Source organism: Blennius ocellaris (genome assembly GCF_963422515.1).
Source record: "Blennius ocellaris genome assembly, chromosome: 1".
In the NCBI taxonomy this organism is placed as follows: domain Eukaryota; kingdom Metazoa; phylum Chordata; class Actinopteri; order Blenniiformes; family Blenniidae; genus Blennius; species Blennius ocellaris.
Genome location: NC_137650.1, coordinates 29,857,184 through 30,001,362, shown reverse-complemented (window position 1 = coordinate 30,001,362; position 144,179 = coordinate 29,857,184). Strand labels below are relative to the sequence as shown.

At 40.8% G+C, this 144,179-nt stretch overlaps 8 protein-coding genes across 9 annotated transcripts; 5 read left to right on the top strand and 3 right to left on the bottom strand.

Moving 5' to 3' along the window:
• The first annotated feature begins 5,101 nt into the window (after positions 1-5,101).
• On the top strand, positions 5,102-9,673 carry LOC308133242 (transmembrane 6 superfamily member 1-like). The gene is made up of 10 exons (XM_080500543.1): positions 5,102-5,212; positions 5,364-5,467; positions 5,598-5,699; positions 5,772-5,871; positions 5,964-6,046; positions 6,279-6,397; positions 6,803-6,907; positions 7,012-7,104; positions 7,191-7,310; positions 9,142-9,673. The coding sequence occupies exons 1-10, from the start codon at positions 5,121-5,123 to the stop codon at positions 9,331-9,333; spliced, it is 1,110 nt and encodes a 369-aa protein (XP_080356669.1). The 5' UTR covers positions 5,102-5,120; the 3' UTR covers positions 9,334-9,673.
• A 603-nt stretch (positions 9,674-10,276) lies between these two features.
• zrsr2 (zinc finger (CCCH type), RNA-binding motif and serine/arginine rich 2) lies at positions 10,277-15,261 on the top strand. The gene is made up of 11 exons (XM_080494516.1): positions 10,277-10,464; positions 11,098-11,177; positions 11,267-11,348; positions 11,428-11,536; positions 12,210-12,296; positions 12,773-12,811; positions 13,007-13,137; positions 13,225-13,438; positions 13,691-13,746; positions 14,078-14,187; positions 14,278-15,261. Exons 1-11 carry the CDS (start codon positions 10,418-10,420, stop codon positions 15,144-15,146), a joined length of 1,824 nt encoding a protein of 607 aa, XP_080350642.1. The 5' UTR covers positions 10,277-10,417; the 3' UTR covers positions 15,147-15,261.
• Positions 15,262-15,441: 180 nt separating this feature from the next.
• On the bottom strand, positions 15,442-20,804 carry LOC308128846 (AP-1 complex subunit sigma-2). The gene is made up of 5 exons (XM_080494527.1): positions 20,663-20,804; positions 20,014-20,192; positions 18,719-18,827; positions 18,476-18,613; positions 15,442-17,006 (listed from the first exon to the last, which is right to left on the bottom strand). The coding sequence occupies exons 2-5, from the start codon at positions 20,190-20,192 to the stop codon at positions 16,959-16,961; spliced, it is 474 nt and encodes a 157-aa protein (XP_080350653.1). The 5' UTR covers positions 20,663-20,804; the 3' UTR covers positions 15,442-16,958.
• A 1,397-nt stretch (positions 20,805-22,201) lies between these two features.
• On the top strand, positions 22,202-38,137 carry LOC308129722 (phosphorylase b kinase regulatory subunit alpha, liver isoform). Of its 2 annotated transcripts, XM_080495754.1 has the most exons (32): positions 22,202-22,590; positions 24,112-24,270; positions 24,495-24,542; positions 25,598-25,766; positions 26,446-26,528; positions 26,751-26,831; positions 26,926-27,024; positions 27,249-27,395; positions 27,493-27,546; positions 27,974-28,096; positions 28,200-28,295; positions 28,634-28,741; positions 28,925-29,003; positions 29,456-29,590; positions 29,700-29,809; positions 29,958-30,102; positions 30,404-30,482; positions 30,582-30,739; positions 30,819-30,989; positions 31,411-31,553; positions 31,657-31,793; positions 31,887-32,049; positions 32,882-32,961; positions 33,094-33,172; positions 33,252-33,381; positions 33,474-33,575; positions 34,100-34,218; positions 34,301-34,324; positions 34,843-34,896; positions 35,756-35,989; positions 36,169-36,369; positions 36,762-38,137. In XM_080495754.1, the coding sequence occupies exons 1-32, from the start codon at positions 22,513-22,515 to the stop codon at positions 36,933-36,935; spliced, it is 3,762 nt and encodes a 1,253-aa protein (XP_080351880.1). In that variant the 5' UTR covers positions 22,202-22,512; the 3' UTR covers positions 36,936-38,137. The 2 variants fall into 2 exon arrangements, with proteins under 2 accessions (XP_080351880.1, XP_080351881.1); XM_080495755.1 differs by lacking the exon at positions 34,301-34,324.
• Positions 38,138-47,113: 8,976 nt separating this feature from the next.
• Positions 47,114-58,165, bottom strand: ppef1 (protein phosphatase, EF-hand calcium binding domain 1; the record flags this gene model as incomplete). Its single annotated transcript, XM_080512169.1, has 18 exons — positions 47,114-47,310; positions 47,556-47,640; positions 48,540-48,703; positions 49,647-49,753; positions 49,987-50,129; positions 50,237-50,422; positions 50,534-50,777; positions 50,876-51,033; positions 51,598-51,747; positions 51,912-51,948; positions 53,103-53,269; positions 53,364-53,410; positions 53,879-53,993; positions 54,069-54,232; positions 56,284-56,344; positions 56,435-56,562; positions 56,754-56,786; positions 58,111-58,165. 18 exons carry the CDS (start codon positions 58,163-58,165, stop codon positions 47,114-47,116), a joined length of 2,241 nt encoding a protein of 746 aa, XP_080368295.1.
• A 3,561-nt stretch (positions 58,166-61,726) lies between these two features.
• rs1a (retinoschisin 1a) lies at positions 61,727-65,941 on the top strand (the record flags this gene model as incomplete). Its single annotated transcript, XM_080496405.1, has 6 exons — positions 61,727-61,854; positions 62,140-62,165; positions 62,435-62,555; positions 64,607-64,748; positions 64,839-65,034; positions 65,789-65,941. The coding sequence occupies exons 1-6, from the start codon at positions 61,800-61,802 to the stop codon at positions 65,939-65,941; spliced, it is 693 nt and encodes a 230-aa protein (XP_080352531.1). The 5' UTR covers positions 61,727-61,799.
• A 4,506-nt stretch (positions 65,942-70,447) lies between these two features.
• cdkl5 (cyclin dependent kinase like 5) lies at positions 70,448-109,720 on the bottom strand (the record flags this gene model as incomplete). The annotated part of the gene is made up of 20 exons (XM_080499662.1): positions 109,678-109,720; positions 104,397-104,431; positions 91,173-91,218; positions 90,952-91,088; positions 88,846-88,966; positions 87,174-87,233; positions 86,109-86,199; positions 84,032-84,134; positions 81,514-81,600; positions 80,934-81,014; positions 80,431-80,606; positions 78,577-79,427; positions 77,678-78,018; positions 76,400-76,501; positions 75,927-76,032; positions 74,700-74,835; positions 74,033-74,138; positions 72,959-73,120; positions 71,113-71,379; positions 70,448-70,855 (listed from the first exon to the last, which is right to left on the bottom strand). The coding sequence occupies exons 1-20, from the start codon at positions 109,712-109,714 to the stop codon at positions 70,448-70,450; spliced, it is 3,453 nt and encodes a 1,150-aa protein (XP_080355788.1). The 5' UTR covers positions 109,715-109,720.
• A 7,337-nt stretch (positions 109,721-117,057) lies between these two features.
• scml2 (Scm polycomb group protein like 2) lies at positions 117,058-143,007 on the top strand. The gene is made up of 14 exons (XM_080516165.1): positions 117,058-117,128; positions 122,726-122,788; positions 123,124-123,192; positions 123,630-123,700; positions 124,948-125,182; positions 125,316-125,404; positions 126,086-126,329; positions 135,628-135,938; positions 136,246-136,375; positions 137,286-137,492; positions 138,281-138,454; positions 140,309-140,524; positions 140,859-141,010; positions 141,103-143,007. The coding sequence occupies exons 2-14, from the start codon at positions 122,767-122,769 to the stop codon at positions 141,226-141,228; spliced, it is 2,046 nt and encodes a 681-aa protein (XP_080372291.1). The 5' UTR covers positions 117,058-117,128; positions 122,726-122,766; the 3' UTR covers positions 141,229-143,007.
• The last annotated feature ends 1,172 nt before the right edge of the window (positions 143,008-144,179 follow it).

Below are 144,179 nucleotides of genomic sequence, written 5' to 3'. Positions count from 1 at the left end.
GTGAAACCAGAAACTCATTAACAATGCCGTTGTAAAATGTGAAATGTATAGGAATATATGAGAAATGTTATTGATTTCATTGAACTTTGTAGCTGCAGTGCTAATGCTCAGGTCATAAACACAGACCTGAAATGTAAATTCAGCTGCCTTCAAAATGAAGATGTAAATATACAGAAATGTCAGGCGGCAGTGTTGTAATCCAAATTCTCAGTAGTTCCAGAGAAGACGTGTGTGTGTGTGTGTGTGTGTGAAACTGGAGGTGGAGCTGGGGCTCTGCACTTACCCTTTGTAGTACTGCTGTGTGGGCAGGATGTTGGTCTTGACAAGCTGGTGCAGCAGCAGGCCCATGCGCTCTCGGGCGATGGCGCTGCGCTCCAGAGTCGATTCCAGCCCATCCTGTACAAACATGTAGAGCAGCTCTGTGCTGTTAAGCTCCTCAACGCACAGCAGAGCCTCCTGTAAGGGGAAACACACGGAGACACACGGTCATGAAGCATCAACCATCTGTATGGTGTCTCAGTTCTGTGATTGATTACGCGTCTCAAACAACAGACAGAGCGGCAGGTTCAGAGGTGATGTGAGGCCATCATGTACCTTCATGTCGTTGAGGTGGAGGTACTCCGCGGTGATGGCTTTGAACTTCCTCTCCAACGCTTCCCCGGACAAGGCCGGCTTGGTTGGGGTGGGTGTAGGGGGAGGGGTGGGGGTGGGTGTAGGGGTAGGGGTGGGGGTGGGTGGAGGGGTAGGGGTGGGGGTGGGTGGAGGGGTAGGCTTGGGGGCAGGTGCAGGCATGGATGGTGTCTCCAACTGCTCTCCGCTGCTTTGGTCGTCAATCGTGCTCGCAACGCAGCCGACGGAATTGGCCACACCGTGCCGCTCTTCCTCACGGTTCTGCTCCGCATTCTCCCAGTTGGAGCTGACCTTGGTGACCTGGCGACTGTAATGGTCCCAGTTGTCCCGTCGCTCTGTGTGATCGCCTCCTCCAGGGGCCTGGCGGTCGAATCGGTCACGGCGCTTTCGATTCCTGCCGTTTCTGGAGACAAATCAGCAGCAGCGCAGGGTTAGAAAGAGGAAAACAAAAAAACAAGGACTGTGTTGGTTCAGTTGTTGTCGTCGGGAGATGGCTATCGCTCACCTCTGAGGAATTTTTCTGTCCCAGTTCATCGAAGAACTTGGCTCTGGGGCTGGAGTGGGCTCATGCTTTGGTGCGACCACCACCTGCTCCTAGGTAAGGAAACAATGTTGGAAATGTAAGTTAACACAAACATCATCTGAGGAACCAAGCTTTAAATCTTCACTGTGATGCCAAGGCTGATACTTCATATTTTTATAGTCTGCAAAAACTTCTTCAGCTCTATACCAATGGTGCAACTTTCATTCACCAAATTAAATATTTTGATAAAATAATGAAGCACAAATATTTCATGATAAAGTATTAGATTATCGCATAGGTCATGTCACATTTTTTGGTTTAACCAACAACAAATACATATAAAACGTGATTTCATATTCTCACTATTGTCTGTTATCACTAATTAAAACCGCACTCATGTGGCTGACATGAGCAGATATGGGATGAATAGTTGTTGCTTACCTGTGGAGCGGTTGGGATGGAGCCGTGGTGGACCCCAAACTTTATCTCGTCCGTGACCTTTCGACCTCCTTTGTCTGAGATCATTACTCTGATCTGTGGAGGAAAAGGAGCAGATGAAGTTCTGAAGCACATGAGAGACATTGAAAAAGAACAAGGAGAAAACTTTGAAGGGACGTGACTGGAGAGTCGGAGAATTTATGTCCTTTACAGTCGTTGTGCGTCTTTCCATTCAATCATCGTCCTGTGCAGCACAGTATTCAATACATAATCTACAGCATATGAGCTTCGTTTGATAGTCATAGATGCATCGATAGAAAGGAATACCATGCTGTTACAGTACAGAATCATAGCTAAAAAACGGATGTCTAAACATTTCTCTAAAATTTTCCCCTTTGGGTTCATCAGATCTGGTTTCGTCGCTCAAAAAAACGCCATGTTTTGTGACGAAGGCTGCAGACTCTACCTCTGTGGGCTCCCATTTTCTGCGGAAGTTCTGGTGGGGCTGAGGTGGTGCTTGCTGCTGTTGAGGTGCGGGGTTCATGATGACAGGCGCCGCCTGCGCTGACCGGGTGAACTGCCACTTTGCGGGGTAGTTAGCCCTCTTACTGTAAGCACCATTCTCGGCGGCATTGGTACCTCGGTGGAAGCCCGGGTTTCTTGCTTGAACGGGGTATTGTGGCTGTTGGGCCATATTGGTCCGTGGAATGCAGGACTAAGGACGCAAAGGAAAGGGACGAATGGCATTAGATACGATCAGTAGGGTGAAAGAAAGAAGAGATGTTGATCAACACACTTATATATATAAAACTATTTACTACGGCAGTGGTGCAGCAGCAGCGTTTCAGAAATTGTTGTTTTCCCCATACCTGTCTCGGTGTGAAGTTGGCGGGTCCCCATGGTTTGCTGTCATCGGGTAACTGCCCATGCATCGTGTCCCTTCGACATCCAGGGCCTGCCTCGTTGAAGCAGGTGGACATCTCCGGCTGGGGGCCGCGGCTGGGTGGAACACCCTGTCGTTCCTCTCCAGGAGGCCGGCGTGACTGGTTGTAGAATTGCTGCGAGTAAGGAAGCCAAAGAGAGAAAATATAAGACCGTAAATTTTTTTTGATATAAAACAGAGATCTGCCTGATGTTCCGTTTCTAAGCATTGAGAAACAGTGACTGTGACACGTGAAAGAAGTCATTGGTGTATAGCACAGCAGGTGGACTTACCCGCTGGGGCCTTTGAGTAGGGTTCATTTGTGAACGCTGTCTGTTGGCAGACATAATCGAAAAGGTCTGTAAGTAATGGTAAACAACGATCGCAGTGGGAAAATTATTGATGTCCAAGGAAAAACACAATGGCTGTGTAGCGCTTTAGAATGAATCGCGTGAAAATAGTCTCCAGAAATCTGAAACAGCTGAATCGCACAATGACAGTAGTCAAATGAGTAACTGGATAATCTCACTCCTTTTATATTGTACTCATGCTCCTTTGAAGATGCTACTGTCGTCATCCTTTCATGCTCCTTTCATCTGCCTGTCATTCTCCCTTCATCCTCCTGTCATCCTCTCTACATCCTCCCTTCATCCTCCTGTCATCATCCTTTCATCTTCTATTCATCCTCGTTTCATCATTCTTTGATCTTCACAAGGTGCCTCTCCCATCCACTTTGTATGGGACATTTCTTCCTAGTTTTGGGGGATTTATTCGGAAACGGTTAAAGATTTTTTTTTGTTTGTTTTGTTTTTTTAATTAAAAAAAAGACATTTTTAAATACATTGCAGTCATTCCAATGTGCTTTTATAGAGAAAATAGAAAGAACAAAAAAGAAAAGAAAGAAAAAACAACAACAACAACAACAAAAAACAAAAACAACAAAACAACAACAACAAAACAAAAAACAACATGATTTTGATAATTGACAGAACAATAGCAGAAAATAAGAAAAATCAGCAGCAAATCTCGTCAATGAGGAGTGGAAGTGTGTGTGTGTGTGTGTGTGTGTGTGTGTGTGTGTGTGTGTGTGTGTGTGTGTGTGTGTGTGTGTGTGTGTGCGTGCGTGCGTGCGTGCGTGTGGTTTGTCCTCTGGATGTGAATGGAATTGTTGTGGGGGGGCCCGTAGTACCACCCCGGGGCCTGAGGCCACCAGAGCCGGACGCCGTCACTCCAGTACCCAGCGGTCCACCGGACCCAGGGAGGCCCCGACAAACCACCCCGGAGAGCCACGCCCCAACCCAGAAGACACCAGACGGAACGTGCAGAGAAGACCCCCCCCCAGGCCAGAGAGGCCCACAAGAGAAGGATGAAGGGCGCAGAGCCCCCCCCCCATCACCTAATCCAAACCCACACACACACCCATACCAAAGCATACGCATACACACAGAGACACACACATATATATATATAGAACTGTTCAAATAAACCTCAAAAACAACACAAATAATCTTAAATAAAGAGACCAGAGCCACTAAAAACTTGTGTGTACTTATTGTTTATTACCCTCAGAAGTGTGTCCGTATATTACTGTGAATACATGACCCTCCCCCGTGGTTAATGACACGGATTAGTGATGATCAAGTTTGAACGAACCTTTCAAAACACGCCCGTCACTTTACTGAATGGTGACTCACGAGCTCTCATGTTCATTAACTCCTTCACTGAGTCTTTGAGCTACAGCCGTTCAGAGAAAAACATAAATGTCACTGTTGTGCTGCTGTTAGTCTAACTGCAAATATATGAATATATCACATTACTCACGTGATCGCCCTGCGGGAAATGCAGCCGTGCGGCTATTAGCTATATTAGCCGCGCCGCTGATGCTAATAGCTGTTAAAGGACCTATATTTCGCTATATTTCATGTTTCACAGTCCATCATATGCTCATGTGGGATAATAATTTGGGTGATACAGTATACAACACTCAAAATGGCTCCTTTGAGCACAGCAGCTACCGGGTCCCTAAGGTCACATAAGGCTTTCATATCGTTCGAGTCTGCTCGTAGGTAAAATTCAGAACATAGACATACTGAAGAGTACACGTCACATCGACCACAACAAACTATTGTCCCCGGCGAGCGGTGGTGCCGCCATCTTGGCCCGGTCGTCCGCTCCGCTCGGTCTAATCTGCTTGGCAGGAGCAATGAAGTGTCAGAGATTTAATCAATCATAACTCGCTGAATACTGAACTGATTTTCACCTGGCTTTCTTTCCTGCAAACATCATAGTGCAGTGCAGTAGAGCAGTGCTCGCGAGGTGAACGGAGCAGCTCAGCTCTCAACAGTTCCCATCGCTCGCTCAGAATTTTGACACTACCTCATGGGGGGGGGTTATGATGTAGAGGGAGTCAGACGTGAAGCCAGAAAGACTAGAAAGACGAGGCATGCTGCTGCAGCCGCATCGCAACTTTGTGTCTTGTTCATTTTGTCGGACGCACCGTACTTTTACATCCAGGTCCCGGGAATTATGACTGGAAAACCAAACACGGCGCTTCCTGCAGCTGCTCCGTTGTAAATCTTTAATTTTTTCTCTAACAAGTTTTTCACAATGAGCGCGTCTGCGGGGACCGGGGTGTTTGTTCTGTCCCTCATGTCCATCCCCATCTGCTGCCTCTTCAACTCCCTCGTATACAAAAACAGGTAAGTCACAGCAAACCAGTCCGTGTTTTGTCTGATCTGCAATTTGGAAAGTTGTTACAAGTGTGAGTTACTTTTATTCTTGTTGGAAAATCGTGAATCAGACCTAAAGGAAAAGTTTGTTTGTTTTTGTTTTTGTTTTTAATTTATTCAGTACTGAAGCCGTCCTCTCTGCTGGGTGTACGACAGTCCTCATCCTGGCTATTTCAGTCCGCTTCATGCTCAAGAAGAAGGCTCCAACAGACCCTCTTTTCTATGGTTCGTCTCAAATTATTTGAATTGGTCTGGTCAAACTAAAGTGAAAATAAAAGTATATCTGCTGTTCTGTCAAAACACACTTATCTTAATTTCCAATATCAATGCAAATGCATTTTGTATGTATTTGCAGTATATGCACTGTATGCATTTCTGAGTGTGGTGAATCTGATCATTGGGCTGGAGCAAGACAACATCATTGATGGATTTGTGACGTTTTACCTCAAAGAGGCAAGTGTTGGGCTGCTGTGTCCAGTTTGTGACCGTCTATGAGTTCTCTGATAATTCCAAACTGTGTTTCAGGCAGATCAGCATATTAACACAGCTCATGGCCACATGGTCTCTTATTGGGATGGCTGTGTGCACTATCTCATGTATCTGCTCATGATTGCTGCAATTACCTGGGGGTGAGGCATGCATGTGTTTACATACATCCGTCTATGAGTCTGTGAAATTATAACACAGCTTTAACGATGCCATTGTGATATGCTCTGCACAGAGACAGTTACCGAGCAATTGGACTCTACTGGGTGGGATCTTTTCTCATGAGTGCCATGGTCTACATTCTTGGGAATGCTGTGGGTCAGTACACTAAAAATAAGAGGATGTTTTTAGATTGCTTGTGTTGACTGGGCCATGTCGTCACCGCCCTCAGCATTTACTCACCCTGACACCATTACATGTGTTCCTTAATTTGTTTTGATCTTTTTGCGTGTGTGTGTGTGTGGAGTCAAAATAAATAAAATGCCTATTCTACATAATGCTCTTTTCCCCACACAGTGATTTTTTTTCTTCTTCTCCTGTCCTTCACCAGGAAAGTATGGGACCCATGTTGGCCCTCTCTTCCTCCTCCACATGATGTATGTCGCTGTGTCTGTGTGGGCTTGCTTCCGCATCTTCAGCCAACTGTCGACACAAGACACTCTGCTACCAGTAAGACACGTTTCGTCGCCTGTTGTTAAAGTGGCTGCTGTTAGGAAACAACAGATTTCAATTCAGTACATTTAGATCCCACTAATATCAAGTATATAGGAGCAGAATGAGCGCAATCTGTGCAAACTGTGTGTTAAACTGACGCAAAAGTGGTGGGAAAAAAAATATTTTTTTGTAATTGGACTATTCATAAATACACATATATTTAACTAAGTTGAGATGTGGAACAGTTCAGACTAAAGTGCTTGTACCTTGTTGAAATACAGGAAGTATCATGTCCACATGCCTGTTGATTACATGATATGCTGAAATTCTTTTGTCACCAAAAATGTGGAGAAAAAAACTTGCAAAGTTTTCTGCAAATATAACCCCCCCCCCCCCCCCCCCCCCTTGTTATTCTGTCAGAACATCCGTGAAGCTCAGGAAACGAAGCTGCTCAACAGACCCGGTGACTTATTATTCGTCATCTACCTCATCCCAGCATTTTCTTTCTGTGTCTTCAGAGGCCTGGTAAGTTACTGGCGGCTCATCGGTGACGTGTTGCAGACAAACCAAGGGGAGCAGTTCCGCAACGGAGAGTGCCCTAATGTTTCACCACACGTGTTTGTTTCAAGGTTTCTCTGGACTGTTCTGGCAAGTGGTGTCAAGAGTACACACAGCAGTTTGAGCCTTACTTGAAAGACCCTTCAGCCTATCCTAAAGTTCAGGTAAACTCTCTGGAAAATAACCTGCAAATCCTCCTCGACGACAAAATAATCAGCCAGCTGTCTAAAGCGGTGTGCATGTGTGGCAGATGACGGTGAGCATGCTCTACTCCGGCCCGTACTACGTCATTGCTCTTTATGGGCTGTTGGTCCCAGGATGTGAGTGGATGCCTGACCTCACTCTCGTGCACTCGGGAGCGCTGGCTCAGGTACGTATGCTGCTCGTCATTACTGTCTCTCAATTCATCTCCAAGGCATAACCAGACTTTTCTAGTGACAGAGCCTGAACACACAGAAAGACACACACCCATGTTGGCATCACATACATGTTCGGGTTGTTCGAAACCGACAGACTGCGTGAAAGGCTAATGATTTAATTTACAAACACGCCTCAATGCAAATTGAATGAGGTCAACTGGATAACAGATGACCTCATTCAATTGCGACCGAGACAAATGAGAAAGTGCAGAGGCACACATACATGTCACCAGTCATGAATATGTTCTGGAAACACATTTCTATAGAAAGGAAGCATGGGGACTTCCAAAAAGTACCTGTACTCACCTCTTTGGGAACAAGTTTGATTAAATATCTTTTCTCCAAGACACACCTTCATGATTGTTTCGTCTTTTGTGGGAGACTCAAGACCTGAAACGCACTTGTCCCAATTCTGACCCGTGACCAGTCGGTTCCCAAGTTTTCTTTCTTGAGCATGCATTCAAAAAACTTTGCGTCATCATATGATATCGAGAAATGTACTATGTACTATGTACTATAGAAATAGTTGCAAACACACATTTTAAAGCACACGTGTACATATTTAGGTTCCTTAACCAAGCTTCAGCTGTTTTCTGTGCTGTTAATGACAAGCTCCCTTGAATGAAAGAAAATATTGGCACGTTCAACTGAACAGACCTGATGGAGTGCTTTATAATATTTCCAGTCCCATAGAGCTATTTGTTTAAAAACAAAACAAAACAAAAAAACAAGTTCATTATAGTGACTTTTTGTTTACTTTTCCCACTTGGTGTTATCATTCCAGGCTCTGCATGCATGTACACGAGGCTGCTGAATACACCGCAAACTATCTTATTTACATCTAAAGATGGAAACTCCCAGGACTGGTGGGGGCAGGTCGCCTGTCAGTCAAACCTCCGGGGCACAAAGCAGCTATTGTGTTTGAGCTGCAGGCTGGGGCATCACTCATCAGCAGGATAAGGGCAGAAGCTGACCTCAGGCAGAGAGGAATGGTGGTATTGGTGGTATTCACTTAAATGTCAGCTGTTCGGCCAGCCTATAAATAGGAGGACTGATGCGCTGGCAGCATTGGTTGCCATGAAACACACAGTACCATGTCCTTTTTTTTTTTTTTTTTAATCCCCACTTACTTTCTATGAAACTAACAATAGATCAGTTGAATGTTAATGAGGGATCAGCAGACAGATGAGAATAAGGTGGGATCATATCATATATCAGTTGATAAATAGGAAAGTACTTGTTAAAAGACCTTGTTTTGACCCTGTCTTTGTTGAGTGTTGATCATTATTTTCAGTACCAGGATTTGGATTCAGAATATTTTATTTCAGCATGGCAGTTTAGCAATCTTCCTGTGACTGAACAGCTTTAGAAACGACTTAGAAAAACTAGATGGATGGATGGAGTTTGCCATTTTTTGGTCTCCAGTGTGTTGGTGCTCAATTAGCATATTTAAAGAAATTGACTTATTGAACTTAATACACTTGTTGATTTAAAAAACGTTTTTTTTTTTTTTCTTTTTAAGAAAATGCCAACGAAGCACTAAAATTGGGCCGACGACCTACATTTCAGTAGGAATCCACCAATTGAGAATCCCTGGTATTGCTTTGTAGTTGGTCAGTTGCTCATTCTTTGAGGGGGAGATACTGTATGTTATGAACTCTGTCATCCTCACCACCTGCTGCAGGTCCTCCCAGTTCAGGCTGACTGATAGAAATGAACAGGCAGTGGATGAGGGCTCTGACTGTTTTTTTTTTTTTCTCCCCTCTCACCTTTGCCATACAGGCCCAGTTTTCTCATATCGGTGCATCTCTCCACACACGGACGCCATTCTCATACAGAGTACCTGCTGATAGCCAGCCGGTCTTCCTGCTGGTCAATGTCCTCTACACTCTGGTGCCTCAGGTTTTGTGCTACCGCTGCTGCACCAGACCTGCCTTCTTCCTCCGGCCACAGCCAAAGAAGAAGAATGAATGAAATGCATTGTCCGAGAGCGAGATAGAGAGCAAGGATGCCTCAATAAACAGCTGAAGTACTTGTAAAGAACTGTTCTGTGTTAGCAGTTATTAACAGCTCCTATTCCTGTAGAGGAAGCCACCTGTGTTAATGAGGGTTGGATGGAGGTGATGGAGGCAGGACAAAGCATGGATGATGTTGATTGAAAATGTGTACATTTATTAAAAAATGTATTGTTTTTGCATTTATATGAAATGGCAGTGTCCATATGGCATCCAGACTGCTTAACCATACTTGTTTCAAAACAGTGGTCCTGTCACTTGTGACACTGGGGTTTTTGTGTAATGTGTAAAAAAAATTAAAACAAAATCATGTGCTTGTGTATTTCATAACATGCAGTGTTGTTTATAGAGTACGTGATTTGTTAAAACATCCCCAGTTTGAATTCAATTAATGGACAATTTGTTGATAATGATTTGATGAAATAAACTAATTAGTAATTCATTTGACTATGCTCTAACAGAAACTTTATTTTAGTTTATTTTTGGTTATTTTGTCATTAAATCTTACCGAAAAAAAAATCTGTTTTACGTCAAGTTATTCAAATTGTATGACCAAATACAAATTGAATGGATAATAAAATGTTTTTGTCACAGTATATGAATTGGCAAATTTTAGAATATATGAAGGGAAATTAGGCCGTATAATACATTTTTACTAAGCTAATTATCTTTTCTTTTTTTTATCCATATTTAGACGAGCCAGGTCTGAATGGAATGTGTAGTTACTGTTTATTTTTGATTCAGTACCATGATACGACAGGACTATTTCCACCCCCATGCAGCAGGGGGCGCGCCGCACTGTTACCGCTAAGTAACAATTCACCTTTAAACCGGAAAAACATTGTTCCTCAGTGTGGCAGGCGAATGTGTGTGATTAGCAGATTCATTTTTGAGTCTTTTTTTAACACACCAAACAAGCAAAAGAAATCTTTGCAATGCCCAAAAGGACATTTTAGGTGGGTTTAATTTAAATGCTGAAGTGGAGAAGTGTAGAAACGGGTCTACGAGTTGATATTAGTGGAAGAAGCTGACGTGCTATTCCCATGATGGCAGCATCTACAGCTCCTGTGATCCCTGCTCCTGTTTTAAGGTCTGTTTGTTTCTCTTTTTACATTTTTTTTAATTTATAAACTAATTGATTTGAAGACAGGGTGACAGTGTATGGTCTTTACAGAAATAATGCAACCGTCTTACAATTCACACGAACACGAGAAAAAGATTTTACATGCTCGTTTGACTGGAGCGACAATGTTTACATTTTGTTGAGACAGCTTATAAACTATTATATTATTCTCTCTTAATGTTGAATACACATGTTGTACCTCCATTAACCTGTCTAGAAATCACATTGAAGTATAAAAATGTTACAATATCCATATGTTTTAGACGTATCATATGTGTAGTTTCAAAGTTATCGAGCTTATTGAATTCTTTGAAAACATGAAATGTGGAAAAACCACATGCATCAGGCCAGCAAATCGTTTTCAATTAGTTGCTGCAATCACTATTTAATAATTTAAGAGGAATTTGTATCCCCAAATCTTGCCAATATCAAAACTTTTCCAAAACTGCAAACAGTCTGGCACATGTATGATGTTGCCTTAGTATATTCATCCAAGCTAGACAATAAGAACACCAGGAAAATGGATTTTTACTCGAGGCCAAGCCCTACTCTGTTTTACTTTTGTGCTCCTATCTTGTTTCAAATAATTGTCTGTCTCAGTCAGAAGCAGCGGAGGGCCACTCTGAGGAAAGAGAGAAGAAAACGAAAACGTCAGGCTCTCGCACAAGCCCGAGAATACGGTGTGCAGTTTTGTTCAGAAATGTGACCATCTGAAGCTGCACTTGAATACATTTTCACTTCATTTTTACTCACTTTTCATTCATCACAGACTTAAAAAATGGTGCTCCCCTTGAAGAAGAGGAGGAAACAAATGATGGAGATGACGATAACGATGTTGCTGACGAGGAAAGGTAAGTTAGCAATATTGTGTTAAATTGATGGACAACATAGGGACCTGCTGATCTTCAGTGTGTATGATGTGGTTTTCAGTCTGCGGCTGCATGAAGAGTGGCTGGAAAGAGAGCGACGCGCTCAGGAGGAATTCAGGCTGCTGGCTGAGCGGGAGGAAGCTACAAGGAGAAGGAAAGAGGAAGAAGAGGTAATTGACTGCCCATCGATTGTACAATTCAGGAAATCGAAGATTGCTTTTGAAAATATTTTCACATTTTATAAAACTGTGATAGCAGCACCTAAAACAGAGATTGCCAAGTTTTTTTTTAACAAAGCGGCAAAACAACCAGACAAGTCAAACTACATCGAACTAAACCCATAATATTATGTTTATTTTCTGTTTGCAACACCTTAGTTTCACGTCTTCTCAAAATCTTATCTCAGTGCAATGAATGGCTATCCTTTTTGTGCGAAAGTGACATACTTTATGTATGAAGCAAGGACAGCACCGTTTGGAGTGTATGAACAATCTTTTTCAAGCCAAACAACAAAACACTACGAGGGTGTAGTCTGTAGTTATTTATTCACTAATGAATAAGCTTTTATGATTAAAAGTAGCAAAAACTGAAATTGATGTTCAATGGGACACTGTATTCCTATGTACCACAGACTTGTATCAACCTACACTTTTATTCAAGCTTACAGTGACGGTTTACACATTTTGACTCTACTTGTGAGCACAACACATCACATTACTGTGTAGCTCATTCTATTGTGGAGAGTTTACGTGGCTTATTATTGAGCAGTTTTGTAAGTCTGTTTGACGATTGAAATGAAATCAAATGTGAAACATGGCTGCAATTTTGTTTCTGCATTCACAGCAAATGATAAAGGCGGAATGGGAGGCCCAGCAAAGGAGAGAGCAAGAGGAGAAAGATCAGCGGCAACAGAAGAAGCGAGTCAGAGAGGTGAAACGGACTCCGGGAGGATAGAAAAAGAATAAAATATATCCTCATCATTTTTATTTAGATTGTTTAAAGCAAAGCTAAGATTTTGTGTTTATTTAATTTTTTTTATGTTTTACCATTAATCAATTGTCAACAAGCTAAATTGTTCTTGTGAAGTGTGGTTTTGTTTCTGTCGTTCTTTTTTTTTTTTTTTTTAAACAAACCTTTCCTTGACTGAGTGGCACGACAACCATCCTACTCCTTAACTGAGATACACTCAAAGAGAAAACCTCTTTACAACACCTTCAGCTCTCAGAACACGGATGTATCTTTTGACTTTGTGCGACAGAAACCCGGAGATGATCCCTCTTACGTGCCAGCGACGTTTCTGTGTCTATCAGTCTTTGTGAATGTGGTCTTAACCCACAGCAACAGATACGCTGCAGTATGTTGCAGTGTGCACATTTTCACCAGCCGTGTCTTTACACCATTTGTAGGAGGCCGTTCAGAAAATGTTGGATGAAGCAGAAAATCAGGTAATAATGCACTAATATAAGTTATGACGCAGAGCGGGACTTATTTTATGGTTAAAATCGTCATATTGTGAGTCTTGTAGTCCATTTGTGAAGTTAATAAATACCTGTCATCTGGAATTTTCTTCAGCATCTGATGTGTATTCATCCCCAAATTCTACTATAGTTTTGTTTCTTCTTTCATGTCCGTGCCTCCAGCTTGATAAAGAAGGACCGTGGATGAATCCAGAGGCTCCTGTGACCGTGAACTCGGAGAAATACGGGACCGAACGCGACGTAGCAAACTGTCCATTCTTCCTTAAAACCGGTGCTTGTCGATTCGGAGACAGGTGATGTTTGTCTCTCTTTTGATCAAACTTGTTTGATTAAAGGGCAAATAAATGTACAACGAGGACTTTTCTCTGCTGTGATTTCAGATGTTCTCGGAAACACGTGTATCCCACAAGCAGCCCGACTCTGATGGTGCGCGGCATGTTCACAACGTTCGGCATGGAGCAGTCCTACCGCGACGATTACGACATAGACGCGTGTTTGGAGCACAGCGAGGAGGAACTGCAGGAGTCTTTCGTCGATTTCTACCACGATGTTCTGCCAGAGTTCAAAAACATTGGCAAGGTGGTGCAATTCAAGGTGAGACACAAACGGCTGGAGAAAAACGCAACTTAGTCACACATGTCTGTAAATGCCTTTGTTGCCTGCAGCAACATATGCTGAGCTGTTTCAGCAAGAAGTAAAGCAAAAATGTTGAATAAACACAATTAAGTTTACTTTAAAGTCATTTAACTGAGGCTGAAGACCATTTATACGTCTCCAACTTGCAGTGTTCAGGTAATTAATATATATATATAGATTGGTTTCATTCTCTCACCCTTCTTGTTTCAGGTCAGCTGCAATTACGAACCGCACCTGAAAGGAAACGTTTACATTCAGTTTGACACGTGAGTCGTCACACTACAGTGGCCCCAAAAGGGTCGGCACAAAGCAAACGTTTTGTAAAGTTTTAGGGCACATGGTCATTTTCAGGCAGATATAATGGCTTCATTGACACTATTTCAAACATTGGAGTAGAGTTGAGTAAAAACCTTAATCCTCCTGCTTTCTTAAATTCCCTATAGTAATTGTAGTACTTTTATACTCTTCTAATATGACAGTGTCATTCTATATATCCGATCTGAGTCACAACATCATAGTTTTTGTACAATTTCTACCCAATTTGCTGTTTAAATGTTTGTGACTGATTCTCCTCCTGTCTCTCTGTTGTGCATCCAGAGAGGAGCATTGCAATGAGGCTTTCATCAAGTTCAATGGCAGGTGGTATGCAGGGCGGCAGCTTCACTGTGAGATATGTCCTGTAACTCGGTGGAAAAATGCCATATGTGGTGAGTCCCTTTTTTATTTTGGAGGCGTGCTTCCACAAAGGCGAAACGGCTTTCAGTGTCCTCACGCCTTTCTTCGGTGTCGCTCCTCAGGTTTGTTCGACAGACAGAAATGCACTAAGGGGAAACACTGTAACTTCCTGCATGTGTTCCGTAACCCCGGCAATGAATTCTGGGAGGCCGACAGGGACCTGCACCTTTCCCCTAACCGCAGCGTTCGGAGCAGTCGCCGAGACGGGTGGCACTCGGAGCGATACGGAGAGCGATCGTGGAGGCAGCGGCGCTACAGCAGAAGCCCGGAGAGGTGGGAGAGCAGGCGAGGAGGCGACAGGCGAAGGAGCCGGAGCCGGAGCCGAGAGAGGAGGAGCTCCCACCAGCACGCGGAGGACAGACGCTCGTCCAGGTCTGAACGCAGCGACAGGAGGAAAGATCGGAGCCGAGACCGATCGAGGAGCAGAGACCGAGGCAGGAGCAGAGATAAAGACAGAGAGAGTCGGAACAGGAGTGAAGAGCGCAGCAGCAGGTTCAGAGAGGAAGATCCCCGTCGAGACGCCAAAGACAAGTCGAGGAGCAAAAGCAGAGAGAGGAAAAGGTTAAGCAAAGAAAAGAGCCCCAAGAAATCGGGCAGTAGTAAAACACCAAGTAATGATACAGACACACGGCATCGCCACAAACACTCCAAAAAGAGCAAGAAGAAGCACAAGAAGAAGCACAAGAAGAAAAGCCACTTGCCCCGTGAAGGAGCAGCTTCTTCTGGAGAGTCAGAGCAGGACAAGGACTCGGAGGACGAGACGTCAGATATTCATTCTTTACCGAGTCCCAGTAAAGAGGAAAATAAAACGGAGCAGAAACAGGGAGACCTGGATCAAAGGGTCGACAATGAGGAAAACCACATCTCAGAGGAGAAATGTGAAGAGACCGACCCTGAACTGACTGGAAATGGTGAAGGTAGCTGCTCTTAGCCTCCAATTTCAGACAGTCTCAACACTTTATCTGAATGCTTTCACTTTCATTGCCGATGACCAGTTTAACAATTATTCTAAAGACATCGTTTCAATTTCATTAAATTACCTGCTACTCTCAATTTGTCCACTGGAGGTGGTGCAACACAAACAGCAGAGGGCAACTCCTACTGAAGTTAATACAATGGTCAAACTAACAGCTCACGGTCCGTTTTATGCACCGGTGGTTCAGTTAAACGTCCAGCTGGTGCTGAATGAAAGAATAAAACAATCCAAATCAAGAAAGCAACACGTGTTTTTCTTGATAACATTTATTGTTGATGCCTTTAAAATATAAAAGAAAACTGTGTTGGCAGTGTTTAATACAAAAAGATTATGTTCATATTTTTTTTTAAATGCATTGTGAACAAAAACCTCTGGTTTGATGGATGTAAATAAAATAAAAACTGACTGCCATATAATTTGGGATGAGTGTTTGTCGGTCGTGGGCTTGTTTTCCTGCAATTTTCTGACAAGCGAGCAAGCCGGTGATGAATACTGATGATATACCCTGATTTGTGCAGTTGATCTGACGATTCTCTTCCATAAAGTAACTCAATCTGTAAATGTGCCAGAACGGTTACGTAATACTGATTCATTGTAGCCAAATAACCCTTTTGAATAGATCCCTTTTCTGCCATTTTAGCCTTCAGTCGTCACCAGTGGGAAGGTAAAACACAGTGTTCTTTGGTCATGTTAATCTGTAAGAGTAAACCAAGGTTTTGTTTTTTTTAAGACACATTTAGTTTAATTATTTGGGTCACTATCCTATCCTGACTAAAGACTAGAGGAGGGACTGAGATTTATCCCCATTACATGAAGGTTGGAGGGGGTCTTTGAAAAAATAAGCCACTTTTCAAAAGGGAAAGAAAGACAACAATTTACATCAATTACACAGAAACCGCCCATATTTAACAAGGGTTAAACAGAAATAGAACGTTTGCAGCAGAAATGGCAAACACGAACATGGAACATTTACATCAACCATGATTGGAGTATCAGTTTTACAGATTGCTTTGTTGAAATCAGTTGTGAATGAATTACTGGGACTCCTTCAATACTATTAAGCTGCTACTTCTAATACATTACCATCAGAGGCAAAAGTCCAAAATCTAAAATATAAAGCAGAACATTTACATCATTGAAAACCTAGCAGAAGGTATTTAAACAGCTGCAAAGAAAAAAACAAAATCCTAATCAAAACCAAGACACTACATTTGGATCCAATTTGTGTAATACTAAATATTTTATTGATAATGCATCTGCTACAGGAGGATTATAGCTCTGTATTAAGAGTGAATTGGATTTATTATGTAGCAGACAGTTGTTAAACATGTCAGATGATCCATATTCGTTTTCCCTGAAATTGGGACTTTTGGCTGTGTGATGGTGACGCATTAGAAGCACCAACCGGAGCGACACGAGCACCTCAAAAGTACTTCAAACCAAAACGCCACATCAAACTCTGCAGTCTGCGACAATGGATAATACTAATACGATGCTGGAGCTTTCATGTCGGTGCTACATTGTTCTCTGATGGGGTTCAGGAAGTTAAGAGAGAAACACTGAAGATTATAGTGAGGGGAGCTTTTATATAGGAGACACATTCAAAAACCACGATTGGCACCACGTAGAAATGACGTTTACAGGGTAGTACAGTACAGATATGATGGTGTACGCGCACAAACAACACTGACACAGTGACCAGGAGGAGACAGGATAGAGACATGAAGGTTGTCAGATCTGCATCCGAGAGATCAGCGGCGGGACGATCTATGTCAGCCCAATCTCCTCTAAAACGCTCCGTGGTGCCTCGGCCTCCTGCAGGACAAGAAAAAAAAAAAAAAAATCCTCTTATCTATAAATTACTCACATTGTTGCACAAGGCACCCATTTCAATCATAATTAATAGAACGCGAGTCATAATTGTAAGTTGCTAAATGCGCGATGGGACCACGAGGCCTTTAGAGAGTTGAAACTTCTGCACAGTCAGCTGTGCTGCTTCAACAATAGTCCAGCATTCTGAGCTAAAAATAAATCACCGAGCAGGGAATCCGACCTAAACAGCAATGCAGGGAGAGACGGGGGGGGGGGGGGGGCAATTAATCGAGTGCTGCTGGCCTAAATAAGAATCCAACAAGTGGCAGCAGGTGCAGATTGTTCTTGCAGTGGCCTCCATCACGAACAGACCAATTCGATTGTTTTCCAAGTAAAAGTAACGTTTTTATCTCAGCTTCAATCAGTTAAATACCGGCTTTACTTCTTTTACCGAAAACATTTAAGTTGGTAGTCACTGGGAGAGTAAAACGGTTAAACAAACATCTCATTTGATTCTACAAATCACGAAGAACGTGTTCACGATATTTCACACTTTTTGCAAATCAAACAAATTAGGAATAGAATGGATACGGTGCGGAGAGCAAATGGCTCTGGGAACGTGACCTCACTGGGGTGGGAGGAGGCGGAGCGTGTGCAGGAGGCTGAGCGATAGTGTGACGAGATATAGTTAGGCTCACCTCCATGCACAGCATTGTCTCTGGAAAAATACTCCTTGATAAGGGGTGATCCCTTTCCTTCTCAGGCATGTGTGGGGAAACTCACAACACCTCAACTGGCGGCGACACTTTTAGAGTTTTCCTCGTGGATGAGACGGTCGCCTCCCTGTGGCTTAAGGTGACACGGATGGAAAACTGCCTGTTTATGCTTCTGCACTAAACAGCAGCTAATATGTAGCCTTCTTTGAGCAAGTGGGGGAGATCCTGGACAGGGCACCGCCCACAGATGCCAAAGTCTTTCTGGCTTAATTTGCCCTTACTGCGCCATCAAGTGGGCAATAAATGTAGAGCAGGTGGTGATTCTAACGACAACGTGGCTTCGCTGTGAAGCTGAAATAATTTGTGCTTAAATGATTATGGAAATAAAGAGAAACAAGCTTGTGTTACTTGGGGTTTGGTGGGACATTTCTTCATTCTTATTTAAGAACTGCAACTTCTCAACATCGCTTGGCTTCTTCTTTTTTTAAAGATTATTTCACAGGTGACGTTTTTATACTTTTCCCCATTTTCATGCAGGGCTCTATTATGCCTCAGCATGGATGACGTGTTATTGTTCAATCTAATTTCTTTGAAACAGAATAAACACTTCATCTTTCAAAATGTGGAAGATGGATATCAGTGCAAAGGGTTACAACACCACATGCCGGCACATAGTGCAAAGTGGAACACCACTGAGAACGTTATAAGAAATCCTCAGCGCAGGAACCTACGGAAAATGTGCTGATGGAGACGTACCTCCTGCAGCAGGTCGGCCTGCTCGATGGCCTTCAGCACGTTCTTCTTGGAGGTTTCCTGAGCCTCTCCGCCCAGCAGGAACTCATCCAGGATGAAGTAAGCCTTCTCAAAGTTGAAAATGATGTCCAGTTCACAAACCTAGAACATTCCAACACCACAAAAAAAAAAAAAAAAAGATCAGAGGAAACACCTTGGCGGTTAAAAATCGCTACATGCTGCACAAGTGATGTTTACGAGACTCACGCTGCCAAAGTATTTGTCCAGTAGCTCCACGTATCTGTGGATGATCTCCAGAGTGATCAGCTCATTATCCTGATCTTCTACTGCACAGCAGAAATACAGGCTTGCATACCTTTTGCAGAATAAAATAAGAAATCCATCAGCTCAAAGAAAGACAGTAGAATATTATTTATACACTGATTTCTATGCACAATAAACAGATATATATCTCTTTACATAATATAATCTTGCAGGAAAACACATTGAATAGGTGATACCATCTCTAGCTGTTTTGTTTAATATAAAGTTCATAGGAATGCGTTGTTTCTTTTACTTTTATGACTCAGCAGTCGTATGTTCAGGACAAATCAGGCGCCTTTACATGTTTGTATCATTGTCTTCCACTGCTCAGCAGTTATCATCTCAGAGGGGGTGTTTCTGGCATTCATAACACACCAGAAGGTGAGATCCAAATGCCAAAAATCGCAGTGCTTGACAAAATAATCACTGGGCTTTCACAAACAAGACCAACAAACCACCACAGCTTGCAGAAGTGATGTAACAATCCAAACAGTATCACTTCCCCTTACTAAAATCCTAATCCGACATTTTGCAAAACACAAGGAAGCTTAACGTTTTGACCACTGCGAGTTACTTAGGATTACCCCAAACTCATCTAAACTCAGCAGCCAGCTTGTTTGTGTTTTGAAAAGTGAATTTTCAATCTTCATCTGAACAAATCTGTGCAGTCTTTTCCCTACGACTTCCTGTTTTCATACAGGCAAGGTTTCCACCCGAGGTCACATTGTAACATTGAACACACCGAGCCAAATCCATCTGCTTGTGGGGCGCAGAGTTAAGCATGAAAAAGCAGGTAAAAATTAACCCGGAGTGAAAATGAAACTCCCACAGCCATCATGAGGAAAGTACCTTAATGGACGACTGAAGTATAGGAGAAAGTGATGAATGGAAGAAAGGCCTGATGGTGTTCAAAGCTAAACCTCTTAAGAAGATGACAACAACCAGAAAAGATTCAAGCTGAAGTGAAAGGTTTTCTTCCGATTGGAGAAATGTATGTTTATCCCAATGTGCCATTGGTCTGTTAAGATTTGGAACTGGATGTGAATTTCTTTTTCCTTTAGCTTTATGCAGCGGGAAAGCCACTGGATTATGCCAAAGAGCTGTAACTGATGAAGAGATCAGCAGAAAATTCCATCTTTAAAGTACCAACTGTCAGCAGAGACACAACGGCTAAATGCTCCTCAGATACACAATGCGGGGTATGAAGGGACTTCACACCCCTGTATTTATTGGCTTACCTTTTGTACACAATCTTGAGATCCCTCCACTCCAGGAAGCTGCACATCTTGGGCTTTCTGGCCAGTATGGTCTGGACCAGATCTCTGGAGATCTTCTTCCTCTCTTTATCTGACAGGGGGACATACCATTTCTGAAGCCGCAGCTTTCCCTGGCGGCTGAATAACAGCATGAACTGCATCTGGAGGAGAAGGAAGATCCAAAGAAAACAAAGTTACTCAAGGCTGGGAGATGATACACATTACCTTAATATGGCTGAGAGGAGGGGTTTAATAAAGGTATGAGAGGAGGATGAAGCAGCACTGTAGAAACAGCAAGGATGGACGTGTTGTGATGACTAATAATATAGAAACGTGACATTTAGTAACACAGAAGCACAGTCCATTCATTTATCACAGACGGTGGGTAATACGGAGAAATACTGAAACACACGCCGTGTACGACGGTAACACGCCCGAGCCATCCAATACGTCTTAAATATGCTAAATTATGCATCCAAAGAAGCTTTGACACAAAGTTTCACTAGCTCATGTTGGCCATCATCGATTTAATGGCCACATAATGGAGCAATAACACGTTCCTGGCCATTTGCGCCCTCCTGCGTCGCTTATCTCGTTACAGGCGGGGACGACAATAAACACGGTTCTTTACCTTCCACTGGGCCTTCGAGCTGGACTCTGGAGGAACTCGTAACTTGAGAGAATTCAAGCGAAATTCATAATACGAAGATATTTCCCAGAGACTTCTGTTGACGTGGGTTAGCTGGCGACGCTAAAGCGGCTAGCGGATGGTGAGGCAACGCCGAAAAGAGCTGCGCGCTGATTGGCTGAAAAAGTCACAGTGCTGGTCGCTGATTGGCTGAAAGAGTCCGTTATTTGATACGTTATTCCAAGCAACAAGACAGGTTTTCTAAAGCGAACTTCACGATGAAGTTTGTGTGTGTGTGTGTGTGTGTGTGTGTGTGTGTGTGTGTGTGTGTGTGTGTGTGTGTGTGTGTGTGTGTGTGTGTGTGCGCGCGCGTGTGTGTGTGTGTGCGTGTGTTAAAAACACATAGGAATATTTTCCATCCTGTTTTAATCCAGCAAATTAATAACTATTGTCTATATAATAAAGGTTTCAGAAAAAAAATCCTATCCTATCCACAAAAGAGTTATTGTAGGATTACTGTTTCACCAATTCATCTCTCTTTATTGCTTTATCTCTTCATAACAGTTTCTTGCAACCATATATCAATAACTGGAATATTTTTAAAGCTTTTGAACAATTTCACATTGTTCTCGTTGGTCCAAAAACATTGTATTCAAAGTTTATTGCCCCAAATCCAACTTTTTCTTGATACTCATCCATTTGATTATTGGGTCATATGAGCTGGGACGTGAAAGAAGTACTTCCTCTCGTGGTGCCATGTGCCAAAACAGAGCTGCCTATTTGTAGGAGGGTCAAAGGGAGGGCCTACCTTGATTGGAATTGGCTAAACCCCTGATGACACTATATAAGGTTTCATTTCTGATTGGCTTCGTTGGAGCAACACACTTTTTAAACATTCATCCAAGCCAGGGAGGGAGATGACAGATTTTCTTCACTTCTGGGGCGTCATTCCAAACTATGGTGATGCATATTACTGTTGGAAATCCATTAGAAAGTTAATTTTACATAACATGACCCCTTTAAGCTGGTGGCAGCCGTCTGGTGAACCCCGGGAGAACCTCTGTCTTAATCAGATCAAGACTTCCTTACCTTTAGTGTAACTACACCTATGTATTTACCTCCTTTGCCTTTAAGGCACTCCGACTTCACCAAATTTGCCCATGTTCCGTTCTGTGTTTTACTTTATGTCTTATACCCAGATATTTTTATATTTTACTTTTATTCTATTCTATTGTATTTTATAATATTCGTATGTACCAGATTGCTGCAACAAAACAATTTCCCTTCGGGGATGAATAAAGTAATTATCTATCTATCTATCTATCTATCTATCTATCTATCTATCTATCTATCTATCTATCTATCTATCTATCTATCTATCTATCTATCTATCTATCTATCTATCTATCTATCTATCTATCTATCTAACTCTGGATGAGAGAAATAAAAGGTCTCTGTCGCCCTCTATCGTAAAAAAATAAAATAATCACCATCAAGCAGGAACCTGATGTATTTTTTGTTTAATCGGAATGGATCGTGGACATCCTGTCCTCGGCTCGCCTGTCTTCACGGTGAAGCGTTTTGTCCTCTGAGTGGACAGACGTGTGACCGGGGCCTCTGACCCGGACTCGTTGTCGTTGGATCCTGTTAAAAACGGTCGGATGCTGCTCGGCTCGCGACGTTAGCAGCACTGCAGGGCGGGCAGCGCGGGGACCGAGCCGGTGGATGGAACAACATGTCATCCGTGTATCTCGTGTCTCCTCTGCGGTAGACGATCGGGCTTCGGGGTCGCTTTAGCCCCTCCCTTGTCGGGACATAAACCCGCGGTGTCGCCGCGGTTGATCCTGCCGGGGATGAGGAGCCGCAGCAACTCCGGCGTGCGGCTGGACGGCTACGCCAGGCTGATCCAGGAGACGATCCTGTGTCACCAGGTGAGTCCGGAGCTGCAGGGTGGGGAGCGGGGAGGCTGGGACACCCCCCGCACAGAGCCGGACGATTAACTAACCACCTTCCACCGCCATCACTACTACAGAAGGTCAATTCAAGCATGCAACATGTGCCATATTACATAAGCGACACTGCACGAGAGCAGTTCTTAAAAGTGCGTGCGTCTAAAATAAGGTTGGTATGAATGGATTATTCTTAATTATGTTTCACCGCGTAAGTCTTATTTGGATGCTAAAGCAGATCAAAATCAGGCTATTGTAGGTAGATTATAGTATAACCGTGTAATAACAGCCTATATTTTGATTTCATAGTAAAATTCTAATGTTTTTTTTCTCAGTATAACAAGAAATCTTGTTTTACAGATAACAGTTAATTAGAGAAGAATGATGTGTTTATTTTTTTAGATATATATGGGACAGAGAAACCTTCCTGGAACTCTTCAGTGCCAGCAATCTACATTTTTCTAGAATAAAATGGTATACCAAGTTGTATTTACTCAAAAAGCAATCAGAAACAAGAATGTTATTCATTTGGAGGACCTATAAATAAAATGTAACGACTACTGTTAAAGTTTGAAGTGACATACCCATATTAAACAACCGTACCCTTGTCTTCAGTGAGTTTCCCACCATTGCATTAGTGTAAATGTTTTGTTGGACTATTTTTGCAATGAGATCTCTTGTTTTCTCCTGCAGAAATATCTGAGCTATGCAGATGTTTTGTCGTCAGTGTCGGTCAAAGTTCAACCACAATGAGCAACACAGAAATAAACAAAGTGTGAGCGAAGGTCGGCCTCTGCTTACAGGCTGAGGACCGGGAAGCTATGTGCTTTTATCTATCATCTGGTTAGTTCACCCTGAGCCAGCTGTCTGAGATAAAAGTGTTTGGAGTGAAAACAGCTGATCGAAAAGAGAGTGTCAACTTTCCATTCACTTCAGGGTTAGAGAAGGACCTCGGTCATGGGAGCAGTGACACCGTGGAGTCTCGAACTAAAGCCGGAACTCTGTGGACTGCTGATTTATCAAATCCTTGCTGCATACACATCAAAAGAAGCAGACCTCATGGTTTTATATTGTTTAGTTACTGCCATAACCTTTATCAGCGGATTTGTCCTGCTCTAAGTGTATGTATATTTCTTCCAGGTTAGAATTGTGATATTATTATTTACAGTAAATCAGAATAACAATGAGTTAGTTGGGATTTGAAACAGTGAATAAAGTAATAGGGCAGCCCCAACGATAATGTATTAATGATAAGTTATTAACTAAAGTCCCAGGTTAGTGCTGCGTCTATCTTGTGGGGGGGATTAGCATGTTTTTATTTATTGCTATATAACTTTTAACTTAATTTATACTGTGGTTCACTATTCTATAACAATGAGTGTTTTTCTGTGTGAAATTTACATGTTTTCATGTACGTACATCAGTCAAATCAAGTTTATTTGGGTTTCCTCCTACATTTGATGGTTGAATGGAGCTTCCTTTTTTCTTTTTCTTTTTTTTCAGAATCCAGTTACTGGACTTCTTCCTGCCAGCACTCAGAAGAAGGATGCCTGGGTCAGAGATAATGTGTACAGCGTCCTGGCTGTGTGGGGACTCGGCATGGCCTACCGCAAGAACGCAGACCGCGATGAAGACAAGGCCAAGGCCTACGAACTGGAGCAGGTGTGACTGCATTAGTAGCTATTTATTAATAAAACCAATAGAATTAAACGGCTGCAACATGTTCATGACAAATATGGAAATCAATAAAGCCACGGGAGGTGCTAACATCCATCTTTTATGCAGCCCTCGTTGCAAAAAGGTGGACTCGGAGGAAGTAATTTGAATTAATAGTAATTATTTGTGTAATTTTTGCTGTTCACTGACAAGGCTTTTGTTGTCCTCAGAGTGTGGTGAAACTGATGCAGGGACTGCTGCAGTGCATGATGAGACAGGTGAGACACACACCTGCGCTCACATCAAATGTTCACACGAGGACTTTGGTCTGGACGTATAAACGTCACCTGTCTGATAAGCCTGCGCTCCGTTTCTGAGAAGCTCGTGCGTATTCTGTTAACTGGGGCACTTCTTTGTACTGTAACACAGGTTTACGTAATCATCCCGGCTTCTGACCACAGATTTCTACACAGGATTGTCAAACTCAAGTAACATGCTTCACCTGTCAGACGAAAAACAAACCCCATCCAAACCAGTTATTAACAACCTGTTAATGACCTACTTGTTGAAGTGAAAGTAAGCCGCAGTCACGTTGTGTACTCTGTTCTTGAGTTCCAGTCGTGGAAATAAGAGGAAGATGATAAACTCCACAGAGGAGTGTGAATGTACTCAGGGAGTCATAAGAAATTGCAACTGCTACCAGCATAGCATCAGTCGTGCGTGGGCCAATGAAATTACGCATAAACCTCACCGAATTCCCCCAAAATTTGAAATTCCATCCAGGACAGGTGACAAGATAGACAATCAAACAGACATTTATATTTATGGGCAATTTAGTGTGAGCAATTAATACAAAACTTCTTATTTCAATACTTTTAGCTTCATCAGTATTTCTTTGTGCTGCTTTTCTGTTGTTATCAGTCCAAGTTATTTTTTTCCACCACAAATGTTATCTTGCAGTCAGTTAAATGGCGTGAAAATGCATGTCGTCGTTACTCTTGCTACCAATCCACTCCCAGCTGCAGTGAGTGCAGAATACGTTCACGAGGCCCTCGACTTCATCATTCTTTTTGTAATGTTTCAAGAAAAACACTTAACAAGCTCTATTTCTTCAGGTTTTAAACTGCAGGGCATGCAACGTACTACACCCTAAAAGGTGTCTTAATCAAGAAAGTGACTGATGATGAAAGTGGTGTTTTGCTGCAGCCATATTCAGATCAAACGTGTCCCTGTGTTTATATCCTGTCGGCTTTCTGAGGTTATCGTGTGACTCTTGCCCTGATTCCATCCGGCTCAACCAGTATTGCCGAGTATTTCCTACTCTGTGTTCAAGGTGGCGAAGGTGGAGAAGTTTAAACACACCCAGAGTACAAAGGATTGCCTTCACGCCAAATATGATACTCCCACGTGTGCGATGGTGGTCGGAGACGACCAGTGGGGGCATCTTCAGGTGGACGCCACCTCCATTTACCTGCTGATGCTGGCGCAGATGACAGCTTCAGGTAGAGTTTTAGTTCTGTCTATCACTGGTTTGGCCTACTGTACTTGTCATATACTAATAAAATGTATAAAGTGATTAAGATGAAGTGTGTTTTGCAATGACTAAAGGCTGGATTTGTTGAAATGTTTCTATTATTCTGTATTATGTAACAACTATTAAGTAAAACCAAGTGTGTGTCAAGTGGATAAAAGATTTTTTCTTTTCTTTTTTCTTTTCAAAGCATCAAGTCAACAGGAAATTCCTTTAGTGGGAGTCTCCGTCATGGTTTAGTTTTATTTATTGTGGCTGGCAGCAGGAGGAGCCGAAAATATGCGACAAGTTGTGACTTGAGTTTCCAAAAGAAATTCGATATTAGTAATCACATTTTAAAGCAAAACAAATCGATAAACTTTCAGAAAAGTACCGAAAGTAAAACACATCTTGACAAAAATAGATTTGACTCAATTCTCATAATAAAAAGTATTTTTTTTTCGGGGGGGGGGGGGGGGGGGGGGGGGCATCAACCTCACTACATGCAAAATACCCAAGAATGTCACATAATTTCTGCAGAATACAACCGATCCTTTCTGTTATGCATTCATTTTTTGGTTTTCTGCATATGTTCTCAGCATAACAATAATTTATTAATGGATTTTCAGGTCTCTACCTTGTTTGCTAAATGTTGTTTTGTCATCTGACAGGTCTTCGTATTATTTCCAACCTGGATGAGGTGGCCTTTATCCAAAACCTGGTCTTTTACATCGAAGCTGCCTACAAAGTGGCCGTGAGTAACTTTTAGAAGCTTGTTTGGGAGAAGGACTTTCTTGAGGAAAAACTTTTATATAGTGGGCTAACAATAAAATATTATAGGGAATGAAGACAATCTGTCTAAATTTTGCAATATTTGTTGGTGTCATGTTAAATCTGTAGAGTCTGCAGAGGGATGTCGACAGTTTAGAGACTGGAGAATATTTTTAATGGGCTTTTTTCCCCCCAACCAATGTAGGATTATGGGATGTGGGAGCGAGGCGACAAGACAAACCAGGGAATCCCGGAGCTTAATGGCAGCTCTGTAGGAATGGCCAAGGTACATCATGCATCATATGAACACCAAAACATGTGTGTGAGCGTTGAGATTGCTGTATTCATTGATTTCAGTTTGTTTTGCGGTGATGTTTCAGGCAGCTTTGGAGGCCATAGATGAGCTGGATCTGTTTGGTGCACACGGAGGCCCAAAGTCAGTCATTCACGTTTTGCCTGATGAAGTCGAGCACTGTCAGGTATTTATATTTTGTCAGTAACAGTGTGGTCATCTACTATTCTACTTGAGCAAGCTTAGCTGACTTTATGGAGCGTGATAGAGGACAGAACAGGATGACCTGAACGAGCCCTACCTGTAAACTATATTAAATAGGAAAGTTTTAATCCTGAAACAAATGGAACGAGAAGCGGCTCTCCTCGTCTTTCCTGCGCTCAGCCTGTGTGTGTTTGTGACTCCTTCCAGTCCATCTTGTGCTCCATGCTGCCGAGAGCTTCACCTTCCAAGGAGATCGACGCTGGCCTCCTCTCCGTCATTTCCTTCCCTGCGTTCGCCGTAGAGGATGCTGACCTGGTGGCCATCACCAAGTCAGAAATTATCAACAAACTGCAGGTGATGTTTTAATTAATTCAACTTTGCTAAAACTGTTTAGAAATCCAGGAAAATCTTTTTAACTTACTAAAACTTCCACTCTCCTGTTGAATTTCAGGGTCGCTATGGCTGCTGCCGCTTCATCAGGGATGGATATTGTTGCCCTAAAGAAGTAAGATAAGATAAATTATCTTGGGTGTCATTTTGCAGTCACACATTTGTACAATAGTTCAACAAAATTCCTTTCTCATCTGAAATGCTGCTAAAAAAAAAAGGACAAATCAAAGATGAAGATATACAGATATGTCCAATGAGCAATTGTCAAAATAAACATCATGTATAATTATACCTTTAATCAAAAAAGGTATAAGAATAAACACTTTGTAAATCATATATATGCAATATAGAATTAAAGTGAATAATGTATAATAATGAATAACCAAATGGAAAATATAGATACATTTAAAGCTGGAGTTCTAAAACTGATAAAAGAAGTGTTTCCCATTTTGGATGCAATAGGACACTTGGTAGGTTTTCCCTATGGTATATTGAGTTATTTTGACCACAAGGTTGAATTTCTTGGTTCATCTTTCTGCTAGGATCCGTCTCGGCTGCATTACGATCCTGCAGAGCTGAAACTGTTTGAGAATATTGAATGCGAGTGGCCTGTTTTCTGGACTTATCTCATCCTGGATGGTCTCTTTCTTGAAGATCAAGTGCAGGTGATTTGAACAAACCCACTGGTACTCCCACTGTACTTCCTTTCTCTGTCTGCTTGAATGATGCGTGGTTCAGTTTTAATTTCAAAGAAGCTGCTTTACATAGGTGCTGGAGTATCGTGAGGCACTCGAGGGAATTTTGATCCGGGGGAAGAACGGCATCAAACTGGTGCCTGAACTTTATTCTGTGCCCAGTGACAAGGTACTTGAGTGTTTAATGGATTTGACAAAAAAAAAACTTTGATAGAAGACAGCAGTTTTACTAGTAACAAATCCTCTGAAATGTCAGTAATTGGAACTGTGTCACTGCTTTCATAATAGTAAATATTTATTAATGCATCACTTCAGAACATTAGAGTGTTGGTTTGATTCCCAGCTTGTATTAAAGTAAGTTAAATTTGTATTTATTTAAAAAAAAAAATTAAATCAGATGCTTAATGCAAACCCTTGACAGAATTGTTGATATGTTGTATTTCACAGTCTGTCATTATTTCATATCAACCACTTCAGTTTTTACAACATGAAAGTGAAATGTTTCAGGTGGAGGAGGAATGCAGCAATCCTCACTCAGTGGACAGAGTGGCCATGGGCCAGCTGCCTCACATGTGGGGCCAGTCACTTTACATCCTGGGCTGTCTCCTGGCTGAGGTAATACAGTCGCTTCCGACATCTGGAGCATCTCTCTCTCTCTCTCTCTCTCTCTACAATATTATTTCCATCTCAATAAGACGTTTAGATGTCAATGAGTCTATATGTAGTCCACCACTTCAGTATGTTTCCCTTTGATCTAATAAGTCTTCCTCTCCATTTTCTTTTCTCTCCTGGGTTCAGGGTTTTTTAGCACCAGGAGAAATAGATCCTCTCAACAGGCGATTCTCAACCAACTTCAAGCCAGATGTCGTGGTACAAGGTCAGTGATTTGTTTGGAGGAAACGTAAATCTATATACTGCAATTACATGAAAAGAACCACGAGAACATTGCATGCAGATTAAATTTCCATCATAGTTTTGAGTGAGAAACTAAATTATTTCACACACAATAAAGTTGATAAAGGGGTTGAAATTTCTATGAAAAAAAATATTTAGAAGGTTTCATTTTTGAAAAAGGTTTTTTTCCCCCAATTGTTATTGAATGTAAGTTTACTACATGTAAATTAGTCTGCGTCACACCTTACTCTTAACTCTTCTGAGCTGCAGAGCTGAGTGTGATGCATGCTTTTTGTATGCTAACGGCACTTTTAGGGAATACTGTATCGTAAAATGGAGCCTTGCAATTTACACATTTAGCTACTTACTGGTGAATCAAAAATGAAATAGTTGCTCAAGAACATATTTTAACCTCCGTTGCATCTTTCCTTTCAGTTTGTGTTCTGGCTGAGTCGGAGGAGATCCAGGAGTTGTTACGAGACGCTGGGATCACGGTTCAGACGATGGCGGAGGTTCTGCCCATCAGGGTCATGCCTGCTCGCATCCTGAGTCATATCTATGTCAGACTGGGTAAACGAGCCGTTTTGTGTTCAGCAGATTGATAGCAAAGCTGCTTTTATTTAAATCTGCATCGGTTTGTGTAAGAATGAGATTAACAACTTGTGTTTCGGGGGCACAGGGAACTGCAAGAAGCTGAATCTGAGTGGGAGGCCCTACAGACACATTGGAGTCCTGGGAACATCCAAATTCTACGAGATCAGAAATCGCTTTTACATATTCACCCCTCAGGTAAGGCTAAAAAGAGATGCTTTGATATTTGTTATCACAATGACAAGGATATATGGAGTGAAGATAAGGGAAGCTGAGGTGAACGGTGTGGAGTGATACTCTTGTTTCTCACCTCTTCTCACCTGCTTGCCGTTTCTCAACTGTGCAGTTTCTGGATCATCATCATTTCTACCTGGCACTGGACAACCAGATGATTGTGGAGATGTTACGGACCGAACTGGCCTACCTCTCTTGTTGCTGGAGGATGACAGGAAGGCCCACGCTCACTTTCCCCATCACTCACAGCATGCTGGGTACTGAGGCTCTACACGCAAAGCAGACCAGTGTTTAACTGATCCACAGAGCACGAGTCTGTTCAGTTAGTGCAGATACAGTAGTTTTTACTGCGCCTCCTGTGCTGTGGCAAGAGAATGCAGAACATATTCAGCAAATTGATTGATAATCTCTGTCGAGGGTTGCTCCTCCTCCTCCTCCACTTTAAAAACTACAACTGAGTTACTCATTGAATTGCTGAAGTGTTTGTACCAACAGAATGTAACACTATCAGAGATTCAATCAAATTATGCTACATTCATGCATTTTCTTTTTGCCTAGCTGAGGATGGAGATGCAATTGATCCGTGTATCATAGCAACCCTCAGGAAACTACAGGATGGCTATTTTGGTGGAGCAAGGTCAGTTTTTCTTCAGTTTTGCATCACATTAATATTGTACACATGATATTTATGTGTTTTATATTCATTTTGTGCTTGTGGTTGATATATCTTCTATAGGGTACAGATGTCTGACCTCTCCAGTTTCCAGACCACCTCGTTTCACACTCGCCTCACCTTTCTCGATGATAAAAACGATGACAGTTTACTCGACGAAATAGATGATGACGACGATGATTCCAGCTATGGGGAGGAATACACCACCTGCGGACCCACAGGTAGTCGGCATTTGTTAATGCTTCTTAAATCACTGAGTTGAAGTTTTCATAAATGTTCCACATGTTAATTTGCCTACAGAGGGATCAAAAGACATGTTCGACAAGTACCTCACCCAGCTCCTGCACAGTACCACCACAAAGTGCCATCTTCCTCCCATCCAGAGGGGGCAGCATCACGTCTTCAGTGCCGAACACACCACAAGAGACATCCTGTCCTTTATGGCCCAGGTTCAAGGCCTGAACATACCCAGTGAGTTATGAGGAAAACAATGATCACACTATACATGCATACATACATACAGTACATACATACATACATACATACATACATACATACATACATACATACATACATACATACATACATACATACATACATACATACATACATACATACATACATACATACATACATACATACATACACACACTATATCTACGCTACAGTAGGGGCAACACTTGAGAAAAAGAAAATGGATTAAATGTAAAAGTTAATTAAGATAATTGCAGTGACAAACAGCCAGTTGAAAGAAAAGATAAAGACGGTTAAAATTTCAATAGAAAACTGTAATAATATGTCTGTTGACAATTACAATGACGTGAACCTGCTTGACAATCGGATTTAAAACTCGGTGGCTGGTTGGTAATGCCTCGTTCTTGTATGTTTTCAGAGTCTTCTCTGTACCTACCTGTGACTCCGTCCATGAACAAGTACCGCAAATTTCTCAACCTCCTGGAAGTTCCTCATCCTCATCCTCATCCCCATCCTCATCCTCATCCTCAGCACAGCACAGCGCACACAAAGCAACCCAAGGTGTTCACCAACACGTTCCTGAGCTCTCTCCAGTCTTGATATCCCTGTGACTTCAGTATTTATCTGTATTGTTTCGTGACTCACCATGATGTCCTTTACAAAGCCCCACAGTGCTGCTGATTTGCATCTGCCCCGAGACTCTCAGGGGAACCCGGACTTTGCTGTGCTGGTGAGACAACTCAAAGAGTGCCCTACTCTGCAGGACCAGGCTGACATCCTCTACATCCTCTACATTATGAAGTACGAGCTCAGAGGCTGCTCTGCATCACTCTATTAAATACAAACACCTGCTTTTTGTAATTCCCTTCTTGGTGATTTTATTCACATAACCAGAGGAGCAGACTGGCTGGTGGAGCTGTCCGGGCCTGGGCAAGGAGGCGTTAGTGTGCGGTCTCTGTTGGAGGAGCTGTATGTTCAAGCTGGAACATGCAAAGAGTGGGGGCTCATTAGATACATCTCTGGAATACTACGCAAGAGAGTAGAAGTCCTTGCAGAGGTGAGAGAGAGAGAGACAGTGTGTAAATTGCTCCTGATAATAGAAATCCTAACAATTTAAATCTGATGTGAAACTGAAGATAATATCAGTGTGCCAAAAGATTCACAAAACAACTGAAATATTATGGAAAAATAGACTTGAACACAAATGAACTGACTTACAGCATAACAGCTGGCAGTTTTTCTCACTGTGGTGTGCAACATGTAGTTATATTGAACAAATATTGATCAACTAAAAATAGCGCCATGAGTGATTTATCCCCCAGAGTGTTCAGATGTGGGTTTTACTTGCATTTGGCCGTGTTTACATGAGAACGATCTTGGAACAATCTGCTGGAAATGGTGCTTCTGTGTTTGCTTACATTAATGTTGAAGTGTTTGATTAGATCGCTGAGCCCACCCAAGAACAAAATGAAATGCGATACCACTCAAGTTGGATGTGTGGGTGGAGGAAGTTATCAAACTTATTAGATAGTTATTTTAAACAATTTGAGTTGGCCAATAAAATTTAAAAAAAAGAAAGAAAACAGAATATGAGAGATGATTAGTCACAGATTCAAAGTTTGAGCCACACTACAGAAAACACAGCCCCCATCTGCCTTTTGTTCAGCCCACAAGATAATTTCCAAAAATAGTCACGCAAGGAATTCATTAAACTTATTAAGACGTTCAATTAGGTTTTTATCTAAAGTTTAAGAGCTAACATTAGAAAATAATCTGCTGCAATGTGGCCCTCTCCCTGGTCACCATTAATGATCAAATGTACCCATCCCTGCTCTAAGCCCTGAATTAAAATGATATATTTCCGTAATTTATTAATTTTTTTTCCACAGGCCTGCACAGACCTGATTTCCCATCACAAACAGCTAACTGTCGGTCTTCCTCCTGAACCCAGAGAGAGAGTGATCACTGTGTAAGTTGATGTTCTTCTGAAAAAAATATAGCGTGGCTGAAAAGAGTTGGTCATAATAAAGGGTGACTGAGCTAATGAGCACATGGAGGAAATAAAACGAGAAACCTGCTGTACTACGCCGCTTGTTTTCAGCCCACTTCCTCCAGAGGAGTTGAACACTCTCATCTATGAAGCCAGTGGTCAGGACATCAGTATTGCTGTACTCACTCAGGTAAACCTGCAGCGTTTTGCCATTCGAAGGACTCACCGAGACGCCGATCGTAACATCAGTGTGTTTGTCTGTCATGCAGGAAATCATGGTGTACCTCGCCATGTACGTGCGCTCCCAGCCCGCTCTGTTTGGAGACATGCTCCGGCTCAGAATAGGACTCATCATGCAAGTGATGGCCACGGAGCTGGCCCGCAGCCTGCACTGTTCTGGTAGAAGGAAAAACAATGCACGCCTGTGGGGACACAAAAACCATTCAGGTCGAAACAAAAACTGAAACAAAAACAATGTGACCCTTCTGCAGGGGAGGAGGCGTCGGAGAGTTTGATGAGCCTGAGTCCCTTCGGCATGAAAAACCTGCTGCATCACATTCTCAGCGGCAAAGAGTTTGGAGTGGAGAGAAGCAGTGAGTTTTTTTTTTTTTTTTTTTTTACCCTTTAACTTTTTTTTATCCATATCCAGAGCCAGTCCTGATCCCTTCTCCATCAAACCACTGGTACATTCACTCCTGCAGCAGTTGACTGCCTTTTCCCTGTCCTGATAAATGCTACACACACACTACAGCTTTCACTTTCACAGTAAAAACCTCTAATTCTCAATCTTGTCATTTATTATATGGGCCTTTGACAGCGATATCCTTGATCCAGTAAAAAAAAAAATTGAATTCAAGCAAAATTGACTACTTGTTCGTCAAAGCAAACTTTATGCACTGCATGAGAGGTGTTCAGCTCTGCTTCGCTCAGATTTTAGAATACTTTCATTTGATGTGTTTTGTCCATTCTGCTTTTATCACCATGCAGTGGAGATATTATTTTGCAAGCAGGTAGCAGTAAATATAAACAAACCAAACCAAAAGCACCATGATTCAAAGTATTGTATGATTTGATTTTGCTTTAATGTGGTTTTATTTCGGGTTTTTTTATCCATTAGTGCGTCCAATCCAGTCCACTGCCACAAGTCCTGCCATCTCCATCCACGAACTGGGCCACACTGGAGCCACAAAGACTGAGCGTACAGGAATACACAAACTGAAGAGTGAAATAAAGCAGGTGGGAATTAGAAAGTCTTGTTTGCGCGTCTGTGTATGCCTCTGTCTGAGTAGAGTAACATTTCTCTTGCCTCTGGTTACAGCTGGATGACTCTCGACCCGTCAGTGTGGGTTGGCTTTGATAAAAAATCTCGCATGTAACCGTTTCCAACGCCGGTCTAAGCAACCAAACCGACATCTTTAATCTTCCACATATGCCACCTGCTCGCTGCGTAGCTGCTCCAAACTGTCCCGTCATTCCATATCAGTTGATAAACATGCTTTAGTACTTTTTCCAAGTAAAACACACTGAATATATATGTCAATAAGTAGTTGCTTGTGGTACAGAGTGATATTCAAATTATTTGCAAAAACATGATCTCTTGAACCAGTCCAGACTTTGGTTTTAACTATCCATCTCTCATAGTTAATTGTATCAATATTTCATTGAGGAGTGACAAAATTAGCAAATGTTAAGTCCGTTTTCTTCCAGAACTGTGTGACACTTGTTTTTGCAAAGCCGGCTCCGTCTTTGACCATTACTCTTGCTCTGTGTGGCTGCAGCATCTCCGTGTCTGCAGCATGAGAACCACATGAACCCTTCTCAAACGCTCCTCTCTCATCTGTCATTCATATCTATGTGTAGATCTGCAGTGGCGGTCTTTCCTTGAATAGCAATGTCACATCTCCGCGCTCTACGGTAAACCATTTCACCTCAAGTCCCTCATATTGGCTTTGTTTGTCCTCACCGGGTGCCTGTAATTCCAAAGTCCATTAACGCAAAGCAAAATCACACTAGAACTGAAATCTGTTTTGCTTCATTTAAGGGCAAAGATGTCATGGAAAATAGATCAAGCTGAATTACATGGAGATCAGATCCCTTCTAATGTTCATATCATGCAAAAACAAGCACATTGGAAGGGATTTGTCTTGCCACTGGATTGGCAAAAATCCTTTTTCAGGAACTATTTGAGAACCATTAACATTTTTGGTGTGTTTATGTTGTGGGACTACGACTGCAACAACACATCAGTAGTTGGTTAGAAATTCCTCATCTCTCGAGAAAACTGTCGTATTGTATCAGCCATGGCAGTTTTTAACCTGCTTAGAAGATACATTTGGATAAAATGTATTGAAGACACAAGTTGTATCAAGCCAGTGCTTCACACACAACAGTTGTTAGTAATCCTTGAAAGTAATTATTTGTAAACCTGAAACAAATAAAAGCACACTTATCACAACAAATGCAATTATGACATCCTTGCCCTTGAATAACCTACTAAAGCCTTAAAATGTCAATATTAATGGAGCATCTGAATGCATGAATGACTGCATGACCCGTATTATTACGGCAAAAAGTTTTAACAGGGTTTTTTGTGTGTTTCTGCAGTAATAAAACTGAACTAAACAAAAAAATAAATTACAATTTCAACCTTGTTCACATGTATTTGACAAACATCACATACATGCATTTGGAAATACATGGGAATAAGGTTGATAATACGCACAGACATGAACTCAATTTGTTGGAGTAGTGACTTTCTCTCACCTCACCACAGCGCTGCAGCAGCCCGTCCACCCCCAGCGGCATCCTGTCCCCGGTGGGTGCGGGTCCAGGAGATGGACAGTTGCACTGGGAGGAGAGACAAGGTCAGTGGCTGAGGAGACGGAGGCTGGATGGAGCCATCAACAGAGTGCCGATGGGTTTCTACCAGAAGGTCTGGAAGATCCTGCAGAAGTGCCACGGCCTGTCCATCGATGGATACGTGTTGCCGTCTTCTACCACGAGAGAGGTGACAGAGCAGAGATTCAGTGAAAAGTGGATTTGGTCCCTCCTGTATGAACGTGTGCCGGGATGTCGATGATGATGGAAGAACAAACCTGTCGAGACATGCTCGATATGTCCTCTACGTTAACGGGACTTCCCGGTTAAATATAGTAACTGAATAAACTGGATTTATTTCCTCTCTAGATGACAATAGGAGAGATTAAGTTTGCGGTGCAGGTGGAATCCGTCCTGAACCACGTGCCCCAGCCAGAGTACCGGCAGCTGCTGGTGGAGACCGTGATGGTTCTGGGTCTGGTGGCCGACGTCGACGTGGACAGCATCGGAGGAATCATTCACGTGGATCGCATCTTGCATTTGGCCAATGACCTTTTCCTCGCAGACCAGGTACCACCACAGATAAATATATAGATTAGAAGCTTCAGAGAACCTAAAAGATGGTTCTCTCTGATTAAATTATTCAAAGTCTTAAAGATTTCTTTTCTTCATGACATACTGCTAAGAATGGAGTTTACACATGTAGCAGAAAGCTTTACTTTAGCCATCTTTAGCATCAGAGAGAGGAAAATGTGCCAAAAAATCCACATTTTTGACATGATTTGATTAGTTATTCTTTCTTTTCTCATTTGCTTTTCCTGTAGCTGAATCCTTCTAAAGTTCACTAGCACCACCCAGTGGAGGCAAAATCCACACACTATCTGATACAGACTCCAGTACAGAAATCGTTTTTTTTGTTAGATGGCATTTTAAAGTACTCCGTTCTGCTTCTGCATTTCCAGAAATCCCACGGTGCAAGTGAATATTTCCTTGAAAAGGACCCAGCAACGGAAATCTGCAACTTTTTTTACGACAGCGCCCCCAGCGGGAGCTTCGGCACCATGACATACCTCTCCAAAGCGGCCGTCACTTACGTCCAGGACTTCCTGCCAAGCTCCAGCTGCCTCATGCAGTGAGAAAGTAAAGCAGCATGCTCCACTCCTTCTGATGGACTCCGGCTAATAACTTAAGCATCCACTCGCCAAAAGGCGCAAAACAAAGCTTTCCGTCATCACCTCAGAAAATTCATGTGGTGCTGCAAAATATGTGACGCTGCAGCTCTCATGTACCGACGCAACATCACAGCCTTGTTGGCTGATGCAAAGCACTACATTTGAATTTATTCTGTTTGAGTCTTCGAGTCTCAACCGGGAATTTATTTATTTTTGGTCTCATCTACCGCTCAATTGTGTTTACATATATATGCACAACTCTGCGCTCATGGAGGGTAATAATAATAATAGCCAATAATTTATAATTTGAGTATATAGACTATATATTTTGTCATTCTGCCTGTAATAATTTAGATTTAATTTAGTAATATATTTTATTGTTCAGCTGTATTTACTAACTAATATAAGCGTACAAATAATCCAAATGAAGGTTTTTATCTTTAAATATATTTTGCCTGACCAGTAACTGTGTGCAATATAATTAACTAAAAGTTAACCTTCCATAGTTTTGAGGCACTGTGTGACTTTATGTCCTTCACGCTGACATCGACTCGCTGTTGTTCTGTACTTACAATAACCTGTATGCGAACCCAAATCACGGTCATCCTTGTGTGCGTCTTGTGTGTTTCGTGTTTTGAACAAAAGATATAGGAATGTCATCCCCAAGGTTATGCTTGCGATATGTTCACTAAATATTTCGACAAAAACTTAAAATACCTTTTTTTTTTCTCAGTTCTGTGCATTATGAAGAAATTATTCCAGGCATGTTTGGGTACAATTGAATGGTTGTAAAGAAAATACAGCAACAAATGTATGTCAACAGTCAAATAAAAGGACCTTAACATTAAAGAATTCCGTTTCAATTTTGGATCAGAGAAAAGTTGTACGGAATGTGTGTGTGTGGGGGGGGTTACCAAGGTGAATGCGAGTAATAGTCTGTCTCTCGGTGTTTTAGCTGTGATGGACCTTATTCAGGGTTTACCTGCCTGATGGGCTCCAGCCCCCTACGACTCTAAGCTGGATACATTTATAAGAAAAATGGCTGTAGATTACAGGTTAGCGCCAGATTACAGCATAACGCCAGTGCAAATGTTTGAAGAGAGCAGAAATTTATGTGGGAAGGCAGAGAAATAGAGTGTAATCGTGAATATCAGTAGACTTTGTGTTTTTCCTCAGGCAGTACATCTCACAAAGAGATGAGGAGACTTTAGTCTGTCTGGTACAATACATTTAGTACAAACAGAAGCATGCATGACTTTTTTTTTATTGAGATACTTCCGTTTATTTTTGACTTTACAAAATAATTTTTTTTTTTTTATATTCTTGTTTGATGGATGAAGATTTTTTAAATAAAGACATGATAATGACTTGGACTTTAAAGTATTTATTGTTTATCCTGACAATAAAAATCGAATAAATAGCATAATATGAATTATGTAAATGACTGGAAATAGACTACGTTTCATAAGGAATACAGAAATAGAATGGGCTTCAGTAGGACGTCTGTCTCTGGCCTGATTGTGGTCATTTCCAGCTCAGCCGTAGACGTTTGCTGTTGTTCTTGGTAAACATTTCTTCCAGCTGTAGGGCGACAGGCGATGGGTGGCTGGGCACGCACATTTGTACCCACCTCTTTGGTTAACACACATATGGGAACAGCCTCCATTCCTCCGATTACATTCATTAATGTCTGGCAGAGAAAAAGAAATTGTTGTCAGCAGACAAGGGAAGTTTAACAAAACAATCTGAAGTTTCAACAATACTTTCACATCTTTATTTTTCCCTTAATAAGTGAGAATGTTAGTTACATGAAAATATTTGTTGGCTCAATTGTAAGCTTAACTAATAATAAAATGCTCAAAGTAAAACAGTAAGGTGCAGTGTATTGTAGCAGAGTAATTAAACAAAATAATTATCTGCATTGGTTATACAAATGTAAAAAATGCTCTATTATTAAATCCAGTATCCTGTACCAGGAGTGTGTGAATCTGACCACACTGACCTTTGCAGCGTTGGCCGTCCCTTTGTAGTGAGTATCCTCGGGGGCAGATACAGCGGTGAGAGCCCGGCAGGTTGATGCACTGCCACTCACACAAGTTCTCTTGGCACTCATCAATATCTGCACACACGTTCAGAATACCGACGCTTATTTTCAGAGGATTTTCATAAATTAAATGTGTTATAAACATATTGAATCTGATTTACCAACACACTCTTCCTTCAGAGTTTGTGCATCATCAGGTGTTGCTGTTGATTGTTTTCTGTACCCAGTTGGACACGCTGAAATGCAGCTGTGTCCGTCTCCCGCTAAGAGGCGGCCGTAAGTGCAGGAGCATCGGTAGGATCCTGGTGAGTTGTGGCAATGCTCCGTGCATGGGCCGAGCCCCTCGTTCACAACACACTCATCGATGTCTGGAAAGGTTTGTACAGTGAAATTTAGAGCTGCTTTATGACAAACAGTTTTTAATTAGATATGATTATAATCCCCAATTCAACTTCCATATGAATTAATAATCAGTAGTAGAAATGTAAGTAGGTAAAGTAAATGTATAATTCAAAATATATGTGCATACTATATGTCCAATACTGGCAGCTTCGTTTTGTTTTTACAGTGCAACATGGAAAGTCAAATGTTAAGAAAGATGTTAAAATTCTAATTCTATGTGCTTATGTGCGGCGTAAATGGGCATCGTTTTCTTCACGGATGAAAACAATGAACTGGGTGAAAGATATTACTGCTCGACTTGAATGAAGGTAATACTGAGGATTTGCTGTTTTACCTTGGCAGTGGTCGTTTGCACTCTGAAGGCTGTAGCCAGCTGGACACTTGCAGTAGAAGCTCCCGGGAGCGTTAACGCATCCAAACACACAGCCTGTGACAGCTGCAGGGAGCAGACACTCATCCACATCTGTAAATATTGAGGGGATTAAAAAGAAAAAAAAAGTTTATGAATGTAAAAAAAGGCACAAACAGACACGTGTCAAGTGTCTGAATACAAGCACTCACTCATTCACCTGTGCAGGTTATCTGGTCGTGAGCTGGTTGATAGCCGTCGTCGCAGGTGCATTTAAAGGAACCGAATGTGTTGATGCATCTTTGTGGACAGTGATGATGACCCTCTGAGCACTCATCTCGATCTGCACGGCAATGAGAATAAGTACAAAATCAATCAAACAGCTGCAGCTTGTTCAGAAAGATGCTGGGGGAGTCCTGACCGACACCATGAGCACATCACACCACTGCTTCAGACACTGCACCAGCTGCCTGCATGTGAAATGATTCGCTTTAACGTCTTTAAAACGGACTAAATGGTCTTGGTTTTGGAATCACTGGTATCTAATGAAGCAAAGAAGCAGTCAGATCATCTGGGACAGGTTAACTCACTGTTCCTCGGACCACCTATAGAACAAACTTGCTGAATATCTGAAGTCATATGAAAATGAAATTGCATATTTAAATCATGAAGTTAGTTTGCATTACATCCTATGCAATGTGCAATTGGCATAGTGGATGGCCAATTGCACACACACACACACACACACACACACATATATATATAATCTATCGACCTGTAAATTGAATCCTTATTACATATGCATTAATTTCCAAAAATGTGTTCTTCAATGAAGGTCAGTTTAAATCAAATGTGTTGTAAACAAGATAAACAGCTGCATTAGTCCAAAATGCTGCCTGACAAGATTCAGAATCCAAATCCAAAATCCAGAAGACAGCTCATGAACGGAGCCATCATACAGAGCATGTGAAGCTTGATCACATCATCATATTATTGTCCCGCTCTCATAACTTATATTTCCAGTGAGAAACGCCCACCTGTTGAAAACACTCCCTTTGTGGTTTACACTGCACATCTGATTCATTTGAGCTGCTTTACATTGCAATGTGTGCATTTGATTAAAAAAAAAAAAAAATCTCACACAATCAGGCTCTGTCAATCCAACAAAAGCACCGACTGCAGTGAGATGAAAGAGAGGAGCAGAGGATGAAAGCTGCTCGTATCCCCCTCTGCTCTGAATGAAGCCGCTATCTGAAGCCTCATTGATGTATCTCCATGTTCGCTCACTGTTTGGGACTCGTAATGAGCAAAACACCAGGCAGATGTTTTCTCACTTGGCACTCTTCCGACAGGAAACAAGGATGTGCAGGAAGGACTCGCAAATCTTGTTTCATCGGCTCCAGAGGAAACTACTGTTTCCCCGGCGTACCTACTTTCTTTCTGACATGGAGATGGAGGTTGGAAAGTGTGGGATCTGTTTAAAAGAAGCGCCATGAAAAATGGAGTTTCTCTCCGTGCAATGCCAGACTGGCAAGTTCTGAAACCTTATTATACTAATATGGATCCAGTCAAAACATAGACACTGGACAGGACTTTCTGATAACAACTCTGGGAGTATTCACGGGATGTGTGGATGTTTCAGAAATGAAATGAGCGAGCAGCAGTTACCTTTCTGAACGCTACAGCGGTGCCATAAACTCCACAGTCTGAAACATTCAGACGCATGAAACGTGAGGAGCAGAGTCCCTGTTGTGCTCCAACATGCCCCAGTGCACGATGGACGTGTGGTTGTTAAACTAGAGCTCGGGGGGCTTTTGCAGAGGGTCCGGGAGAATGTTCACAGGCCTTGATGTGCTCACCTCGACAGGTTCGACCGTCTTCCAGCAGAGCGAATCCGGGTCGACAGCGGCACCGAGTCCTGGTTTGGTTGTGATTGGAGCTGTGGTTGTCGTGCTGGGAGTGAGAACACAGCTGAGAACATCCTCCATTGTCAACTGAACATGGTGTTAACTCTGTATGGAAACACAACAGATGAGGTTAAAACACAAAGGTGGCAAAGAATTCCTTCAGCACAGCACAGTGCACGCCCATGTTGACAGGTTTTAAAAGACATAAGAAAGTATAAATAATCTAGCAAACATTAACAAATAGATCGTGAATCCATAATATATGTTTACAGTTTATCTTGGGTAAAACATCTGTTATCCCAGTTGTATTTCAGACGTGAAAATTTAAAAGCGTCACTGCATTTTGAGCTTCACTGTACCAGTTCACGATATTAAAACCAACAAGAATGGTCTTCTTTTTTTTTTGCTTTGCTTGATTGGTTTTGTAATACTTGTGTGCAAAAAGAATAAATAGTTTATAAAACAACAACAGTGAATCTAAATTCAAATCAAATTCTAATTAAAATCAAAGTTCAGATTGCAATACAATTTGTGTTAAAAAATTACATTTAGGTTATTTTACTGCTGTGAAATTCAATGAATGACTATAACAGACTGTAACAATATATGACTAAACAGTAACAATCAATCCATTATCAATATGAGTGTCAATATTTTAGTGTCACCTTATGAAATATTCAGTGGTGAATGATGGTTTACATTTGGCACAGTGGTATAGAGTTCAGCACTCCTGTATCACAGTAAGGATATTCCCTATTCCACCCTGTGCTTATGGCCTTCTTGTGTGGATTTTGCATGTTGTCGCTGCTGTGTGGTTTTTCCTCCCGTCAAAAAAAGCATGTGTGTGAAGTTAAACTTGAGTCTAAACTGCTTCGTTGTCAAAGTATTGGCCTGTGATGGACTGCTGACCTGCTTCCCCCTGTAATCATCTGGAATGAGCTTCAGCTTCCCATGACCCCCCGTTAGAAAATAAATGGTCTAAGATGGATGGATGGACGTGGGAGTTTAGGACTTTTAAGAGGACACATTTGTAGATGTTGAACTGAGCCTAAATAAAAGATAAACTGATTTTTCTGCGTTGATACAAATCAGCACATGTATAGATGAAAAAAAAAACATGACTTGTTCCCTCTGACTACACAGAGTGAGAATAAAGTTAAAGTGATTAAAAACTGATAATCAACAGTGACCACAGTGTGCACAGATTACCTATATTTGTGAAATCTGCTTGATAATCACTTTTTAGCCAGGACAGGTCACTATTAAAAACATTCACTTCAGTTTGACTTCAATCATGTCGAAATTGTCTAAGTAAAGAAAGTGAAAAAAGAAAAAAGATAGAATTTTGAGCAAAATATCACAGCAAATTAAACATATATTGAAAATTGACTGCATAAATATAAGATATTTACATGAATAAACCAAAATGAAGACTCCTAAAAAAATAATTATCTCTTTCCTTCTTTCTGCTTTTATTTTAATGAACTGCAGTTTTTGTTGATGAATCAAATGATCATGACGCTGTGAAGCTCCAGCACTACCTACCCAAACATACTGGTGTGATTCCACTCCAAGTACCCGCGTGCTGGCAGTAACTGTGTATATCTCCATGAGCCAGAGTGTAACCGGGGTAGCAGGCATATTGTATGTAATGCCTGTAATCCTTGGGTCCTGGATTCTCCACATTTCGAAAGTAGAAGGTCCCGTGAGCAGGCACAGGAGGGTACGGGCACACAGGTCGTCTCCCCAGGCTCAGAAACGACGACAAGGTCACGTTCATCGTCCGGTTGGTGTGTTCAGTCCACTGAAATCTGGAGTCAGTCGACGTGTCTAAATGAAGGGCGGCATTGAACATCTGCGCTATCGTGTCGGAGCCAATTGGACTTGAACTGGAGATCGCAGGTGATGAAGAAGAGGAGGACTTGTTAATAATTGACTGAGCAGGCGTGGAAGGAGTGTTTGGTGGCGTCTCTGTGGGCTCCTCTTTATCTGCAGGCAGACGACGGATCAAAAAGAGAGACAAGAGTCCACTCTCACCCTGTTGGTCCACGATACTCTGGGATGTGGTGAGCTCTCGCAATGCAGCCGCAGGAACGGAGGATTTGTTCTGCTGGAGGAGAGAAAATGTCTTGACAGTAATCGATGTGAAAGGAGTGACAGCTGGTGGAAATGATGGCGATGAAGATGTTGATCGCTCTGTTCCTGACACTAATGACACGGTGGATGAGACGGTTGTAGATTGATGAGATTCAGAGGCAAACGTTTGTGACCCCTCCTCCAAAGTTGCTGCTTGCTCTCCTGACAGTTCCGCTGCTGAGCTACAGCCATCAGCTTCTGCCTCGGGTCTTTGAGCTCCATGGGCCTGGTGGTTGACTTTCAACCTGAGGAGCTGTAGACTCTTCTCTTGATGGGTCACGTTTAGATTATTTGTTGGGATTCTGTCACTGGTGGCGGACGTTTGAGACGGTGCGTGGGACAATGGGCTCGATTTGACATCCACATCTCTGGAGGCAGCGTGAGCAAGGTGGTCATCCTGAGACTGTTGCTGGATTTTCAGAGGCGGAGAAGCGAAGGTGCCTTGGTGTGAGTTCAGCCTTCGTACATCTGAGAGTGAGCTCATCATGTCGGCCTCTGATGGGAAGGAGAAAGAGCAAAGGAGTAAAATAGTGCAAGTTTCTTTTTTTGTTGTTGATGTAATCAGTTTACACGTTAAGTAGTTTACTGTAACATCACATTTGGGTTTATAGTCACACATTTTGCACACAGCGACTTTTCTCTGAGCTGCCAGCTGCTTTACTTTCACTCAAATTGTGGAAAACATTTTTTTTTTCTCCTACAGGTTTTATAATTGAAACTCATACTTAGAGGGGGCATCCTACCAGAAAAACAGTGGCTGGTCGACATTAAACTCACTATATTCATGTAACATAAAAAAAATTAAATAAATACATTTTAATAATCTTATCACCACTAAAATTAAAGTTTTCAAAGTTGGACCAACACACAGATCAGGTGATATCTACAGAAAGAATATGTGCTACAGAGCTACACCAAATCCTAACCCATAATTTGAACAGCATGTAAAAATGAAATGAAGACATTTTATATGGAACAAAGATGTTTTTGCTCATCATAAAAAAAGCTATTTAACAATAGAAGTCTTTGTGGAACATCATTACAGGTCCACATACATTATCTCTCACTGAATTCACAATTGATATTAGATCACTCTCATAAGAAGTCATAACATGTACAAGTATTGACTTTTTGCTGCCTGCTTTCTATCTATTTATAGGCCAAATCTTACAAAGTATAAAAGGAGACACTTTAGGAGTTACAATGATTTCTGCTGCTTTTTCAAAATTTAAATATACAACACTGATGGGAGGGATGCATCAATCTTTTAAAGCTGAATAACTTCAGTGTTTGTGACGCTCACCTTTGCATACAGGCTTTGTACTGTTCCACATGTGGCCTTTACAGAATATCATCGAAGGGCCACGCAATCGAAAGCCACTGTTACAGCTGAACTCGGCCCAGGAGCCGTCATCGTTCATGCTGCTTGTCCCATGAGTGAGCGGCCCCGGGTCGGAGCAGCCAGAAGCTGACAGAAGGGGAGGAAATTAATTCACGCTTTTTTTACCCCTCATGTCCATTTTGTGCGGTAAAGTTCAAATATGGCTGAAATTAAAAAGGAACATGTGGATGAGTGAAGGGCCTCACCAACACACACTGGGGGGTCCCGGGACCAGTGCCCAGACACACAGCTGTTGGTCTTGTGTCCATGAAGCTTGTATCTGGGATGGCAGCGAAAGATTACGAAGAGTCCGCTGTAACGGAAGAAAGTCTGTCCATTGTCCAGGTTCCTGAACCTCCTGCACCCCTCAGCTCTGCACACTGTGGGACAACTCACAATGAGAGCATGCAGCAGTTTGCGCGACACACGTCGTCAACCGCACTGTTGAGGAAATACCTGGAGTGTAGATGCAGACCAGAGTGATCAGCGCCATCAGGAGTCCCATCGTGTGAATGGATCTTCAGGAGTTTACCGGTCTGTTCTGCTCTGAAGATTTGGAGGGGCTGAGATGGGAGGTGGAGAGAAGTACTCAGACTGAGAGGATGAGTGGATGAGAAAGGAGGGGAGTGGAGATGTGGTCTGAGATTACTGCCGGACAGGCATATGGGAGGGAGAAAGGGAGGAGGGAGAGGTAAACACTCCGACAGACGGATACAGGGGAGTTGTTTGCTTTATAGTAAACATCTTTGTAAAATTATAAAATAAATCCAGACATAACAACCTCCATATTAAAACAGCATGTTCAAAACTATCCACATGTCCATGTTTGATTCTCATCTCGCTCTTCTGCACGGTGTGAAGAGCACGCGTGTGTGTGCGCATTTTTGTAAAGTGTGTGCTCCTGACGCCTTCAGTAAAATAGAAACCTGTTATTTACTCAAGCTAACAAGATGCCTGGGCCTGTTTCACTGCACTCATCATTGGTAATTACAGCGGGCAGCATGCCAGAGTGAAGTCGCACACACGTGCACATGCAGACAGAAAACACACTAAAAACAACGGATTCAAAAAGATGTTTTATTGCCCATTTGATTCAACAAAGACCAGTCTCAACATTTCTATTCTTATTTTAGTTAAAGTCCGAGGTCATCAGTACTTGAATACTACATGCAACTTCTGTCCACTTTATTAGGTGTGTCTATTGCAAACTGAATGCTTATTGATGGTGATATTGTTGCAGATATCTAAAATAAATAAATAAATAGTGCCAAGTCAAAAGATAATGGTAAAAGCATTACATTTTTAATACTGTTTACACTTTTACTTCTTTTTCATTTGAGGACTACAAAATAGCTGAAGCACCTCTATTGCAGTCCAGTGCAACACCTATATTACTGCCGAAATCAAAGCTATAACATCTTGATAATTCCCTCTTGGAAAAAAAAGAAGAGTAGATTTAGTCAAAGTACTAACTGTAAGAGTATTAGGAGCTTTTTCTGATCCTGCTGTTAGAAAACACACTATCAAAACTTATTGATTGTAAAAAAAAAAAAGCTTTAAGACTTAAGATCATTCATTTTATATCTTTCTGTGGCTCTGTGACCAGTACAATTGCAACTAAAATGTATGGGAACCAATCAGATTTCAGAATGTGCCAAAAATCTGCTGCTAGATTAAAGAAGACATGAATACAAAGAAACTATCACGTATTTCTCATATTTTTCTTTGAAATGCACTCATTTATCAGTTAATCATATCATAAAGTGATAAAACAAAATGCATTTTTTTGTAAAGTGCTTAGGACTCTTAAAGGTGGATTCTCCTTGCAGTGTCAAAGAAATACTAAACATTCCATCATATTTAAGCGTTTCTGCATTCCCGCAGGTCGACACTTTTCGTGGGAGCTTCTCTGCGTCCATCTTTTCACTGATTTGCCGATCCTTGATCCAGCTTGTGCACCACTCTGAAGGCCTCTAAGAACTCAGTGAAGTCTATACTGCCGTCCTTGTTAAAGTCAATACTCCGGGCCAGGTCATCAATGGCTCTGTCATCAATGGCGACCCCGAGGTGGGCACTGAAAAGGCGCCAGGTGTGACGAAACTCCTCGATGGAGATGAGACCTGAACATGACAACACACGTCATCACATGCTGATTTTTGCTGCGTTGCCAGATTTATATATGTGTAGGAGTGACTTCATTCCATAATATTGACTTTACAAACATTATTTCATCTGTAAAATGGTTTATATGCATGCTTGAAATGTGACTGTCCAAACTGGAAATGTCTTAATGTCTGTACTGTGCTAATCAGGATTTTACATTCATTTTGTTTTTCTTAAAATGACATTTATCACTTTTACTTACCTGAATGATCTTTGTCTATGATGTTGAATATTATCTCAATGTCTGTCCTGTATCTAAAAAGTGTTTCTGCCAAGTTCGGAGTGACCTTAAAAAGGGAAACATTTAAAAACAGAAGTGAATGATCAGCAGCTGTGTTTAATAGCAGTATTAGTAACCATAGAATCCCTGGTACCAACATGCATGAAGTACATTTCAAAAGTAAAAGTGAGTGTTATAAAGGTTGTTTGGGCATGCAACAGTAAAGGAATTCAAAAAATGCACACATTATTTATTAGATTGCCAGAGCGCCTATGGCTCAGTTAGGGGAGACACTTTAGTGGTCCGACCCCCCCCACCCGCCCATGTTTCCAGGTGTTTTCCAGCAACACGCTGCTCTCAAACTAAATGCTAAATAAATGTCTGTTCATCATTTACTTGCTTATTGTGGATATTTACTTGTAGGACACTTGTACAAGTCAAAGCTGTGAATAGTGAGGGTGTAAGTGAGCCTGCAGTTTGAAGCTTACAGAGAAAAATAACATAAGCAGAAGAGTGTAAACAAAAGCAAATCGAGGCATCAGAGTCCCAAAAGCCCATACCATTAATGTGTTCAGTGCTGAACGACTGACTCACCAGTATACACTGCAACTTTCTTTCAGTGCACAATGGTTCAAACCAGCAGGGATTACGCTGCCGTGCACATACGAGGTCGGACAGGCTGAAAAATGGCTTTTCCACTTCATTACCTCCATCTTACCTACTCGGGTCAATCTCACAGCATTTCAACTGTACATAGAAGTGGATATGAACCCTTTTTTTTGTCTTATTTGTATTTTTCATTTTATCAAACCTGAGCACCACGTCTCATTTGGAGGCTCATAAACCCATTAATTCCAAATGCCATCTCCCCCCCCCCCCTCTTTTAATCGCCTCACCCGAATATGATTTTTCATTTCATGTGAGGACTGTACTTGAATGAATGCCATTTCTGATTTTTCGTTTGACCTGAGGCAGAGGAATTCCTGGTCCCATGTCCTCAAAGCAGGACTGATAGTCCACGCTCCCGCCTGGCGCCAGACGAGCCAACTGTGGACGCAGAGTCCTCCAGGGCAGGTCCAGCCTCAGTACGGTCTCCAACACCAGGGCCCATTCAGTGACTGATATAATACCTGAAAACACAGCATGCCGAGCTGTAACAACAATAGCCACTGACCAGAGTAGATATAAATATACTCTAAAAACCAAGGTAAGAGCAAAGGTAGAAGTGAGAACTGGTTGTGTTGGGACAAAATAAAAATAAAAAACAACTCTGGCTTCAAATGCACATTGCTTCTGCTTTTTTTTTTTTTTTTAACAGAAATTCTCACATTCAACCACTACCTTTGACGGAAAACTCTTGAAAGCAAATAAAAGCAACTATTACATTGGTATTTTGATATGGGACTACGATGTTTGCGCCGTCTCAGAAATCATTCAAGTTAATATTTTGTCATAAATGGTACAATAGTAGTAGTCCACAACTAATAATTACAGTGGGGGTTATTTTGGCATCATACTCATCCGTTCAATCAGTATTTCATTTATATTTAATGGAATGGTACAACTACTAATGCTGCCAATAACATCATGATTTTTAGCCATTTTAAAATTAATAAAGCAAATAATGTTATAACCTATCAAGAGTGTAACATGATATTTATGCCATTGTTCTAATAATTTTTTTTTACAAATAATCCAATAATTTATTACAATAAAGAGACGCAATTAAAAAAAACTATATTTCAATAGATTGTTAGAAATTAAAGCTTTTTTACAGGTTTTGTGCCGTTTGCTGATCAAAGTGGTTATAGTGGGTGGTATAGTCGTCACTCATTCGTGTAGGATATGTACTATGTAGCACAAAGTTATCGTGTTATTAATTTTCTTACATTAAAAATGGCCAACACTATTACAATACTGGCAGTTCTTACATTATTGGTTGCGACAAGGATTAAAGGACTGTCCCTCCGTTAATACCTGGAGGCAGGTTGAGCCGAATGAAGCAAACAAAAAACCTGAATTAAAAATGCTAATTTTGATATTTATGAGACAAACGGAGTGAGAAAAGAGTACCGGTGTAATTCTGGTCATACTGCTGAAACCCTGCCATCAGCTCCGAGCGGTGAGCGAACAGCTTCTCCTTCAAGGACCTGAGAGCAGAGCCCTCCGCCGCTCGCACCCTGCAGCCACAACAGCAAACACAAGTCATACAGCAACTGATGACCTGAGTGTTTATTACGCTCATGCGTGAACAGATCCATCACCATCAAATTCTTTAAAGCAGCCGGTCTGGCTTTGGGGCTCGGTACTACCACCCACTGACGAGCAGCAACTCAAACCAAGGAAATAATTTGTTTTAAATCCTATTAAAAGAAAATATAACGCAGTTCACTTCGTTGTCACTTGGTCGTACCTCTGTGTCAAGGTAAGTTTGCGAGTCGTGCGGCTGACTTGATACTGGTAGAAACGGGGAACCAGTTCCCGCCCCAGTTTGATGTACGCGCCGCGGTTGCTTCCCTCCTCATAATAGTTGGACGCTGAGAAGATGGTGATCACCTGTGACACAAAACACAAACTTTTCAAGAGTCCAGAATCAAAGTTTTGGGGGAATTTTTTTTTTTGCAACCATTTCCATTGATTTTTTTTTTCCTCATCCTATGAACCTGTCCGCTGTGGCAGAGCTCGTATCCTTCCTGTTTGCACTCGTGGGAGCGGATCAGCAGCTGCAGTCCGTGTCGGAGCAGCAGCCTCTGCGTCACGTCGGGACCGAAGTAGCAGCCACCACCTCTGAACGTGTTGGGGCTGCAGCCCTCCTGGGTTTTAGGGTCGCTCCACAGCACATCAACTATCTGTTACAGACGAGGGCTTCAGATGTAAGCGCTGAATAAGACATGTCCCATTTGCTGATCACAGTGTTTGGAAAAAGAAAATCAGTTTTATACTGAATGAGCTCATCTCACCTGTTTCCACTCTTGTTCATAGTGTGGAGGAGAAGGGAGGGGCACCGAGGACAAAGAGTCCACAAAAGGCACTTGGAGGACATTAATGGAGAAAGGCATGCTGGGAGAAGTGGGATAAGCCCGGGGAGAGAGGCAGGATGGAGTTCGAGGGGAGCAGAGTGAGGAGGAGGAGGAGGAGGACGATGAAGACGAGGAGGAAATGGAGACGTTGCTGTCTTGTCGCCTGATCCCACGTTGCCTCTTTCTAAAAAAAAAAAAAAAAAAAACAGAACAGCAGAGTGAGTGTGGTTCTTTCGGTTTTAAAGCAAACATTTTTAAAAATTGCATTTATATGCTGTTGACCTCAGGTTGGGGGTTCTTTGGCTTCTGCTGCAGCTGCGGCTGCTGCTGCTGCCGGGACGAGAGCCGTCGGCAGACCTCAGCCTTTTGGCCGGCCTGGAGGCCTGGCCGATGTCCAGCTGCTCCAGACTGTGTTTGGGAAGCCTCAAGGCGGATTTCACCTGAGGGAGCAGAGAAATCAAGACCAAAACAATTAACACGGCTATAATGCTCAGTATTATAAGAAGATGTTAGAAATGAGTATATAATCAGTGTCAGTTTATGTTACTCTGTGTTGTTATCCATGAACAAGTTTCCCTGACTCTAATCTGAATTAAGGCTGTTTTTTTAGTTCCCTTGTATGTATCTATATAAAAACTGAAGTTATTCCTATAGTTTTACCCTTTTTAATATTACATTGAATACGCACATTCCATATGAACAATTCCTTTTTTACTTATGTGTAAATACTCTTGCTATCATTTGATATAATTAAATTGCATTTACTTACTTATTTTACAAAAACCTTTGTCCCTAGGATCTGTACTTCTACATAAGTTGTAAACATTGTTTTTGTATCTCGTCATATCTGCTGAAAATTAAGGTTGAATTTGAAAGCAAATATTTAGATTCAGTTGAAAAACCGAGGCGTTGTGATTATAAACCTGATAACTGACAAGGTTTTAAACCGCAGTGGACATATTCTATTGTTGCAGTTCAAAGAACGTTGAGGAAGAAAGACAGACCATGTGTCTGTCGATTGATGCCAGGAAGTCCAAGTCGGTCTGGTCTGAAATCCCCCCGTGAACAATCAGGATCTTCCCGTCAATAACTGTTGCAACGGGCAGGAGGCTGAAAACGTCCTGAAATAGCTGGAGGATCTCACGGCCGTGAGTCTGCAAGCATTCACACAGTCGGGGGAAAAAAATGAAAAATGAAAAATTACATTTCTCAGCTCAGACAACTTAATCCATCCTACTCTCCCAGCTGTCACAGTCAAAAACCTGCAGGGTGTGTAATTGAGAGCTGAGCGTGAAAGCAGAATGGCTGAGGATTTTACCTTGTACTTCTGCGTGACTTCTTTAGTGAACCCATATCTAAAGAAATCAAACCACAAGATTTAACATAGTTTGTCATATTTCACATTCAGAGAGAGAGAGAGAGAGAGAGAGAGATCTACCTTGCCTACCTTTATTAAACTGAAATGCCTTGGTTTTCTTTGTACTATAGTTTCAGTTCAAATCCATTTCGCTTTTCATGCTACTTGATATGGTCAACTCAGTATAGTATACGCCAAATTTGATTTGGTTGGTAATGTTGCCAACTTTATCATTATATTTAGCGAGTGCTTTAAAACCTCCGTCTGACTTTTTTTCTCACCCCCATAAAATACGTTTTTCTAGTTTTATTGGCGATTCTCAGACACCGACTTAACACAAATAACTCTTAATGTTGTCAAGCAGCAGTGGGCTGAAACGCAGTAAAGCAGTCCTGGGAGTATTTCCAACTAGATTTTTGTCTCATTCATTGCATTATTCTTCTTTCTCACAGTTTTGATTAAAATTAAATGCAGCTATCTGATTTTACAAATAAACGCTTCCCTCACTGGGAAATTAGCAGCTTTTTTTCATTTGCTATTTCAAGTATGAGGTATAAGGTTGTTGGTTTTTTTGGGGGGGGGTTTTTACGTCTATTTTAGTTCTAAGTTAAAATTGTTTTGATCCCTGATGTCAACCCTTTGTCATTCTTTCTGCAATAAATATTAAATGTTGCCCTCAGGTAGACAATACCTCAAAGACAAACAGAAATAGATTAATTTAACCTGATAATATGAGCCTTTGCTGCACCAAGCTGATATACTGTGTGAACATATGAGGTGGAAATGTGATATTTCATTCAGATTGTGTTGAGTCATGTTTCATCAGTTGTTCTGTTTCTGAGTGTCTCTACAAGATGATTTTTATGATTAAAAAAAACAATTGCATGATACCTGCAAGCAATACCTGGGTGCCTTTACTCATTTATATTCAGCAAACTAGCAGCTACTTTCTTACAAGTGATTAATTTATATATTACAAAAGGTTTTGAAAGATTTTGGAAAATCTAGTTTCATGTTCTAAACTCGGATATATTTGTTTGCCAAGATAAGCACTGCTGGTGATATCGATCAGAGAGTAATGTTTTTCTTGAGTTTAATTAGGCTTATTGTCTTTTACCGTTTAACTGAATAAATGTCAAAATGGGAACTCACCTGAGGTTCATGATGTGGTCTTCATGGTTTCCTCGGTTCAGGTGCATGTTGTCCGGGTAAAGCAGAAGGTAGGCGAACAGGAGGATGACCACTTCCACTGACTTTTTCCCACGGTCCACAAAGTCCCCGTTAAACACATACGGGGTCTCTGCAGACGGAAGCCCGTTCTGAGAAACAGCAACGCATCAGGAAATCAAACCTTTATTCTGTCGCATGATCATTGAAACAAAACTGATGTAAAATACATGAATGTAAGATTACCTTATAGAATATGAGAAGCAGGTCATCCAGACTCCCATGCAGATCACCTGTACCATAAAACAAACACACAAACAAAAACATATAAATGAATCAGACAACTTTTGCTTCCACTGATCCCATTTAAAGAAGATGCATTAACAGAGGACAGGGAACTGCCACCAGTAACGGATTCTTTTTATTTATTTATTTATTTTAATGTTCGCACGAGTATTCTTGTGTTTAATGTGATGCAGTTCAGTAGGAGGAGTCAGCGGCTGTAGAAGAGCCCTCAAGTGCTTGATCACTCGGGAGGAAAAAAAAGCAAAAGCGAGGACTGTCCTATTCTGAAATGCTGTCATTAAGATAGTCAACTGTGTTAAGTTAATTATTCAAGAATATGTTTTTGCAGAGGAAACTGGAGTACATGGAGAAATACACAGAAGCTCCATGAAGAAAGCCACATTTCATATTTTTGTTCTTTCAGACCGAGAGATGACAACGTAATGCAAAATGAGCCCGAGACCATGAATACCCACCACATATAGTGATCTCTTTGGTGTAGGAGGTTGACAAGTGGATGATGTTTGGCATCTGCTTGAGGAGCTTTTTGGTCTCGTACAGCAGCTGCAGAACGTATCTGGCGTGTAGAGCCTGCGTCGAAATAAAACAGTTAAGTCTCGCAGTTACAGGTAAGCGTGTGAACGACCGAAGGCATGTGGTCGGTACCTGTTGCTCCTTAAATGCATTGAGTAGAGTGTTGGTGTCGGAGACGGAGAGGGGAAAGGATATCCGTGGCCCATTGTAGGACTCTGGAACGGGAATAAGGCTGTAGCAGGTTTCTCTGTCTAACCAAGGGTCGACCACCGGGTCCAGCAGCTGGGAGATCAAGTCTGTTTGACAGAGTGTGAGAAACATAGAACATATGTCACTGAAAACTGATTTTTGAATTTGTTTGAATAAATTCATTATTAAAAAATAGTATGCAATTGTGGTGAAATATGAATGTGAATGTCAATGAGATGATCATTTGCTTACAACCATCATCTCCGGTCCATTATATCTATTAACGGTACAACACTGTATATTAGGACCAGTAGAGAAATGTGCGTTCACGTTGGTCAAGTTGAAAAAGTCTCTGTTTTGATTGCCACATTAGAAAATTATGGTTTTCTAATAGTCATGTGTCTGTTATCTACATCGATCAACAGTATAATCGTTTAAAGTTAATACTGTAAAATCCTGAGGCAAAATAGTGTCAAACCACATTGAGTTTATGACAAAAATTGATTCGGTGGAGTTTTCGGTAACCTGTCTACATTGTAGTAAATAATTTACTTAATATATTATGGCAACTTTTCTCTTTAGGCTTTTACGTCCATCCATCTTCACATCTATGCTTCAGCAAAAGAAGGGCCCCCAAGCTCCGACCTGAACAGGAGAATTTATTGTCGTAAACCTCAACCAGGGTCGTGTAACCTTTGTCCCCATCTTATCAAAATAGATCATTGGCTTTAGACGATTTGTCGTCATGTATTACGTGTTTGAAACATAACACATGGTCAAATGACACTGGGATAAATGTCCTTCAAAGAAACTTGAAATGTCAGTACAATTCAGAGACATTTTGGCAGTTTTACACATATATGTACTTATTTTTGTCGTATCAAAAGAGATGATTGTGATGTTTTAGGACGCCTTCCACTGTAATGAAAAATTGAACAGCACTCGTATGATGTCATGAACAAGCATGTCTTAAATACAGACTTTATTTTGTAGTTCCTCCTTTAAAGGAATAGCTTGACACAGCAATACTGGGTAATAGAAGACGTCTCCAATATGCAAATGAAAATTCTAATTTTTGCAAACAAAGTAAGAACGGATCTTGAAAAAGATATATTTTGATGTCCATTTCCTCCTTACTGCCTTTTAAACGTCTCCATCTCTCTCACACTAACAAGGATACTGCTGTATGCAACAAATACTAACAGCAGAACCTGGCCTCTTGTGTCGCTTGTGTTTACTCAATGTAAAACCCATGAAGAGGATGCTCATCAGATGACGGCCAATAAGGGCTGACCTAAGGATTAGCTTGTCAATGAAGCATTATGTTTTTTTTAGCGGGATGAGTGGGTCGATACGCACTTCAGCCACAGCTGTTTCACTGCAACACACCAACTCATTGGCCTCCACATTCACAGTAGTTGCCAGGCAACAGAGTATAGGCAATAAGGCTTTCTAATCTGGATGTAAAAAAAAATAAAATAAAAGCAGCAGTGCTATGACAAAGTGGTGTTAATTTGATGAATGTAGAATGTATATCTGTGCACAGTGACTGATAACTCATTAACACCTCGGTTTCATTTCTATTTGTAATCACCTTAACTTTCAGCAATGGATTTATTCATTATGAGAAATAGAACCATTTCCAAACCAAGAGAAATATACATGTATATACAAAAAAATCTGATCTCAAATCAACTCACGAGTTTAGCATTCATTTTTATTTGAGACGCAGCAATCCTGTTGGGATTACAGCTGAAATTCAATATTTCCTATGCAGCCACCAAAAGATGTATTTGCTGCTCTGGTGTTGGTCTGTGGACACAAGTTTATGCTGATACATGCAGGTCTGATGTTGATTTAGCTGGTGTCCTACTGGCATACCGACATCAAAACAATATATATATATATATATATATATATGGTGGTATCTAACATTCAAAACATGCCACTTCACCTGCAAGTGACCTGCAATTAAGTGAAACTGCATTTTTATTTCAGTCAGGATAATATGGAGTAATAAATCAGGTGCATGTGCAGCACAACATCGATAGCTGTTATTTATTTTCTACGTTCAAACTAACAGTATCCCAACATTTCCTCAAATGAAACCACACTGTTTCCAAATAGTCTTAAGAATAAAAGCATCTTGTTATCTCACCTGGCCCATTTCCATTGAGAGAAGTGAAGTTGTCCAGCATGAAACTGAAGAAACTGGATAACTAAAGGCAAAGGGATACAAAAAATAATAATTAACAAAACAAACATGCATCTGAAAATGACCATAATAGTATTTCATTCTCAAAAGACACCTGTAGCTGATCCTGTTCCCCGGCATATTCAATGGACTGAAAGATGTTCCAGGTGTACCGACGTCTCATCTCGAGACGGGCCATGTAGCGCCGATACCAACGCTGGATCAAAACAGCTGCCTTCATAGCTGCAGCACAATACCGGCTGTTACAGTTCATTTACAGAGGAAACATGACACAGCATCTGCAGTCACAGGAAAGGGTCTTGACACATACTGCATACATAACATACATACAACGCAGTGCAAAACACACACATACACACTCATACATATGCAATGCAACATGGGTCACAGTCTGATCTTGAGCGGGGTCTTACTGAGAGCTGGGCTGGAAGTCTTTACTTCTTCATCTGTGAGAAGAAATACTGCAAATTCAGCACAAGTAACTGGTAATTGAATAAAATGACGAGCAAAGGGAACAAACAGATACACACTCACCAGCACTCACACACAGTGGGAGATAATAAGACACAGGGGAGGTCATGTGCAACAATAGGACTGGAAAAACAGAGCAAATTAAACAAGCTTTTGGGAGTAACGGGGCTCATTAAAGAGAGGAGAGAAGACAGACTACGAGAGAGGAAAACACCTTCTGTCAAACAACTGTATGTGTGCGCTCGTGCAACAAGTCGTCAGAAAATGGAAATGCACTTAATTACCTTGCTTCAGCATGCTTTTGAAATACTAAACCCCATTGTTGTGTCTGCTGGTCAGAACATGATGTGAGAAGTTCATCTAATGCCTCAAAGTGCTTCACAAGAACCACAAAATTACAAAAAAAGAAAAAAGCAATAACAATAAGTACAGTGGGAAAGTACAGAAATAACTACAAGAAAAAAAATGGATTCTTCAGCCCTGGTTATATAATAGGACTGAAACTCACCCAGGATAGCACCAACCATCCTCACACAGCAGAGCAACACTTTCAGTAACAAACTGCCGTCTCAGTCCTGCTAAAATTACACACTGAGCAGGTCCTTTATCCCCCCGTCACCGCACCATCAGCGGTGAGTCGTGACAGTGCCTCCTGGGTCGGCTGAGTATTGACAATGTTAAGGTTTTTTTTTCTTTTTAATCCTGCCACACCTACACTGCACATGCATTTGACTCTCAGTGCTCGATTACTGTACTTACTGCATTGCTTTTTGTAATGCTACTGGCTCATTAAGTCCACTGTATCGATTACTCTCTCTTCAAAGTTATTTAGTTTGAGCTCAGTGGTTCAATACAGACATTTTTTTTTTTTTTTTTAAATCATCATATTGGGATTTTGCATTTTGCTTCACAAAGAAAATATTTCCCATTTTGTCTTGATCATATCGATCTAATCCTTCAACTCTTGATGTAATTTATGGATTAAAAGTCATTTAAAGTATGCAGATGAAGGAAGATTCAATATATTCCCACAGTGCTCTCTTTAATTAAGTTTTCCTTAAAGTCTCATTCACTTTGTTCCTGAGCTGGCACTCCAATTAATTTATCACACCTAAGATCTAAGCTCCCATTCCTTTTTCCACTGAGCAACATGTGGGCAGTAATTTCGTTCCACTGTAAAGGTCTTGTCACACCTTTACATTGGACAAATAAGACACTTCTCAGCAAACAAAGATAAAGACATGAGTCATGAGTGGAATGAAGGGATCATGAAAATGCCACCCGACACAGGGTTTTTACCTCTTTCCAATATTTTCCCTTGGGTTTCTGTGGCGACAGAGGTGCCACATCCCATGATGATGTCACATCAGTCAGTTCCTCCTAACTTGGCAGCTGTGGGTCACATCTGTTTGGCGGCAAGTGGTAAAAGGACCTGCAAAGAACACTGTTGCTGTATGAGACATTTTGCAGAAGTCTCCAAACCTTAAAAAAAACAAACAAATACAAATAGCAATAGATGATAAATTTGCATTCTCAACATCAAACTCTCCCCAAGTATTCCTCACTCTCAGTTGCACGTGGTATATATATTTATATATATATGAATAAATAAGAATCAACTGTTTATATTGACAAACCACAACACGAGCGTCACCAAATATCCGAGGGAATAAGATTTACCCCTGGAATAAAGGGAATGCACTTAAAAACAACTAAAACTAGAATGGAATTGGCTTTTACCTTAAAGGACTGCATACTATTTCGACGAAACACTCACTTTACACGTCCGGTTCAGGTAAACGATCAGTTTCAATGGTTCCTTGTATCCGCGCGTCATGGAAACGCAGCTCGACGGACGCACCAAAAAAATAAAAATTACAAAATTAAACGTCGAAAGTACAGGAAACCCCGACACCCAGTGCCCTGACTACAAGTAAATGGTAGAATATTGTTTTTTCTCCTCAGACCGGCTGTGGATGAATCAGGAGCCGCTGCTGCAGCCGGAGAGGAGGAGGAGGAGGAGGAAGAGGCTTTGTCAGGTGGACTAAAATCAGCTGTTTCCAGCCTCTCGGGTTCCTCCTGCTCTAAAATATCCCCAAATATCAGCCATCACTCCAAACCACGTGAAAGTCCTCAATTTGTCCCAGAATTGACCAGTTTAAAACACAAGTGGTAAATTTTGGCTAACTTCCTCATTTTTTGTCTGAAAGGGAAAATATATATTGGTAAATGGCATAAATGCTAATAAATTACATTTGTTGGCATATAAAAGCTATGGCAAGTCTGCAAACAACTCATCTATCAATCAACTATCAGTATGGTCTTTCATTTTAATCCACCTGCATTTATTACATTGAATAAAAAAAAAAAAAAACGGAGTTGCCAAACTAATTTAAAATGTATCCACACACTCTTACCCCATTTCCCTGATCGGATGTCCTTTTTCTGCATTCACCTCAACACAGCTTTAATCTTGCTTCCACTTTCTGGCTTTTAAAACCTGTTTTATTAATGTCCCTGGAGTAATTCTCTGTATTAAACCCTTCAAATTCATAGTTAACCTGAGGTACCGACCATACAGTCCTTTGCTTGTAGTATTTGATACAAAGACAACTATAAATAAGCACAAAATATCCAAACGAGATGTTTTCCTCCCAATTAGAATCCCCCACAAGTAAATTAGCTTTGTGAATGAATGTTAATTCTCCATTTTGCTTCGGTTTAGATTTTTCTTGTGACCACGAGGAGTTTGTTTTTCTCTCATGAGTCAGAAGATTGTGAAGTGAATTGTTAACTCTCGATCAGCTAAAGCTGTGACGGTACACGAGTGATAATGCTTGGGTGAATTCTGGACTGGCAGTCAGTCCTGAGCAGAGAGATACTTTACCCACGTTAGCTGGTCGAGGCCTCAGCTCCCCTCAACATGGGTACATATACACGTCACACACCATATAAAGTCCATCATCACTTTTCCATTGACCAGCTGACACACAATCTGAAAATTGACTGGATCTGCCACAAGGTAAAGGTTAAAATGAATTTATTAATAAAACTTTAAAAGTCCAGTTGAGCTCAGGTTGAAATCTTCATGCAGCGGTTTTTGCGTTAATCTTGTACCGCACGAGTGTGACGGCGGCGGCGACCTCCTGCACAGTGATGACTTTCAGTCTGTTGGTCTTTGACAGCCGCGACGCCTCCAAGCTCACCAGGTTGAGCAGGAGAGGTTTTGGAAAACCGAGCCTCCGGGTGTGGAGGTCTGGACCCCTCGTCACTTTCGCACCAACCTGCAGTGAAGATGGGAGAGAAAAATGTTCACACACTGACCTGGACAAGCCACATGGATCTCAGGTCAAAATATTCTTTTAAACTCAAGGACATGTTTGAAGTCGTGGCGTTCCTGACCTCTTTGTGAATTTTGTAGATGTGTTTAGCGTAGCCTTGAGTCCTTCTCTTCGCTTTGGGAGAAGCCCTACGTTTGCCTCGGACTGGAGCCTTCATTTCTACTTGACTCCTGTAAAAAAAAAAAAATTTAAAAAGAGAGCTGATAAAACTGTAAGCGCCTTCCTGCTTTCAAGAGCGTTAAACATGTGTGGGAAGACGGAAACAGGTGTTTTAATGAAGGAACACAAATTGGGAACAGCTTTGATCAACAAGGCCTGATTGGTTCACCCACACGACCTTCCAACCCTCCTGCGTGATTTCAAGTGACACCTGAGCACAGTCAGATTCTGCTTGTTGATATTGTAAACACTTTTAAGATGGACAAGCTTATGTTCATACGAGGATTCAACTCCCAAATGTATAAAAACTTACAAACAAACAAAAAACCCTTCTGATTTTATTTTAAACTCACTGTATCTATATTTGTAAAACACATATCAGCAACAAACTAATTCAAAGTTCTTAATATAAATTGGAAAAAAAAGAAAAAAAAATAGAAGCTAATGCGATAATAGAGTCAAGGACAAAGCCCAGAAAAAAGAGAATTGTTTCATTGCCTAAATGTGCCAAAATTAAATTAAATTAAAATATGAATTCAATTATATATATATATATGGAGTGGATCTGTTCTGGTGATATTAAGATATCTTCACTGATTAAATATAGCTGATCGGACTCACGTCACATGTCATGATCACAGCGAGGATTTTGGCTTTTTTACAGGTTTTTTTTTAGCCTCATCAGCTGAAAGTGAGCACTAAGCTTTTAATCTTTCTACTTTGGCTCCAAAAACTACCTCAGTTTTATCTTTACAGATTCAAACGTGGATCTGTTCAATAAATAAATAAATAACGTGTTCTTTTTTATATTTGTCATGAAAAACTGTCATATGAGCAAATATAGATTGAGCCCACAGAAAAGCAGAGGAATCACGGTAAAGATGCACTTTTCTTCTATATTCACTTCAACGATTTGATTTTTGGTGTTTTGACTCTCTTGAACCACTGATACTGTCTCTGCCAATTATTTTAGAGAAACTGTGGCAACTGCTGTCTTATGTTGTCTTTGTACTCTCTGTTTTCCTCGTACCGCATAAAAAGCAACACGGTAATCCAACTGGAAAATGCATGAAAACATAAGGATATCCAACAGATCCACCCAAACTCAGACCTTCTGCCCAATCATATGGATCACGGGGCCCAGCATAAGCCATCACCCCTGTGCAGCCTCTTTGTCTTCACTCTCTTGAACACAGCACACACACACCCAAATCTGTCACTTGCCACCATGATTGCTTTCTGCTTTTGCTGCAGGATTTTTGTTCCTGCCCGGCAGTTTCCAGTGTGCATGGTGGCGTGGATGGTGTTTTTTCGATGGTGGTGGTGGTGGTGGTGGGTGAACAGCTGTAGGAGGGGCTTTGACAGATAAGGATGGCATTAGGTAAGGCCATTAGCGTCCTGTGGATTAATGTAATCCAGCCTCTCTGCCACTGCCGGCTTGGTTGCTCAGTCTGCGTTCGGTCCGGTCTGGTCTGGAGCAGGTTGAAGATGGCTTTCAGCGCTCAGCGTTCGCTGCTGGTCCTGCTTCTTCTGGGAGCTGACGGTACAACTATCACGCTCAGATCTTCTTCACTGCATAGCCTTTGGGTTGTTCAATACACCTGGTGTCTATGGTTCACAGATTTATGTTTATGATATAGCTCATTCTTTGTGTTATGGTTTGGTTGTTTATTCACATTGTCATAATGTGGTTGAACTGACAGATTGATGCACAGATTTGTAGCCATAACAAATGACTATTACATCCAAAGATTCCATTTTGTTTCTCCTTTTTTTTAACTTTTCTTATCAAATTGCTTTTTTTCTTTCTCTCCATCCGGCTGGGCAGTATTCATCAGCATCCATGCTCAAGAGGTATGAAGAAGACACATTTTTCACAGCACAAGTTGTTTAATTGTTTTGTTTTTGCTTTTCATTTTGCTGACGGGGTTGTTAGTGGGGATGGTAGATTTGCAATTTTTTGGGGCCGAACTTGCAGCATCAATGACTTTCGCAGTCAATCTGCTCAATGTGAACTGCAAGCCATGGAAAAATTCCAGTGCCTCATATATTTTATATATGAAATATTTAAGTGTTTGTAATGATGCGGTTTGGATATGAAATGTTGTTTGTGTGTTTCCGAGGTTGGTGTCTCTGAATCGTGGACCAGCAAATCTTGCAAATGTGATTGTGAAGGAGTTGAGTCTCCCACTGAGTTCACCTCCATCGGATCCGGCTCTTCTATGGTGCAGGGCTGCATACCAGGTAAGAGCTCTGTCCTGTGGTTGCGATCGGTCATTATCAGTTTGAAAATATTTTTTTTATTTGACTGATTTTGTGTTTTTTTCTTTGTAAATACACAAAATGACACCTCAAAGGCACATAAGATGGAGTTTTGTTTAAAAATAATGCGCACGCTGAGCTGCAATAATGATAGAAATGCTAGAAATGCATTTTAAGTCCACAAATGGAAATTGTTTTTTTTTGTTATTCACATTGTCAATTCAAATTTTTAATTGACAAAGCTGCTAATTTGTGTTATTAGGAAACCACATCAACCCATATTGTACCAGATTCTTCTTGAAATTTTATTTCAGCCCATATATGACATAAAACATGTTAAATGCAGATGGATGGGTGATTTCTAAATGTCTAAATGTGTGTTAAGGGAATCTCTATATGTTGGAGTACATGCATGAATGAATAACGCTCCAGATTTGACACCGCGGGGCGGACATGCTTCACTGGACATCCACAAAGAAGGCGATGCAGATGGAGCCATGACAAGCAGCAGCGACTCCTCCACCCACATAGGCTCCACAATCCATCAGATTTACTGTTTTAGAAGGGAAACTGTCCTCATGGAAAGATGCTCCGAAATGTGACAGATTACTCAAAATTTAAATGTAGAGTTTCCTTTCTTTAAAGGGAAATGATTCATCGTGTCATCTGGAAAATGTTGAGGAACCCCAAAATATATTGGTCAACTTACAGTCGAGATTTCAGTTGAGTTAATGATTTAAACGGATTGATTTTTTGTTAATTTTAGGATTTTCAGTAAGAGACAGACACTCTCAGACTCATTGCACTCAATCAGCCTGTTACCTTCAACGACGACAAACTCTCTGCTCCACATGGGGCTAGTTTTAATAGTCTCCACTATGCTAAGGTGTAGATCTGCATAGTTGGGAAATTAATTCCGTATCGAGAGCTGGTGATCATTCAATCATTTGTGCTTTCACGAGGAGAAGAAAGTAGAACAAAATGGTGCGTGTCGACTGTGAAATCGCACGGCAGCCATTAACGGAGAGGAGAAAGAAATTCTGCAGATAATCATCATCTCAGAAAACGATGCAGAGATTACGGGGGCTGGTAATAGACTGTGCCGATGGCACAATCAGAGAAACCGGTAATTACCCTGCATGGACCCGGTGATGATAAATAACGAGTGCGGAGGACTTTCCTGTCTCCTCGTCTTTGCAGTATCTCACCTCCTGGGTTTTCTGCACTAATTCAGCCATTTGGAATTTGTTTTGTTTCAGGCAGGCGATACATTAGCGATGCCTACAGAGGCATTTTGAAATGAGTGTTATGTAAACACTTATCGCCTTGACTCACACAGACGCTCCTGCGTTGTAATGCAGGGGATTAGACAGGATGTGAGCCTCAGCCAGAGAGGCTCAAGTGAGTAGTAAACAAAATCACAGCAGGCTACTTCTACCACACTTTCAGCTCCGTGGATCAACAGTTGACGGGGCTGGTCACTCACGCAACAGATCTCTCATCCCATTCAGATATTTAAAGTGTATTTGCTAAGAGCCCATAGGAGTTTCTCTGATCTGTTTTTAATGGAATCGAGATGGAGGGGGGGGGGGAATCCAACAAAAACAAGAGTGCTACACGGAGCTAAAGCTGTGGAGAGTAAGAACATAGCCATCTGTCCGCCTGCCGGCCTAATGGACATCACTGATCTCTCAGTGTGGAGAATTAAACTGCAGGCTTTTAGGATGGGATGTGGGTCACACCGGGGCTGCTAACGGCGCCGGGGGGGGGGGCTTTTGGAGCAGGAGAGTGTGAGAATGAGAGACGGCAGGGGTGAGAAAAAATGAGGAAAGGATAGAAAATTGAGGCTCCGTGATGATCATTTGCTGGTCACGTTTCAGTGATTTCCAGCAGACGTGTTTGCGTTTCCTTCATCTCAGGGGTTGACCTTAAAATCCATGAAGGTCTTTAAAGAGGAAATGAGCATGAGCTGAAGTAAAATAGCTTCATTGGGCTCCTTCTCACTGCCTCGTCTCTGCTCCCGCTTTTTGCAGATTGTCCGTACCACAAGCCTCTCGGCTTTGAGGCCGGATCAGTGAATCCAGACCAGATCACCTGCTCCAACCAGGACCAGTACACAGGCTGGTTCAACTCCTGGGTCCCAAGCAAGGCCCGGCTCAACAGCCAGGGCTTCGGGTAGGAAAATTACAGTTATTATCTACTTGAAAATTATCAGACTTTATGTCTGAACATGTGCCGTACCGACGCTCTGCGTTTCTGCTCCAGTTGCGCCTGGTTGTCCAAGTTCCAGGACAACACTCAGTGGCTGCAGATTGACCTGAGGGAGGTGATGGTGGTGTCCGGCATCCTCACGCAGGGCCGCTGTGACGCTGAGGAGTGGGTCACCAAGTACAGTGTCCAGTACCGCACAGACGAGAACCTGAACTGGATCTACTACAAAGACCAGACCGGAAACAACAGGGTCAGTGGAGCTCAGAAAACAATAAAAAAAACAAAACTACTTTTGTTAGTATTTGGTGTATTTAAATAATGTTTTTAATGTGGCTCTAACATTTTTTTAAATTGTTTTTATTCCATTATTGTAGAAGTACTAGTCACTTCATTTTTAAAAGGACAAAATATTTTTAAGTATTGAAAATTTTTTAATTGTTTAATGTATTATTTTTTGTAGATCACATTATTCATTAAACCTGATACGTTTAAAATATTCAACAGAACACTTTTTGAAATTTTACTATCTATATTTTAAAGGACCTTTTTTTATATCATGCTCCAATCTACTTCTAGATGATAGAAATCATCAAGTATATATTACATTATATTTTTTATTTTATCTTATAAATCATAGTCACTTTAATATTGAAAAAGAAAATAGAAATGGATTCATTTACCTTTTGAATAATTTTATTGAAAAAAATGTAACATTTGTTTGTTCAACACCTGCTCATTTCAGTGTTTTGTATTTGTTTTTCCAACCAGAGCACGATCATTACTTACTTTACTACTAAAATCACCAAAATATTAAAATACCTTCTTAAATTTTTTTTCTACATAGTATAACTCAGTCAGATAGTAGTATAGGGTTCATCTTATGTTAGAGAAACACCATTTCAATTATAAGAGACTCAAAATTTAACAGCTGAACTGAATGTTAAAGGGTTGAGTTGTAGTTAATTTCCTTTCTGCCTTCAGTAAACCTTGACTTTTCTTTTCAGGTGTTTTACGGGAACTCTGACCGCTCCTCGTCGGTGCAGAACCTCCTGCGGCCGCCCATCATAGCGCGATACATCCGCATCCTTCCTCTGGGGTGGCACACTCGCATCGCGCTGCGCATGGAGCTGCTGCTCTGCATGAACAGATGCGCCTGAAACCTCTCCCCTCCTCATTGGCCTTGTCCCAAAGCTGCATCGCCGACAGTAAAGCCCCATCCTACACTCTGCCTGCGTGTGTGGCGTGTGGTCAAATCCACAGATTTGGCCCCATGAACCACAAGTCGACCCCTGAAATATTCCAGCCTGAAACCGTTTCAAAGCGACATAGTGAAAACTCTGCATCAAAATAGGTTTGTTTGATATGTACAATGAGCTTTTATTCCCTCCATTCTGCGTTGTCTGTATTAAACCAGTCCCTCACGCCGAGGGCTTTAATTTGGGGTGGGGGGGTGGGGGTTCTCAATGGATTGCTCCTTTTGCATTGAAATGGCATAAATTCAAAGCAATAATCAGGCCTGCAGAGGAAGAGGCAGCGTTGCTATGGGGCCTGTGTCCACAGGTTTGGTAAATGAGCTCTCCCAAAACATTTGTGTTGTTCTGTGTTCGGTCTGTTTGCTTTTTGCTGATGTTTGATTGTTACAGTTTACACTTCTTTGCCAGCCTCTCCTCCCGACTCACCTCACAGCTATAGTGTGGTGATTTCATTCATTTTTATTATTGTAAATAACTCAGATACCAGCAATACATTAATTGTGACAAAAAAAAGAATTGTTGATGTTCCCAAAGTCTGAATTTTTTTTTTTTCCTCCACTGTTTTGGATTGATATTATATTTCTGGATTAAGAACAGACCGGATGCTCATTAGTCAAATGTGTCGTCGTGTGGCTGAAAATAGACCCAGCAGACATCACGACCGGCTGTTTTGTCATTGTTAAGCTTCTGTTTTCATACAAATCAAAAACTGAGTAAACATAAAATGAGTATTTTTGGTAAGTATATAAGTGGAAAGGTCTGATCAAATCAAAAACTCGGAAAGAAGGTCAAACTTTGTCCTCCGTTTTCACTCTTTCAGTATCTTACTTTAGGCACTTTGATCAATAGGTGCCACTTTGAATGTTAAAAGTATACGAAGACCAAAAGAATGGAGGATTCACTAATATTCAGATGTTGGTTGGTGTTGTGGTTCATTCCTGCTTTGTTTTGTTTTTTTTGTCTGTGTGTGCGTGTGTGTGTGTGTTCAGTGACATTTCGACTGAATTTCCCATGGTGCTCTGGGAATACATTGCGGAGCTTTGTTTACTCTGAAAATGTGTACCTTATTGTATCTTCAGAGTGTTTCCTTGAATAAATCACCGCGTGTACGACATCTGTTTTTCTGTGAACTTGTTTGTCTGTGCCACAAAATAAACATATGAGCCATTCAAAAATGTACAGTTGGCATTTATTATGTGACCCTATCATTTTTAAAGTAGAACGGTCAGTATAGATACAGTCTATTATTACTATTTACACCCTGTCAGAAGTGGGTAACAGCCTCATGAAAAGAAGGAGAAAAAAAAAAAGAGAAAAAAAACATAAAGAATCAATGTTTTAGGAAACACATTCATCGTATTTTGTTAACAGAAGGTTGGTCTTCTCGGTGTGTGAGTGACTTTCTGGGTGGGGTGGGGGGTGGGGGGGTGAAGCTTCCAATTCCATCTGAAGTGTTGAGCTCAGTGAGCTAATGTAAGGCTTTAGGTCACTGGCAAGGCAAGCTTCGTCATCTCTCCGTCCCAGTAATAAGCTCAACAAACCCACATCAGCAGTCATTTACAATCATGAGCAATCAGGGTTTTTCCAGGAATACACAACACTGGGCAGCTTTACACGCCGAGGGGGTCACGCTCACGGACAGACTGAAAAATATATATTGCAGGATGAAGTCTGAATATTCTACGTGGACACTCGTCTTGCTTTAATCACAACCTGCTGCTTCAAATCTCTTTCTGTGCTATATTTGTATTATAATGTAACTCGAAGTCTCTTTGTGTATGTTATTGCTATAAATCAGCTGTGTAGTCAATTTTTTTTTTCTGTGTCTGTTTTAATCTTTTTCAACTGATTTAAATGAGCAATTATTCTTTACTGTTGTTTTTGTTTCGAAGGATTGAAGGAGAAAGGTGAGACTGGAAGAAAAAACTATGCTGTATACTTATTTGCCTAGGCCACAGATAGTATTTTGTTCAATTTTTTTCTTTGTTATTTTCTTTTTTTAATCAACCACGAGTCAGAAGACAACAAGTAAATGCTTTGTCGAAAAAAGAAAAAAAAATCAAGTTAAGTAAAATCATCCCTGATCATGACTGTTGATGTTAAAAAGGAAGCAAACAAAGAAATCAAATTCCGCTTTACAAAAGGCATTTACAAAAACACAAGCTCGGCACACAGAAAATGTAAACACATGTATTAGAGGATAAGTCTGCTGTTTTGTTTTTTAGTCCCACATAATTCATATTGTCAGTAAAGTCCTACAAATACCCAAAATGTAATCGAGCACATCTACACATTTAGTGCAGCTGTGGCTCTTCTGATAAGAGTGGTCATCTCTCAATCGGAAGGTTGCAGGTTTGATTCCCCATCTCCTCACCAGACAAGATGTGTGTCCTTGAGCAAGACACTGAACCCCCAAATCTCTCCCAACGGATGGATTGAGCACCTTGCTTGGTGGCCGCCTCCATTGGTGTGTGTGTGTGTGTGTGTGTGAATGGGTGAATGTGATTGACAGTGTAAAGTGCTATATAAGTAAAATCCATTAATCGTTTAACTTGGGTTTCTGATAGTTACGTCGTCTTGCACACACTACAAAGCCAGAGTGACTAATCCAGCTCAAGGTTTTACATAAAAACAATAGAATTCCTCATCTTAAGGACCACTGGTGAAACAGCGAGTCATTAATTTGTGCTCTTTGTTATGTTCCAAATGTCTGTCACTTCTACGAAAAACTAATTTTCTTTTTAAACAGCCTAATTGCTTCCCTGTGCATTTGTGGGTTTTCCTCCAGGTACTCAAAATTTCCTCCCACAGTCCAAAAACGTAGAGCTTAGTTGGTGGCTCTAAATTCGATGCAGATGTGAATGAGAGTGCGTAGCTGTTTGACTTGTGATGGCCTAGTGACCCTAAGTTGGATAAAACGTACAGAAGATGGACCGCTTTAATCAAATAAACATCAGGCTCTGATATACTATTATCTTTCAATCTTTCCTTCCATCCTCTATAGCCATTTGTCAAACATCTTAGAGCTGTGAGGAGCTGATTGCAGCTGAAACAGGAGACACCCTGGCGTCAGAGATTAAGTCACCGATGTTGACTTTGGGTAATTATGGAGATTTATGGCTGACAGAGTATACTTGAGGACTATTGACAATAAAAACACGTGTGCAACTAGACTTATCCTTTCAGACCTTAAAGGTTGGAGGTGAGGTATGCGTTTTTGCAGAGAGCTCTCCTGCCACCTGAAAACACAACAAAATGTTTCGTTTCATGTAAGTTGATCCTCACCGGGGCAGAGCTGCCCGTCACTGTTAAGGCTGTAGACAAAACCAACATGGCAGCACGAAGCTAGAAAGCTGTTGTCGCTGGTAAACGAACTGAGAGACTGAGAACAATGGGGCTGATTCTAAGATAGTGGCCCCCAGGAGCAGGACACAAATTGAAGGGACGATAACTGACAGTATTGCACAGAGCCTAACAGTCTCACTCTGGCTGTTCTGCTACCAAAACCCTGTCGACAAATAGTTTGCCGCAAAGCTTCAACACTGATGTCGTGAGGGTGGTGGGCAGATTTGTACTAGATGTAATATTAGAGTCAGTCTTTTCTTTTTACACTTTGATGAAACAGACAAAAAAAAAGGAGGGGGGGGGGGGTAAAAATAACAATATAACATGAATATCCATTAATAACATATCAAATCGAACAAAAAAAGGACATTCACTATTATTAAATATTCCTTGTGACATATTGTATTATCAACACATAAATATCTATGCATGTCTTTGTGTCGAAACTAAAGCTCTTGCAATTACACATTTAATTCTATATTACCTTTATAATATTCCCATATAGCCTACATACTGTGTCATTTATAGCTTATATCCTTGAATTTAAAACAAATAAATATTTAATAAATAATATTGATATAAATCTTTTTTTTTTTTCCTTTTTTAGTTCCTATCAAATATCAGAGCTTGAAAAACATTTCAGTTTATTGGCCGCTGGTGTCGCCAGCAGCAGTCTGATTTGTTGCAGTAGCGTCCTGTGAGCAGAAGATGGCAGCAAAGAGGCCTCATGGGCAGTGTCTCCTAGACAGGAAAGATCAGCATATTCTGATGTAACCTTGTTAGTAGAGAGAGAAAAAGAACGTACAACCGCTTCAGCACCGACATCCCAAGAGGGGATCGGGCCCTTCCATGTCTTTGTCGCCCTACAGGACACTGTTACCAGTGTTTGGCCTTTCAACGTTGAGTCTTCGCAGGTTTCAGAGATAGGATAACTACATTTCTGAATGAGGACGTGATCCAGTGAAATAGGCTCTCATGTAAACTTTCACTCCGGTACCACGATGTCTGCGTCGGGCAGACGCTCCCAGCACGTGGCCATAGTGGAGGCGGCGTGGTTCCAGGGTGTTACAGGGCGGTCTCCTTCAAGTCGTTGAGGTTTGGCATCCTGGTGCGGGAGGCTCGGGTAAAGGTGGGTCCGTTCTGCCCCGGTTTGATGCCCAGCTGCTCAGCGGTGAACTGAGCCCCTTCCGCCCGCTGTAAAGCCGACACGTGCCAGCTGGACTCGATCTGTCCGGGCAGGGGGTAGCTGGGCTTGCGGCTCTTGGACTGGCCGGAGCTGCTCACTCCAGTGTGGCCCCGGCTCTCGCCGTGACCCCGACCCTCGGAGTAGCCTGCTTTGGAGGAGGGCGGGGGCGGGTTGGGTAGGGGGGCTTGGAAGCGCAGGTCTTGAGGAGGAGGAGGAGGGGGAGGCTGTCCTTGGTTTGAAGAAGGGGAGAGGTGAAGAAGCCTACGGAGTGATTTGAGCGGTTGGCTCTGGGAGGGGAGAGAGAGAGAGAGAGAGAGAGAGAGAGAGAGAGAGAGAGAGAGAGAGAGAGAGAGAGAGAGAGAAACACAGGTGACACATGATCCGGTATCAAAAGGCTTCAGATACACAAATAACTTACAAACACATTTGGTTCAATAGCATAAACCCGCTTGTCCTCCCATCAGTTGGTCTGATTGTTTGGGGGAGAAGAAAATTAAAAAGAAAATACACGAATGCTCATGACGTACAGGAACTTGTGACATACCTGCGAGTGCGAGTCCACCGGTTTGTCTGGAGGCCAGTCACTGACCCTCTCTCTCTCCCTCCCTCTCTCCCTCTCCCTCTCCCTTTCCCTCTCTCTTTCTCGCTCCCGTTCTCTCTCTCTCTCCCTGTCTCGGTCCCTGTCCCGGCTCTGTTCACGGTCCCGGTCTCTGTCGCGGGATCTCTCGCGGTTTTTCCGCCGGCTGCTGTGGTGAGAGGACGATTTGGAGCTCCTCTGAAGGGACAGGTGCTCTTGTCCGTTCCCCGGGACCTAAAAGTTTAAAAGAAAAAAAAAAAAATCTCTCTATATATATATACATAAAAATAATTCAGGGATATTATCAGTTCACAGAAATCAAAGTGAAATCCTTAAAATCACATATCTAATCTGGGCAAGTTTCTTCATGCAGCCCCTCTGGCAGCAACAGACACAAACACAAGTAGGTGACGATGGTGATTAGTAATGAGTTCAAACATCGAAAGAGACACAAGCACAGGTTTTGTGTCTGAGTATGTTTTTAAAACGTGCCATGTGTAAAAAAAAACAAAAAACCCAGCATATATATAAATCATTTTGATAATCATTCTGTGTTTATTTACAAGCTTTGCAAACATGCTGAATTATCCATTTGTAATTAGCACCAGGAAAACCATATATATATATATATATATATATATATATATATATATATATATATAATATAAGTCATTCAGAAATATTGAAAAGTATCCATTGTTCCATCACTGTTAATATCCACGCTATACTTCGAGGAGAAAGTATTTCTTAGGAGAACATATACTCTCATAAAGAGACAGTGATGACCTAGTTTTTTTTTGTTTTTTTTTAGAAAACTGAGCCTGTGACCAGAAGTTAACTGGTTTCAGGTCAGAATGTGGGTCCCTGAACTCGATCCTTAACCCTCGCCTGCTCCCTGGATGCTGCACAGTTAACCCTTTATTAGGCGAGTGACTATAATTAGTAACATCTGCATTTCGTCTCCTTTGAAATTAAGAAATGTATCTGATTGATTTAGGTTTTTTTTAATTGAAAAAATCTGTCCAATGTTTCCAGGACACGAGTTTTGGGTCATTTTGTGCAAATAACACATCATAAAGTAACACTTGTACTTATATATTTACTTTGTATCAGGCTTGCAAATATTTTCCTGGAATGAATAGATAGAAATATCCCATTTGGAGAATATTTAAAGAATAATCATATACGTCTGATTTTGGTCGATTTCACACAATTCTGCAGATTTCATTGTATATAAATGACATTTAATTGTTTACATTAAGACTGAAGAAAAGACAAAAAAGTTCAGTTTTCATGATTTATAATTTATTTTTTTTAATTCATATTCCTCTTGGAGAAATGTTTTAATGTCTCCTATAAAGCATTTTTGTGAACTACTATGTAAAAAAAAAAAAAAAAGGTTTCAAGAAGGGAGAGAAGTGTGTGTGTGTGTGTGTGTGTGTGTGTGTGTGTGTGTGTGTGTGTGTGTGTGTGTGTGTGTGTGTGTGTGTGTGTGTGTTGTGTGTGTGTGTGTGCGCTAAAATATGCATGGTAGCGATGTGAAAGTGTTGTCCTTTCAAACATCGCACACTGCAGCATGAAAGCAGTGTCTCACACTGCGGCGTGAGAGCGAGGCGACTGCGTCGACAAACATTGTGGCAAGACGAAACAAACAGCGTGCAACCGTCGGACTCAAAACACGTTTGAAATCCCCTCAACTTGTTAAATTCGGGCCGAATCAAATGGGTGTTCGTTGGGAGGATTTCAGACCGGCTGTTTTTCGGCTGAGTGCAGTGTGAGGTAACATGCAGCCGTAGTGTCGGGGTTAGATTACTGGTGAGGCAGGGTAGGGCGCGGTAGGCTGGTGTTGTACCATAGGCGAGGCGACTACAGGTAGGACTTTGACAGCTGAGTTGTGCTTTAAGCTATTCTTAGAGCTAAAGAGGGGGAAAAGGCTTTTCTTGATGCTGGGGTTCCTCCCGTCCTCCATGTCCGTCTGTGGGGGGGGGGGGGGGGGGGGGGGGGGGGAGAACAGCCACAACTCTCAAACATAAATCTCTACGAACAAACGACTCCAGCAGCTGATCCTCGAGAAATAGCACTTCACTCGACACACATTCCAAAAAAACAACAAAAAAAACAAAACAATTGATAATAGCATGAATACTTCATTGTTAAGTTTAATTAGTAAACAGAGAAAAACACGCAAATTAAATTACGTTTCATTATAACACGTCCTGTTTTCACAACAAGCCAGTGGGATGATCGGACAGGCTTGAACCAGTAATGTTTTCATTTATATTCACTCTGAGCTAAAATCCCTTTGGAAGAAGTAAATTTAACCTTGCGACTTCTCATCTGCATGGAACATGGAAGAAAGTCTCTGTTTCCGACAAAAACACAATTTACCTATTTATTATGTGCAGATTTGACAAATGTATTGTTTTTAACAACAAAACTAACATGAAGTGCCATATTTCCATCATAAGTGTTTTATGTTTTGTTTTTTTTATAACTACATCATGATATTTGAAGGGGGGGGGCGTGTGGTAAGAATATATACTGTCATCGTTACACTAAAACTGGAAATATTTCTGGTGTCTGTTAGGTACGGCTCACAGTTTCACTTCAAATCATTGATCAATGAGTGTTAAACTTGCAAAAATCCACAAGATGTAGTAAATCTGTGGTTTATTCATCCCACGTGAGGGACACATAATCCATTTCAGAGTCACGAACACAAAATACATTGATAACAAAGAAAATGCTGTGTGACAATGTGTTCAGAAAAACACTTAAAACCGGCATCTTCTGAGGCGCAAAAAAACTGTTACATAATACAGAAGAGACGGCACATGAAACCAGAGTGAAACAGCGAAATTAAATATGAAAACCTCCCAGATCTTACTATTTGAGTCTTCTTCTTTTTCTTTTTAATGGCTCTGAAGAAGCCTTGTTTTTCCTTCTCTTTGGTGGGCTCCGGAGGATTCATGACCATTGCTTCTGCAGCCGTCCTGCAACAGAATAGTTTGAAAATCAGCTTAAAAAATTACTTCTTTTTCAGCTTTAAGAGAGTAGAATATGAACTGTAAAACTCTACGGGGTTAGGATTTTGACAGTTCAGTTGTGGAGGACGAAGAACACTTTATCCTTGGTTCAATGCGACTAATTTTACATCATAATGAAGAAACTGGTTTTACAACGAAGACATTTTCATTCATATACATCGTTACAGCGCTGGAGAGACATCTTGACAAATCTTATTTCTCCTAATGAGTGTTAATGACAGCCCTTCGTGTGACAGTGATGAAAACATGTCGGAGACGATGACATGCAGGATAAATTTCATAATTAGAGCGGAAAATGCTTCGCGACTTACAGCTGCATGATTAGAACACGCAAGAGAATGGAAATACATTTATAGGTGGAGGGAAGCCCCTTGAAGTCGTCGTAGCGGATGGTGGAAGTTATGCATGGTTGTTTTTTTGTTTTTTGTTTTTTTTGCATCAAGGATTATGACGTCTCCATAAACCTGTCACGCTTGATGCATGCCAGGTCAACTCACGCATCCTCACCAGTCAAAAGCAGTTTGGCGTTTGGAGTGATTCGCCATGGCGACGGGGTCTCCAGGTACGACCGGTACGACCGGCACTCGACCCTGCCCAACGCCGTCGTGGAAAGAAGAGGAGTTGTCCGGTCTGGGAGACGGGACTGAAGACACAAGGAGGAAAAAAATTAAATAAATAAATAACTGCAAGTGTATTTATGCAATGATTTTACTGAGCAGCATGTTGATGCCTTTGATATGTTTAATCTGTAAAGTCTGTTGTATTTTCAATGTTATTTCAGTCACATTTCTTAAGACTCACATAACCAGGCATCCTTAAGGAAATACAACCATTGGCTTATTAATGAAAGGCAAATGTTAACAAGTATTGGCTTTGTACAGTTGCCTTTGGTCACCTCTTACTGGTTCCACAGTCAAAGCTAAATAAAACTCTTTAAGGAGGTTATTTCTTTTCTTTTCTTTTCTTTTTCAGATTTTCTATTCAGACTTTTCTTTATTTTTACTTAAATTAAACCTCTCGTAACATCAATCATATAGAACTAATGGAAAGTTCATTTAATCTGTATTATTATCTTATTTAATGTTAATGTTTATATTTTCAATATATTAAATCAAACTAAATTAAAAAAAACTGGCAACTTCATATGTAATTTAATCTTTTAAGCTAACTTTCAATAATTCAATGTAAAGGCAAATCAATATTTATTTCCTAAAGCTTTCAATTAATATTGTTTTTGAATGATGTGAAACATTTTGGCAAAGAAACAAACAATTAGAAAGTATCCTGAAAGAGGTACGGTGTTGTTTCATCATAAATTTACCAGTGACCATTTGATATTTCTAATATCACAACTGAAATAATCATTAAATGCACAGTAAATCCTATTTTTCCTCATGCATCAACTATAAAATGTGATCATAGCCCCGTTGCACTCTGTTTGACACGCTTAACTTAAAATGTAATCATTTCTTATGGTGCAGTCATCTTTCTGGGTTTTGCATTTTACAACAAAAACAGGAATATTGAATTTATTGTGCTCTATTATGCCCATATTCATTTTTATTGAATATTTCACTGTTATTTTAAGAACAGCTGGTCATTTCTAAATAATAAATGATAATCAAACAACCCCATACTCCCTGCAGTGATCAATATAGTGTAACAAAGGAGATGATGGTAAACACCCAATGATCATCGCTGCCAATGTTTTTTTTTCTTTTTTTCCCCCCATACCTCTATAGAAACTGCCGACTCTCCGAGGCATGGACTCTGTAAAGATCATCCGGTTCTCTTTAGAAGAGCCTCCGTCGTCACCATGAGGGTCGTGATACATCCCGACCTAAAAAAATCGAAAAACAAAACATGCATCGTGCAGACACACGAACACACAAAGATCCCAGATGATACAAAATGTCTCAGCATTGTTCATATTCCCGGTCGATAATTATTCAATCTCGCTTCATGGCTTATCGTTAGCTGTCACATTCTTTACTGCCTCACATCACAAGACACTCAGGACAGTCTTAGAGCTTTTCAGCGAGGTGGGGGGGACGGGGGGGGGGGGGTTACATTGATACCAGCGACAACGTGCAGTGAAGCTGTTGACTGGTGTGGGAACAGGAAAAAAAAAGCTATGGAAACCAGCAGCTACAAAAGCTACTGCCTGCTGTCAGTGAAGTGGTGAGGGAGGAGTCGGGGGGTCGGACCTCGTTTTTAGAGCGCTGTGTATGAAAAGCAGCAGTGTTGTCCCTCGTAGAGTCTTTGATGGGTGCACAAGGATGGCTCATGTCTTTAGGGGGCTGCTCACTCTGTTGGGAAGACGGACAGATGCAGGTCAAAGCAGACTGGAGAAGCAGCATGAAGCAGTGGCAATGACAATGTGAGACACCGACAGTCCTTGAAAGCACACGTCAGCCTGTGGAACCTCCACCTATAGACGCACGCGTGCACACAAACACACACACGATACGACTTCTGCCACGCAGTTCATAACCAATCAAAATATCAGATTAATTTTAAGAACAAGTAATCATTTGCTTCATCTTGTTTAGTAGGGTCCTGCTATTATTTTTTCTTTTTTTTTTTTTACATTGCCCTGTTTTTATCCCACGACTGTTGTCAGCCGCATCTCATTGTCTCGACACTGTGTGTTTACATGCACAGTATTGTGAATCCTCTGTTTGTTTGTTGATCATTTTCTCTGCTCATGGCCTGTGTCCCCAGCTGTTTACCCTGTTCATGCTCGATATATGACATTGGTTTGGTTCCCTCCCAATAAGAAGCCCTTTTGTTTTCTGAAATTTCACTTAATTATTAATACGTGCCTTTTGTTTGCCCGTCCGTCCGCACCTCGAGTCCTTTCTATTCCAGCGCAACAATAACGTGTTGGAGCTTATAGTCCCTGTGCTTTATCTTTAAGTTGCAGACATCTTTTATTATACGGATGATTTTTGCAGACAGGGCTTGAAGAATATGTGTTACTTGTCTTGAAAGTTACAAACGGATCTAAATCTGCAGCACATGCAATTAATTCTCAGAGATCCTGTAATTGAAATAATTCACATACAAAGAGTGACTAGGACATTGAAATTCGTACAGAAACTGGTGGACAACTGCAGAACGCCTACAAGAAGGCTATTTCTGCTAAAGGAAGCATCACTAGCATCTGATGCCAAGAGTGCATTTACTTTTTCCAAACAGGAAAGTCATGTTCTGATATTTTTGTGAATATGGCATTGAAATTTGACATTTTTTGTCAATTACTTAAAGTAAACTTAGAATTAAACTGTTCGTTACATTTTTTTTTTTTTTTTTTTTTAACAACTGCACAACTACTCTTTTAAACGTACCAAAATGTAAATCCATAACGGCTGCTCGATAACTCCAGCGAATGAAGTCACGAATGAGCATGAACCCCTTTTGTCACCGTGAGTATTTTAGGATGAAGGTTTCTGGTTACGCTCGCCACGTCAGCCGCCACTAACCCTCGTCATGTCGTCGGTGCAGTCCTCTCTGGACGAGCTCACGGAGTGTCCGGCCAGGGTGGTCCGGTGCTGCAGCTGGGGGGAGAGAAGCTGCAGGCTGCTGGCTCGCGTGGGAATGGCCTGTCCCGGGGCGGGCAGGCCAGCCATCGCGGTCTCGACCCCGTGCGGCCGGTGGCGTTCCCTCCTCACGTACATGGAGTGGCGCTGGGGCCGTTGCTGAGAGGAGAAGGGGGAGGTGTAGCCCAGGCCGTAATGATAGGACTCGTGTGGAGAAGGCAGAGTGTGGGTGGAGGGCATCCCCGCTCCTCCGGGGTCTAAAAGCTCTGGAGCGCCAGCATCTTCTGGAAGAAAGTGGAGAGATCAGACTCGATAGAATGTTGTATTTCGATTCATTATTTCAACCCCTCGTTTTAATCGCACCGTTTTCAAGATGTCGACTATCAACATTTTACACCACATCATCAGGATCCAACGTTTTGTTTCTGTATTTTGTTTTGCATTTTCTACTTTTAAGACGACTCCCCAGTTCAGCCTTCTCTGTTTTCATAAGGCGTTGCTGCTTTAGTTTTGTTTTGGGAGTGGCAACTTTTTCACTGAGATTTCTCTTTGTATTTGGGATTTGGTTGTGTTTTTGTCCTGAGATCCTCTGCTGGCCTTTTATCTTTTGTGCACGTGTAAAAAAAACAATCTTCAAAGCTTTCCTCTGTGCTTCACATACCCACGCTCCTCCTTGATCTGTGGTACATGTACAGTGTACTTCCTTGGTTACACATGAACATATAATACTGGAAAAGTCTCCAATAAACAATTGGAAAGAACACAGAACTGCATCATTCAGAAATGCTTTTAGTTTCCTTCTTAATATGCATAATAAGCAATCATTTGACCCCGAATCCTACCTGGCGGTAAAGGTTTGTGCCTGGATTTGTGTCGGGAGGAGGAATCCAGTGTGCTGCTCTCCATGCGGGGGTTGCCGCCGCTCCGAGAGGCGGGGCTGTGCCCGGACCGGTCGCTGTGCCGGGCAGAGGGGCTCCCGGGGGGCCCCGGAGGACCTGAAGGGGCATTGAGGTCCAAACAGCTGGCAGGGAAGAAGCGGCCCCCCGGTCCCACCACTCCCGATGTGTTTGAGTTCGGGTCGTCCGGGTGGAGTCTGCCGTCGCTCAGGTTCCCCACGGATTTGGCGTCGCTCAGCGCGCTGTGGCTCTTCGAGAGGCTGAGATAAGACGCTGAACTCTTCGAGGACGATGACATGGATCCGTGGGCAGAGTCGGCCATACTGTGAGCATGTCGGCCATGTTGTTTCTCTCCTCCAGACTGTAACGTGTTGGTTTTGCCTTCCAGGAAAGTGTGGCGGCCGGCCTGCTGCTGCTGCTGCTGCTGCTGCTGCTGCTGCTGCTGAGAGCGAGACGAGGAGCTGGACTTGCCATGGCCATACTTCCCCCCGTGTCCCTGGTCAGACAGTTTTGGGGACGGTCCCAAAGTGAAATCAAACTCTTTGTTTTTGGATTCTTTTGGACTGAGGAGGTGCGGCAGGTTGTTGTTTGCCAGGTCTTTGTTGGACGAGGGAGACCGGTTGAGGGTCTGGGACATGTACTGGCCCTTGTGGTGGAGCGTGGGGCTCAAACTGGACGGAGGCAGTTTGTTACCATTGAGGAAACTCTCATTGCCCAGGTGGTGGAGGTCCCCGTGTCGCGGGAGGCTGGAACATTCTTTGCTGTTGGAGCGCCGGCTCGAACTCTTCGTGTGACTCCTGGAGGAGCAAAGGAAGGCACTTCTGGATTAAAACTGGATTTTTTTTTGTTAATGCTGACAACAACCCTCCAGCTGCAGTCGGTAATGAGAGTCAAAACAGCATTTGATCTTGTAAATAAGTTCTCAAGAATTGCTTTGGTCTCTTTCAATTCAAAGTGCTTGAGGGGCTTTCCGACTTAATGAACAGTCAAGGATGACAGTCGTGCATTCGATTAGAAAAAGCACATTTTACCTAAATAATAACAAGCAAAATTGAATTTGTCAATTGGTGAGAGTTTACTGTTTGCATTCACTCTGTAAATGTAAGTTAAGCAAGTTTACAAGTTTAGAGAAAAATTAAATCTCCAAATAAAAAAAAATGTTAACAATTATTCCCATTTGTATTATATCTCTAGCATATATTATGAATACGATTCTATATAGATATGTAAATGTACTCTCAAAGAAATGTATGTGAAAACAAAGAATGGAGCTTTATTAAAATACAGCTCAGGTGCAGCTGGAACTTTATAAAAGGGATTCATTAAATCATGAATTGTGTTTACATTCATTGTGGAGTTTGCATGTTCTCTCTGCTTGTAGGTTTTCCCTGAATGCTACTAAAGCAAAGAATTAAAGACAAACAAAACTGGTCTTATTCTCCTAATTTCATAAAATGATTTTAAACCTCAGACAAAAGAAAATTCTTATGATACATTTGCGTTGCATCAACATTTGAACAACTGAAACACAAAAGGCCAATTCATAATGCATTATTTTAATTAAAAGATGAGATGCCACAGATGAACGACGAGAAGAAGAGGCGCTTGGGAGGCTGGAAAAAAAGCTGCTTTTATAATTTTGCTTAATCTAGATGAATACATATGTGAGGCTGAGAAAAGTCTATTTAAATCTAATCTACACTGAACAGTGTGTAACAACCAGTGACTGAGTTGGAGGATTACAGCTCCGTGATCTATCATTGATTTAAATGTGACAGGGAGTAGAAACCAAAGTCAAACCTTGTCGGAACTGTGTTTTCTCCATGATGGTGTGTTTTCCTTTTGGAGGAGCGAGGCGGGTTGGGTGACGCCGGAGGAGGCCGCTCTCTCTCAACCTGCCTCAGAGGTTGGAAGGCTGGATGGTTCAAACTCTGGTCCGTGAGATAGCGCTCGGTGGGGTTTAGCAGCAACAGATTCTGGTTGGAGAACCACATACACATGGGAGGCGTTGGATGTTTGTCAGTGGCTCGTGACTCAGATTATATTTATAATACAACCAGGATGCAATTTAACCGGGGGTTCGGGGATGTGTAATCCCACTAACCCAATTATTTTTTACTTTAGGATGGGATATAATCCTCTTCTTATTATTAAATCGACCTCACAAAATATATGACTGTGTTTTAAGATATACAAAGGTGCCAAGTATTACACTTTGAGAATTAAAAAATAATAACAACAACAACAAATATTCATGTTAAAAGCATAAATGCGAACATAAGTGGATGGATCTCTTATTTTACCTTCATCAAATCCAACATCAAGCCACTCAAGATGCCTTGGTACCGTCTTTCCAAAGTCTGAGGATGAGTAACTGAGGGAAACTGGCACAACATAGACACTGTATGAGATTTCTATCCAACCTGCTTCTGTCTGCGCATTGAAGTTTACTATTAAGATTTACAACACATACTACATGTTCCTGCCAGTAAAAAGTACTTTGCACATAGAAATCTATCACTGGATCACACTAAACAAACTACTAAGTGCACACACAGACGCACAAATATGCACTCACTCACACACACACACACACACACACACACACACAAACACACACACACACGTAAAGTCTTCCTCGGCCTTCTGGGACATTTTCTCTTGCTGCTAAACTGAACACCAACCACCTATCTCATGAGTCATAGCAATCCACTCAGTCATGGTGCTGGGAACACTGCCACAAAAAGAGAGAACAAGAGAGAAATGTAGAAGGAGAAAGAGCTGAGGGAGAAGGGAAAGAGACAAGGAGGAGGAGGGCGAGGACAACGAGGAGGAGGAGGAGGAAGAGGAACAAGATGAAGAGCAGAAGAAGTGCATTCCTACCCTGATCCCATGAAATCGAGGGTTGTTGTAGAAGAGTTTCATCTGTTCGGCGGGAAGGGGCCCCAGGACCTTTTGAATGGTGAAAAGCTGGTGATAGAAAAGAAACAATGTCACTGATCCTAGTTTTCCTTTAACCGGAGCACAATGTGTGAAATCCTCCCAGAACAGTTTACCAAAGATCTTACAATCATTTAAAAGGTAAGGTTTGTAATATTTACATGGGCTTTAAGCTCTGAAGTCGATTCATGACTGTGCAATTATCTGTTGACATATCAAACACCTTAAAGTCTATTTGCGGACAAAAAAAACCTTTAAATGGTATGAAAAAATAAATGTAGCGCATTTGCAGTATATTTCCATGACAACTTGACTCAATGATGAAGCAAAGCAAAGCAAAGCGACGTCGTCAACCTTGAGTGTATTTTTGCCATGTAAAAATAAACCCCCGATTAAGACTGCAGTACCTCAAGACAATTCCATTTTATTGCAACTTAAGGGCAAATGGGTCCGTCACTTACATATATATTAATTGTGCACCTACATCAGGTGTGATTTTGGGTGACTGTATGAACACAGGTGTAAATGTAGACGTTTTCCTCTCCACTGACTTTTTGAAGAAATCCTTGGAAATCTTAATCTCTTTTGGTGCTGAATGCCTTTTTCTTCTCCTGCTTGTCTTTATCTCATTATTCTTCAGTCTAACCCGTCTACTTCTATTTCTTCACCTTCTATGTGGAGGCTGCATGTTTGCATGTTCTTCCAGGTACTCCCACAGTCTAAAAACATGCGAGTACACACTCGCATGATTTTAGACTGTGGGAGTACAGACTGTGTCTGTCCCTGAGTTGTACGGATCAGTGCAGAAGATCGATGGACAGTTTTTCATTTACTAATGTAAACATTACAACAAATCAGATTTTGGAATCTTAAATGATGATAATGGCTTTTGAAGGGCCTGGAGATTCTAAGGTGGATTAGTCTGAAGATACTGCTGCACGTTATTCCAGCTACAATCAAAACTGAGATATTATTTCAATAGTACTCTCGCTACATGTGAACACACCAAATTTGGATTCCTAATAAATTGAGAAATGTGAGTAAAAAAAAAATGTTGAATCAAACTGAAATAAAGATAAATAAAAAGAGCTAAAGAGTTCTGTAAACAAACAAACAAACAAAAAAACGCCAGGCTGTATCAGAAATGTATCACTATGGATGAATTCTTACCATATATATATATATATATATATATATATATACAAGTAACATCAGTATAGTCCTACAAGTTAGACCATAAAGCTTGATTGAACATTGGGATTGGAATTGCACAGAAAGTTGCATCAATATGCATCATTTTCACCATAAGTAGGACTTTTGGGGCTCTGACATTGTTGTGAATAATTATGTCCTCTTATCATGCAACAGGAAATGAGAATGCAAAAACAACAGGAAATAATAACAAGAGTAAGATTGGAGTTTTCTGGACTTGAGCCCTTTTAGCCTCGTTATTACCAAACCAATAGATTACCATCTTTTACATTATTTTCTCACAGAATTTCTTCATATGTCATAAAACTTTTTCACAATAGACCACAAAAAAAACCATTACTGTATCATCAACGTGACATGACATAATGTGATCAATTTACTGGTTGTATTCTGCTGAAGGCAACATTCTCACCTTTTTTAATAAAAAAAAAACCAAAACATAATATTTTGATAAGAATTTTTTTCATTGCTCTGACGGACAAGCGGAACATCAAAGACATCAGCTGGATCAAACGTTCCTGCTTGAGGTGTCTGCGTCACTGTGACGTTACTGAGCACTTTCGTATCAATGAAAGAGGGGATAATTACAGAAATCAGGACAGAACGTGTCCCAGTGCAATGACCTGAAAAGGATGCGCTTGTTTCCACAAATCTCCCGTTACAATGGTGAGGAAGCTAAAGTGGATGTCTGATCCATTAGGTCTTGCTGTGGCTGGATGCCGAGGTTAAAAGTGATTATTTGTCTGCATCAATTCATTAATTTGTGACGGGTTTTTTTTTTTTTTCTCCTTCTTCTTCGATTAACTAATGATTTGTCTGTGGGTCCTCAGACAGAAGCTTTCTTGTGTTTTACAAAGTGTCCGAAACCCTGTGGACAGACTTGTGATTATGTAATTTCATTGTGTATTTCAGAAGGAGAAAAAAACACAAACAGAAATGCTCATCACAATTTCTAGAAAATGATGAGAATAATCAAATAGAAATAATCAAAAGACAGATGTAAGTTACTTGTCCATGTGCTTAGTTCAGTAAATAGCCTTTGTGAGAACCCCCAGCTTATATAACTACTTCAATTACATTCAAATAACAACGTAGACTCTGTTAAAGCCGTTTCTGAGGTTCATGTATCAAAGAGATGCTTCTTTGAGATAAAATTTCTAATTCCCAGACAGACTGTCACAAAGAGAAGAAAGAAAGAAAGAAAGCTTTTTAATTAACTGCCTCTTTACCTTTACTTGGGCTCACTAACCTGATCGATCTCACTTTCCCCTGGAAACAGCGGCTGCCCGTCACTCAGCTCCCCCAGGATGCATCCCACAGACCACATGTCCACGGCTTTCCCATAGGGAGCCCTGCCATTTAGAAACACAGGCAAAGTATCGTTCATGTGAGAAACGCCGACGAGGCCCTTGTTAATTGGACGATACGGTTATAATGACGATGGCGAAAAAGAGACTGAGGAGGATCGGGAGGGAAAACAAAGTCACCAAATGAAACGAAGACGGTTCGAGGAATGAGGCTGGGATGTGAGGTAACGGTGGATATTTCTGATGGAGAGATGGTCATCTCTGAAGGGAGCAGAGCTGAGGAGTCTGGTGAGAAATGGTGAGAGATCTGGCAGCACAGGAGCGGTGGCGTTGGTGGGAGAGAGTATTTGAGTGGGCGGTATTCAAACGCTGTCTCAACAAATGTTCCAGGGAATTTACTAAATCAGGCTACAGCGGAGAGGCTAGATGGCGTTCAGCTGTCTCCAAGCTCGAATGGACATTCAGTGCAGCAAACGCACCAAAACAACATAAGCACATGAACTCAACAGTCTAATCTTAAGGACGGGGTATGTTTGTGACTGTTTAAGTCATAATAAAGCCGGCGAATCATCTGTTTTTTTCAAAGGGATCCGAGTGGAGACGTGACACAAAACATTTTAAAAGATGCTGCAACAAATTATTTGTCAAGTCATATTTGTTCATTTAAAGACACAGGGCCATTATGGGCCGTGGGAAATATGCTGATTCATGTTTGGCCCAGTGTATGAATTGATTGAAAAAAAAAATAGCACGAACTGTGCCATATAGCTCATGTAATCCCTTAATTCTTATCATTGAAACAGTTGTCGTCATGGAAACCTTTGTTAGTTGTAAATAGAGGGACTTGTAATTGAAGTAGTTTAGCTTAGATGAACCGAAGAGTAGCCCTTTTATTTGTCACCTCCAGGAGTTTCAGACTGTCTATCTTCAATTTTCTTTGGCAGGCCAATTGGGATATTATTAGAATTGTAGGTAAATTAGAACAAGGAATGCAACATCAGCTGAGAAAGAGAGAAAAAATATGCTTAACAAATTCCCACTATAGGCAGAGTTTAGCAGTTTAATGATTTTGTGTATTATTTTGAACTATTTCAATACCATGGAGTAGAGTATGATTTAGAAAGCAAAACAATGTGACACCTTTTAAATTTCTTTTTTTTCTTTTGCATTCATTTGTTAATACAATAAGATATATACAGTATAAACACAAGGTACATACTGTGAATTCTATAATAATGACAATCACAATAACATTACTTTTTTCACAATTACTCAAGCGTCCAATTAAAAAAAAGAGTATGCAGAAATGATCATTTAATTCACTTTTTTTGCAATATGGCACATTATTAGCAATATATGTACACACATTCACTCAGGTTACTTCATTATTCTTATACTGTTGATATAGTGATATATTAAAGGATTATATTATTGTTTCCTCGCAGCTTTTTGAGATGAGTTATTACTTTCAGTTAATTTGTGGAAAACATATTGTGTTCTTATGCATTTTGAATGGTGTGGCTTTAATTGTCTTGATTTCAAATGTAATTTTGCAATTTTTTTTATGTCAGTTTCTTGAACAAACCTGATTAGAGTGAGGCGTGAGTCTCGTGGATTTTGACCAATAAAATGATCCAAACCTTTTCAGACACATGGGATTAATGATTTAACAGGTTTTCTTATTTTATCTCATACATCGCATTGACCATGATTCACAAATGATTGAATAATTGATGTTATGAACAGCAACATGAAACCTCATCATAGAGAGTTTTGACAGACACAGTTTAATTTGAAAAAAATGAGTGTTGGATCAGGACTCTGGTATTTGTAGGCGATATCATGAGGAAGGAGAAAAAAACAACAACTATGGATTTGTTGAGTCTGCTTCTGATACCATCTTTAGAAAAATCTGGGAAAAAAAAAAAAAAAAAACATATCCGCCTCTCTGAGAAAATGAACAAAAACTCCACAGGCGCCTAGATGACTGGTCTCCACCACGGTCTCCTGCAGACTCACCCCAGCAGCAGCTCGGGTGAGCGGTACCACCTCGTGGCCACGTACTCGGTGTAGTTGGCATCTGTTCCCTCAGACAGGTTACGGGCAAATCCTGGGACACAAAAATTTGAACGAATCACATCGATCAGACCGTTAATATGACGACATCCGGCTCTCTCGGTGTGATGACACTGAGGCAGTCGTTCGCGTGACGTTGTGGTAAAACCGAAAAAGGACGAGGACTTTTGCGGACAGTTCCAGTGACAACATGGTCGTCTGTCCATGTGAACAGAATTAGTTGTTCCACCGCAGGCAGTCCGAGGCTGTGCTTCTGAAAACTGGTGCAACAGAGAGTCCATTTTTAAGCGTGAGAAGTCACAATAAACACAGCGCCAGCTCCAACAGTGAATGACAAACAAATCTCACCTCAGCTGACTCAGTGGGACTGCATGAGCCAATTATGCAAAGCTAATTGACCGTGTGATTTTTTCAAATAATAATCAAAATGTGAAAAGACACACCTGGGAATGTCTAAGATAATAAAAGCAAAGATCAATATACTGTAAACTATTAGTTCGGGGTTTTTTTGAAAGCAGGTGTCAAACATTCCCCATGGTTGTTGAAGAAATATACCTTATGCAGATTATCAGTGATCGATATTATTTTCGTAGTTTACAATCATTTGAAGTGCTAAGGGAGAACTATATGAATACGAAACTCAGTTGAATCGAAGTATTTATTTTACAGAGCTCGGTTGTCGTTTCCCAGTTGGAAGAATTGATCTTACTGATACACAACTTACAAGGTGATAAATTATTGGTGGGATTTTTCACAGTAAACCGAGCCCGAGAAATCACAGATAGAACTGAAAATCTCACAATGACTCTGCACATGCAGAGGGATGTCTAATAAACCACCATCAAAAACTTATTCACTCTGTTATCGTGATTAATTTCATCGAGGATTGCGGTTCCTGATGAGGGCATTGTGTATAGATTGTTAAGACTTTACCACTTGTAAATATCAACAACGTAATATAAACATGAAGCAGCTGTTGTGAAGAATGCAATGGGACCGAAGAATTACCAAAGTCGCAGAGTTTGAGGACATCCTCCGAGCTGATGAGGAGGTTCTCTGGTTTGATATCTGCAAAAGAGAAATAGACATGTTCGAATCACGATTCGACCATTTTACACTTCCCTTAAATGAGCAATTTCATAAAAGCCTCTACAGATTTTAATTGTTTTTCCTCTCGTCAATTTGAACGACAGCAAGCATCGGATATTCTCGCCATGAGGTAAAAGTGCTCATCAGCACGACTACGATGTTAACCCGCTATTAAAACGTGCCTTTGAAAATTCAACATATTGAAATATACAACATTTCAGAGTTGTTGTTTGTTTTAATTTATTGTTCCTTTGTTTAGGAGAATAATAAAACCACTTTCTCCCCCAGTAGGATGAGAGGAGCTGCAGTCCACTGGGGAAAAAAAGCAGAGTACAACTCGAATCACGGGACAGTGAAAAGGTGAAACAGAAAATCAAAAAATCCTAAATGAACTTATGATGGACGGCTTTTTTTTTTTTTTTTAGAAGGAAGACAGAAATACTGAGAGGAAACTCACAGAGGAAAGTTCAAACTCAGATTCTAAACGGGATTTTGTTGCTCTGAAAGAGTGACCCTTTGTTTGTTAAAGTGGCACGAATGTAACTCTACATATTTGTCTGTTTTGTGTCTAGAGCAATCCAATCATGATTCATTCCTCACCTCTGTCTTCACCCACCCATACATTCCTCGGCTGTGGTTTGATGTTTCCCGAGAGGAACTTACGATAATGTAATGTATTGCCCTTTCTAACATTTAACAGTCTTTCCTACATACATTGCATGACTCTGGGCAGAGTATAATGTCAACTGTAACTTTGGTGGCGATGGCACATGAGCACTTTGCCATTTAAGTGCATTTTTGAGTCTCTGTTTCTGCTTTTATAACGTATTGTCTGAATACAAATGCACCTGTCCCCTGTCTGCTGTTAACCGCACCTAGTCTGATTAAAATATTCAAATAGGTGAAAAACCAATGCAAAGACATGCAAAGTGGACCTCAGTCTTAACTCTAATTCTCTATTATCTCACAAACATGGCATGCATCTGTGATTCACAAAGTTCACACTGATCTCTTCCTGCATGATTGATAAGTATAGAATTTTATTTTGAATGTAATGCTTTGTTTAAAAAAAAGGCAATTTTTTTAGTATGGCAGTATTTAGGATATGGTTACTTATAATGTATTCATGGATTATAATCATGAGTACATGTAACGCTGAGCGATTGTTTTGTTTTTTCACATTTTCAGTCTCAGTTCAAAAAAGACAAATCTGCTGATCTATGACTTGGATGACTTTCTATGTGGTTTCTGTGCCTTTCACGGATAAAAATAAAAGTGTAAAGAAAGGTAATGGTAATAAATCATGTGAGCTTTTGGTTTGGCTACGTCCCGCCCAGCAGGTTGACAGGACTGGTTCATTATGCCCGGACCACACCGGGTGCTGCTGCTGCCAGCCCCATCTGTTTACACTGAGCTTTTCCTCTGACAGTAGCCATCAATAAAAGCATGTTTATTTCCTTCCACTTAGATGAGAGAACACAGCGGTCAGCTGGACCTGAGACACTGACAAAAAGTTACTTTATTCCTTTTTGGAAGATAAAAATGGGATTTTTGAGATTTAAAAAGGAAAAAAAAAAAAAAAGATCCTCACCTCTGTGTACGATCTCGTTCTTGTGACACCAATTGATGGCTTTGATGAGTTGGTAGATGTAACTGCGCACTTTATCCGGTGGTGCACCGTTGGGCAGTTCCTCCAGGAGCTCCAGCATATTCTGCAAAGTACAGTTAACATTTAGCTGTCGCAGCTGCTCGGCAGTGCGGCTGAGGTTAAACGCTTTGACCTGGTGAAAGTGTGCACTGCGATGTGATTGTTGCTTCCCCTTAATTTCTCTGCCTGGCCTGGTCTTGTTTTTTTTGTTTTGTTTTAAAGAAATTTAACCTCGACATGAGGGGACAGCATAGGACACTGTGCTAAATGACTACAGTACAAAAATAAAACCTCTCATAAAATAAACACTTGGCTGCATACCCTGGCATCACAGTGGGGAATACCATTACTCACCAACAGCATAGTTCATATGTTGCCATGGCAACATTTTTTTTTTTTTTAACACTTAACTGAGCAGTCTGAACATGCTGAAACTTAAAAGTAAACTAGAGTCCAGATACAGTAGAGAAAAAAAAAAGAAAGTATGTGCAGCCCAAATATCCACGACTCAAAATCTGGAACCTGCTGCCTCCGTCGCAAAAATAAATAAATAAATAAAACAAAACTTTCTTCTATTATGAATAAGACCGAGAGGCTTATGTATACGCTGTAGACCAAGCATCCATAACTTCATAAATCCATCCATCTTTTTTACAGCTGTATCCAACGAAGGGTCACAGGGTGACGGAACCAATCACCGCCGCCTGAGGCTGAAGGCCACGTCCACCCCGTGCAGGCTGCCAGGACATCACAGTGCAAACACACTCACAAATCACAGGCAGCAATTAACCTAAAGCAAATGTTTGTAGACTGTGGGAGGAATCCAGAGCAGCCATACTCAAACCAGGGCCAGAGTGTTAACCGCCACACTATACAACAGCCATGACCAGAGGCATTGCAATGAGAGAGGGCTGACATTATCCATATTAATGACAATAAGATGGAACACCTTATATTGGACGCTGTCTATTAGAACGATGTAAAAATGCCGGGATTCCCTCCAATGGGTCCCTCTGCTTATTGTCACTGTGTATTTGCTAGAAGCCCCCCCCCCCCCCCCCCCCCCCCCCCCCCAGCTACTACTCACAGAGATCACTAGTTAGTGGAGTATTCCAGATTTAAAGCACATTAAAGACATATTTAAGGTCACCCATGAGCCAGGAGATGCTCAAAGGACCATATCTTTAGACATGGAAGCTATAAAAGTGGCCCTTGCAACAGCAAAGCAGTTTTAATATTTAAATGTACTCGAACTGAATACAAAGTTTTAACATTGGGAGGGCCTCCAAAGAGCCTCCTGCGCCCACAACATTCAGACACCCCTCCCCTTCCATAATATCATGACCGCCTGCACAATATTTTGCAGGTTAACCATTTGCTGCCAAAGCAGCTGTTGAGCTGTTCTGCAGATCTAAACGCCACACGGCTGCGATGCTCCTTGTATTGTGATACTTTTCTATCAGAAGCATTAACAACCCTTTGAACTACATGAGCTCATCTGTTGGATTGGACCACATTCTGTAAGCCAGCCTTGCTCCGCATATGCATCAGTGAGCCTTGGCCACCCACGGCCCAGGCCATTTTTCCTTCTTTGAACCATTTTTGACAGATATTGACGATTGCAGACAGGAAACACCCCGTAACAGCTGTGGCTTTGAAGATAACATATTGGCCCTTGTCAAAATCTCTAAAACATTATTCCTGCTTGTAACACATCAGGTTTGGGGACAAAATGTTCACTTGCTGCTTGATATACTGTAAATCTTCCACTATCAGGTGCTGTGATAAAGAAACATTCATTATTACTCACTTCATAACATCAGGACTGAACAGTGTTTATCTGTTATTGTTACCTTGTAAATGTTTCACGATGTTTTGTGTAGATACTTCTGTTTGTACATATGTAGAAAGGGGTTGTATATATAATATTCGAAGTAAGTTAGATTGTGTAACACTGCTGTTTATGATTATCTAATAATTTAGTCGTGTGGTGACGTGAAGTGACAAGCAATGTGATTCAAATGATAGTAGCAGCGTGATTGGACTGACCCTCTCAACATATTCAAAGACCAGATAGAGTTTGCCCCGTCTGCGAAACGCCTCCTTCAGCTCCACAATGTTGTCCTGCTTCAATGTCCGAAGCATCTTCAGCTCCCGAAGCGTCGTCTCTTTGACCTCCTCATTTTCTGTGTGAAAAAAAATGAAGACAGAAACGATAAAAAAACAGTCCTGTGTTCCTCTTTTCTCCACGCCGCCGTCCTTCAACTCACCTTCACTGTCTTTGAACTTCTTAATGGCCACCAGCTCATTGGTTTCCTGTGACAATAAAAGACAGTTATGTTAAATGGTAAATAATTGCATTTTGACAAAGATTTCAGGAGGTTAATTTCGACAGACACATAGAAAAAAAAATGCACAAAAAGAAAGTCTGTGGAGAACAAATTTGTAAGACATTTAAATACACTTCCTGCCCACTCAAGAAATAAAAGTGTGCCCAGCTTGTTGTTCCAGTATCAATGCAAGTGCCGCTGCTCTCATTTAATTTATTTACTTAACTCAGGATGCTTACACATACACACGACAATAATATAAAACACACTTTGTCTTTCATATGCATATTAGCCCTCCTTCAAATGTATACCTTGCTGGCTTTGTTGGAGATTCAGGTATTCACTCTCGCTTTCTTTGAAATGCTTTTAAACTACCCATATTGAACCAGGCTGAGTGTTTGCTTCAGTAGAAACCCCATACCACAAGCACACAACATGACTTATTTCAGCGCTTTAACAATATCTTTCATTTTTTTTTTTTTTTTTTTTATCTATCTGGGAAAGAAAATAGAAGAAATAAATTTGCAAACTGGACAGTCACAGGGTAATCACACATTTCAGCGGGTTGATCTCTTCTGGCTTCGTTCACGGGAGAGTCAGGAAATTGTGAAAAACACAAAGGACAAAACCGAATAGAAATCATTCTCTCAGCAGCATTTTTAAATAGACTACACATAGAAAACTCCTGCTACGCTGTGATCTTCCCCCTGCTGAAAATGAGATTTATGATGAGTTGCAAAGGCTGAAATGATTTTCCTGCTGAACTGTGCTTAAGCTGAGTAAGAAGCTGCGGCGGAAGGGATGACAATCTCAAAGCTAACACAACAAAAGTGCCTGAGCCGCGACTTTCATAAATACCTGGAAAAAGCATATCGATGCCTCGTTCCAGAAAACGTGCTTGAACTTGTTTACAACCAGTATTCATATCAGAGCTATCTTAAAACCGAAAAATGAAACATGGGCTTGTCATTCAGGGACATTATCACTACTTTCAGAGATTATGTGATTTTTTTTTTTTTTTCATTAGCTATTTGCTCATTTATAAATCTAAGTCGTCACAAACCAATGTATTTACTTTTTTGGAGCTATGTCACAATTTATGGACAAGTTACCAGAATTCCCACAATCAAAGAATTCCATATATTGTTTACTTTGAGGAGCAACTTTAAGTAGCGACTATGAGAAGTGCTTCGGTAATGCTTTGAGCACTTGTTTCGGATTTGGTTTCTAAAACTAAAATCCATGTAAAGCAGCAGTATGACAACAAACTTAATTCTCTTCAGCCAAATAAACAGAGATAGTTGCAATACCACATTATTATTATTATTATTATTGTTGTTGTTGTTGTTGTTATTGTTATTATTAATTAGCTTTTTTGATCACCACAGCGTGTCATGTGATCTACAGGTCGGACATGGTTTTACACCGTATTTTCAGGAACCCATAACGATAACCTGTCGTCACAGGAATTCAAACCACAAGCATCCGTCCACAAGCTTACTCCCCCAAACTCAAGGCCACTACTTTCTTTATTTGAATTCATAATAAGCTATTCAGTTGGAGATCCAAAATGGGGGGGGGAGAAATAAAAAAGGGGTTTACTTTTAAAAAGCATAATAGGCCCTCTTCAAAAACATATCTGTCTCTTTAGCTGATCAATGGTCTCCTGCGTTACCAGTTTAATACTCGGTCTTGCTGAGCAGGTAGTGCACAGCAGGCTTTGAAAGCTTTTACGCTCATAACAGCTGCCTGTGTCGGCCAAAAGCAACACTATGGGAGGAGTGTGAACAAAAACAGTGAAGTTGAGGTAAGGCAGCATGAAGCAGTAAAGCTGAGCGGGAGCTGCAAATTCCACTGATATTACTCTGCAGGGTCACGCCGCGCCACCCGTTCACTTTTAATGTTGAACCCTGACGTTGAAGTGGCTGAGGACAGACGTCCAGAGAAAATTATAGCATAGATGCCAGTGTCATCAGCGAGTCGTGTGCTCCTCTATTGCCCTTTTGTCTGTGAAAGTTAGACAACAGCCAGCCTTCGGTGATGGGAAGAAGCGATGCTGCATGTCACTCGCCGCGCCGCTGCTCACACAAGCCTGTTGTTTGACTGAATGTGCTTTTCAAACACAAACGTGTCTATTCGGAGATTTTCACTTGAGAGACACATGCAACGAAAACCAGTGGATTTACAGCTCTGAAGGCACTTAATCTTGAGTTACTTTTTTTTTAATTGAAAGAAATATCGCAGATGAGCAAAGCTTGAGGTTTACAGTGTTTTTCAGGCAGATTTTTAAAAAATCTAAATAAACAGGCACATTAACAGCTGAACATCACATGAGACATTTCAGGCTTTGTGGAAGCACCTTGTAATCTGCTGATGATGCTCACGCTGGTGTGTGGCTTCTTTGACCTCCATCTGATTTACCTTTTCCACCTCTGTTTAGTCAGCACACCTAGAGACAGCCTCGGGGTTGCTAATTTTCTGCTGATGATATAAACCACTTTCTGTAAACCACTTTTCTGTCAACGCTTGACTGTTTCACTTTGTACCCCTCCAGTAATACTGAACAGGGCAGTGGATGCTTCACCATTACGTGGTTTTACAAAGGCCAAAACAGGCATATGATGATATACAATACGCAAATTAACATTATTGATTTGGCAGAATTGGAAACAAGTAGGATTGTTGTATTTCATCCGTCTTTTGGACTGCTGCTGGAGGTGATTGCAGTTGACTATGGATGAAGAAAGAATGTATCCTGGACAGTCACTAGTCCATCACAGGGAATTCACACAGAGACAGGCAATCACACACACTCACGCTTACCTTCACACCAGGCAAGTTATTATAGAGTTACGACTACGACTATGATTCAGACTGGTGGCAGAACCAGGAAACAGGAGGAGAATCCACAAAAACATGTAAAAACGTCCCTTTCAGCCCAAATCAGACTTGAACCGGTGACAAATTTGCTATTAGGGGAGAGTGCTGACCAATCCAACACTGTGCAAAACAACTGCTGCATAGTACATTTACACTTTCTTATTTTATCTGTTGACAGAACACTATCCATACTCTTTTTTTGTAAAATATCAAAAGTAAACTATGATATGAAACCATTAAAATAAGCTGATAACTATGTTTCTAGACAGATGTTTGTGCCTGAGTGATATTTTGATCTTCACTCAGTATGTAAGATAATGATTTAAAACCCTTGGTGATGGATTTCTGGATTTGGATTTTAGATTTTCATGTCTATTTCAAGCGCTTCCCTCCACCACATCCTGTGACCCGTCCAATTACCTGGCTGCCCCACTCAATGCCCTTGATCAGGTTCACCTGCGAAGCAGTTGCAGAGAAATGGGGTCTTTGACGTTCCTCTCTGCTGTGTGCCGCTGTTCAGCTTTTCTCACATGTTCTGCATCACACAACATGATCCACCACACACAGACAACGGATTTCTCTCACGTTTCACATATACACATACGTTGATTGCAAAACATTTCAATGTAAAGAAGGAGTGTTCTCTCTCTATGTATATATATGCTGCCAGCAACTAAAAATGTCAGCCTAATGCTGACATTTTTAGTGGCTAATTGCCCTGCATTGTTGTTACACACCCCTGCCAGCTCCAGCTCCAGCCGGTACCGGCCCTGCTGTTGGTGCAGAGCAGACACCCTCGAGGCTGCATTGGCTTCGCAAAAGCTAGTGGATGAGAATAATAATTTCACCAAATAGATCAACTGAATGCAGATAAATAAATGCCCTCAAGTGCAGCATGAGTCATCACGTTTGACATGATTTAAAAGACTTGATTTGAAAATATCTATATATTTTTTTTTTTTATTAATTTTGGGACAATCCCTTGACGTAGATAAAGAAATAAATGAGCCATGAGCCCTTAGGGACAAGGAACAATCTGGGGTGTTGTTCTTTTAATGCCGCCTTCAACCAAGATTACCACGTGGACCTACTTTTCTTGTTATGGAATTAAGATCTGGCAATAAAACTGGCTATGTTGTTAGAGTAGAAAGAGTAATTACATTATGCTTTTAAATACTTCGATAAATAGCATGTGAGAAGCTGTAACAAATTAGTTGCTAATAAAAAAATTATAAATAGAAAAACAATAACTCTGATCTCTCCAAGTATGGCCACCGGGAAACACTGGCTAACATGTAGGTTCTGCTGTTGTCACTCCTGAAGCACAAATATTCAAGATAACACATAAGCCTCCATACACACACCCACATACGCTAATACAACACTTGCATAAAGTGGCAGAACATTGCACAAACGCTGGCACCGAATCACACAGCTAATTAAATGTTCCATCAAACACGTAATGCACTGTAAAGTATACATAATTTATATGGAGGAGCGCACATTTAAAATGCAACCCATTCCTTTGTTGGAGTGTGTTCTGCATCACCTGCCTGACTATTAGCCCGATGCTACGTCTCCGTGCTCGGGGGCCTTGTGATTTGCCTCGACCACATGTGCAGATCTGCTGTAGACTCCTCACAGGATGACCCATTTACCATCGGCATAGTCTTCGTGTTCAATGCCTCCCTCTTCGCCTCCTCCTCTCCATCACAACCACACACACACACACACACACACACACACACACACACACACACACACACACACACACACACACACACACACACACACACACACACACACACACACACACACACACACACACACACACACACACACACACACACACACACACGCATGCACGCACACACGATGCTTCTCTCACTCGCCACCCTCGGCTCTTTTGCCCTGCTTCCAGCTGAGAAAAGTAAAAATAACTGCTCTCTTGCTGCAAAGCTAAAACACATTTATTGCCACGGTCTGGGTCTGTGAGTCTACATGTGGAAATGACCCCCCCCCCCACAAACACTGTCACATAAACAGGGATCATGTCACATGTCACACTTAAAGCCTGGTTGACGAGAGCACATACAAGTGTTTTATACAGAAAAATATTAAAATCAACTACCAATTAAGTCAAACAAAAAGCTGCTTTGAATAGATAAACATGTTATATTACTGGCTGGGGTTTATTTCGTCAATCATGAGGCGTGTTGTGGTTCTGCCAGTACATAATCCTCCTGTCATGATGTTTCACGCTCCTACAGACTGTGACGCTTTAGCTTTAGTAGCCGCTACACTGAGCCACTTCTAATTCTGAAAAGTGTTCAACGTTGTGTTTCGCCACACGATACCATCGTCCACTTTCAGGAGAGCGACAAAGCCAACCAAGACACAACCTGTTGTTCTCATAGCATTTATGTAGAAGTTGTGATTTTAGATATGGTCATTTGCCTGTAAAAATAAGACCATTGTTTTGTTTTTTTAAGCCACAAATGCAAAAGATGGCTAATTGTGACAAATGATTTACTAAGATTTCGCATAAAGTGCTAATTTGCAGGCTTATGCAAATAGATTGTGCTTTTAGTTTCCTGGCGTCTAACACCATGAGTGACATTACGTGCAGACAGGAGTATTTTTGTGCATGGGGAACTTTATGCACTAGAAGGATCTTCTATAAAGGGGCTTTTATTTCCCCATGTTTGTTTCCTTGAGTTCACGGTGGAGTGGTTGGAAGGAGCGGTGAGCCACGGCGAGCACAGGATGAAATGATGTTGTCTGCTTGTGGCTGAATGAGGAGGAATTATAGTGGAGAGAGTACAAGAAAAGCTCCGTGCAGCTCATCAAATATAAGTTGCAGGCTTACCAATATGAGTGTTTTCAAAATGTTTTTTGTTTTTAATTGTTTCAAATGAAGACAATGATTTTGAGATTCCTTCATCAGACAAGTACAATATCAGAAAACTATGGAAACTCATTTCTAGACTGTATCTTACGTATCAAACATCATTACACTTCGATTTCAACATATTAGCAGGAACTCTACTATTTAATGCTTTTTTTTTCAAATAACTTTTTTGTTTAATGTACTCAAAGTTTAGCTTTTTGTATATTTAAACAAGCAGGTGTGGATGATAATAATGAATCAGAACTTTCAGTGTTAATCAGGATTTATGCACATTGTGTTTGAATGTTTCTGTAATGTGCATTAACTAGTTAAAGTGCGATATTGATCGTGTCCAATGGTGATATAAAGTGAGCTGTTTCACTTTATATGCAAGGAAACCAACTTTAGTGTGAGTCAGATGTACAGAAATATAATGGACAGGCTCACCTTTGAAAAAAATGCTTGAGCCTCACTGCTCTAGACTTTATTCTCCACATCATATATAATTTGAATGGAAAAGTGGATTCAATAACTGTATTTTTTCCCCAATCTTGTCATTTTTCACCGAATCATTCAATTTCATGATATATCACCATGAAAGTTTCCACGATGTGTCTCTGCTGTTTTGTCTCTCGTCGTTCAGGGTTGCTCACTCTCTGTCTTGACAGGATAAGGAAGCTACAAGACAGTAAATCCATGGTTTATACTGTATCTTTGCCATATTTTGCATTTGGGTTTAAAATAATTTTCCATCTGTGCATGGAGCAGAATAAGGCAGCAAAGCTGAAGGGATCCTTGTCTCCGCTGTCCCGCTGTAATTCTGACAATCACACAGCAAATAAAATGTCCGTGTCACAAATTAGAAAACAATGCTCCAGTGTTTGTTTTCGTTCACGAGCTCCTGTTGAACGGGAAACATTTGTCTCACAAATGCAGCTCTTAACTTTAGCAAACAAAGAGCCTCATCAGAGCACAAACACTTAAGCCTTCGCCACACAACAGACTGACATCTTTGGAAAAACCAGACGAGGCAAATGTGAAAGCCAATTTCTTCACTCACATTCAGTCGCTTTCTGCATTTTAATACATCTGATATGTCCTTTACTAGAGCTTTTATCTGCCTCTGTTAGGCTGCAGCTTCCCTCTCTTGTCCTGCTTACCATGTCACTCTGCTCATGTCTCTAGTACGCACGCGTTTGCATATTTAGAACTTTATTCATTCTATATAATTCATGGCTCTTTGAAATTTTTATGAAACGCTGCACTGAAAGAAATTGGACAAATATAGGGCCCACGATGAATGAAACATGCACAAATGGCACGGCGAATGGAACATATAGAGTAGGCGACTACAGGAAAACTCCAAGCACTCAAGAGTACTCAATGTATAATATATCAACTTCTTCTTAAACCAGAAAAAAAACAAAAAAACCTGGTCCGGTTTGACAGCAGTTTAGTTTCAATTCCCGCTGTTGTAGGTGGAAACACCGCAGATTAAAGAGCTGCCAAGAACAGCAACGGTTGATTGTGGACATGCTTCATATTCACATAAATCAGTAAACTAATGGACTCAAACTGAATTACAATAAAGTCGGTTCTGTTGTCTCATTCCTCCTGCAACTGTCACTCCTCCTACAGGAGTCCTTTCTCACTCTGCGTGTGACGTTAGGTGTTTTTCACAAATAGATTATGTTCAAATGTGCAGACAGAAGGAGAGATATCAAATCGGACTAAAAAATGTAATTCTGTAACAGAACATGCCGCTTTGTCCCCACAGATGAATCACTTCGCTCCCCACGCTCAACTTTGAAAATTGTATAATTGTCCCCTTAACTCTCAGGTTATCAGGAAGTAGTAGTAGTGTGTGTGTGTGTGTGTGTGTGTGTGTGTGTGTGTGTGTGTGTGTGTGTGTGTGTGTGTGTGTGTGTGTGTGTGTGTGCACAAAAGTGACCATATTTTGATTTGCAAAGCAGAGGAGATTTGGCCTCTCTTGTTAAATATCTTATCTTATCTAACAATCGCTTTTCAAATATAAATGGTACAAAAATAACTTAAAATTCTTCCACTCACACGTACGCATATCTTAAGGGAACTTTGGACAAATGTACAGGGAAAGATGTGTGATCGAACCTGCAACCCTGCATTGTAATGTGACCCACCCTGCAAACAGGAGAAAACCAAACAATCTCCCTTTTCCCCAAGTTTCACTGGACAAATGAAATCATTTTACAACCATTTGCTGCTCTGATGTCTGCTCCTTTTGTTTGTGAGCAGAGTAGAGTTGCACAAAGTTGCCTCTTGCTGTTCTTTAAAGTACAATACCAAAGGAATGACTGTAGTTTGGTCACCTTTAATATACAGCGAGGTGGGTTTGTATGTAGTGTACTGGTGAAAATCTTTTGACACAATCCTTTTCCTTTCGCCTCAAGGGTCATCTTTTTAATTGATTGTTGGTGCTGTTTTGCAGTATCGATTAATGGCTTGTCAACAGGTATGGCTGAAAAATGCTTGTGCAAGTTCATTTATCCATTAAGATTTCAAGTTGTACACTGAAACTGAAATTCATACATCTATCAAATGTTGTTGATAAAGCACTTTTTAATTTAAAATGCTCCATGGGAAGTTAGAACAAGACAAAACAAGGACGGGCATAGAAATGGAAATTAGAAGACATTAATGGAGAAAAAGGTTTTTAAAGATAATCCGAGTTTATTCTGACTGAGAGAAAGAGCATTCAACTGGACAAGATAAAATATTAACATGATAAGAAAAAATACTTCAAATTGATTTTGAAATTGGATAAAACTGAAATCAAGATATAATTATGAAATAAAAATTGCAAATAAAAGTAGTTAAAATGGGAAAGAGTGATAATAATAAGCTAAACAGTGATGTAAGATTACAATAGAAAAGAAAATGGAGTAAAAATGAATATATGTTTGAAAAAGAAAGAAAAAGCGATTTAATTTTCTTGCAGGATCAGATCCTCAGGCAAACTGATTTACTTTCTTTACAAAATTGATTTTTCAACAGTTTTTCAATTTCTTTTACTGTGTTGTTTATTGGCTTTCTGCTCTAAGTTGCTATACATGAGAGAAGCGCATCACTTCCGGCTCCAGCAATACAATGTGGAGTATGACTCAAGTCAAGTTATTTATATCTATAGCACCCAATCTCACAACTCTTAATTTATCCTTAACACAGACTGGCGTTAAAACACATACAGCACGCAGGAACCTTTCATCAAGAAACATATTTAGTTAACTTTGAATCTGTTTAGATCTCAAAATTAAGATCCCAAAATTAAAATTAAGTCAAACAAAGATAATATGCAAAAAATGTCAACACATTTAACCTGACGTAGCACTTTTTTAAGTGCACCTGAGAAAATTCATAACCCACTGAATCGATAAAACTTCATTTTTATGGGGGTTTTTTTGTTTGCTTTTTTGACAAAAGGCCGTGAGGGCAAATCCCTGCCAAAAGCTGCGATCCACTGAGGTCCACGGACAAGTTGTACTCACAGATTTTTAGCTTGGTCTTTCCACAATGACGACCTATTTCAAACAATAAGCATACTAAGAGTGTGTCTAGCGTGGCACCTGGACCGGAGGTTGTAGACCCTTGGCTCAATCTATTAATCTTTTCCCTATATGATGAAAAAACACCTCACCTGTGCTTTCACTGCTTTTCTCACCGAGATTAAACTGCCCATTAACACCACTCTGTGAATGAAGATAATTGATGAAATCCGTCTTTAACCCCATTCTGGTGTTTGATTGATGTGGGACGCCAGTTTAGTATGGTACATCACAAAATCATTGAATTAAAACAGGTTTTTGGATGTAGGTTGCATTTATGTGTAACCATCCATCCACAGCACAGTCAGTCCAGTAGATGAATCCTGCAGACTGTGAGATTTTAAGACTCCTTTATGTTCATAACAGTGTGATGTAAATTACAAAAAAAAAACAACATTAATGCCAGAAGCTCATCATCAGCAGTTTCACACACTGAACTTTTGTCAAACAGTCCCAAAACACACACACACACACACACACACACACACACACACACACACACACACACACACACACACACACACACACACACACACACACACACACGCGCACAGTAAACAAGGTTTTGTGCAAAGTTAAGCTAAAAAGAATATCCCCCAAGCAACTTAATGATTTGTAACTCAGAGCACAGGAGTTTCAGCATATTGCCTCCGTTTGACAAACATGCCATAGAAACAGCATGTGGAGGACAATACAACAGTGGAACACGGGCCGGGAACCATGGATGAGTCACGCCAGCCTTGTGCTTCTTTCATGCATAACAAGTACGTTAATGGCATGAATTTAAATCGTTTGTGAAAAAGCCGCCACTGGGAACCCCATGATGGACCAGTGTTCCTCTTCTGAGAACATTCAGGTCATGCTGTGACTATGGGAGTCTCATCGTGGGTCTGTGCCATCATGCGACTGAACGAGCGCAAGTACCCACTGCTGGTGATATTAGAATCTGCCATTAAGTGTGACGTTGACAGTATTTATCACCCTGAAATGATTTACGACTCGTTGCAAAATTCATTTGGTTTTATGGCAATAGAATGAAGGTTAATAGCATCAGTTGACGACATCGACGATGGAATCAATTCATGAAGCCATGATATACTTAAAAACACAGAATCGAATTGGAATTATCAATTAAAAAAAATAAAAAATACGTGGGAAATTTTCACGATTTCCAGAATAGTTTCAAATACCCATCCAGCAGAAACTTTTTAACAGGTCAGACTTTACAATCACCAAATCTGGCTAAGTGAGTGCAAGCCTTGTTGCCTAGTAACCAAACCCCAAATCTTTACGTTGACTTGAGTCACATATATGACATATGTTCGAAAAATAAAGTCAAAACAGAAAACATAAGCTAACTGCGTCAAAAAACAACAACAACAACCCTTCAGACAGTGTGAATAAATTGTCTTAAGTAGAATTTTTTAATGTAAAAAAAAAAAAAACGAATTTGGAGAAAAATCAATATGAATTTGATGATAAATTAAACGAATTTCGTAGATTTCTGTATTCTGGTCAAAAGATGATTTTGATGGTGAACATTATGTTTGTTGTCACTGAGAGTATTGTAACATTCAGTCAGATTTCATATTTTGATTAAAACAAAGGAACAATGCATATTAATTAACATATATATATATATACATATGTAAATAGCCACGGCTAATTTACATCTTCAGTCCCTGTGCAACACAATAAGAGCAGCAGGAAGATATTAAAGTGCAATGTCACAAGAGGGGAATATCTATGATTATAAAGTGTAAAGTGGTTTGTGCTGCACATCATTCTTTTCCACAGTATTTTACTTTGTGACTATATATGTCTTTGCGTACAAATTGAATGAGGTCAACAATACTAGGACTGACCAATTTACATTGAAATGCAGATATATAAATTGTGTGCACAGTTCAGGTGAGGCCACAAATCCAATTGGTTTATGAAAAACACAAAACGGTACAGAGGGGAAACCGTGCAGAACAGCCAAAAGCATTTTTATGTCAATTCAAGAAAATGCTGCAGCGATGATGCATTTTTGTTGAAAATAGGACGTTTGTGTTTTTCATGACTTAAGACAAGACGAGAGACACTTGACTTCACAGTCACCGCTGCTATCCCTCTTATCGCAGCCACTAAAATAACTATGGTTTGATAGATGAGCAATTTTGAAAATATGGAGAACAGGTTGCATGGAGGTTTACAACAATCAACGGACAGAAGCTTAAAAAAAAACCACGAGACCAGTTGGTGCGTTTGATGTATAACACAATGTACGAATCTATGTTTGAAACTGTTATTTTTAGGAACGTAACAAAAAGACCCATTAAAAAAACCAAAAAAAACCAAAACCCTCACTTCACGATGAATGGCTGGAAATGAAAAGTGTAATTTTATACCCAGGGTTTAGGTGTCACTCTTACGGCGCTGTATTGCATGCAGCTTTTTGATCATATTTGCAACTCTCTGCAAAGTTTCATCATCTGCTCATGAGCCTCCAGCTGGCGAACCGGCCAACTCTCTGCAGCGCCGAGGTGATCGCATGTGCTCGAAAACAAACTACTAAACACTGCCTCATGATTCCTCACGCACAATCGTCCTCATGAGAAAACACATGGCTATCTTTTGTGCATCCATCATGTAGTAGTTGCTGGATTATAGGCAGAAAAAAATGTGCTGTTTCCTTTTTGCTGTCGAACAGCAAACATGTGACCCTGGAGCCGAAGCCTTTTGATTAATGTCACTGCTGCCATTCAATCAGGGTCACAGTTTGCCAAGACTAGTAGACACTACACAAGACCTGAGACCTGGAAATGAAGAGTGATAAGATGCTACCTTTCTCTTTGGTTGAGGTTGTGAAAACATGCACACTGAAGGCTGCAGGAATCATGCAGCTTAATAAGGTGTTGTAGTTGGGGTTGTTGTTGTTGTTGTTTTTTTTTTTGCCAACATTCGTCTGGAGGAAAACAGTGGAGCTGTGTGTGATTCAGATTGCATTCATTCTATTCTGCATTATACTGGAAAATCTGGTTGCCCATGGCAATTATTTTTTTAAATAAGGGCAAATAAATGATTTGCACTGAAGCTAAGAATTGATAAGATTTGAGTTAGGAATGATCACAGAGGCAGATGAGGGTTTGGTAACGTTCAGAAACAGAATTCCTCTCAAAATGAAGCAACAAAACAAATCAGAAAGGGACAAGCAAAAACCAGCAGGAAAAAAAAACAAAAAACAAAGCAAAATTAAACCAGATCAACAGACGTACCAACACTTTATCAGGCGGGGCCAGAGGACGACACAAGCATGAAACTAAATATGAGCTAGAAACTAAAACCAAAAGCATAACAGACACAGAACACAAGGATACCTGGAACTAAGAGGGACTATGGAGGAAACAAAACACCAGGGCTATCAATTCAATTTCTAGGTTATTATGTTATCATTATACTGGTACGATTTAAAACGGGGCAATATGAATCAATCTGACACCCCTGCAGCAAAAGGCTGATGAAACCATTTCAATCTGAATGTAACTTTAAGAACGGCCGCAGTTTAAACAACAAGCACATTTGTTTTGGTGTCTTTGCAATTTGGGGATGAGAAACTACAACAACAAGTTCACCACGACGAAAATATATATATATATATTTTTTTTTCAGCTTCTTCACAGGTACATTTCATTCCTCCATGTCATCCGATGGGCGACCCCAACCCTCGGTGAAAACACCCCTCAATACAAAGACCTCACATCATCACGACTGGAACCACGATTCATTTAACCCAAATGACAGCAGCAGCAATGAGAAATGCTTTCTTACCTTGTGTCTGCACTTGAGCACCACTCCATACGCTCCTGGATAGAGGAAAACAAGAGACGGAGGCACAGGATAAGGTGAGGCTGTGATGTGTTGGCGACTTGTAATGACATCTTAATTACGTTTCAGCTTCCAGTCGTCAGAAAAACAGGTTGAGGAAAAAAAAGAAAAAAAAACAAGAGCAAAAGGTGAGAAACACCAGAGAGATGACAGTTAATAGGTGAGGTGGAGGATTACATACCCTCCCACACACTTAACGTACATTTGTGCTTAAAGCTTTGACAAATAACAGACAAATACCGTGTGACTGTCGCTTGTCTTTATTTTTACGGAAATCAGTATCGAAGACTGATAATCAGCGACACTGCGGATAATACGCCTTAGTTTAAGTTTTCCAAGCTTGTTTTATGAATCAAATGAATCAAACTAATATTAAAGGTTTTTTGCTGCTTCTGTCTCTGCTATAAATGGCCCGTTTTTGTCACGATGCATTTGAGCGAGCGGCACCTCGCCAGAGTCGCACCCTCAGTCCCCGCTCTGTCTCTGTGGCATCATTCGCAAAATGACTTTTTATTTACTTTTATTTTTCTGTGTGAAAAGCTCCAATAAGATAAAGCGGCCATTTTTTTTTTCCTTAGCTCTATTCAGCACAAGCGTATAGTAGATGAATACTGACAAGGTAATTGTTTGATAAGTAGAAAAGATTATCTAGCCATTATGTAATTTTATGTATCGACATGGGAATTCAAGAATGAACAGAAAGCTGAATTTTCTTTTTCCTTTTTTTTTTTTTTAAAGGTTTCTCTCTGAAATTACAGAATCCTTTTTTGAGTCATACTGTACATATCTGTCACTTGCTTTCATGCAGGTGCAGGTATGTTTGTTTTAAATGAACCATGTCACACTTTGCATGTTGCAACAAGATGGAGACGTAAAAGATGTTTGTGCTATTTCCTCCATATTGAATGACAGGTAAGTGGTTGCAGTTAGAGCACTCAAAGTTCTGTGACAGGGAGCCTCTCTTTGAATTGTTGAATATTACAAAACACGAGCAAGTGGGTTAGAAAACACTTCTTTAAATGATAAGTTAGACGGAAAAGAATCGGTATGTAACTAGTGAGGCGAGAACAGTCAGCCAAAGAGCTTTTTTTTTTTTAAAGACAAAACATCTCCCTCTGCCCAGCGGTCACCTGAACTTCAAGACCGCACAAAAAAAAAGTAAAATCCACTTAGCGATTCAGTCACAGACCGCTCGTTGTTTTCTGGATCGTGGTGTGGCAGTGGTCGGGACCCAACAAGGTACAAACTGGTTTCAACTATGTGTCATTCTGAATTATGACTGAGGCAAAAACAGGATTTCATAGTCTAACCAACCAAGAATCTATGATCACTTGACAAATTTTAGAAGTAGATGTAAAATATAATTTCTTGAGCGAAATGAGACTAAATGATTCAACTTTGTGGTGATAATATGTAAATGCATTTCCATTAGCAACCAAATCTACAATCACTGACCACTTAGGTGCAGGGACGGCTGCAGCTCAGTTGGAAAAGCGGATCGTCTCTTAATCCACAAGTTGTTCATTTGATACCTCATCTCGTCCCGTTTGTGCACAGAAGTATCCTCGACAAGAACCCCATGTGGCTCCCCATGGCAGCAGCTTGAGTGTGAGCGTGTGTGTGAATGGATGAACATGGCAAATCAAGTGAAGCGTGTTGAGACTGCTCAAGTGGTAAAATGTTCCGAATAAGTTAAGTTTTGTTATTTGTTTAAAGGTCCATTACACTTGTGGTGATAAAATTACAAGAGCGACAGCAAAATGTTTGATTTGGATGGATGGATGGATGGAGAGCTATTGATCAATGGTATGGTATGGTGGCTGGTGTTGTAATGTAATGTCCCACATTGGATGGTGTTCCTCTCCGCCCTTCACATGTATCAAAGTATAACATAAAATCTTCCCATTCACAACACTTTGTTGTTTTTTTCTGTAAAATCTCCCGTCGTTTGGCTGAAGCTGTTTGCACATCCAACTGTTTGATAAATGTTTGCTGACAAGCGAGGCTCTCGATTAGTTGGCGAGAATTATCAACAGTACAATAAACACTGTCATCTCACATTACAGTGAAGCATGATTGCATGTCCATCCAGCTCAGTCGAATCAGTTCTGCTGGCTGCGGCGAATAATGGCTGCAAGTGTGAAGGACTTGGAATACCTCAGGGCAACTTAAAGCTAAACTTCAGATTTTGTCATCATTTATTATTTTCACTGGCCAATCATCTGCATTATTGCTGATGTCATTAATTAGAAAACAAGCAGTCATTAATCTTATGCAAAACAAACAAATGCAGAAGCCTTCACACATGATGCATAAGATTTTAACACCAGAAATGTAAAAAAATTAAATTCTGCAGTGGTGAACGTTATGACAAATGTTAGATGACCTTCAGTCTAATCTTTTCTTCTGTTTTAAAAGTAGTTTAACTGTGAATAGAATCTACTAATCTAATAATGAATGAAAACACACATCATTGATATCCAGGGAAATCTATACCATGAATTATTTCAGTCATCAAAGCTACAAAGTGATATCCTACTGTGTCTTTTCTGATCTGACACTGCTTCCTGCAAGAGGACATGCATCTTCACCTTTCAAAGCATTACATATGACTGTTGATCCATATGCTATATAAACTTCTAAACTGGCCCTGTGAGTTATGGCTTGGGTAGAGTTAAGTGGGAATAGCTGATTTCTGGTTACTTATAGGTCCCACCTTGTGCAAACTGTGGACAACTGTTTGCAGATCTCGGTTGCGGATAGCTCCTGTGACTGTGTCGTTCCACAAAAAGATGCACAGAGCGACCTCAGCACTGCTCGATGTACACATTTCAATGTGGAAGAAAATTATAAAGCTAGTAAGCTACACAACTAAATTAAATTTGTGGTCAGCCCATTCACTTGTCACTCAATAAAGTGCCAAAAAGAGGAACATGGTCTTTGATCTCAATACAATTTGAAAAAATAATGACGGAAACCAGCTTGTTGCACCACATTTTGAGAACTAAAAAAAGTTCCTTTTATGTCTTATCAGCATAGTGTTGGCCTTTGGCAACAAACCACATTTCTGGCCATGACACTGCCCCGAGCCCTTACTTCTTTTAAAAACGTCACAGGATATGTTTCTGTCCAAGAACATTAGGGTTTGAAAGTTTCAAAGTTGCAGAAGACACGGTGACACCAAAAGCTAAGACTGAAACTAAATTTTTCTACTGTCTAATAGAAATGACTTGTTGGAATAACACGTGGAGATGCTCAAACATGTGATGGTCCAAATATGTTTTTTTATTTATTTGTATACTAAAATTGCAGATGGCACCTCAATGCAATTATACAAATGTCTGGAGACATGCTCAACTGGACAATGAGCAACATGCATAATGATTTTGATGTACCATCTACTATTAATTATAGGAAATGGATGCAAATACATGTACGGCCACAGAACACTAACTATGCAAATTTGGGTCATTGCATAGATAGTGAGAACAGTGAAGAGTTACAAGGTCAGGTGACAATTAGAGCCCAAAATAATATGTGAAAAATATGCATATGCTTCGATGTGCTCATGTATATTTGTGTATGAGAAAGTACTTCTGTGTATGATGAATGCATAAGGAGAAGCTATGATCCATTCAACTGTTTTGTGTCCTTATTTTCTTTTCTAAGCAGAAGGACCAGTGCATGCTAATGAGTCTGCTGAAGAGGATGAAGGGGAAAATGATGATAAAGAGTAAAATGAAGATGTGTCTTCCATACCAGAGTATGGTATTTCACATTGTCTCAGATGGAGAAGATCCACCAGTGCCAATTTCAATGAATATTCAGAACAGAAGGGACACATCGCAAGATCAAAACATATTCGATTCCCTCATCAATACTCCAAGCCGTTTTTTTTGTTTGTTTTGTTTTTCCAAACGATATCTTATTGAAATAATTTCAAAGCAGTCAAATTTGTATGCTATACAGTGTCACAACCTGCAAACCCCTAAACCGCACAACTCAGGAACTAGAATAATTCCTGTGTATTGTGGTCCACGTCACTATTGATTATCAGCCGCCTAAACACAAAGCCAGCCAAGTGTCCCAGGTAGCTGACACCATGAGTCTGAATCTGTGGCAAGCCGTCAAGAAAGCCCTGCAAGTCAATAAGAAAGAAACAGGAAAACCGGATCGTTCAGATCCACAGCGCCAGATCAACCACTGGGAGACCATCTCCTGTCAAAGTTTAAAACCAACTCAATGAGTGAAAAGCTGTAGATGAACATTGGGCAACTTTGAGGTTTATTGTTGATGATGGGTAGTTCCAATGCTTTTGTGTCACCAGAACGCCCCGTTAGAGCAAGTTGGCCTGTGATTGGCTGAGAGTGGAGAAGGGGGCGGGTCAGATGAGTTGCAGTGCCTGCATGCACGGAGCGGTCGGTTCTGTTCAATAATAAAGCGGCTTTGCAGACAAGAAACTCGTCTTGCGGGGCGCTATGAGAGTAACGCACAGTGACTTGGACAAGTAACTTTAATCTGATTACTGGTTTGGAAATAGTAACGCGTTACTCGTTACTGAAAAAAAGTGGTCATATGAGAGTAACGCGTTACCGGCATCACTGGGTATGAGGACACATAATACTGTTGGAAAACCATTTGAAAGTGAATGTTGTATAATATGACCCCTTTAAGACATTGGGTACACTTGGAGAATAATTTGAATTTATCAAAGGTGTAAAAATAAATCAGAGAGCAGAGAAACGTCTTACAACAATCTGATGATGCTTTCCAGAAACAATATAAGCACAAAAATAAATCTATAAACAAATTAAGGGTCAAACTTGCCTAAAGCGATGATCCACAAAGGTCCCTTTAAAAAAAAAAAAAAAATCTCTAAAAAGTAGTAAAGTTGTGATTTTCCTTATGAGGTTGGCCTTGAAGAATTACACTATACTCCATGATAAGCTTCCGAACCTCTCACGATGCACACAAATGCCTTTGAAATACAACTGTACTTCATCAAAAACACTAATCCCCTCAGAAGGGAAACACATATGATCTGACTACAGCTATGAATGCTTTTCAGCTCTGCGGTGGTAAACAAACCTAAAACATTAAACCGGATAAGACCTTTGAGTCTTGAAAGACCCAGATCATCAGTTTCAAAGTTGCAGGTTAACGGTACATACAGTCTTCAGGTTTAACAAACATGCTGTAAAATCTAGCGTGTGAAACAACCCACCTTCTCCCACAATGCCAAGGACTTCAAACTTATTCATCACATCACCGAGGGTGGGGGCTCCTCCAGCAGGTGAAATAGCTGAGCTTTAGCGAGGAGACTCCACCTTTGACCGACGGCTGAGGGAGTGAACTGCGGACTCCAGGACAAACGCAGCGAGCCGCTGGCCGAACCCCATCATTACTCCACCTCCTGTGTCCTCTTCAATCTCCGGCTCTCTCAGACTTCCTCTATTTTTGTAAAACGTCGGCTTCTTTTACTAGTGAGTTCGACTTCAAGCTGCTTCACACGTTTCTCTATTCCATGTCCCGATATCTGTCTCGTCCTTTCATCCCAAAAGTCCACACGGGCATGCCTGAAACACAAAACACAAGGGTGTTAAAATATATCACAAAGGGGTCACTCCAAGGTCCAACATCCCATGATTCCTTGCGTGGACTGTAGCATACTGGTGGGATTTCTGACGCAGATGGTGGCTAGAACTAGGACATGAAGACGCACAGAAATGCAGCATTTCCTTCAGGACACATTTTAATCATGGATGACTTAAGCATGACTTCCACACATTTTTCTTCATCCCGTCCCACACACACCGACCTGCAGTATGCTGCGAGAGCGACAGGCTGCAGTGGATGCATGATAACTATCACGGTTAAAGCCCAGCCTAATCTGGACAGGACTAACATTGTGGTTTGCTGTCGATCAGTTGCGCCACCGCTTTGATCCAGATTGAAATGTGTCAACAATAACTGCATATTGTCATGAAATTGAGCACGGACCAGGTTGATCCCCCTAACGTTTCCTCCAACAGCACCGGGAGAATGGCATTTTTGTTATTTATCAAATTGTCTTGACAGCCATTGGATGGATTGCCATATAATTTGGCACCGATATCCACGGTAAGAGGTGGAGAAAAGCTATTCCTCTCAACTTTCACTGCGGCACCATCAGGTCACAGTTTTGACTTTCCCAGTAAAGCATTGCACCATTTATTAAATGTACCATTACATTTATTAGTAGAAGCATTGATATGGGATTTATTTCGATTTTGGCTGCACCTTTTCAAATTTTGTCACCGGCTGAGTGGTTTTGGTGATGTATTTAGTACTCATGATGTTTCCTTGGCAATAAATTTCACTGACTTATAGAGACTCCCTGGGCAGCAAGATGATGAGCTGCTTAACATTGTTGCCTCAATAAAAAGATACAGGCTCAGAGTTGAATTACTTGTAGAGTTTCCATGTTCTCTCTGAGAAATGTTGGGTTTTTTGGATTTTTTCGGTATTTCAATTCCTTCCACATTCAAAAGCAAGACATGTTAAGTTTAATGGATGGCTCTAAATGTTTTATATGCGCGTGTCATCTGTCTACTGAGTAAAGACTGAGCTTCCTGTTCAAGATGTATGTACTCTTCCTCTCATCCACTGTCACATGAGATTGGCTCCAGACACTGTGAACACCCACTGCAGCGCGAAAATGATTTCACGTGGCATTCTCGCTCAAACTGTATTGACCTTGTGAATAAATACAGTTGTTGAATCTGAATTTCAATGTATGATTCAAAGTTGTTCTCTTCATATCTCATGTCACATCACTACAAATTGTGGACAATTAACATGCGTAATAGTTATGGCTGCCATTCAATTGTCTCCTGAATTTTCAATTTTAGCTCAAAACACTGCTTTCCCGGGGCACCGCTTTTCAGCACTTGTAGAAAACACAAATTATATCGTCTTCAAGACAAATTGGAATCTTTTTGAGTACCATCCATTCAGGGCCCTCGTTACCCATGTTAAATATGTAACTGTGTTTGCATATTTCCTGCTGTACTAAACAGTTTTGCATTGTGGGAGTCATGAATATAAGGATTTGTTTTGAATTAGCTCTGTCCTACTGTCTTTGAATGGACCATGCACCATTCCGATTAGTCACAGCAGAAGACAGATGTTAATCAAGGAGGGAAATATTGGGTGACTCAGGTGTAAGAACTAAACTATAAAATCCCAGGTATTTAAAAGAGGTATTTTCAATGGAAACTGTTCACAGTTCCAATATTTGGTTGTGCAGTTCATATAATAAATGAGTTATTGTGAATGTTAAACTGTGTCATTATATGTATGTTTTCCGATTTGCTTTGAATGAGGGGTTAAAGTGTATTTGAGTATATGATTGCTGGTTTTACTCACATTAACAGTTTAGCAAATAATCTTCTAACTGGGCCTCTGTGCATCTTAGGCAGAATATTATTGGTCAGTTAATGCACTTTAAAGAAATTAGTAGCTTGCTCAACAAATCAGTCCACCAGGCGAAGAGGAAAGATCCATCCAAGGTGCTGTATATTGGGATTTCACTGGGATTTGAGAAGGAGGGCTACATCCATTCTCTATACGGCTTCGCCTAATGCAGGGTGGCGGAGTGCTGGAGCCGATACCAAGAAAGGTGAGTGCATCTATCGTGGTAAACACAGAGAGAGACAAGACATCCACACACACTCACATTCAATTTAGGCCATCTAAAGTCACTAATCAGCCTCAAACACATGTTTTTTGGGACTGTGGGAGGAAACTGTAATACCTGGATAAAAAGCCCATGCACAGGGAGAGCATGCAAACTTCACACAAAATGCACTGGGCGCTCAAAACACATTTTCCCCAAGGCAAGATGCTAATCACTACACCACTGTCTAATATTTTTATTGACATTTGCTGAAAGACATTACAGCTGCTGTCTATATTATATTTGCAGCAGACATTTAAAAGAAATTCAGGAAATATGAGAAAACGTAATGTCGCCATAACCCAGATGTTACTTTATTTATGAGCTCCTATTTCCTCCTTTTCCCTGAATTTCCAGCAGGCCACTCTACCTTTATATGCACATTAATTGATGAGAATGAGAAAAGGATCTGAAGGCTCAGATATTCTGTCACACTTCCAAAAACTGACCACGATTATTGAATGCCTCTTTTGTAATGCGAAAGCTGCTGGACTGAAACCATCAGAGCTCCTCACACTATCAGTCCAACTTCTTTTCTGTAACAGCAGCGCAAAAGCACTTTAATGTTGATTTGGCTCATGTGCCTGTGTGGGCGTTTTCCTATGCAGTGTGCTCTCTACTGAGCCAAGTCTTTCCAAGGAAGAGATAAGGTGGACGTTAAGGCCATCCACAGCTAGTCATTTAATGGGTATATGGTGCTAAGACAAGGAGGCGAGATAAACTATATCGTTCCCCTGCTGTCTTGAATGTGCAATGAAGGCCTGCAACAAAAGATACACTATGTCCTGAAGTCAAGGGGAAAAAAATATTTTCCTAAAAATGGGCACAGCAGTCGGTTTATTGATAAGCTTGCTGCTTCTCCTCGCATCCAAACGGGAAATAAGGTTGAAGCATGCACTGCGTCCTGGATCTATTGCTCGAATGGACGGTATGCGTTAACCTCGCAATAAGCGCCTGTTGGTGTCTGCGCTGCAAAGGCAATCTTTGAAAGAAGTGACTTCGGGAGTGTGAATTTAACGGGCAGGCGCGTGCAACACCAAAAGTGCGCGGTGCGTGTGTGTGTGTGTGTGTGTGTGTGTGTGTGTGTGTGTGTGTGTGTGTGTGTGTGAGGCGAGAGAGCGAGAGAGAGAGAGAGAGAGAGAGGATAGTAATGCTGCTCTCTCTGCACCGAAACTGCGTCTCTGCCGTCGCTGCGTTGCGGAGCGCACAACCATTCCTCCGCTGTCCACGCGTTTCCCAGCCTACACAGTAACCAGTGCATACATTATAAGGTAGTCCACGGACCATGTTCACGACAGTGTTGCACAACAAGATCCACAAATAGCCTTTTTTTTTTTAAACCCACAACGAGGCATGATTTCACGTAGAGAGAGAGAGAGAGAGAGAGAGGGCGACAAAAAAAGGACCAAATACAAATTGAAACACCCCTCTATAATTTACGAATAGATGAGATCTATCGCTTGTGTGAGGTGAGAAAGATCAATGTAGCATCATGCCCATGAAAAATGATGATGTGGGAAAGACGGAGAAACATCATGTGGAGCGACAAGGGGGAGAAAAGCCCCCCGGGCCGCGTCCGTGCGTCGTGACACGATCAAATATCCTACTCACTCAGTCTCTGGACGGAGATTTGTCCGGATCCGCAGGCATAACGCCGCTGACGGGGTGTCAGTGGACCGTCAACAGTTCTTCAGAGGATCCGTGTTCATAGCCTCAGCATCAGCTGGTTATAGCAGCAAAATCGTCATTCCTGTGAGCGACGCAGCGGAGAGCCAATAGAAACGCGGAGGTCTGCGCGTTCCAGCAGTGTGTGTGTGCGCGCGCGCGCGTGTGTGTTTATTTATTTATTTATTTATTTATCTAACATCCACTGTCAGCTCGGATAAAATAAACTTTGGGATGTAAATAAAAATCGAGTTCATCATCTGTTTAATATCGCAACTGCGTGAAATAGTCACCCCATCCACTCGTAAGGTGCGTAGCTTTTTTTTTTTTTTTTTTTTACTCAAGTCAGCTCCCGAGGGTGCTGTTGTGTCCTCCCCTTTGGACAAGTCATGTTCAATGACTGATTAAAAATCTTCCTGCAGGTCCTCCACACTCACAACTCCCCTCCACCTCCCCTCCATGTCTGCACTAATTGGCCACGTGCATTGGATTCACAGTCACTGCGTCGACCTGTTTGACAAATAATACAGATTTTTGGATGTGGAATGTTGCCTTGCCGGGCCCCTTGTGCAAAAACGTCGGTGTCATCCAAACACCTTACATCATATTTGGCCCCTTAATATCATTAAGGCTCATTATGCAACAACTTCAGCACAAAGTCAAATGAATGGCATCCTTAAAACTGTCTGGAAAAATACAGAAATCACATTTTTGGGGGGGTTGGTTTGACAAAGAGCAGCAGCACTTTGCAGCTTGATGAAGAAATGTGTTAGGACGGGATGAAAATTGAGAAGAAAACGTACTTAATATTCTTATGACTTGGTTAAACTTACTGAAAGACAACAAGTCGTCATACAACCCCTGTCTTTTTTTTGTGTCAAACATAAGGCCCACGTACAAAATAATGACACACCAGAGGGTCCAGTCTGGTCCTGAAGGATCCTGAAAAATGCAAAACTTTGGGTTCAGAAATGGAAATGATGGTTTATTAACTGGAGGTGGCTATTTTAGTGTGAGTAGCAGTGTTGGAAAAAAAAAAAAACAGCTCTCATGTTGCTTGCAAAGTAGCAGTTGCACACTGTGATTGTGAATTTGTGAAAACAAGCAATGCTGCAGGCTGAAGAACTCGTGTCTTGATAAGATGCAGGCTTTTACCTCCATTAATCCAAAGAGAAATACTTTTGCAAGAGAGGATTTAGGATCTTTTCTTTTTGTCATTTAGATTTACAAAATAGTACAAATTTGAATCAATTGTTGATTTTTTAATTACAAAATCAAACTTGGAGGACATATTTTTGGGGAAATTTGTTGAAATTTTACCTCACGTCTCGTACAAAGACATTCAGCAAAATTTTCAGCAAAACAAAGAGGGGCAACATTAAAAGGATGAATGTTTTTATCTGGTTTATTTGGTTGTTTCGATGGACTCAAGATCCAATCCAGCTAGCCACTGTATGTGGCCACTGAACTGAAGACTGTTTAACGTCCTATGTCTAAACCCCATCTTTGGTCTTTGGATATAAATCTATTAGTGTCTTAATTGTTGGGATTTCTTTATTGTGCTTTAGTGAGTTATGTGATTTTCAAAAATATACTTATCATTGTAATTTTTGTGGTAAGGCTATATTGCTAATCTGGAAATAAGTCATGCAGCAAAGTAAACAAGTGTGGTATGAAAAGCAAATGTTGTGGGGAAATGCTAAAACATCTGACAACATTGAACTCCTCAAATTTGGTTATTTTATTCCATCACGTAAAAATAAATGTCAGCTAAATATACAAGTGTATTGTTAATTGCTTGAACCATAGAAGGACTATGAATATCAAATGTATTGAAGCTATAATCGCTATTATTCCATAATGTAAGCAATTGCAAAAAATTTTAATTTCCTATGATGAGACACTGAAGATTGATGAGACAGTGACGATTATTTGCATTTCTATAATGTGTAATATCAACAGGATGTACGATTAATGACAAACACAATTCAGTTTATATCCACAAATTGTGGGTGACTTGGTTAAATATTCTCTTTACTTAATTTTCATTTCTCCCACATTCTTGTTATCTGATTGAAAACTTGCTTATAGAACATATTCAATTTAAGGAAAACATTATTTTCATTTTAGGTTTATACTGACTTTTTCAGTGTGAATGAAGATTCCAGTCACACTATTTTTTAAAGTGCAATTTTTATATATTTTACAAAAGACAGTTATGAGTATTGATCTTCAACTGCGGAAATACTGATACAAAAGACAAATAACAGGAGGGTATATTCAAAGTAATTTGATCTTTCAGGCGTCTGGTTGATATATCTAAGATATAAGTGCATTGTGTTACACATCATGTCTGGGGGTGGATATCAAGCACTGGATAGATAGATAGATAGATAGATAGATAGATAGATAGATAGATAGATAGATAGATAAACTTTCAAAATCCCAAATAAAAAGGCATGCATATTCATAAATAAATAATAATAAATAGCTGCTAATGTGAAATACTCAAGGAAATTAAAACCGAGAGGTACATATACACCACAGAGACAAATCCTGAAGAAAAGGTAGAAACAATAAACATGCTAGTGTATTAATCAATAAAGTGTACATTTCTTTAAATTGAATTATGCTAAAGTACAATTCAATTCTGTTTTGGTACTTTTAAAACCACAAATTACTCCTGATTACACCAACCATTTTGAACATTGTTACAGTATTTGCTCTGCATTTTTAGTTTACTCCTTTCGTAGAGACGATCCCTGCTTGATATGTGCATTTGTTTACAAATAGACAGTTAATTTCGATACATTGTGTCTTGGAAATCCGTGATATATTCCACATACATGCAGGGCAATTGATTCGAAGTAGTTTTGTTGAAGTACATTCTAACCAGCGCAATCAGAAATGATCCACGTAACGTGGCTGTGTCGGTACACGTTTCCACGGATGTCACTCAGCTGCGCTAAAAACCCAGGAAGCGGCCATAAGTCACAATTGCATTACGTTTTCGTTTCCGCGTCACCTCTAATATATTACTAAATCTCGACATGAAAGAAAATCGTCCTCATTAGAGCGACTAATTAATAACCCCCCCCCCCACCCCCCCTCCTCCTCCTCCTCCTCCCACCCTCCCCGTCCGTTCCCTTGTGTTATTTAGCTCAGCCTCCAGTGGAAAAATATGAATTACAGCACTGCGCGGTGGACATGCGCGGAGCTGCAGCGAATATGGCGGCGTGCATCCGATAGAAAGTAGAGGGATCTCTCGTCCAAAAAATACCCTGTTCCAAACGGTTGGTACGGCTCATGTCTCATTGTTACGCTCGCGTGCTGCAGACGACGGCTTTTTCCTCTGTCGCGTGTGTTTGCGTGCCGCGGTGAGAACGCGGTGCCGCTCGCCGCCAATGTGCCCACGCAGCGACCCGATAGCAGAGCGTGTTTATACTGTATCCTGTGCGGACGGAGGGCAGGCAGGCAGGCAGGCAGGCTCACAGATCTGCCCCGTCTTTCTGTTTACCGGAGGATCCTGCAGAGGTTTGTGTACAGCTGCTTTGTGGGGCGTTTTTTTTGTTTTGTTTTGTTTTTTTTTATTCCGATCCCGCAGCCTTTGGACGATCCGCTCCGTCGGCGGAGCGTTAGCAGCGTTTCTTGTTTAGCCCGTGTAAAAAAAAAAAAAAAAAAAAAAACGAGCACCCGTCCCGCCCACAAAATGTGACCATAACCCAAAATGAAAATGCGTCACACACACACACTTTATTTTTTCCCCCCCTATCTCCTTCCCTTGCACGTTTTTTTTTTTAATTCAACCCCCTGCCTGTAATCTCGTCTCACCCGGACGTTCACGTTTTAATAACACTCATTTGTTATTCACGCTGCTTTCGGACGCACGGCGCGCGTTTGGCGTCTTCGGAGAGACTGACATCACGAAAACAGATTCGATTTGAGAAAAGAAAAGAAAAATAGTTGGTGGTAAAAGTTGAGGCGATAGCCAGAACTTCCCCTCCTGGTGGAGGAGACGCCCTGCGCAGCGGCTCACGGTGCTCATCCTCCGGGCAGCAGTAACGTGATCTGTGCGCTCTGTGCCTCCAAAGTGTGCCAGAGGAAGCAGCAGGGCCAGGCCCACAGGATGATGCTCCACACACACTCACCTCAACACACACCTCAACACACACATACGTCACTTCTTGGGCACGCTGATGGACGAACTCACTGTTCAAGTTCATATTTTCCCATCTTTATGCCTGATTTGTTTGTATTTGGAGCAGAAGTGATCACTCTTCTGAGTTTTCATCTTCTGCTTTCTTGCTATTTATTAGCAAAAATCGTCGCTTCATTCCAGTTTATTGACGTGGGATCATTTGCTGCGTTGTGACATTTAAAGCTTACGGAACATGTATTGTTTTGGTCATTTTTTTTTCCAAGCAAGAATGTTTCCTAGTATCATGCATTTGAGCACAACTTCTGCATTTCTTCTATTTCCTTACAATGAATAATTGTTTAATGCATGGTTAAACATTGAGGAAGGTGCAGCAGTTTTTCAGACAATAGTTGGGTTTTGCTGTGGGTAAATTATGATTATATAGTTTTAGGACTGGTACTATAGTGTGTCATCCTTTTATTAAAATAAATTGAATTGCCATGCACAAGATAGATGATGCAGGGTTCCATTTTACTTAAATTGATTTATTACTGCAGGGTTGGATAACGGATTATAATGAGGGGCAGCATCAATTTCATATTATTTATCAGATATCCCAATTTTAACAATGAATGACAACTAGAGCTATATTTTAGATAAAGAACTAAGTGAATAGAATTAAAGTGTGTGTGTTTTATGATTTCTGCATTAAAAACATTTAGTTCAACAAAATTTGAAGAATCAGGTCCAAAAACATTTGTTTTTTTTGTAACTATCTCTCAAGCCACAAAGCAGTGCAGTATAATATTACTATTACTTACTTACTATTACTCCAGTACATTCCGCATAGTAATACTTTGTGTAGCTTTACATTTTATTATGCATTTGCTACAGCTTTGGTTACACGGATTTTACAAAAAAAAGTACATCTTAATGATTAATCCATTTGGCTTTTAAATATTTAAATGTCATTGTCAAACTACCAAGATATGGATGCAGTTTAGAGGACTCTTTTTGTTTTTTTGAGCATTTTGGTCAGTTTAATACTTTTCAACAAAGTTAATCCACTTGAATGTTTTTTTTTTTATCTACAGTTTAACGACTTAAAGACTTTAAACATCAGACTCTATGATTGAGATACATATATCCATATAAAATGTTGAAGCTGTAAGTATTTTAAAACTTTAGAAATCTCCCTGATATTTCTTTGACTTTTTTCTTTCTTTGATTCTTTGATTTATTTCTTTGAAAAGTAGTTATATCGTATAGAGCTTCCTCAGCTAGGTGACATTTTGAGTAAAACAGCTTTTTAATGAATTAATGGCGACTCCTTGATTTTTAATTTCCTGTAGTAAGATGGATATATTGACTTTTTTTGTTGTACAGGTGAACATTCACAAGGCTTTTAGGGATATTTCTCAACATTTCTGGTATTTCATTACCCAAACTATCAGATGTTTGATAGAAAAAAAAATACTGGCCTAAGATGTAAACATTTCTTGTTGAATCAACCATGTTAACGAGCAAAAATCTACAGCTTTTGTGAAGAAAATCGATTATTTTAATTGCACTTTTCTCTGGTGCAAACACAAAGTAAACTTACTTTTAGGTTTTGTTTACATTTTAATATTTAGTTTTCATGTCACCAATTCCAGTCAAAATGTAGTTAATCTTTCTTTTTTCAAAGGAGCTTTTTTTTGTCTTATTATAAACATATTTGAACTTTTTAATTGTACGTCCTTAAATCTTATGTAAGCATTTGTCTTTTTGTGCATAGTAAAAAATAATTACACTTTTTTTTTGTAAAATTGAACGTTTGAAAAAGGCATGAAGTTGATTCGTACTCGCTAATTAACAAAGAATGTAAATATATAAATTACGTATGTTTAAGTGATATTCAAAAATATATCGATTTTTTCCCCCTATACCTTGAAATGACAGTTTCCTGCTTGCAGGTTGAACAAACCGAACTCTGTGCATAGAGATGAGACACTGAAGGCTTATCACAGATTGTTTAAGACTCGTTTGTTTAATTGCTAAGTATTTGTCACAAGTGGAGGAGGGCGTCAAAAAAGATGGACAAGAGCAGGTGTCCTTTCATTACCAAACATTGAATATAGCATGACAGAGAATGGCAGAAATCGCAGTCAAGAACATAGAAGAACTGACAACAAGCCAGAAATATACTGCTGTCACTCGGTAAAGTCAATCACACATTCGGGTACAGGTGAAACACATCAGGGCAGGGTGTGGTAATCAGACACGAGGGAGGGAAGTCTGGGAGCTTGACACTTCAAAATTAAACAGGAAACTTAGAAAACAGCACCTTTTGTGACAGTATCTTTTGATCTGAGTCACCTGTGACTCTGGGAGCTTTTTTTTTTTTTTTACATTCTAAATATTTTTTAATGTCATTTTCAGGTAACTTTAGGTAAAAATTTATCAAAAAAATTACAGTTTTTTCAAGAGGATTAATAGATTGATTTTTGCATACTTACTAAAAAAAAAAATTTGATTCAAGTTTGAAAGAAAAATAAGAATTTCTAATTGACGGCTCATGCAGAATGAGAATTACACGTTTTTATGAAAACCAGGTCTCGAGCCATTTTTCACATCTTCTCACTGCTCAGGTTTGTGAACATTAGACTAATCCCCGGTCAGTGGTCGCCTTAGTGGAAATGGAGGCTGTAAAACTTAAGTGCTTCCTGGTCTGCGGGGCGGTTTTGTCTGACCCTCTTAAGTGAGGTGGACGGACTCGGTGCAAACACTGAGCCGGTCTGGAGGAGAGCGAGGAGCAGAGCAGGAATCCTTTTCATGTCGGCCTGCAGACGTCCCACGTCCACACGTCTTAATGGCTTTTTATGGCAGCTTGGAATCTTTATGGCTTCTTCTGACTCAATGGGATTCATGGCAGAGACCGAGGGGGTCTCCAGAGGGAGGGCCAGCCACGATACATTGCAGGTTCTCAGAAAGGAACAGAGACATTGTCGCGTCGTAGCGTCTGGAAAGCCTTTAAACTTTTGATTTCTGGGTTTAATTTGGATTGGATTGCTATTTTTGTTGCTATGGATTAATGTTTGTTTTTTTTGTGGAAGCTGGCAGCATGCATAGACTTCACAGGGAGTGGGAGTATACTGATGGGTTTTGTAGACCTGATCTGAATTTTTGGGACACACTTTCAGCTTACACACCGAGGTAACGACTCCATTATATAAATAATTGCTTGAATGCATTAGGTTTAATGGCGTGATGCAGTGAAGCTGCAAGCTGAGACATTTAGGCAGAGGAGTTTATATGGACTTGTTTATCATACAAAAAGGTTGGAAGGTTTTATAAATGGGAAACTCGATATAAAAATCATCAGGGTTAGATGTATTTAGAAAGATTTAAGGCATCTTTTGGCTTTTTCCTGTGTTATCTTTGATGCTCATTGATTTATTGTCGACAGACTATCAGCTATAGTAATGCATTCAGAATCATGTGTTTGCCTTCTATTTCTAATAACTGAATGAAAAGCTATAATATTTAGGTTCATGAGATTTTACTGGCTCGTACGAAGACAAAAGCAGAACATGTTGATGTCTGTGCCTTCATAAGCCAGTCGCTCTGTCCCGCAAACCCATTTGTTCCTGCTGCACACAATAGGCGGCAACACGTCACTGATTTATTATTTACCAGTCACGTGCTGCAGGTTTCGGCGAACCTCGCTCAAAAAGAGATGTGAGTCGTAGGTTGAGAAAGGACTATTTTCAATTTGGTGCTCTTTCCCCTGGAGATGGAAGACTCATTGTGTCTCGGCGGTTATGAATAAACCTGTCACCTGGTGCAACTGTGCTCTCAAAGCTCGTCTGGAAAATAACTCTGACTCACAAGAGCGGTTGCCAAACAAATGTCTGTGACAAAGGTGGTTCTTGTTATTAGAAACAAATTATTTTTGGTTTTGGTCTTTCCATGGGATTTGCTGATGGTGAGAGAAGTGCTGCAGTATGACAACGTTTAATTCATGTGGACACCCGTAACAAGGACACTATTGTGACAACAAAGTAGAAGAAACGCATGAGAAGAATGATATAAAATGTTACGCTGAAAAAAAGAAAAAAAAATGCAATAATTGAAGACCAGTGAAAACAGTGGTGGTTTAAAGAAGTATATTAAAGTGTGATTGCATGGTCCCAAGTCGCCATCATGAGTAAGCTCAAGCAGTGGAGAGGGAAAGTAACTTTTCACCGGGGGAGAGAGGCGGCATCTTTTCGGCTGCACTGGTTGGTGTTAGTGGATAGTAAGAGAGAAAGTATAGGACAACAAGTTCACATCTGAAAGTCAGATAATCACACTGGCGATGCACAGACAGAGATACCAGAGAAGAGAGAGCACAGAGTACAGACACATGGTAGTGACGCGTATGTGATTGTAGGGCTGGGCAACAAGTTGATTTATATAATTTTTAACTTAACTCCAGAGTTGCTCTTGCACTTTTGCTTAAACCTGGGTTAAAGCTTGGATTTGTTGAATGACGGATCCTCGTTTACTTTTCCTTTCGGGATTGTTTACATGCATTTTAACTCTGTGGAGAATCACAGCAATAAAGTGGCACTTTTGCCAATATATCTGCAGTCATTTTTATGTGCATTGAGAAAAAAAAAATCGAAACTCAAATTTTTCTTTAAAATATCATAGAAACACACAAAAAAATTATTCTTTTTTGAGTTTCACACCTGGTTTTGCTTGACTGTTTCTCTTCACTGTGTTCAGGTAACGGCCTGTCTGAGTTCACCTGCGGCAGCACAGTCACCATGGGTCGAACGCCGCACAGAGGTTTGGCCTGCTCGCCGCTGTTTTCCTGTTCGTCCCGTCACTGTGGCGCTCTGCCTGATCCTCGTGTGCACCGACAGACTTCGCCACCGATTTGATTACAGATCAAACATATAAATGTTTTTTTTTTTTTTTTTTTATGTTCAGTACATCTTTTTTTTTAAATCCATCATAAAAATCTTCAGGGTTTTTTTTTTTACACTCTATTAAGATTTTTTTCCTATTGTCAGCTATAATAAATGCATATTTTATACCTTCATCTTTTACCGTAATTAAAAGTCTGCATATCAAAAGCTTGTGAACTCTGATGAGCGCTTCAATCGCTGTTTTGATTCCAGATCAAAAAGAGGAGAAGAAGGAGAGACGAAGCAGCATCACAGCGGGTTCTGCCCTCGATAAGTCCAATGGTTGGTTATTCGGATCTCTGCCACTCCTCGCTCTCGTTACCGGCCTACTATATGGACAGATTGTATTAATAGCTAGCTATTTTTCCCTTAATATTTATCTACATGAGCACTGCTGTATGTACGTATCAATACAGTAACCCTTTCTGGAGCAAGTCACTGCACAAAAGTTCTTTTTTTTGACACGAGTGTTTCATAATTTTACTTTAAGTTGTGATAAACGAAGTAATTGCAGTCCATTTCACATTTTCTTCTTTTTAAATTAAAAGACAGATTAAAAAAAACAAACAAATATTTATAATATTGATCTTGAAATATTCCTGAACAAAACCTGTGTGGATACATTCTCCATGCGCTAATTTTTGAGTGAGTGTCCTATAAAAGGTGGATGTTTGTCCTCACTGGATCAGTGTGTGACTTCTGCTGTGTTTTGTTTGTAGAACCGTTCAGCTGGGAAGATTATCTGAGGGAGACGTCCTCCACCGCAGCGTCACCGACCTGCTTCAAACAGGTAGGTGAACAATAACGTGCATTTCTCACATCGTTCATTTCACTTCAGATCAGTTGCTCAAATCTGTCCGTCGACATAATATTGCCAAAAAACATCTTTATCGTCTTCTATCCTTTGTTAAAATGTTGTTCAGCTGCAAGTCTTGCTCTTAGGATATTGATTACAAATTACCAATTGTGGTTCATGTGGGTTTTTATTTTTTTAACAATGCAAGGATAAAATCATGAATACACAACTATTGAGTTATATCTGTGGGTTCTTTTATGTAATTTAATAACTAATATTCTAATCAGTGACTCGCATTGCTGCACAAAGAGGGAACATATTTTTGTATTAGAAATTAATGACTGATGCTATAAATAGGCACTAAATAAATATTGCACAAAAGTCATATCTATATACATTTCCTAATAAGATTATATTGTACTTAACTTCTCAATGGTGTCACATTTGAAAGGAAAAGGCATTTGTGGGATGAGCAGTAGGAGTGAGTATGTCGCTTGTAAGAATGTCCCACAGTTTGCTCAGGTGGTGCCTCTTGTTTAATGGATTAGAAAATAGGACATATTAATGACTTAACTTTTCGGGGTTGTGTTGGCCGCTCCGGCACAAACACACAAGTGTTCAATGGGTTACAGGCCAGAGCAGCGAGCAAGATGTCTGATAAGCAGGGGGAAAAAAAGCTTTGTGGCTCTTTCAGAGACGACTTGGTAGAGATTTCATGCTGCAATCCACACTGAGCTCCGCTGTTCATCCCACAAATGCCACGAGTTAAAACATTTAAAAGACTTACTTCCAACACAACAAAGAAATAACCTACCAAACACACCATTTTCACTAGTTTTATTAACTTTGTAGGTTGTGATCGTCAGTTAGCTGATTTCCATAAATAGGCAGTGCAAGGGCCAAAAGATTTATATACTTATATTAAGTTAATCACTCATTGGAGTTATTTTGAGGGTAATTCTGTTGGATTCTATACGTTCACCTTTTTTACTCGCTTTATCCATACGAGAGTTATTGAGGCTCAAGCTCCGCTGATGTTGGGTGAAATGGTGCCTCAAGAGAGGCATGGAAGTCAATTTGAATTTAATTGTCAAAACTTTGATGACAAGATGGTATATATTGAACTTGAAGCCAAACACTTCAAGCGAACTTCGCTGTGAGACAACAGATCTTGACCTTTGGTATCGGCTCTTTAAACGAGCAGTTCAGATGCCTGAGGGCCTCTTTGTCTCCGTCTCCAGTCCAGAATCCCGCCCTCCAACGATTTCAAAGCGGGCATGAAACTCGAGGCGCGGGATCCTCGCAACTCCAACTCGGTGTGCATTGCCACGGTTATGGGCATGATGGGCACCCGCCTGCGGCTGCGTCTGGACGGCAGTGACAACACGAATGATTTCTGGCGACTCATCGACTCGTCGGACATCCAGCCGATAGGAACCTGCGAGAGGAACGGCGACATGCTGCAGCCGCCGCTGGGTGAGTTTCTTCCCGGCTGATTTCCTGAATAGCACATCAACACTATTAACATGAGGTTTTGCTCTTGACTTAACAACTTCACCCAAAGATAATGTCTCTGTTTAAAGTGTTTTAATTTTTTTTTGGCGAACAGGTTTCAGGATGAATGCCTCCTCATGGCCCATGTTCCTCCTGCGCACGCTCAGCGGTGCAGAGATGGCTCCGGCTTCTGCTTTTAAGAAGGTGACGACAGCTTGAAGCTACCTCCATTCAGGAAAATAAGCAAATTACCATTATCTTAAATACAAAATAATAAGAAATGATGGCAATTGATGGGTGAAAACCTTTTAGAAATATGTTGTAGTTACACTTGTTTTTATTTCCTATTCATTGATGCAGTAGCTGCAATGAGCTACTCAGAGCTCAGTCGTTACTGAAGAGTGTGTACCTGCAGGATGAATTATCGGGAAACAAACCATAAATGCGGTGTGCATTATCACATCCAGAAGATTTTTATCCTTCTTAATCCCATTTAGAAATCCAACTTCTCCAGAGGGTTTGCTGCTTGCCACAAGTGCAGTATTTAATTATCTGTGGAAATCGCATTGAATATTTGTACAGGCTTAACTTGTACTCAGCTGCAAGGAAAGATTTACCCGATTAAGATACAAGTTATTTGAGGTTTTGGAATAAAAAAAAAAAAAGGACTTTCTTTGCTCAACAAATACATTTTCTGACAATACAGGTTAAACATACAGGCTAAAAGATTAAAATGAGTGAAGTGGATTACCGGGTGTAAAGTGTTCTCAAGTGTGAGATAATTTACTGAAAGTAATCCAAAATATAACTTGATCACAGTAATGCCATTATTTGTAATGTATAACTTAGACCTGTGTGTGTGTGTGTGTGTGTGTGTGTGTCTAGGAACCAGCCAGTCCTGCCAAAAACTACTTCCAGCCTGGTATGAAGCTTGAGGCGGTGGACAGGAAGAACCCCTACCTGATCTGTCCGGCCACAGTGGGAGAGGTCAGAGGTCAGGAGATATTTGTCATGTTTGATGGCTGGCGGGGCGCCTTCGACTACTGGTGCCCCTTCGACTCCAGAGACATCTTCCCCGTGGGCTGGTGTGCACTGACCAAACACAGCCTACAGCCACCTGGAAACTTCTGTGAGTGCAACTCTTGTTGTTTCCTCGCCGCACATTTCATGAAGCAGGTGGTGTCTGTGACGTAGTGGAATGTAGTGCTTCAGTTATTTGTATTTGTCTCAGTCACACTTTTTTTTTTTACGATTGAATACTAGTTTTTCTACTCCATGGGTTATATGAATATGTGATTATACTGGTTGTTTGTATTTAATTTACTCATTTGATTGGACCACAATGGCTATCGCAACTACTCTTCATCAGTAACTAACCTAACAGCTCACCTTCCCTATTAGTGAGTGAACAATCCAACGCTTTCGACTTCACAATTTACAGCAAGTGTCATTATTAGCTCTCATAATTCAACCCTCACAATTTTATTAAGAGGCATGCATGTTGAAGACGACAAAATACCATTTGTCGGACATGGCTTTTGAACATTTCGCTATATTTTGTAGTGATAAAAGTGGCCTCACACTGAAATTGCGCTTATGTTTATGTTCAGTTTTTAAATTAATTTAGGTTTTCTAGAAATGTCTTGTACCTCATTACACCAAAACAAGGGACGGTGTATGTCCTCGCAGCCAGCATTGGGTTTTAAATCTTTACAGTGGGGACTCAGGCCGGTAGTTCTTTTGTATTTCTCTTATTGTTGTGAGTGAACAGGTTGAGTCGCTTGTGTACACTAGTTAATGATAACGAGAACCTTCACCACTAGATGGCAGCAGAGATAAACGCTGATATTTGACTGCTTGTTAAGAGTTTTTCCGCTGCCTAAAAAAGGGAAGAGCTCCAAACCTGGAAGAAGATGATGCACTGAGGAGGACAGGAAAAAATGATGATAGAGAAAATGTTTAAAGTTTACACAGAAACATCAAAACTGTATCTCAAAAATACAAATATCAATATCGTGATTTTTTTTTTTTTTTTTTTTTAAGTGAGTTGCACTTGTATGCTATTTCTACTTTTTTTTATTATTAGATATTAGACTTTAGAACTATGTCACGAACATGCTGTAAATGTGGACATGAGTGCAACTGTAAATCTATTTTGGATCACTATGAGCAGAATCAAGTTATGTTGAGTGTACGCTGGAAGATCTCCCCGTTAGATACGGTGTAATTGAAATCAGATGGGAGTCTTGTTCACCTATCGTCATCCATGGACCCCCAAATTGCCTCTGCATGCCACAGAGTAGTGGATCAATCTTTGGATCGCCTGATCGACCTCATGAAGAGTCAACCCATGTTTTATGACACAGCGGCCCTGATCTCATCTGAGTTTATTGACGTCCAACGATGCTCCTCCCACCACTTCATGCCCCCCTGCTTCACTTCTTCTTTCTGCTGCTTTCTCCTCTTGGGCCTTCTTCCCTTTCATATTCTGCTCTTCTCTTCCTTCCTTATCATCATAATACATAATAATGCACATAATACACTTGTTCTCTTTGTTTTTTTCCCCTCATCCTACTCATTAAAATAATTCGCACACATTTTCTCATTTATTATTAAAATGTCACTGGACTTCAGTCAAGTGCTCAATAATTCCATTTCACATTATAGCTTTGTTATAGAATATAATTATCAAATGATAAATAATAGTGATTATTGTGAGATGTCTATTTTCAAAGCAGAGTACTTTTTATTTGATCAAATTCAGCTTGACGTGCCTTAAAAAAGGCGACTTATGGACATATTTCTATGTACCGGTACCTTAAAAAAAAAATCTTGACATTTAAACATTACAATGACAATGACAATGACCTTGCCTGACATTTATAACCTTACAAACCCTAGACGAGGTCTCTGCTGCTACAGCTTTAGAAGATTGCCTGCTTTTTCAATATTTCTTTTGTGTTTCACCCTCTTTTGCAATCGGTTGAGTGTTGTGCTGGTTGTGGTGCAGCGTGAACAGTTTGGAACTTCTCGAACCCGTAAACAGCCAAAGTTTCACTGTTCAAGGTTTAACCAGATTTGGGGGGAATGTAACCTTTGTGTGCGATTAAAATCACCAGACAAGTACAATGTTTGTATGTGATTAAGTGAATAAGTGGGGCTTGGTTGAGGTGTTAATGAGGAGATAATTAGCCGTGCATGTGAGAGAAAGAGCGAGAGACTCGGCTTTTGAAATTTCCAATTAGTTTTCATCTTAATTGTCCTCCTGTACCGCTGCTCGTGAAGAATCCAGTGCTATTTTGAGTGTATTTCTTTCCACAGAGTAAGGTCGTTGTTTTCTTATTTCAGTTTGCTTTGTGTTTGTATTATTCTGTAATATTGTGCAGACGATGACTTGTTAAGTGACGCACGCAGCACGTTTCTGACTCAGCAGGCAGACAACATCCATATATCTTTGTTTTATTTTATATACATGACACTTTTTTGCAAGCTTATAGTTGCTCGCGAGTTGATGCTTTTAAATAGTTACATCAGACTAATGAAAATATTGAATGTACACAGAAAACACAGCTCTTTCTCTTTTGATGCGCGTACATTTTTAGCGGCCTTTTGCTGTAAATTTGTTGCCCTTGGTCCCCCCCCCCCCTCTCTTATCAACAAAACAAAGCAAGTTCTCTGTGGGGATTCTCAGAAGCAGAGACTTCAAAATGCATTAAAAATGCAAGAATTGTTTTGAACATCTCTCATCTGTAGCTCCTTAAAAAAAAAAAGAAAAAGAAAACTCTGTTTCAAAAAATAATTGCGTTCTGCAGCCTGAGTGCTGGTGTTTGTCCGTTAGAGACGTCTTGTTGGGGACTTTTCCCATGCAGACTTCCTCTGACTGCTCTGCACCACATTGTTCTCCATGCAGGGTGATATCTGACTTTGCCCGTGCTTCCTGAAGCTGGACCTTGCCATCTTTCATCGAGGAATGTCTGAATAGGCTAGGGTTACATTGTTGGGGGGGCGTGTGGGGGTCCTCCTCCTCTTCCTCCTCCTGGCTTGTCAGAGAGGGTTTGTGTGTCAATGTTGAAGGAAAGCTTGCATATGTGTGTGTGTGTGTGTGTGTGTGTGTGTGTGTGTGTGTGTGTGTGAGTGTGTGTGTGTGTGTGTGTGTGTGTGTGTGTGTGTGTGTGTGTGTGTGTGTGTGTGTGTGTGTGTGTGTGTGTGTGTGTGTGTGTGTGTGTGTGTGTGTGTGTGTGTGTGTGTGTCTGCACCAGCTCCAGTAGTCTGCCCCTTTTCACCCATTTCAAGCAGGACTCTTCTGATCCAGTTTAACCTTTTACCTCCCTTGCCACACTCTTCTTGTTTTTTTTGTTTCCCATCCCCCCATCTGCTCTGGGAGCCCTACCGTTAACCTCTTTCCCACCCCCGCCACCGCCCCCCCCATACCCCCCCCACCACCCACCCTTCACCCCCCACTTTATCCGGAGGCTTTGCTTAGAGGCAGGTGACTGATGTAGACTGTTGATATGGCCTACAGATAACATTAATAAAGGACTCAACTCCCCTCCCTCTCTTCTCCCCACCACACCCAGCCACTCTCTTCTCTACCTCCCTCCCTCATGCTGGCCCTCCCTAACCCCTATGCAAATTTAATACCCCCCCCCCCCCCATACACACACCACCCTCTTCTCCTTCCCCTCCTCCTGCTCATTCATTGGGAGGGAAGCTTTGCAGGCGCCTTCAACCAGCAGCCGAAGCAGCAGCAGCAGCAGCAGCAGCAGCAGCGTGGGCTTTGTTTTGGGCTCCTGCCGGGGAGAAAAGAGAGGGGAGACACACGGAGACAACTGAGAAAGCAGCTGATAGAGACGCAGAAAGCGGACAATGAGGCGCAGATTAGGGGAGTGCATTAGGGAAAGTTAAGACGAGCCGAGAGCAGACCAGAGGGAAATGAACTGCAGCTGAAAGCGAAAGCCAATTTCTGAGAAAATAAGCAACTGTCGGGACTTGTGCTGTTACGACTACGACCACGACCACCACACACGGCTGCCTCGACTGCAGCTTTTACTACTGCTACTACAACGCAAGGCACAAAACTGTAGCGGTGAAGTTCTGCTTTTTCAGTGGGGATTTCCTGGTGAGTTGGCTGCGTGTGCAGAGTTGTTACTTTTTGTTATTTTGTCGAGAATTAGTAAAAGTTTTTGTGAAAGTTTGCGTTCATCTGTGGGGCTCTTGATTAAAATGGTGCTTTGTGACAGGAATTAATGATATGTAGAAATTTTTTTTTTGTGATTGTGCTTTAAAACACTGTATTATGTCGTAGTAGTATGTTAGTGTAGAAAGAAAACAGATTTCTTTCAGAGAACAGATGTTTGCACTCAAACTCTAACATTAAAACTGTAAAAAACTACAATATTAGAAAGTTCTCAAAGTGTATTATACGTTATTGCTCTCTGATTTTCTATGATTCCCAGAGAGCGAGTCCCATAAAAACCTTGAGATAAGGCTCCCAGAAATCTCCCACAGATTTTTGCTATGTGGAAACAACAAAAAAAAAGGAAAAAAAGAAGACAGTCTCCACTTGAGATGGAAGTTGTCTCACAAGTCGACTCTCATGAAACAGCCTCCTTGTTGAGTGTAAATGGTCAAAGCTGCTGTTTCAGTTTTCTTTGTTTGGCATGAAGACTTTTCTGAATGACTTGCATTCATTCATATTCATTGTAAGAGACAAGTGACCGTTGCCAGACGCAGTGACTCAACTGGAGGATTTAACAGTTTTGTTGGCTGTAATTGAGATTGGGGCTGCATGTGGTTTTGATCATGTTTTCTTTTCTTTTTTTCTCAGTGTGAAGCATCAGGAATTAGTTTGCAAAAGGCTCAGGAAAGAACCAACTAGATTGCACAAATTTTCTTGTTATTGATTTTAGCTTCCTTGTGGAATAATTCTGAACGACACAAGTTACAGCGAAACGAGAGCTGATGTAGTTTTTTTTTCTTTTCTTCATTTGCATTTTGATGAGAGTCTGCAGGAGAACAGTGTTGTGTTTATTCTATAGAGCCCGAGGCTGAGTAACTTAACGTCCTCCTGTTTCTTAAAGCCACACACACCTGAATCGGCCATTTTTTAACTGCTTTAAATACTCTAAACAACGGCTTCTGCGAGTTTGTGATGGTGTGTGTGTGTGTGTGTGTGTGTGTGTGTGTGTGTGTGTGTGTGTGTGTGTGTGTGTGTGTGTGTGTGTGTGTGTGTGTGTGTGTGTGTGTGTGTGTGTGTGTGTGTGTGTGTGTGTGTGTGTGTGTAATTACATGAGAAGCAACTCTGTTGAGCCCCTCCCCCAGCTGCAGACACACTTAACTGGTGATGCCGTTCCCAGGCGTGCACCGCGTGCACAAACACACACACACACACACACACACACACACACACACACACACACACACACACACACACACACACAGACAGAGAGACGTGCACATGTTTCCTCCGGCTGTGGCTTACACAGGTCAATGGGTCGACTTGGAATTATAGAGTCATGATTAGTACCATATGCCTCTGTTTTGTTACACTATATACATGCTAGTCATGTTCAGATAAAAAATTTTTTTTTTTTTTTTGCAAAGGCCAGCTTTTTCTTATGTAAGAAACGTTACTTTGTGGAAGTCGCAAAATAAGTCTTTCCACCGCTATTAACTCTTCTGCATACGTCATAAACTTTTGTTCGTTTGTTCAAAAAAAGCTTACTTGTGATTGTTGGTTGAGAAATTTGTGAAGATCTTTTTCCATTGCATTTATTGTGAAACTGATTGTTATGAAAATAAATTAAAACAAAGGATTTAACACTATATTACAATATATAGCATTCTTTTTATAATATTCAGTGAGTAGGGTAATTGTTTCTCTATTTTCTATTTGTTTTAACTCCAATGGCTTTGGAAAGCTGTCTCAATTCACTAACATTTAATTAGTCTCCCAATGAATTGAACTCTTAAGACACTTTTACCACTTTGACACTTATCGTACCTAAATTTCAGAGTGTACAGGGCTTGTGATTTGTTGATATGCAGCTAAACTTTCAATAAACTCACCCGCTTTGGTGTGTTTAAGTCTTTTTACAAGCAGCCTGTCGATTGAGGGTCTCGTCATTAAATCTGTGCAGAGTTAAGGGGTTTTAAATTACACATTGCAGTTGAGCCGTGGATTAGTTTCCTGAAAGTGTTTGAAGTCACAGTCAGCGCAAACATCATACAGGCTCACTGTAAACCTGGAACCAGCCAAATCAGGCCACATATGAAGTCGCCACGCAAGTACAGGTAATTCATAAGCAGGTTGTGTTTTTAAAAGCTGTGGTTTAAAATAAGAGCACTGTCTGTTGCACATGAAATGATGGTGGACTAATATGAGGTACAATATGACAGTAATCACCAGCATTGCTCTGTTACATGTTGCTTTAGTAGCTGTCACATAGAGATCAGAGAGGGCCCCCCGACTCAGTTTTCCTACGGTGAATTAAAGCCTGCTGATACTGGCTGGTACCCCGCGTACAAATTTTGATCTGCCTTTGTAGGGTTTACCGGCCCGATTTGAATAAGTGCATCAATGCGCGTGCAGGTTGGCACCGTCGCCTGTTAAACAAGCTCTGTGCGACCGTTCCCGGTGAGCCGGTGTGTGCCCTCGCCGCGCCAAACAAGACACCGCTCTTTTCCACGCCCACTTTCACTCGTTTCCAAATTACGCAGATTTCGGGGGGCCCCGGCTCGCCCCTCGGAGAATACTGTACACCCTCTATAGTGGCTGCATATTGCTTCAGTCAAGGAGGCTCTAATGAAAGCTTTGGTCTCCTGAGAGCTTCCACATGCACTCACAACCCCCCCCCCCCTCCACACACACACACACACACACACACACACACACACACACACATCCCCAGCTAAACTCTACACTTGTTTCGAAATAGGAGAAGGTTATCTTTCACGTAGCCCCCCCACCCCCTTTATTTGTCGTCTCTCATTTTGCCCTCTCTCCTTTGCACATCTACTGTGATGATTATGTGATCATATCGCGGTGTCATGCTCCGGCTAATGGAAACGGAAGGGGGTGTCGCTGCCTGTGCTTTGTGTTTTTGCCCCTTTCCCCAACAATAGCTTCTGCTGCTCCTCACACTTCGTCTCCTTAACACCTAAGCTGATTGCATTTTTTTTATCACCACATTAGAAACACGTTAGAATATTAGAACCAAGATTTCTTACTTGCTAATGATGGCACTAAAATGTGATATCTCTATTTGCCTATTATAATAATATCCTGATATGACGGGCTGATAAATGTAAACGCTTGTTGGCTTATAAGTAAAACTGCACCAGATGAAAAACACGTATATTTGAAAGTCAAATTCTTTTTGCTAGGAGCTATTTCAAAATGAATAGCCTATTTATCCTGTATTATTAAATATTTGACCTACTTACATCAAGTTCCTATACCACTCTATCCACCTGAGGGTTGCATAGAACTGGGAGTTGTGACAATAGTTGTTTCTCGTTTCAAGACTTTGGAGTCGATATCAAGTGGATAACTGACTTTTTTTTTTTAAATCAGTATTGACTGTCTTATAAAGTATTGCTTTTCAATCAATCAGCACAGTGATGTCAACATGCAACAGCCTGAAACTGACCAACAGGCGTCCCAGGTCCTAAAGATACAAGATCACATACAAACACTATTCATTCACTTTAGGCAGTTCTACAATTTGAGAAAAACAAAGAAAACATACGTCTTTGTTCTATGCGGCTTTAATCCAACTACTACCACACACACTCACATTGACACATCGCTGCAATTTAGAGACTAAGGAGATTCAAATGCCTGTTTTTAGACTGTGAAACTGGAGTACCCAGGAAAAACTCCTGCATGCACACAGTAAAACACGCAAACTCCACACAGAAGGACTCAAACTCCTGCTACGTGTGCATCCGCTACACCACTGTGTGGCCCCAAACAAAACATCAACAACCAAATAAAGACTCTAAAAGTATTTAAACGTAAAAACTGACAAGATGTTCTTTTGGAAGCTTTGGGCCAAATAAGAGCACAATATAATGAAGTTATATGGTCAAAATTGCAAACAACTTGATATTGTTTATGAGTTGTATATAAAGGTCATTTTGATGTTGATGACAGGTTTTGAAAATATCGTTTCCCTGTGAAATATATTTAGGTAAAGCTTCCCTGCATTGTGCAAAATTCTCAGAGTGAGACATACAGTAAATCATCATATATACTGTAGTTACAATATTGTGGGTTACTTTTGTATAATACAGACTTTCCCGGACCACAAATTGCAACTTATAAGCTTTTAAGCACAGATGAGTTATTTTTGTATTTTCTCTTCAAAGCCAAAGAAAAATCAGTCTATCAAATCAGCAGTTTTTATAGTTGTTCATTTTTACACATGTTTATTCTTTCCACATGAATCAATTTATCCTGAGTAAGATTGGACCATTATGTTATGTTTTGTAAGAAACATTTACAAAAATATAGTTCATGATACAATTTTTTATCTCCCCCATCACACCCGACATCTGCACTGGTGTATAGAAATGACTTTACATTTGATCAAATTTGTCAGATTTGTTGTTGTTGTTGTTGTTGTTGTTGTGGAGCTGGAGGCACAAGGTTTTATCATCCAGCGGGCAGGTCTCTTGGGGCCTGTGACTTTTGACTCTGATTTCAGTTTAGGGAGGGGCGTAGCACAAAAGACCTGCCAATCTCAAGAGGACTCTAGAAATCCAAAACAAATCCTCTCTGCAGGACCACTCAATTATTTATTTATTTTTTTTACCTTTGCCTTTTGTCTTCACATCCCAAATTTTCACTGCATGATTCAAGGACCCACGGCAAAACTGACACTCAAAAATATTTCAGATCGCCACGTGACTTTTGTGTGAAGTTTCAATATAACGTCACATAGTTCACATATCACATATATCCCCGGTATTAATATTATTAATACAATAATCAAGCCCTTTTAAACAACCTAACCACCATAAACATGGCAAATGGAGATGAACATGCTCACATTCACCCCTAAAGTCAATTTATTGTATTATATTGGCTTTAAATGAATGATTTTGGAGAATAACCCACTCAGAACATACAAACTGCACACAGAAAGGCCCTCAAGCCCATCCTGGATTCGAACCACAGATTTTCAAGCACACTCAACAATAACACCAATGTGTGGGTCCTTCTGTCTGTGTAATTACAGTAATTAATATTTTCTCCGTGTGAACTTTCTGCTCAGATTATTGAATGCAATAACTGATTATCCAAATAAATGTCATAAGCATCTGCTCTCTGGGACAGTTTTTTTTTTAACTGATATCAATTGTTTCTAAATAAATCTTATTGATTTTCTTTCTGCTTCTCTTTTGTTTTCCTGCTCTCCCAGTTACACTCCCCGGTGCGCTCCTTGCCCCCATTTCTTCCACCTCAGCTACTCGTCGCTCCTCTTACAACTCCTCCTCCTCCATGCAGACCTCATACCGACTGCCTAACCCCTTGCCACCCCTCCCCGTCCGCAAGGGTGTCCGGGGCCGCCGTCCCAAATCCCAGACGATCGCTCTGTTGAAGGCAGCGGCCGAAGCCGCCGCAGCGCAAGCAGCGCTAAATGGAGCGTCGCAGAGTCCGGCCAGAACGAGCTCCGAGGCCCCGCTGGCCCCCAGACCACACAAGAAGCGAGGGCCCAAGCCCAAGAACAAGGTGAGATGTCACAAGAGTTGTAATCTATTATGTTGTCGGCCAATGACCCTGGTCCTTTCTGTTTTATGTAATACGGCAGAAACTATTTGGATTGAGTCAGGACGCCGGTCAAAGGTGGACTTTTTCGCAAAAGAGAGATTTATTTATTTATTTTTCATGATTGAAACTAATCGACTCTGTGGAACAACTTTGCTTTTCCAAACTGCTGTATGTGCCGCAGTAGTGCTCATGTGTAGTCTTTTTTTTGGGGGTGGGTTACTGAGATTTAATGAGAGGGGCTTTGGTGGTTTGTTTTCTTTCCATTCAGAAGAAGCCTCGGGTGGTGCAGTCATTGGGGGCATCATCAGTTACAGCTCTACCTCCAGAGACCAGATTGAGCAGCGGCCACGTCTCAGTGGACAACAACCTCAGCAACAGCTCAAATGTAGTTTGCACAGGTAAACTCAGCAATTGATAAAAGACTGTTGATGCTAATGTAATTCTGCCTGTCAGCCTATAATCAGCAACCTATAGTGGCAACATCACAGTTTAAGCTTGTTTTTAAAGGTATTGGGTTCATTATTACCCCCCCAAAATAAAAGTGTAAACTTCAGTGAATTTTCCCCCCTTTTTTAAATTATCTTTAAAACCTGAAATATACTGATTTGGAGGCCATCTGGAGCAACTGTAATTAAATAGACTGAAGTCCAATGAACTCTCTGTAGACCTCAACAATAAAACAGTGGTGAGAAATGGGTAGAGGCAAGTCTGTGGATCTATTGTGAGTTCATTGTTCCCAGGAGCACAGACGCTCCAGTAATCGTCAAAATATTCAATCGTTTGGTACCAAAAGGTCCTCTTGTTATATCGATCCTACATTTACACTGAATAAACTTGCACAAACATCTTTGGTAAAAGAGAAAAGAAACTCAGACATTGTAAAGGTTGAAGTCAGTGTATATATGTTTTGTCTATTTTTTTTAAATAATACAAATGTGTCATGGCATTAACAGCATCATAATTTAGGCGACAGCAAGTAAAAACTGTATGGAAGATTTACAACGCATTCTATATATATTATTCTCAATGAAATGGCACGATCCATAGAGAGTGATTTCACAATATTTCAATACTTTAAAATTGTGTCCCGTTTACATATTGATAAATTTTTTTTATTGCCAAGATAAATGCACTAGTCAGCGAATTTGACTTTCAGGAAAGGACGCCAAGTCAGATTTATTTTTCAAACTATATAAACTATATCAAACTATATAATTATAGTTTGATTTAACTGTCAAGAAAATCTAAAGAAAAAGTCGACTTTCCTTTTTCCTTGATGTATTTTGTCTGTGTTTTTTTTTTTCCCAGTGTGCGTCTATGTGAACAAGCACGGCGACTATGGCCCCCACCTTGACCGTAAACTAGTGCAGCAGCTCCCGGACCACTTTGGTCCGGCACCGGTCAACCCAGTGCTCCAGCAGGCCGTCCAGGCCTGCGTGGACTGCACATACCAGCCCTCCGTGCTGCTGTCATTTCTACAAGGCCAGTCCCATTCTGGAGGGGAGGTCATTAGAGGTAAATACAGTGGAAACCACAGGATATTCCCAATCTGTAGTCTAAATAAAACAAATGATGACGCTCTGACAGGGAACCGTAAACATGATCATGATATTTGGATTTGAGACAGATCTCAGTCGAAAGGGTGCAGTTCCCAGTATTTATTTTATGACGTCCCATCTGCTGGCGGGAGCTTCATATTTGCTGTGTCGACAGGAGAGTCCATCTTGTCACGTAACTAAGCCAAAAAGCTAAACACTAAAAGTCAATTTAATTAAAAAAAAAAAAAAAATGTGCCAGACAATTTGTAGTTTTTTACCACTGTGTGTTCTGGATAGGCAATTGGCCAGGTGAACTTGGCTTGTGCACATAAATTGTGTGTGTGTGTGTGTGTGTGTGCATGTGTGTGTGTCATCCAGAGACAGAGAAAGGAGAGAGAGGAGGGGGGGGGGATTTAAAAGATGGTGCCTGTGGCAGCAGCTGACGTGAGCACTGTGTCTCTAATCAGAGGTGACATGTGCGTCTAACCTGGTTTGGGATTCTGGGATTGAGTCTCCCTTGGGGGGCGGGATTGGGAAGGCGACGGGTGATGCTGGGTGGGGAAGAGGGGTTTTAATTTGCTGATTTGTGCTGGCTTGGCTTGGGCGGGAGGGTGCAGCGCCGTATGGGATGGGGGGGGGGGGGCGAACACTGCAGGTTTTTATAAACTGTGGGTGCAAAACCCTGGACCATCTGCTGTTTTATTTAGCTGCTGTGGACGCACTGTGCATGCGTGTGTGAAACTATTGTGCTCTGTCTGCCCTCAGTGCGGTCGGAGCACGGCATCCGCTACATGAAGCTGCCCTCCGTCTCCAGCGCGTCGTCCGTGCTGCGGTTCCTGGAGAACATGTGCCAGCATCTGGAGAGTGACAGTTTGTTCAGCTCACAGCCTTTCAGCCCCTTCGCCAACAACACGCGCTTCTACAACAGAACCAAGTCAGGTGGGGAAACGCATGCAAAGAGCAACTACAAGAGATTGTACACAACCAGTTCAGCCATCCTTGACTCAGCTCCACGCAACACTGGTCTCTTTGATACATGTAATCAAAAGGGGAAGTTTAAACATTCTAAGTCGATTGTAAACTTCTTTTATTTCGGCTTGTGTTTTGCGTTTGGGGCATTAAAAAGCTAGTTGGTGTTATATTTTGCACTCTTGAATACCAGTTGGCCTAAATGCTGCCCAGCAAAGGAAAATCTTGGCTTTAAAGTCAAATTATACACACACACGTAACTGTCTTAATATTGTGTGGGTCCCTTTTTTTTTTTACAGTCTCGTATGTGACATAAAGAGTCACTGAGTTCTCAGTTCTCAGAGAATTCTCAGAGAATTGTCCCATCATTCTCTGAGAATGAGCCATAACTGCCTTTCACCAGCAAGCCTTCAACTCTTCACATGCATAAATGAGCCATTGGCTGCCCGTGACTCTGTCTCCAGTTCACACCACTTTTCTTTTCCTTAGATCAGTTTTTATAGATACTGAGCACTGCAACAACCTGGAACAACCCGCAGGAGCTACAGTTTCAGAGATGCTCTGACCCAGTCATGATTTGGACTCGTTAAACTCACTGAAAACCTCACAATTGTTCGTTATTCCAACCAACTTTGAAACGAAAATGTATGTGCACCATGACAACGTCGGAACTATTCCAGATACCATTCTGTACATGAATGGAAATCACTGTTTTTAAATAATTGTGGAAACAAATAAAACATTTTCCCAACTCGGAGAGAACATCTCACGTCTGTGTAGTTTAGACTTGGATAATGCAAACTATAACAAGTAGTTAATTTGCATCCGTGTTATTATTATTATTATTATTTTTTTTTTTACATTTCAGCTTGAAAGCCTGAGCATTCAGGTCTATGCATCTGTGAAACAACATAGAAATGCGCTTTCTTTCCCAGGGCTGTGAGAACTGAATGACACAATGCTTTTTGGAACTCTTGCAGCTTCTTTGTAAAGCTTATTTTTTCTTGTGTGACACCCAATAACTATTGTGTTATTGGTTGGAAATTTGATGTGAAAAAAAAAAACCCTCATCCACAGGAATTCTTCACTTATTTTTCTCTGGAAATGTGAAATGTCCTGGTCACAACTAACTTTGCCCTTGCCGCTTGGATATTTTTTTTTAACAGTGCGCATCAACTTGGAGGTGGCAAACTATGGCAATGAATGAAAGCAGGAGGACAATAATTGTGACGATAAGGGGCGACAAAGACTGTGCAAATTCGAAAAATGGAAAAACAGCCAAACCACTTACTTTTGGGAAATGGCCCTCCTTATAAAAGTCCCAAGACTGGTCTGGCCCACATGTGGCATATATAAATATAGTTAATGGTTTACAGATGACAGACAAACGGCTCTGAGCTGCGGTAGTAACAGTAAAGTCCTCTGGATTGTTAATAGATCAAATAGAAGATTACATTTATTTTTTTATACATTCAGCTCCATTTATAACATACCAATCTCATGGCACCTTTACAGACAAAAACTCAATAATCCCACATGAGCAAGAACTGGTGACCATCAAGAGAGGAGAAAAAAAAAAACTGGAAGAAACCTCTAAAAAACCCAGCAGAGGTGGCAGCTTTATTGTTGTAGTGTTTAGGAGTGAGAGATAAGACTGATATCAGAAACCTCACTTGCTGCAGACTTGGCTGTTGAGTGAGAGCACAAACAGCAGGGAAACAAGTCTGTAACAGTGAGGCTCTTTTTTTATTTATTTTATTTTATTTTATTGTTCAGATGTATATTTCATGGCCTTAAAAATTCCCATCTTCCTTCTTGAAACAGAACCCGCGTCCGTCACAGAGAACGGCCTGTCTAATGACGATTCCACAAAGGACCCGACTCCCAACACACGCCCCCGTCACACCACATCAGACTTCAGAGCAGCAAAGAGAGAGCGGCCATATTACCCCGGACACACACAAACGCCACCGCCCCTGCGACGTGTCAGCTCCAACCCGACCGAGCTGGGCCCGATGTGTGCGCACAGACGAGTGGAGGGTAGGGGTAAAAAAAAAAACATTAAATGACTAAACCACACCCTGAAACACCGGGCCAGATAGAGCCTCCCTTGGAAGAGAAATGTCATTGAGCATTAGTTTCCTTATATTATACTGGGATTCAAAATTGTGACATTTTTAACCAAGATCAGCCAGTTATTAGGCTAAAAAAAAAAACACATTTTCCACCGTAACACATGACTATTTCGGTCGTTTCAATAATCCCAATTTGACATTTCTTAGTCTGCTTGACAACCATCACGTTACAACAGCGCTCAAGCCACCAGATTTACCTCATAATAATCGGCGTGTTTCCGTTTGTCTTCGCGCAACAGCGAGTTCAACAACAGGTCCCGACCACGTGAAGCAGGACAAGGAGGGTTCGGCGACCAACGCGTCGTCCTGGTCGGTCGACGACGTCATACGATTTGTCCAAGAGGCCGACCCGCAGACTCTCGGCCCGCACGTCGAACTGTTCAGGAAGCACGTGAGTACTTTTAAATAATCGTTCAACACCCAAACGGAGTCATTACTTTGTGTCACATGCTGATGACGTGCGTCCCCCCCCCCCCCACGCAGGAAATTGACGGCAAGGCACTGATGTTGCTGCGCAGCGACGTCATCATGAAGTACATGGGCCTGAAGCTCGGCCCCGCCCTCAAACTCTGTCACCACATCGAGAAGCTGAAACAGACCAAGCAGTAGAGGACGGAGACACACAAAGTCGTATTACCCTGGACGTATAGTACAAAGTTGTAGCTACCCGAGGAAAAGGGCACAGAGGAGGTTGCTTCCCCGGCATTTGGGGGGGGGGGGGGGGTTTGAGGGCATTGAGCAACCTGAAGAGAGTTTTCATTTGTAAATTTTGTACTGGAAAACTATTGCGTGAGCTGAGGCTGACCGACTTGCTAAAGTATTTAGCATTAGTCTTAGAACTCTATTTATGTGGACAAGATGGAAGCAGTACGTAGACTTTCATGTTGGGAAATTCTGTTGTATTATTATACAAATGTGAAAAATCAAGTAACTAAGCCTGACATTTCCTTTCCTCACCTCAGTGTTTCAAAAACCCTACTTCCTACCCTTCCTTTTTTTTCTTTTTCTTTTTTTTGTTTTAAACTTTACAAACCACAGATACATAGTACATGATCATTCTCATAGTGGTCGTGACAAATGTTTGAACATGAGTGAATTTTGTTAATGTTTGTATCTTTTTGCCTTATTCTGAATAACTGGAGGCGACACTTCATCATTTTATATTAGTTTACCTCTACAGTTGTTCTTATCTGTTCTGACATCTGGCTTGTAAAATCTTTAATGTCCCTAGTGTAGAACTACAGACAAGGAGATTTAGTTCAGGTACTAGCAGTGGACGTCTCTCTCTCTCTCTGCATCATTTGTAACAATGCAATAAAGTTTCTGGATGACGGCTTCTGTTACAGACTGTCAAAGCTTGTTTATGCATGCCAGCGAATGTATAAAGTCAGGTACTGGATACGAGGAGTGCCTCAGTAGTGGGAAAGAGGAAGATTTAAAGGGTTTTAATCCAATAAGAGGTGGACTCGTCTTTTTATTACGTGTGTTATTGAAATAATAATACTTTCTACTGTACTCAAATATGTTTAATTGGTCAGGCACCTCAGTGTGTGTTATCTCATTTTTGGTCAAATATCTTGAAGATGTAATAAGTCTGCAGCACAAACCAGATACTAAAGGCTGATTTTTAAACTTTTTTTTTTTTCTTCTTCTTTTTTGTCTGTATGCTGGAAGACAGTCAAGCTGGACCATTTCAGCTTGAGCACTTATGTGGCTACATGATTGTATTATGCTTTGACAGTCACACACTCGTGAAATTCCCTTACAGTGACTGAAATACTGACAGTATTTTTGACACTGTAATTGGCGATGACGTTTTGAGTGCTATTCAGAAAGGTAAGCAGCTCTTTCCTGAGAGGGCACACGACGGAAGAGCTGTTTTTTATAGACTAAAGCGAGAACGTTGGGTTGTTTTTTTGGGGCGGAGGGGGATATAATTTAATTTCGTACTGTAACAAAGTGTATCAACACGTATGAAACTAAGTGTAATCATTTGTTTTCCCGCCTGAAATTTTTTTGTGTGTGTGTGTGTGCACCATCGATCGACTACCTACGGGACGATATCGTGTCTGAATTATTCACATCACAAAGTGTTTGTCCATCTTTGATGGTAGAAATACTCATTTTTTTCTGAACATTTCAGAACCATTTTGAACCAAATCGTTTGTTTTCTGGCTGCATTTTCCCCCACTGTTGCTCTCCAGTAGTGGTAACAAGTCGATACTTGAAGCCATCTTTGCTTTAATGTGAAACTCAGGTTTTAGTAAATTGTTTTACATCATTAGCATTTTTTGTGTTCATTGCGACAACGTTGAGGGAGCACAATTACCGGTTGTGTATATTTTTTTATTGCCTTGTCATCTTTCGCTCCACCGCATCTCTTTTTGTGTGTGTATATATACAACTTTTTACTGTAAATTCAACAAAAGATGTTTGTTAAATATGTTTGATATGCATTCACACAATTAAACATTTGTTTAAATCACACCAGTGTTTTGGGACGTTAGCATAAATCCAACATAGCAGTTCGGGTTGTTTTTTTTGTCAGTTGTGCAGCATTGGTTTCCAACCTTTTAACCTTTGACCGTCTGAAACAGGAGGGTCCACTTACAACCTGTCAATAGTGGTTGCTTTTGTTTTGAGTCTTGGCCCAATAAGATGATCCCATTTTCTTTTTTAGATGCATGTAAAAAAAAACATGATGTATTTCACCATAATCTGTGATGAACACTCTATGCTATAATCGCTTTAGTTTCATTTTGTCACGATCCCGCCGCTCCTCAGTTTTCTCTCGTGACCTCAAAGGGCATCCCAACCCCCATCCTCCAGACCAATAATGCAGCGGGTTAAATTGATTCATTGAGCCTAAATATAATTAGGGAACGAAGAGGGTGGGAAAGAAGATTTTATGTAAGAAGGAGTTCTTTTTTCTTTTCTTTTTTTTTTTTTTTTAAGGCTGGGCACCAGGCACTTGCAGAATGTAACATCTTATTACTTTTACTTGTTGTTTGACAGTTTGTATGTATGAGCCTGGGGCATGAAGGAGTTCAAGGGTCAAAGGATCATGGATGTCTCATTTAAGGAAAGTGGCAGTCCAATAGGAACCATTGTTCAAAGGATCAGTGAGTTCAGCGAGCTCACCAGCAGTGCTCAGAATAAACAGGCTCATTATGATCCCCACAGATTCTTTAAAGATTGTACATGTTTTGAGTTTGTGAAGCCAACTCTGTTCGTACGGCAATGGCCCTGCTGAAGGCTGCGCTTGGCTAACACGTGTTTACAATTGTATAAGGAATAAACAATGTGGAATAAATAGTTTATGCAGCCTTGGGAAAGCCAGAGGCTTGGGGCCAACATATTTAAAAACAGAGGATCAAAAGTAAGCTACTTCTTAACCTTAAATTACTACTTTCCAAAGAAGTCCTGTGCTTTCTTAAATGAAGCAAACAAAACATCTGTCAACTCAGTCCCTGTGAGTTTCCAGTGAGCACTTTTTTTTGTTGTTGCTTTTTTTCTGTGTTCACTCCAGCAAATTCCTCCATCTGGAGGGTAAACACTTT

Bases quoted from the DNA above. Each gene is read 5' to 3' on its own strand.
- LOC308133242 (XM_080500543.1), top strand. From the start codon at position 5,121: ATGAGCGCGTCTGCGGGGACCGGGGTGTTTGTTCTGTCCCTCATGTCC. The intron at 6,398-6,802 runs GTAAGACACGTT...TTATTCTGTCAG, and splicing joins CACAAGACACTCTGCTACCA to AACATCCGTGAAGCTCAGGA. The intron at 7,105-7,190 runs GTAAACTCTCTG...CATGTGTGGCAG, and splicing joins CAGCCTATCCTAAAGTTCAG to ATGACGGTGAGCATGCTCTA.
- zrsr2 (XM_080494516.1), top strand. From the start codon at position 10,418: ATGATGGCAGCATCTACAGCTCCTGTGATCCCTGCTCCTGTTTTAAG. The intron at 12,812-13,006 runs GTAATAATGCAC...CCGTGCCTCCAG, and splicing joins TGGATGAAGCAGAAAATCAG to CTTGATAAAGAAGGACCGTG. The intron at 14,188-14,277 runs GTGAGTCCCTTT...GTCGCTCCTCAG, and splicing joins GTGGAAAAATGCCATATGTG to GTTTGTTCGACAGACAGAAA.
- LOC308128846 (XM_080494527.1), bottom strand. From the start codon at position 20,192: ATGCAGTTCATGCTGTTATTCAGCCGCCAGGGAAAGCTGCGGCTTCAG. The intron at 18,828-20,013 runs GTAAGCCAATAA...ATTCTGCAAAAG, and splicing joins CTCAAGATTGTGTACAAAAG to GTATGCAAGCCTGTATTTCT. The intron at 18,614-18,718 runs GTGAGTCTCGTA...GGAATGTTCTAG, and splicing joins TGGACAAATACTTTGGCAGC to GTTTGTGAACTGGACATCAT.
- LOC308129722 (XM_080495754.1), top strand. From the start codon at position 22,513: ATGAGGAGCCGCAGCAACTCCGGCGTGCGGCTGGACGGCTACGCCAGG. The intron at 22,591-24,111 runs GTGAGTCCGGAG...CTTTTTTTTCAG, and splicing joins AGACGATCCTGTGTCACCAG to AATCCAGTTACTGGACTTCT. The intron at 25,767-26,445 runs GTAGAGTTTTAG...GTCATCTGACAG, and splicing joins GGCGCAGATGACAGCTTCAG to GTCTTCGTATTATTTCCAAC.
- scml2 (XM_080516165.1), top strand. From the start codon at position 122,767: ATGGGTCGAACGCCGCACAGAG. The intron at 135,939-136,245 runs GTGAGATGTCAC...CTTTCCATTCAG, and splicing joins GGCCCAAGCCCAAGAACAAG to AAGAAGCCTCGGGTGGTGCA. The intron at 136,376-137,285 runs GTAAACTCAGCA...TTTTTTTCCCAG, and splicing joins CTCAAATGTAGTTTGCACAG to TGTGCGTCTATGTGAACAAG.